The following is a 125,224-nucleotide window of genomic DNA, read 5'->3' on the forward strand; positions in this document are numbered from 1 at the left end:
ATCAATTAGGGAACATGCTCATTTAAAGTTGTGCAATGCTCCACTCTTACGTTGTTTGGCTGCTTGCTTTCTCCACAGCTGGCAGCCTCCCTACACCCCCCACTCCTCACAGAGCCTCCCGCCTGCCGGCAAACCCCATGGATCAGCACCTTCCCCACCTTCTGCCCACAGAAATCAGCTGGTTTGCGGCATTTTGGGGGCAGGAGGGAGGAGCAAGGACTCAGCGTGCAGACTCCCCCTCCCTCCCCTGTCTCCTGAACGCCGCAAGCCAGCTGATTGCCCTGGGTAGGAGGCGGGGGGGGGGAGGAGGATCCTGTGCGCCGAGTCCTAACTCCTTCCCCCTCCCTCCTGCCCCATAAACACCGCAAGCCAGCTGATTGCCCGAGGAAGGGGGAAGGAGCAAGGACTTGGCACGCGTCCCCTCTCCCTCCCCTGCCTCATGCCAGCAGCAATCAGCTGGCTTGCGGTGTTTAGAAGGGGTGGGAAAGTGCGAGGATGCAGCATGGGAAGGGAGAGGAGGTGACAGGGAGAAGAGGCAGGCCAAGGATGGAGGATTGGGGGAAAAGGGGGAGTGGGTGGGCTGAGGGTTGAGCACTCCCCCACCACCCCTGGTGCTTGCAGAGTAGGGGAAGGTGCTGCCGCTGCGCAATGTGCTTCTCCTGCCTACAGCACCTTCAGCCTCCTTGCCTGCTTTGTTGGCTCCAGTGCCAGTGGGCTGTGCCTGTGTAGGGTAAGGCAGGGGCACCTCCCAACTATAGTGTAGTACTGTATGTTTGGAAACACACAGCACATGCACACTACTCCCCCTCCAGCATAGTATTAAATTGCTTGTTTAAAAATTGTTTTAAAAACTTATACCTGTATTAAATTGCTTGTTTAAAATTGTTTAAAATGTATATAATGCCTTTTGTCTGGCAAAAAAAAAAAAATCCCACCCCTATTTACATTAATTCTTATGGGGAAATTGGATTTGCTTAACCTCATTTCACTTAAAGTCGCATTTTTCCAGGAACATAACTACAACGCTAAGTGAGGAGTTACTGTACTCACCTGTCTGCCTGTATCCATTCATCTGTTGTCTCTTGTCTTATACTTGGATAGTAAGCAAGCTGGGGCAGGGACCATCTTTTTGTTCTGTGTTTGTACAGGGCCTAATACAGTGGGATCAGATCTATGACTAGGGCCCTTAGGCTTTGTGGTAATACAAATAAAAAATTATGATGTTCATTGATAACCATACTTATGCCTCCAGAAAAGCAGTATGGTTTGACACTGAATCAACCAGAACTTCTCTTATTGAAGAAAGAAAAAGGTTGAGGGAGACAGCCACCTAAAATCTAACAGTTTTCTAACTGGAGTTGGAAAAATGTCAGTAGTTTGCTTAGGGATCTGTTCCTTTCCTTTTTGCAACTACCATTGAATAAGTGTTCCTGTCTTGTCCCACCCAGTATTTTCTGTTGGATACGATTTGGCATTAATTTTTTAAGACTCAAGTTTGCTTCCTATGTTGTGTGCACAGTTGATGGTACCAACATGTTTTTTGTATGCATAGCCTGGCTTTGCATATGCATGCCAGGCTTCTGGGCACTACTCCTGAATTGTGGGCACTACTCCTGCTCCTAAATTAAATTAAAAATTCTGCAACAAAATATTAAGAATTCTGCACTGTGACAAAGTTCCTCCTTTACCTTGGTGGGTCCTGCGCTTATTGGCAGATTTGCTCACCTCAGTGATCTTTCCCTCTGGTGGAACCCACAGTCTGGGTCAACTCCTCCTGTGTCTGATAATGCTTGATTGTCTGATAATTCCTCATTCCTCCAGTAGCATACCCTCTCAGTCTCAGTCTCAGCTCCTTGCGCCTCTTGCTCCCAGCTCCTCACACATGCTTCCTCTCCTCTGGCTCCTCCCCACCTGACTGGAGTGAGCTCCTTTTTAAACCCAGGTGCCCTGATTAGCCTGCCTTGATTGGCTGCAGGTGTTCTTAGCAATGTAGCTATCTCCACTGCATTCTAGAAAGATCTTAATTGGCCCCAGGTTTCTTGATTAACCTGGAGCAACTGCCATTTGGTTATCTTGGTCCTATTGGCATCCAGCGGGGGTGGGCAGGCGAAGCCCGCCCACTTCTAAAGGGCCTCCCCCCAGCCTAAGGGGAGGACCCACAGGTCTGGGACACCAAATAATTACGGGGGACAACTAATGGAAAAAACAGGATCGGGAGTGAGGTCACAGGGCTAAACAAAGGGAACCCGATGGGGACACCGAGCAGAGAACCCCGGACAACGCCCACTGCTCCTCGAAGGTGTCAAGGGAGCCAGTGGACGCCGCCCAGAGGAACTCTGCCTGGATGCGTGAGCAGACGGAGGAACGGAAATAGGCCCCACAGTCGCAGGAAATCCCGTCGGCCAACCTCCTCTCCCTGGTGTTGGTTATCTTGGTACTAGGGATTTGTTTAGCCTGGGGCTAACATACCTGTTCCTCAGTACTTTACTGTAGCCATCTGGCCTTGCCCCATCACAGCACACAATATTTTAAAATTCTGCAAAATTCTGCATATTTTGTCAAAATAACACAATACAATCACACCCATTTCAATTATTTTTGGTTGTTTATTTCAAAATACCTGTCAGCTAGTATGTCTATAACAATACAGACAATAAAAAAGATTCAGAAAATGTTTTTTTGACAAATAGATTCCTTACTAGGCATATTGATATAGAACTCTGAGTAATAATTCATTTAAGCTACAATACAGAACCGTATTTCCTGCAAAGCAGTTCAAAGGCTGTGGTGAGTCAGGTAAAGCTGAAGGAGAGGAAAATAATTGCTAGGAAGGAGCCTGGGTGTGAACTTGGAGGGTTATTGGGTATAGGTGGGAAAAGATGGGACAGTTTTTTGAGGGGAGCGTGGAGGGACTTCTAGGGAGCTTCACCCATGCAGACCTTGGCTGACCTCTAGCCTCTCCCATTCAGTCAGGCACGTGTCCCTCCACCCCCACTCAGACATCCACTCCTCCATCCCATGTGGCCCTGCACCACCTCCCCATCTCCATGTGTCTCTGTGCCCCCACTCAGACACCCTCTGTCCCTTTGTAGCTCTGCACCCTCTCCCGCATCACCATCTGGCCCTGTACCTCCACTCCCATTCAGATCCTGCCCTAGTCTGTCTTCCCCAGCACTCTACACTGTCTGTCTCCCCACAGCCCCTGTCTCCTGACCTGGTCCGCTGCGAAGAAGGCTCTATGGGCTCTTTCTCTTCCCAAGCTGGCTGGGAGCCGCTGCTGTGTTCTATTGCCACATTGCCATCTTGTGGGAAAAAGTTGGAACTGCAGCAATTTTTCAGCAGAAGCTTTTTTTCTGCCCCCCAAATTAAAGATGTGTGGCTCATTAATTATGCATGCACACGGTGGCACAGAATTCCCCCAAGAGTAGTGGGAATTCAGCTGCTTGATCTGAGCAATGAAATTGATGTCTGCATATAGGATGGCTGCATGCAGTTGGTTGCCACAAGTACTCCTCGTTCTTTTTGCTGAGTAAAGTAGGTGTACATAATCCAAGGTCAGGGCTGATAACTTGACCTTGAGTGTCAAAAATATCATATATTTTTGTATTGTCTTGCAGTAGCATCCGAAGGCCTCAGTGAGGCCCCTGTTTTACTAGACACTACGGACACATACAGTAAAAAAAGACAGCATTTGCCCCAAAGAGCTTGCCATCTACACATGTGACAGAGACAATAGATTGAGAGAAACAGACAAGAAGGACAATAACTTTAATAGAACAAGTTTTTGAAAATAACTATTAAGGACCTCTCTCTATCCCTTGATCTAGGTTCTTAAATGGCTTAATTAGCTTTTAAATACCAAAATAATCATAACTTTCTCTCTTTCTTTCCCCATAGTAGGAATAAATATATTCTTTGGATTATTCAGAGAAGGGTTTGGCTTTCTGTTTTGCTTTAAATTAAGCACATTTTGAGGGAAATACATGTGAAGAAATGAATCTTATGTTTTAGTTCTGAAAGTGAGACATTCTGGGGTCATTTTTCTCTCCTGTGATATTTAATTCCACAGCTTCCATCCAGCTCCTGAGAAAGCTCTATCTCATGTGCTCATAGGTCAACAGATTCATTTTTCATTTATTGGTTAGGAGTTTCATTTTCCCAATGGGATTTAAATGTTGTGGGAAGTCAGAGCCAGGAAGCTTTAAGGCAAAATTTTCAAAAGTGTGCAAGGGACCTTTGAGGCCCATTGAAAACTAATAGGACTAGACATCAAAGTCACTTAGACACTATTGAAAAATTTGCCCTTGGTTTTAAAACAATTATGTCTACTATTCTAAAAGAACTATGTACAGGCAATATTGTTCTGTAGTAATAGTGCCACCTGCAAGCGTATGTCTAAAAATATTAAGCTGGAATTATGGGCTAGCAGAAGTGATCTGTAACATTGGTGCATGAGCAAGACTCACATCTTTGGGTAGAATAATGATTCAAAAATTTTTGTTACAGCACAAAAGCAATGGCTGTACATGTACAAGGTGAACTTCTACAATCTTATTTTTTTTTAAATGAGACCATGGGCCATGACAGTGTTTTTTTCCCCCCACTCTATATTCTAGTCTGAATTATTTTCCCTTAAATTTCATCAGCTATTGTTCATTTGTTTGTTTTCCCCTATACAGATGTAAAAGGTGGTGCAGAATACTGATATTAGACTAACTTTAATATCTACCCTTAAGCTACACTATTGTGAAATCCAGTGGGTGCTGTTTAAGTACATTTTTTACAAGTAGGTGTGTATTTATGGAATGAGAGAGTGTTTTTAATAAAAATATTACCTAATAGTTGGGATACTTCAGGTTAATACATCTGGAGTTACCCCTTCAGAATCAGCAATCAGCTTTTTGAATCCTATTTTAATTCAAGGTTTTCATTAGCAGGTATAAAATGCTGTCAGGTTTATTGGCCTCTTAGCAGAGGGATTTTTTTGTATAATAGCGGGTTATAATCTTTTCTCATATTCTAATTTTGGTTCTTTTTTCTAAATAATAGCAAAATAATAACACACTACACGTTTATAGCACCTCGTCAACTTGGGGCCTGATCCAAACCCTTTTGAAATCCGTGGAAAAACTCCATTTTGCTTCAGCGACCTTTGGATAATGCCATTCTTTGGGGCATAAAAAAATGCAGACTTCTTTTGACCTCTCACTACTGCATCCTTAAATCTGGAAAAATAGAAAATTGGTTTATAAATCTTAGCAATGGATCTAAGATTAAAAGAAAACAAAACAAAAACCCAGAAGACCCAAAATACTAGAGGACATAGTCTGGCAGGATGTACTACAGGTAATAGTAAAATGTGAAAAATATGTCAAACCAGATCAACTGCTACTAAAGCTACATCTAGATTAGCAATTGTACATGTGTCCATATCTGTGACTGTGCCATAACCCTCCTATTGTCCACATCTGAACCCCACGAGCATGTGCCTGAAGGTGAGTAGAGGACAAGAAAACTGGCATGCCTGCATGGTGTGGATAAGTACCAGTGTGTGGTGTGGCCAGGGATAAGAGGTGTGTACTAGGTCTTGAGTTTCAATAGTGCTCCACCCCTATTCCCACAGTGCATTGACCCTTTTCTTCCTGAGCCTCACCCAATCTATAAAGGTCTCTGTCCACCTGTTTTCATTGGTAGTAGTGTAGAGTTGCCAGGCATCCAGTTTTCTACCAGAATGCCCCATCAAAAAGGGACCCTGGGAGCTCCAGTCAGCACCACCGACCTGGCTATTAAAATTCTGGTCAGTGGCGCAGTGGGGACCCAGGGCTAAGGCAGGCTCCCTACCTGCCCTGGCTCCTCACAGCTCCCAGAAGCAGCCGCCAGGTCTCAGCAGCCCCTAGGTGCTGGGGTGGCCAGAGAATGGGAGGTTCCATGCACTACCCCCACCCTGAGTTCTGACTCTGCAGCTCCTATTGGCTGGGAACCACTACCAATGGGAGTTGTGTGGAGCCATGGCTGCAGGCGCAAAGGTAGTGCGCACTGCCTGGCCGCACCTCTGCCTAGACCTGCAGGGACCTGACAGCTGCTTTCTCGGAGCCACGGTAAGCACTGCCAGGACCCCTCCACACAGACCCCATACCCCAGCCTCTGGTCCAGCCTGGTGTCCCCTCTCACACCCCAAACCCCTCATCCCTGCCCTCACCCCCCCTGCACTCCAACCCCCTGGCCCAGCCCAGAGTTCCCTCCTGCACCCCAACCCCCCCCTCCCGGCACCAGCCAGAGCCCTCACTCCCCACAAACACCCCTGCCCCAGCCTGGTGTCCCCTCCCACACCCCAAACCCCTCATCCCCAGCCTCATCCCCCCACACCTCAACCCCCTGTTCAATCCTGGAGTCCTCTCCTGCACCCAAACCCCTCATCCCTGGCCCCAGAGCACATACCCCCTCCTGTACCCCAACCCACTACCCTAGCCCTGTGAAAGTGAGTGAGGGTGGGGAAGAGTGAGCGATGGGGGGCAGGATGGAGTGAGAGGGGCAGGGACTCGGAGAAGGGCAGCTCGGGTGTTCAGTTTTGTGCGATTCAAAAGTTGGCAACTCTACAGTAGTGAGCTATGCTGACCACATCAGAACAGCTTACTCTTGCAGTCTTTTGATCAATACAGGCAAACATAGCTCCTGTTCCAAGAGCTGTCGCCAGGTACCACCGCCACCTGCAGCTGCTGATCAGCGTGCGGTCAGAGTACTCTGTCCTTCATGACTTTGCCTGGAACAGCAGGAATATTCACCTGTGCTGGAAAGTTTCAGAGAGGCTAGTGTAGCTGTCTTTTGACATATCAGAAAGTTCTACCCATATTCCACCTAGCAACACTGCATAACCATCTGCCCCATGATCAGGAGCAGAACCACATCATCATCCCATTTCTCCACCTAGTTTGGCAGGGGGCGAATATGATCTGGAACTGCCATCCCTAGATGTTTGAAGGCGGGAGACTGTACCAACCCCCCCCCCCCCCCCCCCCCCCCCCGCAAAGCGATTCCTAGAAGGCTTCCTTGTGATGCACAGAATCCAAGGATACCATCCCTGAAATGATACAGCTAATATTATGTAACAAGAGCAGCAGTGTGGGTACACGTGTATGGTGGATACACCCATGTCCAGCACAGCATATGTGGACACTTGGCACAGGTATTTGGAACATGCACGAGCATGTAATGGCCCAGCAACCACATATGCATGCCAGTGTAGGAACTAAGGATATCATTTATAATATGGTCAAAAATGCATGACAGAATCCTAAATTCATAGGAGGGATCTGAAATGTATTACAAATCTACTGGGTGAATATACTGTAAATGAAAGATACAAAACTATTAACATTTGGATGAAATTTCTTAGCCAAGTGTATTCACACCTTTTACAACACAAGTTATTTATAAAAGAATAAAAATTTCTTTCAGTGTTTGACTGAAATATTGCACCCTGAATGCTGATTCCGCAGCTGCTCTAAAATTCATCTACATTGACTTTTTCATCAGAATTTTTTCTGCATATAAAAACCAAAGACATTTTATCTTTAATTTGAGACCGTATGGAGTAACTGAACAGCTATAAATAGGAATCTTCACATGGTGATCATGCCCGTGACTTAAGGGTCAAAATATCATAGCAGGAAGGCTTGAAACATTCAAATCTTGGCAGCGTAACATCTTGTAACATTTATAAAGATAGTCCTGAGAACGGCAACTTGGGGGTGAGGAAGGAGGCCAATGATAAAAGCAATTCATCCTCTGTCTGGGTCTCCATCTTCAAACAACTCCATGCTTTAATAACCTGTGAAAATTGGGAGTACTACTTATGCTCAAACCTTTTCATCTGGCAATGATTATTTTTAATGTACTCTATAGAAATTCTGAGTTTTATTAAAAAGACAGAAGACAGTTATTTCTAAAGATGAAATAGCAATAAAAAAATGTACATCTCCTGTTTTGTGTAACATAGGCCTATTTTACTACCTTGTGTGTTTTCTTTCTTTTTTGTCCCCATTATAATTACAATTAGTAGTAACTGGAGTTTAACCAAAGCTGAACCTTCTTGCAGTTGCAGACAAACAAGAATTTTCAGTCATGTTGCAGAATGGTTTTTCTTAGGCTGGGCAAAATAATATACAAGATCAGCATCAAGACTCTTCATTATAATAAGAAAAAAGAACCATCACCTTATTCCACAGGTGTCCTGTCACTATAAATTTACTGCAAAGGTCTCTGTTTCCAGACAGTTTTGCCTTTGTATTTACTATCATAAGATTATACAGAACAGCTACTATCACTGCTGTGCTGGTATAAGCTTAGAAAAAGGTTAACGCTGCATTCAGCTTGGTTGAATAAGGCATTATGTTCTTATGTTCTTGTCCAAGGTTTATGAGGTTCCAGAAGTTCCCCTGTAGACTGCTCCTTTGTTGTAAACTTTATGCACAGCCCTTTGGTTTGTTACAAAGAGGTGGAATAATAATAATAATCAGTAATAAACCCGGCCCACACAATGTTACTGGTTGAGCTATCAAAATCAAAATCATGTAGCCATGGAAACTGCTGAGACACCATGAGCTCACTAGGAACAGGGTCCCTTTCTTGATCTTTCTGATTAGATTGGTGCTGCCCTTGTTCAAGTTAGTGAAAGGAAATGAGAAAATATATTTTCTTGAGTGTGTCTGGAATTCATTGAACAGCAGAATACTGCAAGCAGCATTTGTGTGGTTGGTCTTTTCTTCCAAAAGTGTCTGGAGTATGGAGCGATCCTCAGGCTGAATCACAGGAAGAGACGGGGGGAGAGGAAAAGTGTTTACAATCAAATATCTACAGTATGACTTGTTCAAGTTTCCACAATGCAAAAATATTTTGCTGCTTACATTTTCTTCCCTAACTACTGACTTTTATTACATATTCATGACGTTCCCAGACCTAACTAGTTTGGAGAACATTTTATTTACATGGAAAATAATAAGTTCTCTCAGCTCAACTGAAAATGCCAGTGCTCACAATTATTGTGTTTCTCCAGATTTTGGTGCAAAATTGTTTTTATAGGGAGAAATCTTCCTCCGTGTCCTTATTTCAGGCAGCACTGTTAAAACAGCTCCGGAAGTTAAGCTTTCTATGGCTGTGACACTATACAAACTCCACACTGGGCAGGAAAGAGCTTCTGAGCTGCTATGAACTCAGTCAACGTTGGCCTCTACACCTGCAATAGGTGTCAGGCTTGGAGGGAGGGGTTATCAGGGAAGAGCACAGCTCAGTTAGGGCTGTTTGGGAAGGAAAGCAGATCTCTTGCTGTCACTCTGTGAGATGTATGACTGAGGCCAGGAACTGCTTGAGGCACTGCTGCCTGTCAGAGGCTCTCTGAGGTAAGGTAGGTCTGACACTTGACTATCTTTTGATTTGAAACCAGTGACTTGGCTGTGGAGACATGTGGCTAACGGTGGTGCCCTGAGTGAAGGGGGTGATGCCAATTCCCCCCCCCCTTTTTTTATTTCTTTACACCTGAGCAAAGACTCAGTAGTGGTTTGTCTCAAGCCTAAAAGTGACCCAGCTCATGTTGGCCTTTACTTAAAAAAAAAATCATCTCATGATGATCATAATCCTGCCAATTATCAACCTGCTGGCATGGAGCCGAAAGAGGGGGCGCACCCTGCGCCAGACTAACTCCTGGGAGCTGGAGAATGCTGGCCAATCAGCACCCCTCTTCCCAAGCTGGCCAATAGGTGCCAGAGACTCCCAGGGGGACACACCATTTATATCCCTTGGCAAGTGTCTCCCTCCCTTGCTGCTGGGACTATCACCCTTTTACCACCTGCCCCATCAATTTCCCCCAGCTGCTGATGTGGTGGTGGTGGTGGCATATGTAGTTATCTCAATATTTGTATTCACATTATTACTGTTTTTACCTTTTTCAGCATGTCATTAAGAAAAACACTAATAAGTACCATAAAAATCATCAAAGGCTTTAAAATATATGGTCCTGATCATGAAAATACTTATACACAGTCTTAACTTTAAATATGTGAGGAGTCTGTCTGACTTCAATTACAATTTTTGGTGATTTTTTTTTCTGATTGACTTCAGAAAAAGTCAAGCATGTACATTAGTATTTGCTGCACTGGGGTCTCTGTTACTTATTTGCTTTCGATCCCCTTTTGTACTCTTAAATCTGGAAAGTTAAATTACCTTTTTTCCCCGCCTACAGATTCAGATAGTTAATAAGATATAAAGGCCCCAGCCATGCCAGGCCCCATCCTTGCAAACACAAATGCACATGAGTAACTCCACACATGTGAATAGTCCCACTGGGACAATATTGAAGGAAGTGACTGTGGAATTTGGGCCTGTATGTGGATGTCATAAGTTCTTCTGTTTCACCTCTTCACTCTGCGATGTAGTTTCCTCTTGAAGTCTCATATTCCCCAGCTATGCTAGTTCTTTCAAGGCTGTAAGTACTAAACCAACGACAGCCTCCAAAGGTTTTAGAAGGGAAATGCATGATCAGCTTCCTTATACTACTGCAGTATTTATTTGTATCATATAATGTTTTGATAGCAAACTTCTCCATAGTTTGTTTTTTTAAATAAAGGTTTTGGGTTTTTTTTTTCCTTTCTCTCTCTCTCTCTTTTGTATCATAGTTTTCCTTAGCCTCTTTGGGATTTCCTTGGGCATTTTTTATTATATGATATTTAGGGCTGTCAAGTGATTAAAAAAATTAATTGTGATTAATCTCACTGTTAAACAATAATAGAATACCTTTTATTTAAATATTTTGGATGTTTTCTACATTTTCAAATATATTGATTTCAACACAGAATACAAAGTGTACAGTGCTCATTTTATATTATTTTTATTTCAAATATTTGCACTGTAAAAAACAAAAGAAATCATATTTTTCAGTTAACCTAATACAAGTACCATAGTGCAATTGCTTTATCATGAAAGTTGAACTTACAATTGTAGAATTATGTACAAAAAAATAACTGCATTCAAAAATAAAACAATGTAAAACTTTAGAATTTACAAGTCCAGTCAGTTCTACTTCAGCCAGTCATTCAGACAAAACAAGTTTAGTTACAAGAAGCAGCAGATAATGCTGCCCACTTCTTGTTTATAATGTCACCTAAACATGAGAACAGGCATTCACATGGCACTTTTGTAGCCGGTGTTGCAAGATATTTACATGCCAGATGCACTAAAAATTCATATGTCCCTTCATGCTTCAATCAGCATTCCAGAGGACATGTCCATGCTGATGATGAGTTCTGCTCGATAATGATCCAAAGCAGAGCGAACCAACGCATGTTCATATTCATCATCTGAGTCAGATCCCACCAGTAGAAGGTTGATTTTCTTTTTTTGGTGGTTCAGGTTCTGTAGTTTCCGTGTTGGAGTGTTGCTCTTTTAAAACTTCTGAAAGCATGCGCCACACCTTATCCCTCTCAGATTTTGAACAGCACTTCAGAGTCTTAAACCTTGGGTCGAGTGCTGTAACTGTTTTTAGAAATTTCACATTGGTACCTTCTTCGTGCTTTGTCAAATCTGCTGTGAAAGTGTTCTTAAAACTAACATGCTGAGTCATCATCCAAGTCTGCTATAACATGAAATATATGGCAGAATACAGGTGAAATAGAGCAGGGGACATACAATTCTCCCCCAAGAAGTTCAGTCACACATTTAATTAATTAGTTATTTTTTGATGAGCATCATCTGCATGGAAGCATGTCCTCTGGAATGGTGGCCAAAGCATAAAACGGCATATTGATGTTTAGCATATCTTGCAATGGCAGCTACAAACATGCCATGCAAATGCCTGTTCTCACTTTCCTGTGACATTAAAAAAAAAAAAAAGCAGCAGTATCTCATGTAAATGTAAACAAAATTGTCTTAGCAATTGGCTGAACAAGAAGTAGGACCGAGTGGACTTGAAGTCTCTAAAGTTTTACAGTTTTATTTTTGAATGCAGTTCTGTAACAAAAAAAATCGACATTTGTAAGTTACAGTGTCACAATAAAGAGATTGCACTACAGTACTTGTAAGAGATAAATTGATAAATACTTCTTTTTTTATCATTTTTACAGTGCAAATATTGGAAATAAAAATAATATAAAGTGACCGCCGTACACTTTGTATTCTGTGTTGTAATAGAAATCAATATATTTGAAAATGTAGAAAAACATCCACAAATATTTAATACATTTCAATTGGAATTCTATTGTTTAACAGTGCAATTAATTTTTTTAATAATTAATTTTTTGAGTTAATCGCGAGTTAACTGTGATTAATCGACAGCCCTAAATATATTTAATTAAATTTCTAAGAGATTTTGTTAAAACTATAATTCCATGGGAGTTAACAATAGAATCATACTAATTATTTATAAATAGATCCACAAGGGAAAATATTTTTGGAGGGAAAAAACAGGATCTAGGTGTGTAGAAGACTTTGACTCACTCAGTTTATTTTAATATTGCATCAGTCAAGCAGTACCAGCTAAGATTTTCAATTTCATTTAATCCTTTCATTATTTATTTTAAATAACTATGGGACTATCCTCTCAAATCATGTGCCAATTGTTTTGCATATCAAGTCATATTTTGCTTTTCATATCCAAACTGTTTAGTGTTTGAATCTTTGTTGCTGTACCTTTCCCCTCTTCAGCACTGATTTAAGTGTTGCATAATGAATATATTCAACTGCTAGAGAGCATTTTATTGCATTTCTACAGCCTAAAAACATCTAAGAATAGGGTTTTTGGGTTTTTTTTGGAAATGTGTGAAAAACATTCTCTCAAAAAATTAAATACTTAGATTTTGTTGTACATGTTTTTACAAAGGATATTTTTACAGTTTGAATATATCACTGAAAAATGGAGGAATGGGGGGGGAGGGAGGGTAATAAAAAAGATAAGTGCTTTATTTTAGTGGCATAATTGGGAGTGACACACCCACTTTCAAAAAATATTAAGGGAAACTGCCCGCAGCTAAAGTGCATAGAAAACTGCCCTTACATCTAGGATGGCTGTTTCCATTCCCCCCGCTGCCCCTGAAGTCACAAAAATATTAGAGACACCGAGTCAGTCTGTCAAGCAAGAAATGGTCTATTTTGATACTACTGTATTAGCTGATTCCTGTTCATTCAACCCAGAGAAGCACTATCACTTGTATTCTGTTGTGTTTGCACATATTCCTCATTAGGTATTCAAATAAAATCTAAACACATGAAATTTGCATTGCTGTGAATATATTTTTGCATGAAACCACCCAATGATACAGAAAGTAATTGATCCTGAAATTAGATTTCAAATACAACTTATGAAATTAAGTCTCTTGAAAAATCTTTTAAAAAAATAAATAAAATCCTATCAGCAGGACACCGAAATAACCACACTCAAGTCTGGTCAGCTTAAGAATGCTGCCTCCAGCAACTCTATTATATGTCACATTTCATCTCTTTTGAATTTTACTTCAATTAAATGCTTCATTTCCTAACCACAGATACACTATGTCTATAATCATATAATCTATAACATTAAGCAATTTTTAATTTAAATACATTCTGATACATTTTCTATACTACAAGGGTTTCAATTTTTCCTTCCTTTTTAAAAATCAGATTTGTGGCTCTTTTGGAGAAAATGGAGCTAATATAATGGAAGTTTTCCAGACTCTTTCTGATTTATTATTTAATTAGTCATTTAGGGCCAGATTGCAAACTTCTTACAACCACTAGCATGATGAGTCCCATTGACTTCAGTTGGTCTGCTCATGTAATTACTTGCTTATCAATGGAAGTAAGGGGTTCACAATATGGCCGATAGGATTATATGGAAATCCACTATGTCTGTTGCTAAATTTTTTTTAAAGGTATGAAACACTTGTAGGCAAGAGCAGTCTGAATAGTTAGACATGGAGTTGACATTCTGTATACTTTGCATGCCATGGAGGCTGGCTTCAAATTGACTCTGTATAAAGTAGTTCAGAGACGAACATAGAGGAGGACTCCCCCAGATATACTCTTAAATAGAACCATTGGCTGCACACAAAAGAAACGAAAACAAACCCCACACCCATACATAGGTGATGGGGAGAGGCAGCAGCTACAGAAGAGTTGTACGGCTGCTCCACGGTGCGCTTATGCATTGGGATAGGATTCTGTTCTTCCAGTTTATTTTCACACACCTACACTTACATGCTGATTTGATGTACTATTGGTGTATGATAGGTTTAAAAATCAGCTTGCCGGATCATTGTATAATCGCTATTGACACAATGGGGAAGCCCAAGAGGCAAAATATGACCCTTTACTGGGAGCTGCCATCAGTTTCTCCAGTATCTGCAGCTCTCCCAGATCAGAATCCACTAGCCTGTGCACATCTTTCACTTTTGTATGATATAGCATGCCCACTCTATTTAACACATGCTTTACAGTTTACATTTTGCAACATTTTCCCCCAACAAAAATAGTAACAGACCCATTTTTTGACCAGCTTCCCTACTCTGCATGTTGTAATTTTCTTGAAACATGAAGCTAGAGATATTTTCCTAACATGATTTGTCATCATTTCAAAAATCATCCTGGAGAGACAGCAAAGTGGCTTTGTGAGAGTGTTTCTGTAGCCCTAGACTGTGGTGTGAGAACAAATTGAACAGTTAATTTTAAAAAGGACTTATTTAGGTTGAACACATTGTTCCTGTAGATCTTCAGTGCTTGAATTCTGGGGCATTCTGTAGAGACCATTTAATAGAAAAAACATATGACCCAATGAGCAGACAGTCAGAGCAAGCTTTTAGATGGGGTTATCGGTCACCACCCAGGCGCATACTTGCATCTACACTTCAAAGCCAGCAGAACTTTTTTTTTTAAAGTTTCTGTAAGATACATGGCTCCTGTTCTCCTGCAAAAATCGTGTAGAACATTAATCACTTGCTACAAAGGAGATGGCTTTTGCATCAGTGGATGACATTAAGCATCAAGTAGCATTCTGGAAAGCAACAAGTCTATCTTTCCAAGAAACATCTGCTGCATGCGGAAGGCGTGCAATGAGTAAGTGTGGTTATACTGAAATAACCTTATGGCTCTAGTTTGGTTTTACTTTTCAGTCCCTTTAAAAGTGAGATAATATTCCAAATAATACAATTTGTACAGGTTTTTGAGCTCCTTGGATGAAGTACAAAATGTAATTGTAGCAAAAGAAGTTTAAGATCCAGCAGAAATATATTATTTCCAAAAAGGGTACTATTTTAGATTAACAAAAGAATAATTTTAATATACATTGAGTTTAAAAAAAAATACCCAGAACCCAATTTGTCATGAATGTTAATGTAAAATTAACTTTTGCCATTGCATTCATTCCATCCTCCCACTTAGTCTCTGGAGTTAGTTTTGACAGATATGTAGATTTATTTAAATGCTGTATCAGGAATCAAGTAATCCTTCTGACATAGCTTTTTAAATTAAAAACGTACATGTCCATGACCCACAACTGGGTCAGCCAGTGCTCATCAGGTGATGGAGGACACATTTGCTTTGTTCCCTGTCCACTATTTACAGACAAATGGCCTGATTCTTGTCCCTCTGGAAGCTAACTGGAAGATTTGCCTTTGACTTCAGTGGGAGCAGAATCTGACTCTATAAAAGGCCCATAGTGATATGTATTATTTAAGTTAAATCTCAGACAGCAAAAGAATCTTGCTTTATTCTTACTATCTAACAGAACCCTTACGGCAGAGTTTCTTCCGTTAACCAAGGCCATCCAAGTCAGTGTTGTTGCACATGAGCAACTGAAGGCAGAATTTGGCTCATGCTGCATGAAGAAAGGTAAGAGACAGATAAGTAGCATTAACCAGAGCTGTTAGGCTCCAAACACATACTGGAAGAGTTGAAAATTCCCCTTTTCCACTCCCCACCCCCTTTTTACTATGACACATGTTTTGACTCATGTTCTTTTCATCTCTCCAGCTTCCAGGATTTGCCCATCATCTTCCTTCCTTACCTCACCTCTTCAAATTGAGACTGTATAAACAGGAGGGGTATAAATGGGGGTGACTGGTGGTAGGGAAGGTGAGAGGGTTGGGGAGCTCAGATGAGAGGGGGTGATGAGCACACATGGGGTGATTGACAGGTGGACTGTGGGAGAATGAGATAGGGTTGCCTGTCTGTCAGCCTCCTGTTTTCCCCTTCTTTGTGTGCAGGATCTGGGGGGTCCAAGACCTTCTTCCATCACCCCCTTTAAGCTAGGATGTTGGAGTCCCTGCCTCCCTGGAGTGTCTGAGCCCCTCTCCCTGCTCTTCCATGTGAGCCTGGATCTGGGCCTGAGTGAAGGGTGTACTGAAAGTAATGCAAATTTAATCTGAAATCCAGAAAATAAATAGTGAAGATACACAACACCCCTGTATCAGGTGGGGGACTGGCCAGAGTGAGGGGCTAGTTTGGAGGAGGGGAGGAGTGAGTGGGCCTGGAGAATGGCTGGGGAAACCTGGCTGAAGCAGGGGCAGGAGTCCCAGCTGAGGGTGGGTAGTAGGAGCAAGGGGTCCAGCTCAGCATGCAGCTTAGGCTACATAACGAAGGTAGTTTGTGGCCCTCCCTAAGATGCTGCCTGTGATATTTATTCACAGAAGCACTGGGCAGGAGACAAGAAGGGACAACTCTTACATCTTAATAGCTTCCACTGTGCCAACTAATGGCTTCGTGAGCTGGAAATGGTGCTGAGGAAGCTACAGGTTGTGGGGGAGGGGTGGAGAAAGAGAGATACTGCAGTCTTCTCTCACACATTTAAAGTTACTGTAACAACTATGTAATAAAACTGTCAAGGTTTTGGGACCTAGGCCATGGATGAGATTTCACTCATCAGCCCTGTTATCAACTACATATTGCAAATATTTCAAAGCATGACCATCATCCCCATTGCACTATAACAAAATGTATGGAGTGGGGATGATTGCTGAGTACATAGCAACCCTGTGGCCAACTGGAAAGACCACTAGACTAGGACTATTCCTAGCTCTGCCATTAGGCTGCTGGGTGACCTTGGACAAGTCACTTCAGAACTCGATGTTTTCACTGGTCAACCTTAACTCTGTGTTAACAAAGGTTTGTTGCCATTTAATGAGTGAGTGATAAAGTTAAACACCACCTCCCCAAGCTTTCAGACAGTCTGTGTGGGAGGAGTGGGCTGGTGAATCTCCTACATTACTGGCAGAGTTGAGAGAAGACAGAGGACAATATTGTGCTGACTTTGTGTCATCTTTTGAAAAATTCACTCTGTTTACTTTCTGTCTGTGCATGTTTCTTGCATGCTCCAAAATTTTTGTTATGTTTCCTTTTTATACAGCCTTCTTCCATTTGCCGCCTTAGTTTTGTTGCTTTATGATCTTTCCAGTATCTTCCACTTACTCACTGTATGGATTTGAGTCTATTAGTGCCCCTTTGCTTCAGTTTCCCCATCTGTAAAATAGGGATAATGCTTACATATATCTAGCTGCTCTACAGTTGAGAATTAATCAATGTTTGTAAAGTGCTTAGAACATATAAAGTACGAGATATTATTTTACTTTATTTACTATTGACCCCTAAGGACTTTATTGTAAGCACTTCTTTCTATGCCTAATTCTATCTATATTGAAGTCTGTGGAGTTTGAATGGATCTGAATGTCACAATAACAAAAACCTATCTTGGCATATATCAATATGGGGAAATAACACCTGAAGAAATGGCATGTGTCAGTATTTCATTATAAAAATCAGAAGTAAAAGAAACAGGGAACAACAGCCACTTCAGTTCATAAGGTGATAATTTAAAATATTGTTCATGTTATTCCAAGATTCCTCTCCCACAGGATCTAGAAAAATGTGCTCATATCCTGATCGCATGCAGGCAACTTTGTTTCTTGGAAAAGAAACAAAACATGTAACAACATCCAAATAAATTTCACAACTTTGTTACTAAATCTGAAGATGTCGTTTTCTTCCATAAATAAACACTGCAACAAATTCATCTGGAAAATTTGCTCTAATTACTATATATAAATGACTGTAATCACATTTATGTTTATCTTTCTTTAGCAACTTTTAATACCATAATTTTGGTGTCATACTTCTAACAAGGGATTTAATTTCTCATCTTAAGTAACTTTAAAATTAGTACAACTCTGTGAATCTAAGAATACATCTACAAAGGAAAAAAATGGCAGAAAGTCTCAGAGCCCAGGTCTTCAGAGCTAAAAATAGCACTGTAAACATTCAGGCAAAGGATGGAGTCCAGTTTCTGAGACCCCCCTTCTCCATCCTGAGGCGAAATGTCTATACTGCTATTTTAAGCCCTGCGGTGTTAATCCCACAAGCCAAAGTCAGTTGACCCAACTCTGAAACGTACTGCCGCCAGTCATTTTTTGCTGTGTAGGCATATCCTAAACATGTATCGCCCACTATGGAGGGGGAAAATGTGCAAAGGATATCAAAATTATTGTACATATACATGCAAATCAGCTGCATGTGAAAATTCACCTAATTACTCTTTTGTGTGCAATTGGTATCCAATTTTTTGCACATCATGATAATTTAATATACAAATTTGAATGCATATGGCTACCCAACTTCCAAAAACAAATCTCTCCCATATTCTTCCTTGGTCTAAAATACAAAAATAAATTTCCAATTTTTTTCAAAAGGGGAGAATAAATACGTGTAAGATATTGTAAGCAATGTGGGTAACTTAGTAGACATTCAAGATACAAGGATTTTACAGAACCATTTTTTCTGCTGCTTTATAAAAACCCTAACATTTATCTGGGCATTGCACATATGCATACAGAGCACCTCTTTAGAGAAACTTGCACATGTTTTCATAGGCATTACAAGTTTTGAAAAAAAAATCTTATGGCAGTAAAACTGCTACTATTTTTCCATATATTTAAGGGCCAGCTGTTATACTTTTCAACTTGTGCTTTCATTGAAATTAACATGGTCTTTTTTGAGACAAAGGCACAGATAAAGAATTCTGTTTTCTAGTTTGTCCCTTTTCTTGCTGCTGCTGGAGGAGAGAGGAAATGCAATGCAATGCTGGCTTCTGAAATGTAATTAAATTAGGAAATAAATTACAGGTGTTTACCGTGTTGTTGTTGGGTTTTGCTCTGTTTTTTGTTTCTGGGGGTAAAATATAGTGCTTCCCCAGTCTGAAGTTGATACCCATACTTAATTTGCTTAATTGCTTAATTGCTTAATCGGCATTTGCTTAAATTCAGTACACTTCTGACATTGGCCATATGAAATAATTAGTCAAGTAGTGGACTACTGTTGGTTGATTGTACAATGATGTTTTGTGTTGTCCAATAACACCTATTCCTTACTTTATCTGAATGACTTAGTCTGTTCTTGGAAAAAATTAAAAATAGCATGTTACAAAAACTAAGGTATTGTGATAACCTTTAAAGCCCCAATCCTGCAAACATTGAGGTACATAAGTTTGCATGTGAGCAGTTCTATGGAACTCTGAATGTGGGAAAGTTACATACAGGACCGGCACTAGGGGTTTGAGCGCCCTAGGCACACGGCCATTTCGCCGCCCCACGTGCTGGTCCCCCGGCTCTGCAGTCCTGCCTGCGGATGGTCGGCTGCTCCCGCGGCTCCGGTGGAGCTGCCGCAGTTGTGTCAGTGGGAGGTCCACCACAGCCACGCGAGCAGCCGACTGTCCGCAGGCACGACTGCGGCAGCTCCACCGGAGCCGCCTGCTGCCCCCTCCGGCAAAGTGGTGCCCCCTAATAATGCTGGCACCCTAGGCGATTGCCTAAGCCGCCTAAATGCAAGCGCTGGCCCTGGTTACATACATACATGTAAGTTTTTTGTGAGTAAATCGTAAGTGGCCTTCCCCTAGCCCCAACAAATAAATAAATAAACAAAAAGAGAACATGCAGAAAGATTTTATACAGAAACATCAAATGTACTTTTTTTTTGGCAAAGGAATCCCAAATAAGGACTTAATCTAGATTTAACTAAGCAACTGTTTCAGATTTTTGATGTAACCAGTGATTATTGAAAATGTTTTGAATTTTGCATGTTAGTGTGTTCTTTAATATTGGTAAATATTTTATGTTATTGATAAAGTAATTTTTCTCAAACAGTAGAATGGACTACAGAATACCCATGACTTCCTGGACACCATCAAATGAAGGTGCTCATTGATTTTGTTTTCATATTTACTGTATTGCTCCGTGGTTCTTTCCTTGAGATAAATATTATTGAATCTTCTGCTTTACTTTAGACTGATCTCCGTTCTACATGATTTGAATCAAAATCTTCATTTGATCTTCTAGCAATGAGAAAGTTAACCCATTCACCTCATTATGAGGTCTCAGCAGCACATACCTTCTATATAAATTGTTGACAGATGGGTTCCAGTTGTGGTCACCCGTGCAAACAGGGTTAACTAAGTGACAGATACATGAATTCATTTTGAATTTTTTAGCCATAGCTTAACACTTGTCAGCTTCAAAGTATACACTGTTGGGAAATTAGTGTCCAATAATGCGATATAGCAATTGTAAGTCTGCAAAGAAAACAGATTGTCTAATTTTTCCATAGGTAGGGTTAACTGTCTGGACAGCTGAGAGTCAAGCCTTCAGGACACGCTGCTTTATTTGATTGGTCTCAGTCTTGATCTGGCACATGAAAGGAAATGTGAGGAAGTTTCAAGCACAGATCATTCTGCAAGTCCAAAGATTAGGGTGAGGTCAAGTTCACTTGCATTTTCACAGTGTCTCATTACAAGTATAAAACAAAGTAGCATGTAAGCAACATGAGGTTTATTATAGCAATACTTTAACTTTCAGGAGATTCACATTGCTGGAATATTCTAATTTTCTGTTTATTAGCATCAAAGAAACCTACAATAGTAAAGAAATAGGGGGAAATAATAATTTTGTATGTTTTCAATGTGATTTTCCCCCTCTACCTCTGAGATGCAACTTATGCATACTTTACCAGTATTGTATGTGACTATAAAATAGGCTTAACATTTAGTAAGGAGTATGTAATTTATTCATGTTACATTAATTCAGTCCATAACATGATTGTAAATAACCTCTTCTTGTAGTATCTTCTAAACCTAAAATACCAAGGCTATAGCAGGAGTCTGTGGGGTAGGGAATGTTGAATTTTCAGTGGTGTCCACCGTAGGTATGAAACTTGATGGGTACAGTGTGCAATGCTTAATGAGCCTTTTCTTTTTTGCTTTGCTTTGGGCTCAGGATTCATATAAAGTAGAAACTCAAAGGGCAAGTGTGGGGGTGGAGTAAGATACGGGCTTAGGCATAGTCCCCACAGTGAGCTCAATGAATCTGAAGTCCCAGTGGGTATGTCTGCAGTGCCATTAAAAACCTGCAGCTAGCCCATGCCAGCTGACTCAGGCTTGTGGGGCTCAGGCTAAGGGGCTGTTTAACTGTAGTGTAGATGTTCGGGCTTGGGTTGCAGGCCAAGCCCTGTGATCCTCCCACCCTTACAGCATCCTAGAACCTGGGCTGCAGCCTGAGCCTAAATTTCTACACTGCAATTAAACAGTCCCTTAGCCCAAGTCAGTTGGCATGGGTCAGCTGTGGGTGTCTAATTGCAGTGTAGACATACCCATAGACACCTATTCCCTTATTCTGAAGGGTGCATAGCAAAAAGGATGTGATAAATTAAATGTGTGGGAGATATGGCCTTATGTGCTACCCTCAGTACACCGAGTAGATGGGATACACTCTCCTCTTTGGCCTTAACAGCTGTAATTAGGCAAGAGTAATTATGTGGGTACACAATAGCCTGTTTATCTGCATGGAACTGAGTTTCCCCTAAGCGCTCTGTAACTTCTTATCTTGTACTTCAAGGCTTTGATCCAGTGCCAACAGAAGCCAATGGGAGCCTTGCCACTGACATGGAAGGACATATGCATGACATTCCATACCTGTACTCTGCAGTACCAAGCCCCAGGTATTGCATGATTTCCTCTTTAAGCCATACATCGGGCCAAGGTTTACTTTAAACTCAATCCACGCTCACCCAAAGGTTCACAAACTGCAACAAACCTGTTGGTTAGGGATGGGCTCTTACTTAACAGCCAGTCCCCCTCCTCCCTACTCTCTGCACTGTGGGAAAATCCAGATTCCATTGTGAGGGCCAGATCCTCACTTTGTGTAAACTGCCTTCCTCCCATTGAATTCTTGACCTGAGTTTTGCATTAACCATGTTTTAAAAAAATTAGTTGACATTTTAAATGTGTGCATTGGCATTCAGCAATGCTCTATGAATACTTGTTTTTCCTAAGGGTGAGTTGCTGTTTAACTGAGCTCATCATTAGGCCTCTCTTTAAAATTAGTTGGCTAATTTAACCACAGGCCTGTGTGTAAACATGGTTCTCTTTTTTTCCCAGTACAATATTATGAATGAGCAATATCTGCGTGTTTGTGTATAATAAATGTGTATAATAAATGTGTATAATAAATATAATTATGCTTCTTTTCCTTATCATATAAAAACACATCACAGATAAGTTGCTCAATTAAAAAGGGCTTGATTTTTGCAAAATAGAAATGCAGAGCACATGTGGCCAGTTCCCTGCCCTATGTTATACCTATGGAACCCCGCTAAGGACAATGGATTAACTTTTTGAATTCTTCATGTACAAATGTGCATGTGAGTAATTACCATGACCATGCGTGCAATTATAGGAAATGTCATGCAAATACACCTACGTGGTAAAGGTGTACATACACTTACTGCAGTTGTGCATATAACTGCAGTACAAATGATGAAGATGCAAAATTTTACAAATCTTAACCTATTTTGTTTAGTAGTGATGTATAGCCAAGAAAAATGTTTTAAGCTTCCTCAGACATTTTAACCATGGCCAACTTTTTATTTACTATTCCCTGAGACCTTGGAATATAAGTAATGCAATTAGACTGGATGAAACATCATTTTTGGGGGTCTTGGAAGGTCATGATTCTAACATTGGAAGTTGTCCCTAAGCTTTTACATTTCTGACTTTAGCCTGAAATTAACATGATGTCTAGCCCGAGATTTGGGAAATGGAATAATAGTTGGCCCTTTATCATTGAGATATTGATCATAAATGCCTCTGAAAATTTAAGAATATAGTTTTGGACTATCCTAATAGCTACCATTCAAATTAATCCACCATTCTAATCACAAAAATAGGATTCAGCATGTTATGTATAAAACCATAATAACGGACATTTTTCTAAATTCTCTTTGGATCTCTGTACACAGCAGGCAGTTATGATGATGAAAATGCAATGCTTAAAGTGAAATAAGTGTGAATATTATGTTGCGGTGGAATACGGAAACATTAAAGAACAGAACATTGATCTCCTGTTAATAATCATCTGCTCTTATTTTTATTTTAGTAAATTGTTTTATTCCTGACTTTTTTTACATAAACGTTCAGAAGGGAATGTTTAAAAAACAGAAGGGCCCAACCATGTGAGATACTGATCACCCTTTCTGACTGCGGGGGGAGTTGAGGACCTCAAGGGACTAAACCCTAAGTGCAAATCTCTCATGTGGTTTTGGAGGATGATTTTATGGGGAGAAATGTAGGCGAACATAGCTCTTTCATTTAACAGCAACAGCTTTTCTATCTATTCATTCTTCTAGGATGGTATTGATCTATGATAGCGATAGTAGGTATTCTATGCCTTTCTTTTTTATGTTGCTCTCATCATATTAGTCCTATCTTCATACTTGACTTGTCCACACAAAGCTGACCTCTCTACCCAATTTATCTGGGCTGTCTATCGTCTATATCCAATCAACACTGAACAAGTCCATTCGAATGGGATAAGATCAGTTAGTTTGGGATACTTCTTCAGTCTCCTTCCTGATGGTATATATAATACAAGAAAACATCAGAATTCTAATTTAAACATCAATCTGCAAAATGGCACATGCTATGTAAACCAACTTCCCCAGAGAACAGGGCGACCCCTTATACTGTATGTTAGTTTTCTACAGTGGTTCAGCTTGAAATTGTTCTTCTCCATTGTTGGTCTCTGGTCAATTCGTATGTTCTCCTTCCTTTCCATTTCACTCATAGAATAGTGAATATTTTCCTAACCTGTGCCACTCAGATTTCAACTTTGCCTCCTTATGCCATTGCTGTTAGAACATTGGTGCACAAAATGTATTTTTAAGGAGAGGCAATTTTCCTCTTCATGACAGTGTCTAATCTTCCAAAGGCTCTCCATCAAAACTTTAGTCATGTCTTCAACTCAGCTTTGTGTTTGGGAATAACAAATCAGTCGGACTACACTCTAACTCTTTCTCCATTTTCTGCGGTTGTTTCTTACTCTACATTTGCATTAACCATGATTTTGATCTTTGCTGTCTATCTTCTTGAAGCTTCACTGAGAAATTCCTGACTCATACCTATGCGAACTGCTTGACCACCAAGTTTTCTTGTTAAAAGCTTTTTATTTCAAAGATGGTAAATAATGCAGTTTAGCTACTGTTGTTATACATAAATGTAAATAGTTAGGACCTAATTCATTTCTCAGTTACATCAATGTAAAATCTGGAATAACTCAATTTATACTCCAAATTTACACCAGTGTAACTGAACAGAATTTCAGCTTTTTAGAACACAACATCAGGCTATTATCTGTTTGTGTAGTCTAGGATATCTCCTCTTCTAGTTCTCAGTTATAATACAGCAAAAGATGTTTTATCTGGCACGTTGGGGGAATTGGTGGTGCTGGTAAGTGAAAAATGCTGGTTAACTAAGGGGGAGGGAGTTTTGGTGTGGGAGGGGGTGTGGAGCTGGGGCGCGAGAGGGAGTGTGGGGCGCAGGCTCTGGAAGGGAGCTTGGGTGTGGGAAGGGGCTCAGGGCAGGGGGTTGGGACACAGGAGGGATTTTGGGGTGCTGGATCCAGGGGGCACTCACCTCAGTCGGATCCCTCCTAGGTGGAGGCGCGGCAGGCAGCTCTGTGCACTGCCCTAGCCCTGAGCACTAGCTCCACAGCTCCCATTGGCAGGGAACTGCAGCCAATGGGAAGTGCAGAGGTGGCACCCTATGGGTGGAGGCAGCACTCGGGGCAGAGTGGGGGCAGCGCACAGAGCTGCCTGCTACTCCTCCACCTAGGAGCAGCCTGGAGAGGCCGACACTTGGGAGAAGCCACCCCAGGTGAGCGCCTCCCAGATCTGGCACCCTGAGCCTCCTCCCATGCCCCAACTCCTTGCCAGAAGCCTGCTCCTGCACCCAAACTCCCTCACTCTTAGTTAACAAGCATTTTTCACTTACTGGCACCCCCCCATTCTCCCAACATGCTGGATTAAACAGCTTTTGCTGTAGAATTGGAAAAGGTACAGAGAAGGGCAATAAAAATTATTAGGGGTATGGAACAGCTTCCATAAGAGAAGAAATTTTAAAAAATGGGACAGTTCAGCTTGGAGAAGAGACGACTAATGGGGGATATGATAGAGGTCTTTACTGTCATGAATGGTGTGGAGAAAGTAAATAAGTGTTATTTACTCCTTCCTAAAACACAAGAACCACAGGTCACCAAATGGAATTAATGGGCAGCAGGTTTAAAACAAACATGAGAGAATATTTCTTCACACAATGCACAGTCAACCTGTGGAACTCATTGCCAGGGGATGTTGTAAAGGCCAAAGGGATAACCGGGTTCGAAAAAGAATTTAGATAAGTTCATGAAGGATATTGGAGAATAAGTTCAATAGCTATCAGCCAAGATCTGGGATTCAACCCAAGGCTCTGGGTGTCCCTAATCCTCTGATTGCCAGAAGCTGGGACTGGATGACGAGGAATGGATCACTCAATTAAATTGTCTGGTTCAGTTCGTTCCTTCTGGTACCGGTCTCTGTAGGAAGAGAGGATACTAGGCTAGATGGACTATTGGTCTTGCCTATCCTGACCATTCTTATGTACATCTCTATGACTTCTACAGATGAGTCTTTTAAAGGAGGTCATGGGTTTCCCACTTGGCCTGTTGAATATACATGATCCTGGACCATTGGTTTGGCCCAGTACAGCTGTTCTTATGTTCAATATTTAAAATTTAAAGAATGATAGAAGTTACTTAAAATTCTTTCCCATTTTAATGCCATTTAAATATTTTTTTCTCAGCTGGCTTGCAAGGTATTTTGCTCAAGGCATAAGCCAAAACTATATTTTCTGTAGCGTACAGAAATATATACATTAGTTAAGATCACAGACGCTGACTTTCTGATTTCCCCAGGGGTGCTCAACCACTGCTCCACCGCAACCCTGCCCTCACTCCACCTCTTCCCCCAAGGCTCCACCCCCATCTCACCTCTTCCCACCCCCATTCTGCCCCCTTCCCCCACCTCTTCCCATCCCATTCCACCCCAGCCCCTCCCTTGAGCACATCTTGCCCTTGCTCCACCTCTTCCTGTCCCGCCAATCCCCCCACCAGCGCCTCCTGCCTGCTGCTGAGCACCTCCAGAGTCGGTGCCTATGGTTAAGATGCACTTTATGTATAACAGTGAGACCTATTAAATATACATGTTGAAAACTAATATTCAGAATCTTTATTACTAGCTACGTCAGCCAAACTCCTGTAGTTTGTGGATAGATTTCATATACAAACAGATTCTTGAGCCATTTTTAATGTGCAGAGCTAATCAAATGATAACTTTTGCAATTGAGAGAAATATTAAGAGACTCTTCCTTAACAACAGCACCAACCTTTACGTTTCACTAGGTCTGATTCTCGTTTACTGACATTATATAGAGAGCTCTGCGGGGATACAAATTTATATACACGGATGCAGATATCCATGGATATAAATCGGTATCTACGGAATTGCAGGGCTATCCCGGGAACCACAGTGGTGAAAGGAGCAGAACATGAGGCTGCTGCTCCCAGGATCAAACGCCTGCACCAGCAACTCCTCCGGCATGGCATGGCTGTACTACCCCCAGCCCCACCCCCAGCCCTGTCCCCTGGTGCATCTGTACACACCCTAGACAGGAGATGCAGACAGGTGCATGGAAGGGATGGAGTGGGACTAGGGGTAGTACAGCTGCACGGGAGGAGATGCCAGTGCGGGGCGCTGGCTTCTGGGAGTGGCACCCCACGTTCTGCTCCTTTCACTGCTCTGGTTCCCAGGAGAGCCCTGCAGTTCCACAGATACTGATTTATATCCGCGGATATACATTTGTATCCGCACAGGACTCTGAGTATATCTCTGTTTTAGCATAGAATATAATTAATGTTGTGCTGTGGGGTAGTGGTTTAGCTATGTAAGATATGTAAACTCCATACTGCTTGAAGTCTTTTGTGTATTCCCTCTGGTTTTACAAATACAGTTTTCCAGAATTCTAGCTATTTCTATTTGAAACACTATTCTTTAAAGGTTTATATTGCTGTTTGCATTTAGGTGATCCCATGAGGGCTGCCTCACCTTTGGTTCCTCCTAGGATTCTCCTAGACCACTTAAAAGAGTTTACTGGGGCACTTTGCTCTGGATGAAGACTAGTTAGGCTGAAATGTGGGATTTTAGGAGGTGTGCTCATTTCACTTTGCCATTGTTGCTGGATCATAGGAATGGAACCAACAACATGAGACGAGAGGAGATATAGTTTGAATGCATGGCCCTGCACTTCTGATCTAATCCTAGTGTTGGTAGCTGATATATTTTTCTATAATAGCGTTAGACAGGGAAGTCTTGTATGAGGCAAAATATGGATTTGTGTTTCAGTGCCATTTTCTGTGACTCTAAAGGAATCTAAATGGGGGTGTGTCACCTTATACAGGCCCTTCAGCATGAGAGTTGGACCATCTTAGACTGTTTTACATTCAGACTTATACATCCACTTACTGTGGTTACTTTCACCTGCCTGAGAGAGTGACACTCACACAAGCTTGTCTCTTCCACCAACAGAAGTTGGTCCAGTAAAAGGTATTATGTCACCTATCTTGTCTCTTTCCTATCCTAGGACCAACATGGCTACAACAATGCTACAAACATCCACTTACCGACACATTCTTAACACTATTTATCTATCACTTCTGAGTGTGGTTTGGATAGTTCTTTTAACACATGGCAGCCAAAACAAGTGAGCAAGCCTCATTAATAAACATATATAAAAGTTGTATTATGTATCAAAACACTATACCGGATGTGAGAACTGGTTTTAGTGCATTCTTGTACTTCATAACTACAAGGAGTATAAATATAGCATACTTAGGATTGCAGGGGTTACACTATTAGGTGAGTTTCACCGCATCTTTCAAGCCCTCTGCCTGAGTCTCTCAAGCCCTCTGGTCATCTCTTGACCCTTCTAACTGCATTTTTAAGCTCAATGGACTGTGCATCTAAGCCCAGGTCTACACCGGGGGGGATGGGGGGGTTGACTTAAGATACGCAACTTCAGCTACGTGAATAGCATAGCTGAAATCGGAGTCTCTTAGGTTGACTTACCTGGCCATGAGGACAGTGGCAAGTCGACTGCTGCAGCTCCCTCATTGACTCAGCTTCCACCTCTCACGAGCTGGAGTTCCGGAGTCAACGGGGAGCACAATCGGGGATCAATTTTATCACGTCTACACTAGACACGATAAATTGACCCCCAAGAGATCGATCACTACCCGCCGATAGTGAAGATCTGCCCTCAGTCTCTGCTAATACCCATTATTCGGGTGTCGTCCCTCACCCCCTCTGGCACAATGACACTCAGAACTAGCCTAACAGACAAATGATGAGCAAGGAATTGTACATAATGGGCAGGACTGAGGGAGAAATCTGGGGGTGGAGGGAAGGGGGTGTTGGATAGTAGTTCTAAGGCAACAGAGTAAATGTCTAGCCAGACAGTCCAGAACCACTTTGTTACATTACTCTGCTTCATACCCTGCATGTCAGGTTAGAATTGTGTCAGGGATGGGTCCTGAAAGACTAAGAAGGAGACCAGGTATCTCTTATGATAAAAGGACACATCAGAGTGTGCTGCCCACCCTAAGCTCCAGGTCCTGGCAGCTAAGTTCTAACACTTTATACCCATGTATAAGTGAAATAATGGAGAATATCTCTAACATTTTTGCTGCTTTTTTTTATTTACTTTGGCTTAAATTATTCTGAATATACTATAGATCCTAGTGCCCTCTCTGATCTTAAAACACGTACCATCTCAGCATGCCTGTCACTTCAGCCCAAACTCTACACACTCTGATAGCAGATTATTTGAAGATATGCAAAAGCATTTGAGGACAGAGACTTTTTTCTTCTAATCAGCATTAAAGCTTTTAAGTCTTCAGCACCTGCTCTGATCAGAAGACAGTATCTTATATGGAAAGACTGTCTCTTTTTTCATTTTAAAAAAACGCAGCTTTTCCTCCACTGCTGGAACTGAGAGTCTGAACCAACGGGAAAGACTCTCACCGACTTCAAGAGCAGATGCGATGGAACATTTTTTATAGTTGGGGTGCTGAGAGCCATTGAACCAAACTATAAACCCTGGATAGAATGGAAACCACTTCAAGCCATGGGGTTTAGCAGCACCCCCCACGCCCTTAGTTCTAGCACCAATGTTCAAGAGGCTTTGGATTAACCTTTAAGTTAGCATGTTCTTTGTCCAGCAGAATTTAGACAGCTTACATTGAAGCAGAGAGAATTCTGCAAGATGCTACCTGGTCTTAAGAGCTATAAGATCTAGATATACCAATTTAAAATGAACTGTTGAGAAAAAGCTACTGACAGGACATATTAAGTATTAAATTATATTTATATAAGGCCTTTCATTTGATAGGATCTCAAAATCACCTCAAAAATTTAGTAAATCAAATTTAGTTTGTGCATCTAGTTTATAGAGATCTACAGTGGGTGGGTGTGTAATACATCCTGGATGTTTATTAAAGAGCTGCAGAGAATGTGGATAAGTTCACTCATGTAAATGCCGCCCTCCGTGGGATGGAAAGCAACTACTATTAAACAGCACGTACCAGTGCTACACAACAGTTTAAGGCATTGTTGAAGACCTCTGTATCTAAACTGAACTAAAAGGAAGTTGTACATAAGCAGAAATATTTCCCTTTTTAAAAATGTACAGTAATTAAGTTTTCTAAAGTCATCTGAAATAAAAGTAGTATAGTTTAATTAATAAAAATGATTTTAGTAATAAAATCTTGCACATCTTTGTCCTTGTCTACTGATGTATCCCAAAGCATCCAGAATGATCCTTATTTTTATCACAACAAAAATGTACAACAAAATGGGGATAAAAATTAGTTTTCACTCCAGTACTAACTTTTCTAGTAACTGGCCCAGATTAGTGCCTGCTTAATAAAGTCTTCATGCTTATGTTTTAAACATTGAATACTGTATATCCCGCAGACCAAGAGATGTGCAACTACAAATAAAAATTCTATACTGACAGAATTATTTGTTGTTAATTTTAGATGTGTCTCTGCAGTGATGGGATTATCAACATACTGACAAAGGATATTTATAGTGCTTTTGAGGACCACTCTCTTTTCCAGCTCTCTAGTGCCATCTTCAGTTTGTTCTATATTCCAGTAGCAAATTTTCACTAGTTGCGGCATAATGCATACACAAGCAATGGAAAGATAGTCCTCTCTGGCTGGCAAGGTGAAGAGAAACACAATTACTTAGCCTAATCAAGACTATACAAACTACAAAGAACTTTAGAAGGTGTTGATTGTACAACGGGATGTTAGATTAAATATGTTGTAGACAAGTACAGTGTAGCATGTGTGAGCAGGAGCAACTTGAACTCCTGGCACACAATAATGAGTTCTAAATAAAATGTAACAATCGGCAACTCTGTGGACTGATCAGTGAAAACATCTGCTACATTGGCAGTAATGGTCACAAAAGCAGACAAGATTTTAGGATACATGAAAAAAGGCTAATGCATTGAAAATACCATAATTCCATTATACAAATAAATTGATGCCACATGACTGCATAAATGTCCTTCATGGAGCTTTTACCCCTTTCTCTGAAGCAACTGGTACCTACCACTGTTGGAGAAAAGCGTAGCTCATTGGACTGATTAGGCATTGCAATTCCTATGCTCCTAATTATTTATTAAATAAAATCCATGCATTTCAAAGACACTTGTGGAATATGACTGCAGAAGCCATGGTGCCTGATGTATTACAACCATGCATTCAATATTTAAGCTGAAGCTTATATGAGTATTTTTAAAATAACCACCTCCTCCTCTCCCCAATTTTCCAAATTTCTGTTGATAGAATTTTAGCTTAGAATTGTTCTCTCTTCCTTTTCCTTTCTATTGTTTTATTTCATGCTCTCTTACAGAAATGTTCCGTCACTATTCAGTGCTCAATAGATTTTGTGAGTAATCCATTCCCTGGGCAGCAGTAATATGATTATAAGGCCATCATTACCACTAAAATGATCAATGATATCTTCCCCTATCCTTAACTGTCAGAGATATATTACAAAGATCTTACTGATGCTATGCCTCTAATAAAAATTCTCGGACTGAAACCCACTTGATATTATGGCAATCTCCACTAAAGAAGCAAAGTACAATATGGAATGCATATGGAATGCTGTCTTCCCATATTTATGTATAATAAAATGGCAACTTCTAGTGGTTCTCTTTTCCCCTCCCCACATCTTTTGGAGTGGTTTGTAGCACTAGCCTTGTGCTGTAAAGGTTCATCACAGGGCTTATGTTGTCCCCCCACCTCTGCACATCCCAGATGGGCTGTTCACTTCCTAGCCTGAGATGAGTTTCTCCAGACGAAGATGTTAATTTTGTAATACACTGGAATCTGTTAGCTCATCTGATTGTTGGTGAGCAATGATCTAGCATAGAAATGCATTGTACGTGCCCATTAAATCCGCATTCAGCATTGGTGCAGGTGACCTTTTCAAATGACATTCTCAGAAGTGGTCATCTCTGGAAGGGGATATATCGGGGTTTGAGATCACAGCACTGCCTTCTGTGTGTAATTCCAGACAGTATCACATCTGGGTGCAGGGGAATTCTTTTGGAAATGACATGGTGCTGCCCTCCAAGTTCACAATAGTAACCTTTCCACATACATACCAATCTCTGAGTATAACACAGTTTGTCAAACAAGTTCATTTAATCTCATCCTCTGTTCTTGGTGCCAATTTGTGTGCCTGAAGGAATGGTTTTTTGTTTCTTTCCAAAAAACATTCAGTGATTTTTGAAGATTACTTTGGTGTTACAGTTGGGGCCAGTTTGTTTTTACTTGGTTTACATTCCCCAATAACTATTAGCAGAAATTCATATGGATACTATAAATCATTTCCAGATAGTCTGTAGGTTGCTTGTTATTGCAAACTTATGTGTATCAAGGAACCATTACACTATTTAAACTGTGCAGTGTAGCTAAGCAAATAAGGGAAGAGATGGGTGGTGTCAAACAGGCATCATTGTATTGTCTGGGGCCTTGCCTACAAAGGCACTTTACAGCGCTGCAACTTTCTTGCTCAGGGGTGTGAAAAAACACCCCCTTGAGCGCAGCAAGTTACAGCACTGTAAAGCGCCAGTGTAAACAGTGCCCCAGCGCTGGGAGCGTGGCTCCTAGCGCTGTAAGCTAATCCCCTCGGGGAGGTGGAATACCTGCAGCACTGGGAGAGCTCTCTCCCAGCGCTGGTTCCGCGACCACACTCACACTTCAAAGCATTGCTGCGGGAGCACTCCCGCGGCAGTGCTTTGGAGTTTCACGTGTAGCCAAGCCCTGGGAACCTAGAAAGAAGGAGCAAAAGGAGAGAGCCACTTTCTGTGCACCATTTCCTGGCCATTTTCCAGTTGGAGTTAATGCTAACTGTGTCATTGCCAGCAGGTGGACAGGGCAAAGGTGAGGCAACAGTTAATAGAAGTCAAATTGCCAGGGTTAGAGATGTATAGGGAGTAGGTATAAGGAGATCTGTAGGATTTCCCTGGAATTTCAGGACATTGTGTGGTTGGAAATCCACAACCCCCATCTCTTCCGTAGGCCTGCAAACTTTTTTATTTTTGAAAGGATGATGCCTCTGTGTAGTTCACCACAAGTTTACCAAATCACTTTCCCCTCTCGTGATTTTTTTTTCCATGTGAGGGATCATGGAATCATAAAATATAGAGTGGGGAGGGACCTCCAGAGGTTATCTAGACCAACACCTGCACTGAAGCAGGACCAAGTAAGCCTGCACCATCGCTGATTTGTGTTTGTCTAACCTGTTCTTAAAAACCTCCAATTGTGGAAATACTCCAGCTGAGGCCTCACCAATGCCGAGTAGAATGGACCAATTACTTCCCGTGTCTTACATATGATACTTCTGGTTAACGCCCCAGAAAAATATTTGGCTTTTTTGCAACTGCATCATACTGTTGGCTCATATTCAATTTGTAATCTACTCAGATCCTTTAGCTCGTAGAAATTAGGAATGAGGAAAGACCCATTACATGTTGTAGGCCACTCTTTGCCAGTTCAGGGTTATTCCCTTAAGTATATTCCCTAGGTCAGGTGGGACATACACTACTTCCTTGAAAAGAAGCATCTTTAGAATTCATATAGATGTACATAAGAACAGCTATACTGGGTCAGACCAATGGCCCATCTAGCACAGTATCCTGTCTTCAAACAGTGACCAGTGCCAGATGCTTCAGAGGGAATGAACAGAACAGGCAATTATCAAGTGATCCATCCCTGGTCGTCCACTCCCAGCTTCTGGAAGTTAGAGGCTTAGGACACCCAGAGCATGGGGTTGCATCTTTGACCATCTTGGTTAATAGCCATTGGTGGACCTATCCTCTAATTCTTTTTTGAACTGTTATTCTTTTGGCCTTCACAAAATCCTGTGGCATGAGTTATACAGGTTGAGTGCATGGTGTGAAGTAGGAGCTATTTACCTCTCTCCATTCTGAAAACTGATCCTTTGTTCCTACCTTTTGTTTCCTATCTTTTAACCAGCTAACTGATCCTTCTCTCTTAACCCATGACTGCTTACTTTGCTTAAGAGCCTTTGATGAAGGACTGTGTCAAAGATTTTCTGAAAGTCCAAGTACACTGTATCCTCTTGATCACCCTCGTCCACATGTTTGTTGACCCCCGTCAAAGAATTCTAATAAATTGGTGAGGCATGATTTTCCTTTACAAAAGCCATGTTGACTCTTCCCCCAACAAATCATGTTCATCTATGTGTGTGATAATTCTGTTCTTCACTATAGTTTCAACCAATTTGCCTGATAGTGAAGTTAGGCTTACTGGTCTATGATTGCCAGGATCTCCTCTGGAGCCTTTTTAAAACATTGGCACCATATTAGTTATCCTCTAGTCGTCTGGTAGAGAATCTGATTTGAATGATAGGTTACATACCACAATCAGTAGTGCTACAATTTCATATTTAAATGCCTTCACAACTCTTGGATGAATACCATCTGGTCCTCATGACTTATTACTGTTTAATTTATCAATTTGTTCCAAATTTATCAATTTGTTCAGGTTCTAGTGACACCTGAATCTGGGACAGGGCCTTAGATTTGTCACCTAAAAAGAATGGCTCAAGTGTGGGAATTGCATCCCCTGCGGTGCAAAGAACTCATTTAGTTTCTCCTCAATGGCCTTGTCCTCCTCGAGTGCTCCCTTTAGCATCTCAATCGTCCAGTGACCCTACTGATTTTTTGGCAGGCTTCCTTCTTCTGATCTACTTTAAAAAAAATTGCTGTTAGGTTTTGTGTCTTTTGCTTTTCAAATTTTTTTTTGGCCTGCCTAATTATACTTTTACATTTCACTTGCCAGAGTTCATGCTCCTTTTTATTTTCCTCACTAGGATTTGACTTCCAATTTTTAAAGGATGCCTTTTTGCCTCTAACCACCTCTTTTATTCTGTTGTTTAGCTATGTTTTCTGGTCCTCTAACTGCACTTTTTTTTTTTTTAATTTGGAGTATACATTTAATTGGAGCCTCTACTATGTTCTTTTTTAAAAGTTTCCCTGTGGCTTGTAGGCATTTCACTCTTGTGGCTACCTTTTAATTTCCATTTAAATGGCTTCTTCATTTTTGTGTAGTTCCCCTTTCTGAAGTTAAATGCTACTGTGGGAAGCTTCTTTGGCATTTTCCCTCCAACAAGGATGTTAAATTTAGTTACGTTATAGTCACTATTACCAAGCAGTTCAGCTATATTCACCTCTTGCACCAGATCCTGTGCTTCACTTAGGACTAAATCAAAAATTGCCTTTCCTCTTGTGGGTTCCAGGACTAGTCTCTCCAAGAAGCAGTCATTAATGGTGTCTAGAAAATTTATCTCTGCATCTCATCCTGAGGTGACATGTACCCCGTCAATATGGGAATAGTTGAAATCTCCCATTTTTAGTGAGTTTTCTATTTTTATAGACTCTCTAATCTCCCAGAGCATTTCACAATCATGATCATGATCTTAGTCAGGTGGTTGGCAGAGGTGCTGGAACTGGAGGTGCAGGGGGTGCTGCCACACTCCCTGGCTTGAAGTGGTTTCCATTATGTATAGGGTTTACAGTTTGGTTCAATGGCTCTCAGCACCCCCACAGCACCCCTTGTGAATGGCAGTATATTCCTACTGCCATGGTTCTCCAATGTTTGTACAGGTGACCCCTTTCACACACCAAGCCTCTGAGTGCGACCCCCCACTTCTAAATGAAAAACTTTTTTTTTACATTTAACACTATTATAAATGCTGGAGGCGAAGTGGAGTTTAGAGGTGGAGGCTGACAGCTTGCGACCCCTCCTCCCACCAACTAATAACCTCCTGACCCTCTGAGGTTTTTTACCCACAAAAGCTTGTGTCCAAATAAATCTGTTAGTCTTTAAGGTGTCACCGGACTCGTTTTTGACCCCCTGTTTGAGAACCTACTCTTATTATCCATGTCCTACTCTTATTATCCACACATGGGAAAAATATGGTATAAATTTATTTTTTGACATGGCCAGAGCCCAATTTTAATTGTCTCTCACAATCAATTTTAAAAAATTGCTCCTAGTGTAAGACCTTGTTAGCCAAGTTTTATCCAAGGCAAGTTTTTAAGCAGCCATATTATACTACCCAGAGAATAGGAGTTTACAATGGAAACATTGACCACTCCCCCGGAACTGATGTGAATGGCATTGCTATAATTTAATTACTCTTTTTTTCCTTTCTGCCACAAGGTGTGAAATGTTAGGTTTATACCTTATGAGAGCACAAGCTATCATAGCACAGTACTGTTTTAATCGGTGGTAAATGAATTCATTCATGATCCAATTACATTCTGAGAGTGTTCGCTTTAACAGGCTGACTACTTTGCTAATTTATCAGCTAATCACTACAAACACATTTGGCCTCAGTTCAGAGCCTGTTGGGCCTGAGTCTCATGCTGGGACTAATAGTACTGAAAAACCTGACATAATTCTGCCTAATGAAATTAATGCAATCCTGACACACACAGCTGGGGACAAGTTGGAACAAATGTTTGTCCAAGGTCATGTGTGTCTCACCGCAACACGCAAGAAAAGTTCAATATTCTTATTAATATTTCATAGTGTCTTTGCCTCATAATTGTAACTAAAAACACAAGACAGGATGGAAAAGTCAATTTTCATACAAACAGAGCAGCGTTGCACTGACTCAGAGGGGTTTTTTTTGTGGGTTTTTTTTGATTGAGTGAGTAAAGCATATTTTCATTGTGATGAATGCAGGCTAGTAGGCATTGTGCTAGGACTGGTATATTTTCCACAGACTGAAGAATGGCTTTGTGGTAAGGCACTGAGCTGTGACTTGAGAAATCTGAGCTCAGTTCCTGGCTGTGGCACAAATTCCCTCTGAGATCTTGGGCAAATCACTTCAGTTTCCAACCTGTAAAGTGGAGATAGATAAAGGATGAGGAAAAGCAGCATATCTGTCTCACTTATTTAAACTGTAAGCTCTTCAGGGCAGGGAATTTTTTACTAGGTGTTTGTTCAGTGCCTAACACAATGGGGTCTTTGTCTCATTTGGGGACGTTGGTTGCTACTGCATTATAAATAATGAATAACCGTGCCAGGCTACGAGAGTGCTATTAACTGAATTAATAAGGATAGCCACTGTAACCGTGTTTGATACAGTCCTATTTATGGGGTACATTTTAAAGGGGTAGGGCTATAGCAAGTGTTTTACATGGGAACATGATACGGTCAATATGAAAACTGGTGTTAAATGTTGGGCTACCCACTCGTCTGCATTCTTTCTGGAGGAACAATAGTGCAAAGCCATATATTTCGAGTTTGATAAGTAGAGCAAAGATGCACACAAAAAAGGAAAGCATGCGTTGGCAAGCCTCAACAATTAAGCCACTAAATTAAACAACTCAACTAACAATATTAGGAATAACAAATTGTTAAAAAGGGAAGTGACGGGATGGATGAGATGTAGCAAACCTGCAGTGTGGTGTTTGAGCAGAGGGCCAAAGGAAGAGTCTTTTAGCCTTTTGTATTGGTGGGAAAAACAGAGCCTGCTCTACAATAGCTGTAGCATATTCATCCTTCTGACCAGTGTGAGTTCTGACTGCCTGCTGCTCCAGGTTGCTGAATCTACCAGTGGCTTAAGAGCTGATCACATTCTTTCTGACCATTTAATTGTTTAAAAGTTTGTCAGGTTCCAAATACTCCTTAGATCTCTAGAAGATGATGAGATGATCAATCAGGAAACTGTGGCCAGCACTAAAATGTGAGAGATTAGACAAGTGCCATGGTAGCAACAGAAAGAGGTAAGCAGATCTGGAAGGTTCCCATTGACTTCAGTGAGCATTGGGTCTGGCCCAAAGGAGAAGGGAAAGCACACTGACATATTTTCTCTCAATGCAGTAGTTATTAAAGGTCCTCTAATATTTGTTTCTTTTCACTGGGGAGTATAAAAGATTGTCAAATTACAAAGATTTATTTTAACAAAAAATGCCTGGAAGCTGTTTTACAAATTTCATGAAAACCAAAGAAATGACCTAGCAGAAATGTATTGATATCACTCTCCATTAATGGAATCTTGCAAGCTACTAATGTGATTACTGTTTTTGTAGCATATTCACTGAAACGGTCACAAATGGGTACACAATAAGATTACAAATGTACATAGCACAATACTGCTAATGCCATCAAGCCTGCTGAGCCACTTAGGAATGTGATTTTGCTTTTCTACACTGTTTAAAACCAGGTAATAACTCAGAATATTAAAAACTAGAGTGACATAGGGAAATTTCTCTGTTACCACATGGGCCATTTGCTATTCATCTCTTGTAAGGTAACTTTTATTCTTAAAGAGAATCCATTTACTTGTACATTGTATAGGCCTCCATCTTTTCACAATTATTATTTACAGTAGTCCGTGCTGAGTGCTTTCTGAACTTTTGGGGTGCATTTGAGGAAACATGGTCCCTGATCCTGCAAGCTCACAATCTAGGGGGGAGGGATAGCTCAGTGGTTTGAGCATTAGCCTGCAAAATCCAGGGTTGTGAGTTCAATCTTTGAGGGGGGCCACTTAGGGATCTGGGGCAAAATCAGTACTTGGTCCTGCTAGTGAAGGCAGGGGGCTAGACTCAATGTCTTTTCAACATCCCTTCCAGTTCTAGGATATCTCCATTAATTTAGTTTAAGGAATTCATGAAATAAGTCACTGAACTTTATTTCATTGTACCAATTTATTAGATGACACCTTATTGTATTAATTAATGTGATTATTGGAACTGGTTGGAACATTTTCAAAGGAATCATTTTTTCATCAGAAAATGCAGGGGTTTTTTCAGAATGGAAATGTTCTACAGGACTGTGTAGATTTTGAGAAAAATTTCAAAAGTTTTGAAATCATTTCAACTTTTTGAATTTGTTTTGATGATATGTTTTGTTTTTATAAGGTAAACATTCCATTTTTACCTTATCATTTTGTTTCATTGTGTCATTTATATTACAATATTTATTTTTTTTTTGTTTTTAATAGTTATAATGTTTGGACATTAAAATGAAACATTTTTGTCTTGTTGTAATGAAATATTTTGATGTCATTGAAACACAACATTTCAATGTTTTCCTAATCAAAAATTTTCAGAATTTTCATTCCATGATAAATTTACAGATTTTGAAATGTTGGCATTTCCTAAAGGTTGGAAATTATTTTCTCTTCAATTCTAGTAATTTTTCTTTCCACCATGTCTATCTTTTCAAGTTATCATACAAGAAATTATATTTATTGTTTTTAAGAATGGGATTTAATACTATACTGATGCCTTCTGTATTATGTTTGTTTAAACAAAATATAGCGAGAGGCTTGAATCATAAGATCAGGTCCAGATTTGTAGCTTTAAAAAGTTTGGGGGTTTTCAAATTAAGGTTTTAGGTTTTGTAGACTCTTCTCTAAAATATAGGATGGAATTGCTAGTAACTTTTTGGATATAATGTTAAATAAATCTTATTTCAAAACCAGGCTATTTTCAAAAAAAGAACATCATCACAGCTGACAATGAGCATTTTTTTCTTCCCCAATAGCTAATTCCTACCCATTCAGATAAACAGAACTAGCAAGACTATCTTCAGTAATGTCAATGATATTAAACAATGTATACAATATTTGTCGACAAGAAAAAAAATAAGGAAATAATTAGCATTAATTGCTTAAGCAATATGATTCTTTATGATGGCTACAATATTTAGGAAATTATATATAGACTAAACAGAGTTTTTATAAACCTCTGGGACACCAGAGGAAAATGATCTCATAAAATGTCATTGGAACTCGTGTCAGCTAAGATCAAATGTAGTATTAGTCCAATATGACTCCTATTGGGTGCATCACATCTTGCCCTTGCAAAGATGTACTTGGTACTCTTAGCTCTTTTCCATTTGTCACTGAGAGACAGCAAGCTTTGTGTCTCTCTTACCTACCCTTTAATCAGGAGGATAGAGGTAGAAGTGGGAGGGATGATTCGGAGAGGGAATAAATGAGAAGAATGTAAAAAATTGGCAGTAGAAGAAATGAATATTCAGAGTAAATAGTTGAATTATATAATGGAGACACAAGAATAATGTATCTATATCTTGTAAATTACTAAAAAAAAAAATCCATCCCATATTGATAAATTGCAGTATCCTAAAGTGAACGGAGTCAGCTGAATTTTCTTATAGCCAAACAGTCCTTGGTCCCTTCTGCATTATCTCACATAGGTTTGCAGTCACAATTTTCTAATTAGACATCTGAACTCTAAATAACCCTACACAACCTTCCTTATTCTAAGGGGCCATCTGCATCATGGCCCCAGAAATCAGTGGCATTTAAACACTGAATCAGGGCCTATAAAACCACTATGTTAGGGAACCAAATTACAGTTCATGTTTACCTGAGAGCTCAATCTTGTGTTATAGATAGTCTCCTTCCTCCCATCCTATTTTAATTTTGACTCATTAATATAGTGTTGGTGTGACCAAAACTGCAGCAGTTCTGGAGATATGGTGAGGTCCCATGTATACAATGTGATAGAAATGTGGTTTAATTATTTTGGGGGACAGCTATGTTTGTAACCGTGGGCCAAGGGGGGTTAACCTACACAGTCTTGTCAGGCAGACTGCAGAGCGCCATCTTCTAATAACTGGTACTATAAAATCTTCCTGTCTTCAGTGATGTTCATCACAGCCCACTTCCAAATGTGTGAAATTGTTGTAATAAAATGCAGACACATGGAAAACGTTTAAAGAGAATGAAGATTAGATGTTTCTCTGATCAGCAGATTCATTCACAATCTTGGTTGTCTTTCATTAGCGCAATTATGTGTGTCAGGGAAGACAATATATCTTCTATAGAAGGGAGCAAAAAGGATGTTGCCAAAATAACCTCCTCATACTGTCTGGTATTTATGGAAATCTGCCAGAAAATAGCTTCTAATGCACATTCTGTAACTATATATGCGCCTAAATTCTTGAGAAGATAATCAGATGTCCCACTATGCCTGGGATAGTCTATGAGATTGCTGACCTTATCACTTTTTTTCAGTAGGGGAGCGAGAGTGGGTAGTGGGAATATGAGGACTCCCACTGATTTCTCCTACAATATAAATTCTCTGCTTTTAATGGAAATCTGCCAGAAAACAGCTCATTCTGTGTAGCCCAAGTTCCTTAAAAGAAGAGCTGAAAATACCAGATGCTCCAATTTATCTTGGTTTTTCTCATAGCTGCTAACATTGGTGTTCCACTTGGTGGAGGTTAAGCCAAATAAGGGCTGGACTGTTCCTCCCTAAATCCACATGCAGATACCATCCCCCCTTACCCCTGATCAAAATGAATAGGCCAGCAGGCAGCACTCTCTGCACTAGATTCCACAGAGAGCCATGCAAGGAAAGAGCGGGGTGTGGTGTCATTAAATGAAGCGCCATCATGGTCCCAGCACATCCCTTCTCACTCCTGACACACCCGCTATTCTGGGAGCTTGGGAGAGGGTGGAGGCAGCCAGTGCAGGGTAGAGCTGACTAGAAAAAGGAATCTGTTTCCATGAAAAAATGTGCAGTTCACAAATGTCCTCCTGAACCAGGATGAAATGTTCCAATGTGAAATATTCCGCAGAGAGGTTTTTAAAGAAAAAAATCTATTTTGGAAGAACTGAAATGCGATTTTTCTGCTTTTGAGATGCCCACCGGGACAGCTGCTGTCATTTAGGAAAAGGGCAAGAACCTGAGTGCCAGAGAGGCAGAGAGCCTGGACACTCAGCCTCCCCTGCAGCTCTGGGAGCTAGAGAACCCAGGTGCCTGGCCTCCCTTCCTCCCCTCACTGTTCTGGGGCTGGAGCACTCAGCCTTCAAAGCCCTCCACAGAAGCTTTTGTCAGTGTCACTGGCAGAAAAGTTAAATTGATGAGCCTCCCTGGGGGCAGCCAGCGAGCCATTATTTTTCTTTTACCCAAGAGAAAATCAAAATTTTTCAGAAAACCTGAAATTTCTTATTGGAAAATCATTCAGACAAAAATAATTTTTTTTGACCGGTTCTAATACAGGGGCTCGAACCTGGAATACTTGCACCAGATGACAGAATTGGACCATCAGGTAAAACAGACTCCCATGAGAAGTGGCTGGAATCAACACTGATATAGAATCATAGATTATTAGGGTTGGAAGGGACCCGAGGAGATCATCTAGTCCAACTCCCTTCTCAAAGCAAGACCAATCCCCAAATGGCCCCCTCAAGGATTGAACTCACAGCCTTGGGTTTAGCAGGCCAATGCTCATCAGCACTAGAGACTGCAATGACATTTAAAATATACCTGTCTTTGGCATTAGTTGCTTGCTCACATAAAAAGAACGTCTTAAGCACCTAATCTGTCCTTGATAGCAGATTTCTGAGTCTGGAAAAATGCTGGTAGACGGTTGTTGAGCTGTACCAAAGACATCAAAATTCTTTAGGTTACTTTCAAGGTGTACTGTCAGTATTTTTTGATCTAATATTGTCCTGTGTCTTGTTTTTAAAAAATGCTTCCTGCAGGCAGAGTGATTAAAATGGTGTTCTGTTGAGCTAGGGATTTGACAAACTAGCTTAGGACAATCTGCTGTTTTTTAGCAGCACTTTCTTCAAAATTTGAAAGCTAGCCAAATGTAAATGTGTACAGAAATGTTAAGATGTTGATCATAATTATTATTTATTCATTATTTGTATTACAGTATTGCCGAGCCAACATTAGTGGCCTTTTGTGGCCTTTGTACAAACATATATGCCCCGATCCAAAACCCATTGAAATCGATGGAAGAATTTCCATCGATTTCAAATAGCTTTGAATCAACCCATAGTAAAGAGACCAGTCTCTAACCCTTATAATGTAAAGTCTAATTAGACAAGAGAGGTACATTTTTGCAAATATCTATATATGATGTAATAGTATATTACTTCTATATTTTTCTAAATATGATATAATGAAATATGTCATATATAGTGCCTGTATCAGTTGTCTTTTTCATCAGTTTGATACACATATACGTTTATGTATTTATGTATGTAAAATAAATAGCTATCAATACGATTTATATGTTCTCAGTAAATTCTGTAATAATAATTTAACACATAAAAGGGTTCTTCCCACACTGAAAGTGGTAACATTGACTTTAATCAGTCTCTACAACATAAAAAGCTTCCAGTTTTAAGAGAGTGTTTGTTGTGGACAATGTTTGTCGCTTATTTCTTGACATATAGTAAAATATATTCCTCCTCCCAATAGACCTCCTAATGTTCCCAGTGGCTAAAGCAGGACAGGTCCTACCCATCAGGGAGCTGGTACTGGGTGCTGTCCCAGGGGAGTGGGAGGTCCAGGTTGCAGCAGTGAGTTGCAGAGCAAGCCTGCCCTGCACTCATCTTCCAGTGGCAGCTCCTGTCCTATGGGGCTGGCTAATGTCTGCTCCAATGTTCTGAGCTCTTGCTGCTGGGCACGGGGGGGAGGGGCAGTTTGGGAGGGGGGAAGAATGGGGGAGTCCAAAATGAAATGAAATTTTAAGTTGAAACTAAATGAATTTTGTTTTCCAATCCACAAATTGATTTAATTTCAAAATGCAAATCAAAAACAATGTGTTTAGATTCTCCCAACTGGAAAATGTTGTCAGCATAGATATTTTCTCATGAAAATGGAAAATTTCAAGTTCAATTTACATTTTTTGACATGAAAATTTAGAATTTTTCAATCTAAATGTTTGACCAGCTGTATCCCTAATGTGAATCACAGTGCTGTTGTACAACCACCCACTATGCCTGAGACCTGGACTTGGCGTACACTGAATGTTCTGTGGCTATTTTTGCACCACTAATACAGATTGATATAATTTATACACTTTTAGAAACTCCACTGCAGAATTTGCTGCAGTGTCCCTAATGGGTGACAATGAAGCAGGTGGAGGCAGGTGTATTGAATTTCAGTGTCTCAGTTCAGTGAATTCATATCTGAGCATGTCTTTAAAAGACAAATGAGACATGCCTACATTCAGATTCTCATAATAGCTTCAGAGATGATTTCAAAATTAGGTCTTTTTAATGTACTCACATGGTTCCAGGCAATGTTGCCAACTCTCACAATTTTTACACAAGTGATGTGATTTGGGCTGGGGCTAGAGCCAGTCTTATGATAGCATAGAAGTTTCAGCCCGCTAGCGCATGTGAGCCCTCTGATTGGCTGATCCAATTCCCATCTCCTGGAAGAGCTCTCTTCTCCCCACAGCCCCAGTAGCATCTAATATTTTGATTTTACAAACTGCCTCTTTGGTTGTAATTTTATAGTCTCTGCAGCCACCTAGTGGGCAGTCCAGGCATATTCACTGAGGATAGTACTAAGGAGGAGGAGGGACCTTTTTGTAATAAGTGTGACACACAGCGACAGAAGTATTGGCAGAACCAAACCAAAACACCCAACTTTATTTCCTTGCCACGGTCACCTGACTTTAATCAGATTCGCAAAGGTGAATACTCTCGTCATATGGGTCAGTATTTACTGACTGTTGTAACTACTGTTACCATAAACTTCTAATACCAATTTCTTCCATAGCCACAGATTGATTCTTGAAACTCAGCCATTACTCTTGAGCTGAATCTTTGACAGGCCTTGTAAAGCTTAGCTATTTATTTTAAATTGATCCAAACTAACCTGAGTTACAAATTTTCATCTCTCTCTTCTCCATCCCCTTCTCTGGCACATCCTTCCTTCCTTCCAGTTCAGCCAGATTGCTTTGATTCATATATCCCACTTTCTCTTTCTTCTAACTGCTGCTCCCGTTCCCAACTGCCAGCAAACCATGCTCATACTCTCTCTCCTAACTCTCTGTTACAGGATAGGTTTAAGATAAGGCCTGGATCCAACTTATCCCTTCTCCAAGTGCTGCCTTATAAAAACAGGCATTCTGGAATTTGTAGTCTCCCAGAGGATCATACAGCTACAGCCTACAAAAAGGTCAGCAGGGAAAAGGGACCAGCCTGTAAAACAGCTGCTTGTTGCTAAGTGCAGGTAAAGGCTTAGGGAGACTCTGAGACTTTCCACTGGAGACCTGAAGGGAAAGAGCTCTGGCTGTTATGTCTTTCCTAAAAAGGAGGCTTGGAGATGGGCTGTGACCGGAAGTTGAGAGAAGGCTGGGGAAAAGAGATAAAATGCTTGCAAGCCAGGCACTCTAGAAAGAGGTCCTGGGAAGCAGAGAAGTAGGGCAGCATGGAGTATGAGTGTTGACAGCTGCCCAAGTGTAGTGGGTGTGACATTCTGTACCTTGGGGGAGCACTCTGTAACCCCCATATTCCTCATTTATATGTGATTGTGATCTTTCATATAAGGCATGCCATGTGAGGTATCAGGGGACAGATTATGATCTGCTGAAAGTCATTTCTCTATCCATATGTGTATATAATTAATGCATATGAAGGTATGAGAATTGTGTTGTATGGTGGTCACTAAAACATGCTGTAAACTGGGGAATCGGCCAGATATTAGCTTCCCAGAGGCAACAGCAAGGAAAGTAGCCAACACCCAGGCAGGGTGTTAAACAACACATCAACAACCATTGTCCAGCAAGGGAGCTACAATTCAATGACTCATCTACATGAAGCCACACCAGGGGAATTGCTCAACCTTGCCTGGAGACTCAGCAGTGCACCCAGACATGCCTGGACTTGTGTTTTCCAAGCACATGGAGTGAGGGTATAAAACAGATACAGAGGCCACATTCTGGGCCTTTCTCCTTCACCCACCCATGCTGCAAGTATCAAGGACACCCTGAAGACTCCAACTGAGGGGACTGGCCCAGATTTCAAGGGTGAAATCTGTGTACTATGAGCTGCAATATCCAGTGGGGTGAGAAAAACTGCTTAATCTAGATGTTACCCAGTCTAAGAGGGCTGAGAGTATAGACTGTGTGCTCATATTTTATTTTACTTTGGTAACTAACTATGACTTTTTGCCTAGCACTTAATATCACTTAAAATCCATCTTTTGTAGTCAATAAATTTGTTTTAGTGCTTATCTTTACCAGTGAGTTTCTATGAAGTGTGTGGCAAATCTGCTCAGGTTTTGCAAAGTCTGGTGTATGTCCATTTTCCATTGATCAAGTGGTGAACCAATTAATAAATTTGCACTGCTCATCTTGAGCAGTGCAAAACGGTATATTCCTGAGGTACAGTGCTGGGAGCTGGGGGGGATTTGGCTCTGGTGCCTTTCTCTGTGTAATTCATGAGTGGCTCTGGGAGCATTCATGCAATCTAGCTAGGTGTGGAGTTTCCACATGCAGTTGTGCTGCGTGATAACAGCACCTGGAGGGGTTTGCTGCTGGTCACTAGCAAGATATTGTGAGAAACATCCCAGGCTAGAGAGAGTGCAGGGGGCACAGTGGTCCCACAGTCCCAGGCTGCATGTCGAGGATCCCTTCACTGTGGGTTTCCGGGCTGGACCATGGTAGGAGAAAAACGCTTATTGGCTAACCCGGTGGTGCATAATCTAGGTATGCAATGAATGCATTGCTTGCCCTATGTGGCTGTACATTGTCCTGCTGGAGAGTTCTGTCCAGCCCCCATGGAGAATGCCATCCTCTGCAGCACATGACCTCACATGCACTGTACGTGTCTGCATTTTGTAAAAATGTGACCCATTACCAAGACCGGATGGCTCCTTTCAGAATCTCTTCTGCTTCTCAGTTTTTCACCTCCAGTACAAATCAGCAAGGCACTCAAATTATCACTATTTAGATAGTTTTTATTCATTTTATAGCCCTATTCATCTTATAGCCCAGTCATACTAGATAGGATCTGTAAAACACTGATGGGGTTTGCATTTTAGGTGCCCCACTGCTTTTTCAGCCATTTTCAAAAAAGTTCTCTATTTCCCTCTGGGGAACTGGCTCCCCTAGAAGCATTGTGTTGGACACCTCTGGTAATAATTTGGTTGCTCAAGAAAAGATTTCACAAATCTTGCTCATTAGGAAACTCTTTAGGGATCTTCTCCCCCTAGGCCACTGCTCAGATGGTGGCTTGTGTGGAAACTGTTCCATGGTGATGTAGGGCCCCTGCACTCTATAAACTTTCCTGGTTTATCAAAGGAATGTTCACAATCGAGAACCCGATTATAGTCTGCACCATCCTGGGAGCTCAAGGCAAACGGCTGTCTCAAGAATCTCATCACAACAACTTCTTGTAGTGGCAAGCAGTTAAATAAAGGATTTTTCTCTCTTCTCCTAAGATTCCCTTTGGATCTGGTCACCAATGAAAGTGACAACAGAATCTCTATGGCATAGTGGTAAAGCCAGAGATGAACAAAACAGTGCCCCAAAAATCCTAATTGAAGCAAGGATCTCCCAGATCAAGAAATTGTGTTACTTACTTTATTTATTGTGTGTCACTCTCTAAACACTCAACAAGTATGATCCCTGTTCAAAGCATCTGGCAACAAAAAGAATCTAATGACCAAAACCAACTACATTTAGGCAAAAGAGTGAGACTGGTTGACTGACTAAGCAGCTGCTGGTTGGGTGCAGGAGAATGAGATCTAAATCAGTGAGTTATTGAGTAGTTATCAGAAATGTAAAGACCCTGTCACTCATGGTTTGCCAGACTCTTACAGATGTCAGTTCAGCTCTTTCCTTGGGACCTTCTACACCACGGCCCTCTCAAGCACTCATGCATTGAGCACCTGAAGCTCTGAGCCTGGGACCTGGGGGATGTACCCTCCTTACGTGTAGCTACTACAGAAAGCTCATGGACTGTCTTCTCACACCTAGGAAACCATCCTCTAATCTAGGCATTTCAAGAGATTCTGAGATCTTGGTCCCTGAAAGGACTAAAACCCTCTGTTTGTTTCAGGACCAGGGATATCCTGGAGTTCCTTTTAGATGGGTTTTGACTGGATATGAGCTCTTGCTTCCTGAACATCCAAGTTTCAGTGTTAGGAGCAATGTGGCCTATTTCTTCTCATTCTGGTTGGTTGGTTGATTGTTGCATCCTCACATTCCTTTGTTCTTTAAAGTTGTGTCCTGCAGACCAGGAGACCACTAAAACAATTTGATGCCACAGTCCACCACCAAAATCTACCTTTTGATTATTGTGGGATAGGCTTCTACATCCTTCGTCTCCCCCTCCCTTTCCCACCACCACCACTTTTTCTTTGGCTAATAAATGTAGGATAAAGTTTCCTGCCTGCAGATTTGTGAAATATTAACCATAACTATTAATCAGAATTTATAGTGGTTTTTTTTCTGGGCCATGGTCATTGACTGAGAGCTGGAGATTTAACCAGTATTCTGAACAGAATCCTTGCTGGCATTTCACTGAGAAGCTGGAAAAAGAGGAAGAACCTAGTCGAAATGGATCAGACAGCACCAGGTACCCACTTCAGAGCAGGTACTATTATGGGTCGGAAAGGAAATTTACCTTTCAAAGTCATTTGATTCATAACTGAGCTATAATTAATCACGTTAATTTTAAATACTTTAGAAAAATATTGCAATTATGGGATGCCATCTCAAATAAGAGAGGCTAAATGCCTTCTAGATTCTAACTGCTTTGTCACTGTGTATGTCTGGATTAAGCTAATGCATTTCCTTCTCTGAGAAATGGATGTTGCTAATCTCACTGATATAGTAACTTCATATTAGATCATGTTATAGATTCTAAATCAGATTACACCAAAATCAGATTAGTCTCTGGTTTTTAAACAAAGGAGCTTAATGTCTCTATTTCTGAATTTGTTGTGTTACAGCTCTTGTCTGATTTCTCTATCAAAGAGAAAACAGAACAGGAGTACTTGTGGCACCTTAGAGACTAACAAATTTATTTGAGCATAAGATTTCGTGGGCTACAGCTCACTTAATCAGATGCATAGAATGGAGCATATAGTAAGGAGATATATATGCACATACAGAGAACATGAAAAGGTCGGAGTTATCTTACCAACTCTAAGAGGCTAATTAATTAAGAGAAAAAATTTTTGTAGTGATAATCAAGATAGGCCATTACAGACAGTTTGACAAGAAGTATGAGAATACTTAACATGGGGAAATAAATTCAATGTGTGTAATGACTCATACATTTCCCAGTCTCTATTCAAGCCTAAATTGATGGTGTCTAATTTGCATATTAATTCAAGTTCATCGGTTTCTCGTTGGAGTCTGTTTTTGAAGCTTTTATTTTGCAAAATTGCCACCTTTAAGTCTATTACTGAGTGGCCAGAGAGGTTGAAGTGTTCTCCTACTGTTTTTTGAATGTTATGATTCCTGATGTCAGATTTGTGTCCATTTATTCTTTTGCATAGAGACTATCTGGTTTGACCAATGTGCATGGCAGAGGGGCATTGCTGGCACATGATGGCATATATCACATTGGTAGATGTGCATGTGAACGAGCCCCTGATGGCATGGCTGAAGTGATTAGGGCCTTGTAAGCTGGCGCAGACTCACCGGCGGCGCCTCCTGCTAGTCGTCCTCAGGAATTAGCTCTTGGACCCAGGATCACCCTCTGCAGGCCAGTGATCCACTTGCTGTTGGCTCCCCTGTCCCTCCCAGTATCGCGATGCCTTTCTCTCAGGGTTCTGCTTCCTGCAGTACCCCACAGTCTTACTGGGTTTCCCCACCCCAGGAGAACTCCCGCCCCCTATCCCCACATTGCCTCAGTCATGGCTACTGCCAATCTCTGTTTAGCCCCTGCGCCTTGGGGCGGACTTCAGTGTATCAGCCGATCATCACAGGCAACAAGGGGTTTGGACTGGCTGTCTTTACCCACCCTCCAGCTGCCCCCCTGCAAGCCCACTACCTAGGAGACCTCGAACTAGGCCCGGGGAGTTGCTGGCCTAGGGCTTCCCAGCTCCTAAGGCCTTTCCCCAGCCCTGCCTCACTCTAGGTCCCTGGGTGAGTTCCCCCATCAGCCAGGCCTGTCTTCCTCTCAAGTCAGAGAAAGACTGCTCCCTCTGTCTTCTCTGGCCTTCTTATAAGGCCCAGTTGCTTAGTTTGGGACTTGGCCCCAGCCCTCTGCAGGGCTTTTCCAACCCTTTCTGGGCTGGACTGGATGTTCACCCTGCTACAGTCCTATGGTGAGGTCACTTGAATAGATATGTGGACAGAGTTGGCATCGGGCTTTGTTGTGATGATAGGTTCCTGGGTTAGTGTTTTTGTTGTGTGGTTGCTGGTGAGTATTCGCTTCAGGTTGGGAGGCTGTTCGTAAGCGAGGACAGGTCTGTCTCCCAAGATCTGTGAGAGTGAAGGATCATCTTTCAAGATAGGTTGCAGATCTTTGATGATGTGCTGGAGAGGTTTTAGTCGGGGGCTGAAGGTGACAGCTAGTGGCATTCTGTTATTTTCTTTGTTGGGCCAGTCTTGTCGTAGGTGACTTTCTGGGTACTCTTCTGGCTCTGTCAATCTGTTTTTTCACTTCAGCAGGTGGGTATTGAAGTTTTAAGAATACTTGATAGAAATCTTATAGGTGCTTGTCTCTGTCTGAGGGTTGGAGCAAATGCAGTTGTATCTTAGAGCTTGGTTGGAGACAATGGATCATGTGGTGTGTCCTGGATGGAAGCTGTAGGCATGTAGATAAGTATAGTGGTTAGTAGGTTTCCGGTATAGGGTGGTATTTATGTGATCATCGCTTATTAGCAGGTGTTGCCCAGGAAATGGATCACTTGTGTGGATTGGTCTACATTGAGGTTGATGGTGGGATGGAAATCATTGAAATCATGGTGGAATTCCTCAAGGGCTTCTTTTCTTTTCCCTGGGTCCAGATGATGAAATGTCATCAATATAGCGCAAGTAGAGTAGGGGTGTTAGGGGACGAGAGCTAAGAAAGTGTTGTTCTAAATCAGACATAAAAATATTGGCATACTGTGGAGTCATGCAGGTACCCATAGCAGTGCCACTGACTTGAAGGTATATATTGTCCCCAAATGTGAAATAGTTGTGGGTGAGGACAAAGTCATAAAGTTCAGCATTGCATGTATCCCCGTACAAAATTTTAGTAAAGTAGACTTTCCATATTAAGTGGATAGTAGATTAAAGTCACAGTCTGGGAGACAGGTATTCAAAATACTCTGCCACTATAACATCTAAAGTAGCTAAAAGTTTTGTTCACTTTCTGAGCACACTGTCATAAATATTTTGTATAACGTACTCTTTGCACTCCAGGTCTGCTTTATATTCATCACCACTGGTGACAATCTGCCATCCTAGGCAAAACTTCAGAATGCCCCTCCCCACTCTCACTCACCCCTAGAACAGAGGTTTTCAGCCAAGAAGAAATGTTCCCCCAGAAAGTCTGGAGGTGGTGGTACATTAAGCCTTCTGACGATTCAGTGGTTATGATAGAAAAGCAGGGAGGAATCAGGCCCCAGGTTGCAGTGCCATTCACTCAGGTTTGGCCCTGCCTCCTCTACATCACACACTATTTCTGCACTGAGTATATATTATTATTTTATAGATCTGGACGGTCACGTTAATTTTTTTGTGCAATTAATATTTTTATCCTCTTGTCAGCGTTGCAGTGCATTTTGTACTGTAGAATTATGTTGGATCTGTAAAATCATAGTTGGAGTCAGGCTGCTTGCTGCCAGTAACTTACAGAAAATGAGTAACAAGGAGAAATAGCTATATTTTAAAAAACTAAACTCAGTCAGGTTTATTGGTGTTTGAATCAACCATACATCATAGCAGGTATTTTACGTACAAAGAAATAATTTTACCACACGGTGGAGCTTTCTGCTTACTCTACAGGATCAGAAACTGTCAGATAGCAAATCAAGTTGCTCATTTCTCAGAATTGTTTATGTAGCTGACAGACTTGTACTCCAAGGACCTTCCCAAAATCCTCTAGTAAAAAGAGAAAAGTCAGGACCTGATAAAAATGTAGAATTCACTATGGAGACATACGCATCTGTGCCTTAATGAGAAATCTGGATGGCTTTTAGACCAGCAAATATTTACATGGATAAAATGCTCTTTAGAAAATCTATCCATGTATTTATTTATGAATTCCTGCTGCCCATCACAGTAATATCTAAGTGTCAATCTTTCACAATGAATGGAGTAGAATCATAGCCAGAGCTGAATCTCATAGTGAAATGACTAATCAGTCCACACTTGGCTGGGGCAACATTTTTAGCCAAATCTTTTTTTTAATTCCAAAAAATTCAAATTCACCAAACAGTTTAATTGTAAACAAAAAAGCCACAAAAAATTCAGAAACTGTCTTAAATGTTTGTTTTGAATTTTTGATTCAAAATGACTTTTCATTTTGAAATTTCCTTGAAAACATTATTTTTTTAATTTAAAAGCTCAAAACATAATGAAATATTTTGTAAACTGATTTTTTTAATTAAATTTTTGAAATTTAACTTTTTAAAAAATTACAATTTTTTCTTTTGAGTCAAGCCAAAATGATTTTTTGAGTTTTCAAAACTGCAGTATTCACACTGCTCTACCTACTGTACATAGCCCTGACATCAGACCCAAGCACTGACAGCTATGTAGAAAAATTAATAAAAATCTAAAAAAACCAAAAATCCCAAGTGGAGGTGGTTGATTTCTACCCCTGCAGATCATTGGTGTCTTTACTATGGTAGATTTAACAGAAGATTCTGCAAAAACAGATTGTTTTTTGTTTTTTTAATGTGACCCAATTGTGGCACGTATCATGTCTTAAATAACTAACTCACTTTGTCTGAGTAGAGTGCCTTAACTCTGATCAGGAGAGACCACCTCCAATACTTCCTTAGCTTTTCTGTTGATACTGGTAACAAGGCCGCATTTATGCTATGGACATTTGCATCCTGTGACAAATAATCTGACTGCCAATTTATTTCATAGAAACTAGCATATTTCAATGCCTTTCAAGCAGCTGGATCAAATCTAATACTGTGGCATAGAGAGGGAAGGCTTTGCAGAATTTTACCTGTCCTCTGAGCCATCCAACCCATTCATACATACACATTAATTTTTAAAAATAAAACTTACATAGATCTTTCACCACGGTAGCTCCTTAAAACATAGCACACAAAATCACACCTTAAGAAAAGCCTCCTCTTCTTCACGACTCAGTTTGTACACCATCTCACTCATATCACATTGAGGGGAAAGGCTCAGGTCACTGCAACAGATGCAGATACATTGAAAAATAAATTGCTAATATATCTTCATTAACAAAGAAGTCCTTCCAAAGTGGATATGGAGGCAGAGTATGTGGCATTTGCACAGATTTAGGGAATATCTGTGTTTGTAATGACTGAAGATTAATTGCATGATAATGGAGCTAAAAGTCCAAAGGAAAATCATTTAATTGGCAAAAATAAGACTAGAGGGCCAACTTTCACTTTTTTTTTTGTAGATTTGCTCATTGACATACGGTAATCTCATCGCCTCAGTGCAGGGATTCTCAAACTGAGGGTCGTGGCCACTTAGGGGGTTGTGAGGTTATTACATGGGGGTCACAAGCTGTCCGCCTCCATCCCCAAACCTCACTTTGCCTCCAGCATTTATAAGAGCGTTAAATATAAAAAAAGTATTTTTAATTTATATGGGGGGTCGCCTTCAGGGGCTTGCTGTGTGAAAGGGGTCACCAGTACAAAGGTTTGAGAACCACTGTCTTAGTGCTGTGGGTGGCATTCCTTCAGGGCAATGACTGCTAGTCACAAGAGAACAAATTACATACACACCACTACACGCTTTACAATTGTAGTCCATCTTTTAGCTTCTTTGTTTAAGGGAACAATGTGTTCTAGTTTAGAATGCAAATTTCAGGGCTTGTCTACAAACACAAACTGGACTGATTGAATTAAATCAGTTGCTAAATTGATTCATAGTTAAATTATGTGGGCACCTTAAACTGCTTACCAAATTAACCTACATCAATATTAGCTACTCTTAAATCAATTGAAGGTTATCCACACAAGAGAGTTGCACCGATTTAACTAAATGAAGTTAGAATTTGATTTAATTAAATCAGTACAATTTGTAGATTAGACCTAGGTTTTATTTAAAAAGGAGGCTCCAGAGGGGAAGATGTCTTAGCAGTCTTAACAAGAATAGTGAAGCTGTTTTAAACAATGTACATGGAAGCTAGCATAATGATGGAAGCCAAGAACAACAGAATTGCATGAGGGTAGCAGAAGCAGGAAATGATAACCATAAACCAAAAATGAAACTGACCAGTCTAGTTTTATAACTCAGTATTAGAGCTGGTCAGAGAAATTTCGAAGGAGCCATATTGCATAAAAATATACAGTTCTGTCAAAATCAAAAAGCTTCAGAAAATCAGGTCAATTTTGCTGGAATTTTGGTTTAATTTTTTTTAACTGTTCTGAGAACATCTACATGTTTACTTTCAATATTTTGGGACTTAAATATTTTGATTTCTTGTTTTGAATTTTTATTTTGCTTTATACTATAATACAAAATAAAATAAAGTCTAAATTGATATAATCAAAATAAAACATTTTGAATCACCCAAAATTATTATTATTTTAAATTTTCCTTTGTGGAGAATTGTAAAGTTTTAGAGTTTTTTTTTGTTTTTTTGTTTGTTTAGTTTTTGCTCCAATTTGGAATGAAGCCAAATTTTGACATTTCAAAATCCTTTGCAAAATAGAACTTTTGTCCTCTGCACAGCTCTACTCAACATACATGAAAAGCAAAATGTTAACTAAAGCAGCTAGAGTGGGGACCATAACAAATGTTTCACTTACTAATATATCATTCTAAAATAGGGAATTATCACAAATACAGTAAATATAATCAACAGTAAAAGAGAAGTTAATAAGTGTGCCCATTATACTTTAGGAGGAAAAGAAGCATGTATTTAATGTGGATAATACATAGGGCTGGATGTATGGAGATCCTGAGTCCCATGGTGTTTCTGGCTTAGCCTCTGAGTTGCGTGTGTGACCTTGGGTATATCACTTAACTGCTCTGTGTTTCAATTTGCATGTCTGTGTAATCTGGATAATAACAGTTAAGTTAGGAGTGTATTAAGGCTTTCCTTAGTATTCATAAAATACTTGAGATCCCCAGGTGAAAGGAGCTATTTGAAGCACAAAGTATTATTATTTTAAAAATTTTAGGTTTCTTAAGTCCTAATTCTTTTTAAGTCCTAACACATTCTTTTTATTCGTTCTTTTTTTATAATGGTTGTACCAATGGCATAATTGCATAATAAACACACTTTACAAGAGCTGAATAAGGAGGAAATTCTCATTGACAAAGTGAAACATAAAAAGATTGATCATAAATTATTACACTTTGACAGCCTTCTTCACTGCTGTCTAAATTACAGTACATACAAGTTCAAAGCAAAGTGTAGATCTGATCCTAATCCATTGAAATCAGTGGCAAACCTTGCATTGACTTCAATGAGATCAGAGACAGGCTCTAGAGTTCACATTCTAGTGGAGAAAACGATTGTGAGTGGCTAAAATGTATTGAGAACTCCATGAATTTAAATTTACTGCATTCCCAGTTATCTATTCTACCAAGAGGTTGGGTCTTTCATCCTGCAGAGGGGATATGAGATAACCACATGGATGTCTCAGAATCCAAAGTGAAATCGCATGAATGTCTGAACATTCTTGCAAAGGGCTGGACTCTGCTATTCACCTCCTCCAGTGCTTCCCTCAATTGACTCAATATTTAACTTATTGTAGATATCTGCATATAGTGTGTATAGCACCTCCTCTTTATGCTGAAAAATCAACCAGAAGAACCCTTCAAAGTTAGTGCTGTAAAACTGTAGCTTAAGTTTTTCAGCCAGGTGGCCTTCCACCAGAAAACCCATCGTGCTAAGTATAGGGTGCTGTTTGTGGTCATCCACTTGCATGCCAATCTGTCACTCTCCATGCTGCTTTCTTTACTGTGAGTGGACACGGTTTAAGAAGGCAGAAGGATTTTCCATCTGTGTCCAGGGCTTATTGGTGGTGGCCTCATAATCATTCATATTTTATGAATTCAAGTGTTTCAGAAATGACCATTGCTAAGCAGGGAAGAGTCTAGAATGGTATGGTATGAAGTACAAATATTGTGGCAGCTTAGATACGAGTAGAGACAGCGATGCTGAATTACATGACTAGGCCAGTCTACTGCTACCAGAGGGGAGAAGGAGGCAAAGAGGCAATTCCCTTTTGATCGCTGTTGCTGTTGGAGAAAGGATAAAACTAGAGTCTCTATTTACACTGATTAATTGAGTCTACATTAGGGATTTGTACTGGCGAGCTATATCAGTGTAGTATACCGCTGGCTAAAAACCAGCTGTGAAGATAAGGCCTTACATAAGTTTCAGCTCTCCTTAATAGGGGGCTACATGACTTATTCAGGCTTTTACTGATGAAAGAAGTTCTGTGTTAAAATAACAGAGATGCACAGGATTTTATTTATGAGACTCGCATTGATTTTAATACACTGCTTTGAAAATTTAGACATAAGAAGGCAATAGTCCACACAAAATTACAAGTTTATTTTCTCCTGCCCAAATCTGACCTGTACTCTCATTTACCTCATTGCAGGGATTTATAGCAAATGGAATTCATCCCCATTTCAACCATCTTGGTTTTCTGGCTAAGATCATGTATATTATCAGTTTATTATCTGCTGTATCCTTCATTGGGAGACTTTTGCAAGGAGAATGGAGTGAAGTTAGTGAGCTCTTACATACATGGAAGCTAGGAAAAGAAAACACCTATCTTCAACACAAGACTAGAAAAAAACATTTGCATTACATATGTATCCCTTTTAAAATGTGTCTTCTGCATTTTAAAGGTCTTGCTCGGTGAATTCCATGATTATTTAATCATAAATGCAGACTTTTATATTGAAGTTGTATCACCACTAATTTTCCCCATGCAAAATCTATTTTGGATAGATGAAACTTACTGCTAACCCTTGTTAATGCTGTTATTTATAGCACAGATCTCCCATAATAACTTCTTTTAAATAAATACGATGTTAAGCTAGGGTTAAATATTGTGCTGTACCTTGAAAGGTAAAATGGGAATGAATTAATTTGGAGTTCTTCCAAGGACAAAAATGTTGTTATACATCACTATAATGTGCCTTCTGTTCAGATCAATCAAATCACATCTATTTGGACTACTCCAAAGTGAGATATAATTGTGTCTTTTCCTTTTGAGAATTATAAAAAAAAATATGAGAAAATCTGTTATGTTGAAAAGTTAAGGGTGTGATAATGGATTATCAAATGTCTCATTCAACCTTAGTGGAAACGTTTTCATTGGGATAACTCAATTTAATGCAACGTAATATTATTTGATGATACATTTTGAAGTCCATATAATGAGGTTTAAAAGCAAAGAATGGAAGTCCCTTTGGAGCAGTCTGCCAACAGTGATAGTTGGAAATAGCCATAACTTTATAACTTTTTGGCTGCATGATGCGATAATAATATAATTCTGGATGTGGGTAGTATAGTGATATATGCTTCATTTTTATCCATTCTACCAAGTGACATTTATTGAAAACTGACTGTTGAACTGCTTTCCATGTCAGTTGCTATCTGTCTGCCTTGGTGCTGTTGGAGATTGTAATTACATTTTGCTTCATTTCCTGTATAATTTATGTGAAAAATCCTTCAATGGCAGGGAAGTACAAAGCCCAGACAATGAGAACATGACACTGTGTAAGATTTAAGGTGGTTGTTTGGAACTGAAGATAGAAATTGGCCATGACTCAGGCAATTTCAAGGTCATGCAGTGCAGATGGAGCCCAAGCAATGCAGCAGTTTTGTGACTGAGGAAGCTAAAAATGTTTTGTTACTTCTATAAACATTGATCTTCTGTCATTTGTCTCAGAAATTTCGGTGTGTGTTATGGGGAGAGTAATTAGAGATTATTAATTTTCTTATGTCTAGTTACCAGGACATTTAGAGACTAGGATACATAATGTGTAGAGTGATTAAAATGTTTTTCGTTCCAGAGTTTAACATTTTGTTATCGTTTTGTTTAACCTCTCATATTTTTTTTCTTTTGGCTGTTTCTTGATGGTGCTAGCCATTTTTAAAAAATTAACAAGTATTTTAGTACCCAATGATTATTGGCTAGCTTTCTTTTTAGGAATTGTTTCTTCCTAAATGTTCATCCTTCCAGCTTCTCTCAGCACTACTGAGGGGTAAGTCATTACAGTCTAGTGATAATAAGCTGGGTTCATTTCTCTAGGAAAAAAACCAAACCTCTCTTCTGCGGACGCTTTAAAAATTGTTCCGGGTTTTTCTTCAGAAAATATAAATTCTGTCTACTAATGACATTGCTGTTAATTTCCATAATGGCTTGTGAATAGTAGAGGGAGGCAATCTGCAATATGTATCCATAATCTGTGTTTGGAGACCACCTGGCACCATGGAGTCCTAATCCATAACTGGACTCCTAGGCTTTACCCACAATGCACATAATGAATAATAATAATAGCATTGTATACAATAAATAATGCTTGGCTAGATTTCCTCTCCTGAATTGCTGGTGGTGGATAACACCTCATTTGTAGAGAAATCATTTAATTGTCTTAATTCATTGCTGAAGGCCTTCTTAAATGGTGGTGCCCTCTGCCTAGACTGAATTTTAATGCTGTGAAAATGAACTGACTTGCTGCTAAAAACAGGGAACACTGAATGTGCATACTGTGCAAAGGCCGTTCTGCATGTCTGCTCAAGCCCATGGCTCCTAACCTGAAAGACTCTTCCTGAGCATGTGCAGATCAAAATTTCTCAGTCAAGCCAAAGTATTGTATGAGTTTGACTCAATTCCTTGTTAAAACGTTGTGCTACATTAGGTGTGAATAACTTCCAACGTGATATAATAGAAGACTGCCCATCATGTTAGAAATTAGAGATATGATCGAATCAGCCCTCTTCTCCCAGGTCTGAATACCCCTCAGATTTGTAGGGTTTGAAATCTGGAACTAGAATTTGCAAAAACCCACTATATATATAGTAGTTTAATCCAAAGGCATAGGTCTGAACACCTCAGAACCTTGAGATGTATGAAGCTTGAACCTAAATTTTGTGGGTTGGGCCCATTTCTATTTAAAAGTTACTAAAGGAGAAAGCTAGTAAAATCTGCAAGAATTATTTTCTTATTCTTTCAATGTATCTATTTTTCTTAGTTTCCTTTTTAAGACACCCAGTGTCTCCTTAAGTAATACTTAGCAAGGAAATAGTTTTTCACTTGATTAGCCAGGCATATAGAATATTCGTTTCTAAAACCTTTTCCAAAATATTCACTACAGACTCTTTAAAATTAAGCCCTTATGCCTAGGACACTAGGATTCCAATGAGTCATCTTGGAACTGGAATAATTGGAATGCAAATGATATCATTTCATTTCAGAGCTGAAGTTGATTCTGCACATATTTTTGTTGAACATTATAAAGACACACTCCCTCAACACAGTGTTTCAGATTTATTGCAGAGCAGAGAGCATCCTCTATTGAATTAACCTAGATCATCATCATCATTCATGGGCCTGCCGGACTTTCTGTTGCAATTTACTACTTTCATTTTGTTGCATTTGATTGTGCTGTCATTATGTCATTTATTACATTGCAGACATGTAACTGTACTTGGTCTCAGTACTGGATGATTTCCATCATCCCCGTTACACATGTGGTGGCTTTGCAAAAATATAATATCAGAAAACATTTTGATATCCAAAGCATTGCAGAGTAAAATGAAATAGCTCTGACTCCAATACACTGAATATAGGGCCTCTCAGACAAGGATCTCAAAGTGGCTTATAAATATTAATTAATTAAACCCTAAACCTCATAACAGCCCTGTGTGGGATAAAGTATTATGCCCATTTTACAGATGAAGTGAAATGATTTGCCCATAGTTCAACAGTGAAGCAGTGGTACAACATGGGTTAGAAACCAAGTCCCTAATTTAGCATGATGTACCACATGAATAAACCCCCTGGGTCTGTGCAGAGGCCCATTGACGTCAATGGGGCTCCACATCGTGCAGGAGTCCACTCCACTGTATTCTTGAGGAAGCAGACAGCAAATGTTTACATTATGAGCAGTATAGTAGCGCAGCTATGGAGCAGTAAGTGTGCTGCTGTAGCACCGTAGTGTAGATGCATCTAACACCAGCAGAGGGGTTTTCCCATCCCTGGTAAGTAACCTACCTCCCTGAGCTGCAGTGGCCAGGTCAACGGAAACATTTTTCCGCTGAGCTAGTCGTGTCTACATCCGAGGTTAGGTTGGCACAACTACAGCACAGATAGAATAAAAACTGACTTGAACTGAACCAGAACCCAACTTTCTGATGATCAAACAAGTCTGGGTTACCTTCACCCCTCCCACATTGTTCTTCATTTCTGCAGGTCTTTACACTTCCTGGAGCTGGTCAGAAATGGGAAAAGGCAACACTGTTAATTTCACGAGAGTCTGTTCTCACAAGATTTCTAGGGCAAATCTGCAAAGTCAAGATAGTCAAAGAGTCAGAAAAGCATCTAAATGTTTGGCTTCTTTTCCCAACTACTGAATTTCTTAAGGTTTTTCCCCCTCACTAATATGCTGATTTTTTTTTCACTGCATCCTATGTCTGCCTTGTAATGATTCATGTTAGCTAGAAAATAATTTGGTTAACATGCTTTCAATGAAGTCCCTGGTGAAATTAATATGTTTGTAATATACTTAACACATTGATGTGCTCTGAAGGACAGCCAGACTGGAATCAGGCAAGGTGGAATCTTATACTAAGTACCGCTTCTCTAATGGCAACAGTAAACTGCCCGAGGCGATGATGAATCAAGCTTTCTTAGTTCATAGTTGCTTCTCTTCCCACCACAGCAGGTGGTGCTGTAAGTCACAGAGCCCAGATTCTAACCTGTGGGGCCAAAGCTAGGGCGGATTCAGAGAAAGGTACTCACTTCCGCTGAAACCCAGGCCAAGTCAAAGTCTTTTCATTGTTAGCACAAGATGCAAGACTCCACTCTTTCTGCATGTCTTCTCCTCACAGCTAGGTTGTGGAATGGGCACAGCTGCACGCCCCAGAGAAATAAATCACCCGCATTACTTCTTTTTAAGTAAGTGGCTTTGTGATTGAGAGGGAGTGCTTGAAAACTGCAACCTTCTTAAATGAGGGACTGGATGTCTTTATGGCATAAACTCACATAGGGCTAGACCGTAGCCTAACATCAAAGACCTGCTCCAGTAGTCAGGCAGGCTGTGCCCTCATGACAGATCAGCAGTACACCCGCATGTGTGAGGAGTGGGCAGGGCACCCCTACTTAAACAGAAGAAATAATCTCACCACACTGGTTATTTATGGTACACAGCTGTGCTGATTGCAAAGGGTTGTTTGGTCAGCTAACACACCTCACTCGAGGCACTGCATTACATCATTGGAATTTGGTCCAGCTGTCCCAGGCAGCACAGTTTGTTAGGGATGGTGGCACTGACTACTGCTTGCTGGTGTCACACAGTCTGTAGAGAGGGATTATTTGCAATAGCAGCCCATTTGGTGCAGGCCTGTGTCTCCGTTTGTAGTTCTGTCAGTGGGATGGTGCTTACCGTCAGCAGGACTAGATGTACTGCTGCCCAGTTTCTCCAGTATGTGTGATGTGTGCGTATGCTCCCTTACTACTTGTGCACATAGAGCTTAGTCTTCGATTATAGGCTCTAAAATGCTCACATAAGTGGGGACATGACTTAACCTGTGGTGTTTTTCTCAATCTGATACACTTCTAAATTCTCATTATGGTGTGTGACTCCACAGAATTGTGTACAGTGATAGTCATGCAATTCATAAAAATAATCCCCTTCTGATAATGTGTTGGTGATCTTGGAAATGCATTTAACTAATCAGGAGCCTTTTAAACTGAAGTTCAGCTTTTATGCATGATCTGAATGCAATGTGATAAATTAATGGGACTATTTCCAAGACCATATCTGTCATTCATGTCAGCAGGAAGTATACGCATATGGCAATGGGAGAATGAAACTGTTATTATTAAAGCTCTATTCAAATAATTTGTATGTGGATAATTCAGTAAGATTTTGGTCCAATAGATCAGTTTACCATCTCGGTGCAAAGTTAGCAGATTTAGAAACCTCATTGTTGTTCTCATTTCCATCCATGAAACTCCACTTTTTTGGGGTTGCACAGATGTAAATGAGAAAATAATTTGTCCCATAGATGATGCTGCAATCATCATTTTTCATAAGAATCAGAGCATCAGAATATTCCTAGTTTATTTCATTGTAGAACTAATTTGATGAAATACATCAAAAACAACTGAAAGAACTTAAAGAAATTCCACCAAAAGTTGTCATATTATCAGTTCAAAAGGTTAATTTTATTTCTATAAATCTTGCACCATATTTTGCTGTCTTGGTGAAACTAACCTTGCCTAAAATAAGAAAACATTGACCACTAAAGTTGATGGATATTAACTAGAGCAATCAAAAACTAGCAGGTAAAATTCATAAGAATTTTTGCAAAAACATTTTCCCATCTTTTTGTTGAAATTAAAAATGTCAATACAAAATTTTGTTGACATTTCTCATTCTTTGAAATTTCTACCAGGTGTAAACTGGCCCCATCGTATCAACCTAGACCCATCTCAGATAAGTGGACCAAGTTATAAAGAAGATGGACCAATGACAATTTACACCAGCTGAGAATCTGCTCCCAATTTCATACCAGAATTCCTGTCATATTTATAACACATGAGATCACCCTATAATGTTTGTACCTGAGAGCAAACTTTCTTTCTTTCTTTCATTCTTTCTTTCACGATCAACTGTATTGTCTCCTAATCTTAGCCTCAATCTGCCCTGAAAGTGAGGGACCTCCAAATTGTGTCTGAGTTTTTCAGTGAGTTCTTATATTGGCCACAGTAAATAAATACATAAATAACATTTTCTTTAAGTATAACCTGGGTGCTGCAGAGCATAAAGTGCTTAGCATGTCTCAGGATGCTGCTCAATAAAAATGCACAAGGTGCTCATTTTCCAAGCTTTTTAAATAAAAAAGTGTGGACATACCACAGGGACAGAGCCACATAAGAACTTAGAAGGCTAGATAGATGCAAACCCTGATTTTATGGAGCTCTTGGGGGACATCTGTAACCTTTGTGAAATTGCAGGTTGAAATAACCAGAAGCTTCAACCCTGTGAACCTCCTAAGTATAGAAACTTCACAGGGAGTTAAGGGCTTAATTTCAGTCCTATGGATCTCCCTAAAACTGAAGCTCCACAGGTCTATGCAAACTCAAGGAACATAACCTTTTGTTAACCTGGAATTTCAGCTAATCAGAGTTCAGAAAATCAAGGTTGTGTTGTATGTATTTTTAAATATATGAAAGTTGCTGCATGACAAATAAGTCTTCCTGTCATGCACAGATAGCAGCAATTATGCGGATGTGTTAAAGGGTTAAAGTGCTCTTTGAACTCTGAGGATTATAAAATAGTAAAACACCAATTAGAATCAAGTATATAATCACTGTAATATTCACAAGAATGAGAATGAGTCTAAATGCATTTTTGGCTGAAATACAGCATGTGGGAATTGGTAGTTGGATTTTCTAGCTGTTAACCTGCTGGGTAAAAAAGTTAGCGAAGGATTCTGCACCAAGCTTTGAATTAATAGTTCTGTTTTTAAAAACAGAATCACAAGAATGGTGGACAAAGGTTGAGTGCCACCAATTTGTCCCTTGAGTGCTCTGTGCCTGCTTTCCGGTCTCTCAGAGAGCGCACTTTTCATCCCAGGGTATAAGACAATTTCACAATTCATGACTCTGATTGTTCATTTTTGTTTGTGCTTTTAGCATTGAGTAGTAACTTCAAATGGATGTCGGTAATCTAACTCCAGCACTAGCAGCATTAGAGTTATGCTATGCTAAATTGTCTCTGTGTTTTAAGATTAGACTTCAAGGGTCTTTTTTTTCGGTAATGAAAGGGAAACTAATATCCTTCCTTGACAAGTTAGGAAACATTAGCCAATTAAATCTGTTTATAAAACTCCCCTACATCATTAGTGCTACCATTCTCTCAAGCTCTGTTTTTCATTAGCTCAGCAGCATATTGTTGCTGGCATAAAAAGGGACACAGTTTTCTTCATGGAATGAAAAATACCCTAATGAACTAATATTAAACCTTAATCTTTCTTGTGTAATTCCCTAAAGTGTAATCTAGGGCTTCTGGGAGCCCAGCTTAAGGTGAACGTTGGAAGTCTTGCCAGGAACAGCAGCAGAGAATGAGAGTTCGGGCTGTTTCTCTGCTACCTGTTAGTCATCACTCATCTGGGGTAGAAGGATGTGAGGCAGCTAGGTACCATGAATAAAACAGCTGCCCTTTCAGTCAAACATCTCCAGCAACATCTGAAGATGTGGAGATATAAAGGGCCCCAGGCCTTCAACCAAAATTGCGGTAAGTGAAGTGTAGTAGCAGAATCCTTTTGTGGGGAAGGGTAGTTTCTGGACAGAGGAGAGATCCAGCAAAATTTCACCTCTATTGACTGAACATGCCCTGGTGGGATTGTTAATGTTTTAGCTTAGCCTTGAGTTTGCAGCCATTAGTCTTGCTTTTCAGCTGCTAGTACAGTCACAGCATGTAGCTTCCTGAGATTGCTGAAAACTACATCACTCAGCATCACTACTCTGTCTACTACTGAGAAACAAAGTCAATGTATCATAGTACTCCTCATCCTTCCTTCCCCATCCCCTCCCTACTCCCTGTCAGCCTGATTTAATGTGTCACTTTGACTAGCTAGACTGATAGCTCATTGAGGTGGAGAACATGTCCTTCTCTGAGGTGCCTACGTTAGGTTCTATTGTAGTATCTTACCAGTGAGTAGGTTGGTTTCAAGATATAAACTCTTTCTTGAGAATGAAAACTACGTACAGCAATAAGGTCACAAAACTTTCTACTACTCCAGAGGTGGGCAAGCTATGGCCTGCGGACCACATCTGGCACCTGATCTCCCGACCGGGGAAGCTAGCCCCCGGCCCCTCTCCTGCAGTCTCGCCGTGCTGCCAGCTCTGTGGCCTGCTGCTCCTGCCGGGCAGCACGGGCAGCGGAGCTGGCTGCAGTGGGGCTGTGAGCTTCTGCTGCTCTGAGTAGCATGGTAAGGGGGTGGGGGTTGGATAAGGGGCAGGAGGTCCCCAGGGGCAGTCAGGGGACAGGGAGCGGGAGGGTTGAATAGGGAATGAGGTCCTTGGGGGAAGTTGGGGTGGGGGTCCTAGGAGGGGTCAGTCAGGGGACAAAGAGCAGGGGAGGTTGGATGGGTCAGGAGTTCTGAGGGGGGCAGTCAGGGCAGGAAGTGGGAGGGGGCGGATAGGGGGCAGGGGCCAGACAGTTTGGGGAGACACAGCCTTCCCTACCCGGCCCTCCATACAGTTTTGCAACGCTGATGTGGCCCTTGGGCCAAAAATTTGTCCACCCCTGTACTACTCTCTAGCTATAGCCTGCAACTTTGCCGTCCAGGATTTTTGTGTTGGCTCCCCAGCAGCAAGTGTGTCTCAGGAAACTCAAAGACCATGTGACATTGTACAAGAAGCGTTGCACCTGCTACTCTATAGCACACTTCCCTGTTTTAGATCCCTTTCTAAATGTCCTGCTTTCTCAGCACATTTGAGTTTAATAGTTGAGTTTATTGCAGTTCATGCATATTAGCTCCTGTGCTGGGCATTTCCTATCCTCATGCAAGTTGCCACATCACTGGCATTATTTCCTGCTTTCTGTGTTTCTGTCCTTGTCCATTTTATATTCTGTGAACTTCTCCCTGGCTGCTTTAACTGTTGGACAAAATGTCATATGCTCTGTGCCTTTCTCTAGGCCAGGGATCGGCAACCTTTGGTAAGTGGCCCGTCAGGGTAACCCCTTGGCGAGCTAGGATGGTTTGTTTACCTGCAGCATCCGCAAACTTGGTCAATCGTGGCTCCCACTGGCCGCGGTTCACCTCTCCCGGCCAATGGGGGCTGCAGGAAGAGGTGGCCCAGCCCACACCCCGCTTCTCACAGCCCCCATTGGCCTGGAACAGCGAAGTGCAGCCAGTGGGAGCCGCGATTGGCTGAACCTGCAGACACTGCAGGTAAACAAACCATCCTGGCCCACCGTGGGCTTACCCTTATGGGCCACGTGCCAAAGGCTGCCAATCCCTGCTCTGGGCTTTCTGTTTGTACACATATTCACCTTTCTAAAGTCAGATTCACCTTCCTTAGTCGTTCATGGACATTCTTATTGTTACACCTCAGATCAGTCTGGTCTTTAACAAGCGAGTCTGATTTAATATTCTGTATTCAAGGATTGATTTTTTAGTTATAAGCCTGTGAAAAACACCTCTCTAGAGGACACAATGATCCACAAACCTTTCAATTGTTTCTGCAAAGCTTTCCTCTCTTTCCTTACCACCATCTGTATGAGATGCATTGCATACATCTTGCACTTTCGTCCTTGCCACTAGCAGCAGAGCAATATTTTGCTCATCCTCCCGTTTGGTGGCACCTGTGGCTTTCATAAAGCATTTGAAGCATTTGAAGCATTTCCAGACACATTCCGCATTTCTGTTGATTCTCAGGCCTGGTAGGGGAGTTACTTGCAGTTACACAGGCTCTGTAGCAGCCACTTCAATATTACCCCTCCCACTGGGGCTTCTAATATTCTGTTGTAACTCCTGCCTGCTTGGTGTGGCGCTCTGTCCCGCTCTAATGGCACTAGCCCAGCTAGAGACTGATGAATCTGCCACAAGCTTAAGTAAGGTCCATGTGGCTTTTAGTTCATGCAGTAGAGACTCAGACACTAAGCTTCAGAGGTCCCACTTTCAACCCTACCTACCGAGGTCTGTCAGCATTACACTGTGCCTTCCACCGCTGGTGCCATCTTACGAAAAGCAAGCCAATTTCAAGATATGTCCTTTTTTGAGAACAGAAACCAATATGGCATATGCAGTAACAAAACTTCCTACTATTCTCTGTCTGTAGCCTGTGATTGCCCTGTCCTGGACTCCTTTGTTTTTGCTCCCCAGCAGGAAGTAGCATCTCTGTTTTTTGGAGAACTTACCCTGCAGCACATTGTTAACCAGCAGTTCTCTACCAAATGCTGTTTGCTGCAATGGTCTAATGGGCTGAGCATAGGGATGTGAATAGAGAGCCTGGCATCTATTCACCATTTCTCTGCCACTGTCTTCTTTGCTTCCTCCTACAAATCTCAGGGTATGTCTACATTACCCGCCAGATCAGCGGGCAGCGATCGACCCCTGAGCACTCTCCTGTCAACTCCTGCACTCCATCTCCACAAGAGGCGCAGGCAGAGTAGATGGGAGCAGTTAGCTCACCGTGGTGAAGGCACCATGGTAAGTCAATCTAAGTATGTTGACTTCAGCTATGTTGTTCATGGAGCTGAAGTTGCGTAACTTAGATCGGTTTTCCATCCCCCTAGTATAGACCAGGCCTCAGTGTTTGAGAGATGTTTTAAAAGTAGAGTTAACTTTATGAGTCTGAGCCACACCCAGGGCCAGTTTTAGGAGCAGTTGAGTAGGGTAGTTATCCTGGGTACCAGTTTCCACTGGATGCTGCCATATCGCTGTGCTGCTGAGCTTTTTTCCCCTCCTTTGCTCCACTGATTCACTGGCTGTTTTGTTTTGTTTTGTGTTTTGCTGAGCCACTTGGGAGACTGGCACTTTTTGCACTGACTGGCAAAACAGTCCTAGCTATACTACACATCCTGCTGAAGTAAACTCCTCGGCTGTACTAAACTCCCAGATTTGAGTCAGCTCCTCAAAGGTAGAGTAAGACCCTGGCTAGTCTGAGCTGCTAAACAGTCTTGACACTCTCAAGGTGGGAGCAGGTTCCTGGTTAAACCAATGTTACCAACTCTCACAATTTTTCACAAGTGATAGGATTTCAAACTGGGCTGGCACCTGTCTCGTGATGATGTGAGAAGCTCCAGCCCTATTGTGAAGTTCAGCCCTGCCAGAAGCCAACAGAGTATCTCTTCATCACTTGGCATTCTCACGATGGAGGGGGCAGGGGGCTGGCTTAGGGCAGCTCCTCCCATCCTGTGAACAATGGAGATGGGATGGCATCTCTGCTCCTCCCCCTTGCAGCACCTGGCCTGGGAAGGGGTGGGTGAAGAGCCCCTGGAGCTCTCCCCCTATCCTGGGAAGGAAGAGAGGGGAGCCTGCTGCAGTCCCCCCAGGTCTGGGAAGTTGGGGGAGGAGTTGAAGAATCCCAGGAGGACCAGAAGTGAAACTGGGACAGGTGCTGTGTGGGGACAAAACTGATGGGAGGACTCAGGGACATGATTAATTGTTGAGCAGGGGACAAGCAGATGTGAGGGTGAGAGTTCCTGCAGCAAGGACCAAAATCAATTACCCAGTAGATTAAGTTAGAGAGCGGATTACACTAATTTTCTCTCTCTTTCTCACACACACACACACCTGGGCAGGAGAAGTTCAAAAATCAAAAGACAGATCAAAAACGCTATATATATATGTCTCTTTGATCTCTTGAGGTTGGCAATACCGTTAAACCATGGTTCCAAACAGCAATGAGTTTCTCTAGGCTGAAACAATCTTTTCTAATCTTAGTCCTACCCACTAATGGATTCTGGCCCATCAGCTCCTTCCACCTAACCCAAAAAGGAGTCTCCCAAGCTGCTAGCAGCAAAAGTCAACAGTTTTACCCAACTCCAAGAAAATGCCACTAGCACACTACTCCACTGTAAAGGTGTTTAAATTGCTATTATTTCTGAATAAGGGCAATCGGAAAGAGGAAAGGAGATACTCACCCTGCAGCACAAATCCTATAGTTGGTTTCTATTTTCCTGTTCCTGTTTGGGCCATACTGAAGATTTAAAATGTAAAAACCATCAATTTACCTTTACACAAACCAGCAGTCTGGGCTTCCACTCACCTTGTGAGGACTGTTCTATCACACTGACTTCAAAGTTAAAAAACCATCTTAACTGTATCAATCAGAAAAATCATCTGAGGATATGTTTTTCCATGGGTTCTGGATCAAGTGCCAAGTAAATGGAAGGACTCCCATTAAGTGGATGGCCTTTAGATTGCACCTGAAAGGAGCTGATTGGCTAAAGCAGTGTACAAATGGCAACATATGCAAATATAAAATAAACCTAATGTCAGTATTTCTTGATAGTTGTATGAAGTAAAGTTCCTACAAATGTTTTAACAGCATTTGTTCATTTGAAATCTTTGCTTGTGTGGTTTGACATTAACCCTGATAGGTGTTTTTGGACATTTTAGTCATTAATGTAACTGTATGTAGTCATATATTTGAAATTTCTCTCATTTCAGAAGGTAGATTTTATTGTATTATTCAAATTGCACTCTGTCTTTTGCATACCTTTTTGAAAGCACCTCTACTTTAAGTTAATGTGAAACAAACAGAGCATTTAGGTCATGAATTTCAAAACCCTAATCATCACTAGTAGTGCGACAGCAGTTGGCTATAACAGCATACTTCACAGAGAACTGAATCACGTGTGTCATGAAATCAAGCATTTTAATTTCTTTTGGATATAGTTATCTAAGGTGATCAGCTTGAAATCTATAATATCCTGCATGGAGTTTTGTGGAGGTTTAATTAAATTATGTTGGTAATGTGCTTTGAGAGAAATATAAATTTAAATATTTTAATTTTCAAAATGAGAGCAATAGATAAATATCAGAATATAGCTGGAATAAATAACACTAATGGTTTTCAAAGGCTCAGCTTATGGAGGAAGGGGGGTTATTCAGCATGAATGAAAATGGCAGAATCTGGCTCCTAATAACTAGTCACTGACCAAGATGTGCAGGCAAATGGCTAAACATAACATAGGAAATATACTTGAACTGACTTCTTATTGCCCTTAAATCAGAAAATTAGAGGCTTATCTAGCAGCACTACAAACATATAGTGGCTCAGGCTCATTTGCAATAATGTTTATGAGCATAAAGGAATTCATGGGCTTTTCTGGCATTCAAAACAGTCCTCTTGTTTGTTCATTCCAGCTGGGAGGAGGTGATAACCCTTCTAATGGCAGAAAAAGGAAGCGTGTGTTTCTGTCCTGATAAACCGGTGACTCTTGGCTGCTTGCTTTAACCTGATTTATGTTCTGATACATAGCTATGTAGTCAGGAGATTTTGTTGTGTTGTGAATTAGTAGCCAAACAAGCATGCTGTCCCCATGCTGGTGGATTTATGTGCAGTACACATGGCTTGATGTGTCAGAATTCTAGCCGTCTCTGTTTTATAGATTTCATTATCGAGAATATTAAAATGTAGCATAAAGAAAGTCAATATAGACCTCTTTTTGGGAGTGAAGAAGATTATGGGAGGGAAGATTATGGGAAACTAGCAAGCAAAATCCTAGTCATCCAGAGGACTTAGAGGAGGTGTGTATCAAACACACTCAGGGCAGAGCTGGCCCCAATAAATTCACCTATACAAAAAGTAGAAAATTGCTACTCTCCTTTATAGCTTACTCAAAATGGCTTCTGCACTACTGGTTTTTACTGCACTTTGGTGCACCCAGGTGTTGTGGACACCTAACATGCATCATAAAAGGCAGATTAAAGGGGATGGAGTAGCATGTTGTGGAGTGATTTTACAAGACTTGGCCCTGAATGTGGACATTTAGTTACCCCATGGTGGGGATCCAGGGGTGTGTGTGTGTATGTGTGTGTGTCACTGATTTTCATGGGAGATCTGCACAAGAAGCAACTGTGGAATTAGGCCTCATTTTGGAAGTTTTTAGAGCACAGGCACTTCTTTATCAAACCTGGTCCTTCCCTGTCTGCTAAAGAGTGTACAGTGAATTAAACCAAATTCATTTAAATTAAACCACAAAACCTGCTGAGTAACCCAGTTACGGACAATACATTATGAAGCCTGTGACAGTTTAGCATTTTGCTTACTTAGCTGTGTGTTGTGTTACGTTTATAAGAATGACCGTCAAAAAGTGACATTTCTCAGCAAGCCTCAACTCTGTAGATTAGTCGAGGGCAGGAACGAAAGCAGGCTCCATGCTGTACTCTGCAGCAAATCTAGTGGAGAGAACTTAATGTTCTATCTTGTCAGAGGATGCAAATAAAACTTAAGTACCTTGGAGCTTTTATGGAGAGAAAATATCGAGTTAGGAGCCAGACATATCTTTTCCTGTGGTTTTTTTTTTTTTGCTTGTTTGTTTTTTTAAGTGGAAGGGCCAAATTGTGTCAGTAAAATCTATTGATGTCAGGGCCTGTAGGTTATAGTTTTGTTCTCTTTTTATAATTTGACCCAGATCCTTTGCCAAGCCTCAGCTGAGTGCAATTTAAGGGAAAGACCATCAAGGAGCTATTGACAGCTCTCAGATCCTGTGGCTTGTTTTTCCCCCAGTCCTGGTCCCAGCAGATTTTGGCCCTTTGGGCCTGTTCTACATTCTACCACTGGTAGCAATTTCTAAAGATGCTAAAGGGAAGGCCACAAAGGCGTCAGCTATGAAAGCTCTACTCAAGCTGGTGACTCTTCTGTGTCAGGGGAGTTCCCATCAGTGGAAATGCAACCAGCTTCTGCTCCTATTGCACTGCTGAAACTGCATAATGGGATTGGCGCAAAGTGCCAGCATTTGGTCCTCAGATCCCACCAATATTAGGCTAAATTGTATCAGGCTACAAATAATGGGCCCCGTCCTGTTCGTGTTAAAGTCACTTTTAAATCATTTTAAATAATTTTGTAAAAATTGTAACTGTTAGTATAATGAATAGTACTGCTCTTCCAAGTGTATGATTGTCTGTGACAATTAATGAACTGATCATCACTGTTATGAAAACTATGCCAATACAAAAAAATTGTAAATCAGGTAACGCACATCTTTGTACATGAAAAGTGCACTGTAAGAGCTGAGTGCTATATAGATGAGCTGCTTTTTAAATACAATGTAAAATGGGTAAAGGCTGTGGCCATGGATGTTTGGTTTTCAGATCTACCTTTGCTAAAGCCTGGGGTTTATAAGGTCTTGATGTTCTTAAGGCAACAGCAACATCCCCATTTACCCACCCCCGTCCCCAATTACTTATGCTCTGGGAATATGAATGTATTTTAAAACATGGGTAGGTTTTCAAGGCTATTTTAGATTCAGTTTATCATGCAAGAATATACTACATAAAACATTGTAGCACATAGGGAAGTCCAAAACAAAATCATACATGTGAATGCCCCTGAACATTGGGGAAAATGCAGCCCTAGAGTTAAACTTTGTAACTCAAGCCTGTCTGTGGTATCCTGCCACCATTGGAAAAACATTCAAAAATGACACAGTGGGGAGAAGGGGAAATTATTTAATTCTTGAAAAAATTGTACTGATTTCTGTCTAAATGTAAATTCTGTGTGGTTCTTATATAGTGGTAGTTCTTACATTCTGGTAGTATTCAAGCACTTCACACTCTTTAATGGATTTATCCTTGCAACATCCTTGTGAGGCCAGGCAGTGCTGTTTTCCTCATTTTACAGATATGTATGAAGCACAGACAGACTTGCCCAAAGTCATACATGAAGTCTGTGGAGGAGCAAGGACTTGAACCCAGGTCTCACAAATCCTAGGCTAGTCCTTGAACCATAAGATTGTTTTTTTTAAAGCAGACATACATTCTTTACATATCACATAGACAAAATCAGTATCATGCCTATTAAATGTATTTAAAAACTGGCTCACTGATAGATCTCAACAAGTAATTGTGAATGGAGAATCTTCATCAAATGGCAGTGTTTTCTGGTTTGGGACTTTCTCAGCCCTGTGATAATCAATATCTTTAGTAATGATTTGGAAGATGTTGCTTATAAAGTCTGAAGATGACACAAAGATTGATATATCTTGACTTTAGTGAGGTTTTTGATACTGTCTCACATGACCTCATAAACGAACTAGGGAAATGCAACCTAGATAGAGCTACTATAATGTGGGTGCAAAACAGGTTGGAAAACCATTCCCAGAGAGTAGTTATTAGTGGTTCACAGTCACACTGGAAGGGCATAACAAGTGGGGTCCCACAGCTATCATTTCTGGATCTGGTTCTGTTCAATATCTTCATCAAAGATTTAGATAATGGTATAGAGCAGGGGTCAGTAACCTTTCAGAAGTGGTGTGCTGAGTCTTCATTTATTAACTCTAATTTAAGGTTTCACATGCCAGTAATACATTTTAACGTTTTTAGGTCTCTTTCTGTAAGTCTATAATATATAACTAAACTATTGTTGTATGTAAAGTAAATAAGGCTTTTAAAATGTTTAAGAAACTTCATCTAAAATTAAATTAAAATGCAGAGCCCCCCCGCCTCCGGACCGGTGGTCAAGACCAGGGCAGTGAGAGTGCCACTGAAAATCAGCTTGCGTGCTGCCTTCGGCACCCGTGCCATAGGTTGCCTACCCCTGGTATAGAGAGTGCACTTATAAAGTTTGCAGATGATACCAAGCTGGGAGGGGTTGCAAGTGCTTTGGAGGAGAGGATTAAAGTTCAAAATAATCTGGACAAACTGGAGAAATGGTCTGAAATAGGATGAAATTCAATAAGGACAAATGCAAAGTACTCCACTTAGGAAGGAAAAATCTATTGCACACATACAAAATGGGAAATGACTGCCTAGGAAGGAATATTGCAGAAAGGGATCAGGGGGTCATAGTGGACCATAAGCTAAATATGAATCAACAGTGTGACACTGTTGCAAAAAAACGAACATCATTCTGGGATGTATTAGCAGGAGTGTTTTAAGTAAGGCACAAGAAGTAATTCTTCCTCTCTACTCTGCACTGATTAGGCCTCAGCTGGAGTATTGTGTCCAGTTCTGGGTGCCACATTTCAGGAAAGATGTGGACAAATTGGAGAAAGTCCAGAGAAGAGCAACAAAAATTATTAAAGGTCTGGAAAACATGACCTATGAGGAAAGATTGAACAAATTGAGTTTATTTAGTCTAGAAAAGAGAAAGCTGACAGGGGACATAACAGTTTTCAGGTACATAAAAGGTTGTTACAAGAAGGAGAGAGAAAAATATTATTCATAACCTCTGAGGATAGGACAAGAAGCAATGGGCTTAAATTGCAGCAAGGGAGCTTTAAGTTGGACATTAGGAAAACCTTCCTAACTGTCAGGGTGGTTAAGCACTGGAATAAATTGCTTAGAGAAGTTGTGGAATCTCCATCCTTGGAGATTTGTAGGAGCAGATTAGACAAACACCTGTCAGGAATGGTGTAGATAATATAGTCCTGCCATGAGTACAGGGGACTGGACTAGATGACCTCTCGAGGTCCCTTCCAGTCCTATGATTCTATAAGATTGGTGGAGCTGTAAATAGTGACAGCTCAGTTACACAGAACAAGCGGAATTACTTGGTAGATTGTGCTCATTCAAATAACATGTGCTTTAATGCATCCAGATGCAAAGTCATACATCTAGGAGCAAAGAATGTAGGTCACCTTTACAGGAATGGGGGGGGGGGGCACTGTATCTTGTTCAACAGTGACTCTGAAAAAGACAGAGGTCATAGGGACATCTAGGTCAGCTGAAGATCTGGAGGAATGCTATGCTGTGGCACTGCAAAGCAGTTGGATCTGAGGTTGAAAATCTAACCCCCATATTCTCAGAGTATCACAGTTATAAGAAATCAGTCTAAATATGCTACATTTGTTGCAATGCATCACTTACAATGCCTTCCATCTCTTTAAGTGCTCCTCTTCACACTCTTGATTTGTGCTGAGAGAAAAAATGATTTCTAAGTCTGCAAAGCAAAGACACTGTAGACAGTCCCTCTATATTTGTTCTCCATGGTGCCTTGACGCAATGGAATTAAGGTAAGGAGGGGCTGAGATTTATCTTCAGTACAATCTTCAAGCACTGAATTCTTCCCAGATACATGTAGACAGCTTTCACGGATGGTACTTGAGGACTATACCCCTATAATCTCAGGCACTTTTCTAGAGACTTGTGTCCTGTGGCTATTAATGCTGTAACCCTGGGAGCTCTTGTGGCCACATGGCAGAGGGCACTAGAGTGCATCAGGGATTCCCCTGTGTCTGATATCCACATAGTAGTTCACCAAAGAGTATCATGAAAGGTGTCTAATGAAAGCCTGTGTCACACTGGTCTTCCTACTCAGGGTAAAATATAGGTATGGATAATATATAAGAAGTTATGTGTGTATACTGAAAATTATGTTCTTAAGGTCTGCGACTTGAGGCTAGTCATCAAAAGGTGAGAAACGAGTTTCTTTCAGGCAAGAAACGTTTATGTATCTGTCTATCAACATATAAATTGAGTATTGTATAGTTCACAACGGGCACCCATTTACAGTCTGAGCAAAATGCTAATCAGGTAATTGCACAGTCTCCAGGGTTGATTCTAGACAGAAAAACACAAGTGAGGGTGGGGATCCTGGTTGCAGATGCAGACAGAGGATTTTTGGACTATAACAAGACTGACAGAGCAGAACTCTGGATCTTTCCACCGGGGAGGCAAGAGGACAGTATGCTTGTTTCGTGAACGGAAGAACACAGCGAAACCTGGTTGTAATAAACTGGCAGAATTTAGGGTGAACTTTTGTTCTCTATGACATGACAACATCTTATTATTTAAATTTAGAGTCTAGAATGCATGCTATGATTTTGTTTTATTTGTCACCCTTTGTTGCTAATATTTCTGCTTGCTACTATTTGAATTTCTGTTCTTTGTTTAAAAAAAAACATATATTTGCTTCCTTTACCAACAAATCTAAATACTGTGTCTTAAGTGGAGTTGTGTTCTGTGGTGAGCTGGTCCTCTTTGGGAACAGAAGATCTAGGAATTCCATGTGTGTCCAGTGGGTCAGGACTGGGCACTCTAGAGGGATGGCTGGAGGACCTGGGGTTGGTGTGTTCCTATTGTTAACCTGTAAAGCAAAAGCAGGGCCAGTGGTGGAGGCCTGGGAGGCAGGGGTTGTGTTGCCACAGACTGGTGGTATTCTGACATGCAGCAAGCACAGATAGTAGCGAGGCGCCCTGAAACTGTGGCTACCACCAGGAAGCATCACAAATGCCGTGTCATGTTTGTATGCTATATTTACATATATGTATTGCACAAGGTACTTGTATTAATGTATGGATTTTGTTAGGCTTGCTGCTGTATCCTAGGCCTGCGCTGATATGAAATTGAATCAATTGGGTCCATGACTGATGTGATATGTGATTCCAGAGGTTAAATATCAGAGCTTACTTTGAACAAATGGGCTAAATAAAAGGTGTGATCCTAGATTCCTGAGTAAAGCCCTAGTCATGACTCTGTAAGGGGAGGGTGAGACAGAATCCTCCCTCCTTCCCTAGTTGGGAATTTCAGGGTATCCTTCTGCAGCCATTGCTACAGCACACAGGCCATTGCAACCACCATGCCCACTGCACATCCACCGACCCATGTGGACCATGTTTTGGCCAATGGATCCACGTACCTGTCTAGGTCTATCCCACAACCGCCACTACTGTGATGACATTAACCGTGGGCCATGTTTGGTAGTTTTCTCCCAAACTTTTTCTGAAATCGTAAGGGGGCGGGAAGAGTACCTGCTGTTTACAGGGGCCTTGATCGGCTGGGATCCCTGCTTTAGAAATCAGTTTAGTCTTTGCCTAAGGCTTGTCAGGCTGGTGAACCAGGTAATGCTCTCTCAGCTGTTTCTAACAAATGCCCTACAGACTTTTGTGCTTTGGCAGCTCTGCTCCACAACTCCCACACCCAATGGCTGTGTTAGCATGATGGATTTTTGCAGCATGGAGCCCAGAAGAGAGGGAGGATTTGTCAGTAGACCAGAGTCTATTTCCGTTTTGCCCAAGTCTGCCCCAATGGGGAAAATTCAAGATCCATAAGTTGTGTGGGAAAACGAGATCGTATTTTCAGCTGTTAGTAAAAACAAAGAAAAAATGTTGACAGCTCTACTTTGCCCCAGGTCTTCTTGCAAGATGGTGAGGCAGAGACTCTGGCAGCCTGGCCAGTGCATTTTATTGTATTACTCAGATGTTAATACGAACTTGTGCTTTCATCTCAATGCAGTGATGTGGGTTCTGGCCCTTTAAGGGTACGCTTACACTGCAATGTAAGCCCAGGGTTAGTAGAAGCCATTTGGTTAATGAAAACCAGGGCTTCAGGTGAGACGTGAATTCACAACTTCAGCATGTCTCTACTCAGCACTGCTCTGTAAGTACTAGGGGTAGCCAGTTGAGCCACTGGAGCACCCTCAAGTTAGCAGATCCTGGATTTCTTAACCTAGGACTTGTGCGTCTACACTCATTTGTAACCCCAAGTTAGGAATTGTTGAATACTGGGTCCCAAACTGAGGCTTCAGCATCTGCACTGCATTATGCAGGCCCAAGTGCAACTACCTGTATCCCAGACTTCCTGGTAGCCTCCCAAAATGTGGCTTCTTTAGCCCTTTGTTCATGATGCAAAGTGGAAAAACTTGACTGTCCTCCAAACTTGACTGTCCAGAGGACACAGAAAGTCAGTCCATGGGATTGTAGAATACTTTTAGTGGACCCCCAGAGCATGAATCCAGTGGAGCTGCATCTACACTGCAAAGCAACAGGGCTTGAACCCTGGGTCCCAGCTTGACTCAAGCTTGGACCCTCCACCACTGGGGGGGCTCCTGGGACCCTGGGGTCTGAGCTGAAGGTTAGCACAATTTTCTGTGTCAACAAATGGGGTGGAAGTGGTTAGACTTGAGCCTGAGTTTGAATCCTGGGCTTATTGCAGTGCAGACATACCCTAGAGATTAGTCACTATCATACTTGGCAATGGCATCTGTGCTCTGGATTTTGGACTGCAGGATGCCCAGACACACTCTGGGAAGCTAGGTAGACTGCCCCAAGGATACCAGACTGAGCCTCTTGTGTACTGCCACTTTAAGACTATCGATGTGTTGCCAGGTTTCAGGTTTTTCCCACTCTTAGGAGCACCAGCTGCAGGCGAGTAGCGTTCTGCTTCAGCAGGGCTCGGGAGTCATTCTGTGCTCTCTAGTTCCAGATAATAACGTTTGCTGTTTAAGGTACTTCACCTGAGAGCCTAAGTCTTCCTTCTAGCCTTCCAGAATGCCATCTGCTGCAGCTGGGTCTAACACAGCTTCAGGTATTGCCAGAATGACAACAGTAAGTGGGTCTGCTGCCGTGAAAACTACAAAGTCCTGCAAAAGGCACAAAAGTGTGAGGCAGCATGCCAACATGTATGCGTACAAGGAGCCACCCCGCAGGTGAGAGATTTTCTTCTGTTCCACTTGTAATGCAAATTAGATAAAACTGTTATTGATCTGGGTGAAAAGAGGCATCACCCCTCTACATTTTCTGTTACAATCTATCCAAATGATGAATAAGAACATGAAGAGATAGAGGAAAGTTTCCGTTATATTTTTCCTTAAATCCTTTTTTTTTTTTTTTAATGTTCCTTACAGGACCAAAATCATCTCCAGAGGGGATTTATTTGAGTAATTCCAAAGGTGTCCCATTTTTCAGCAAAGCTGCAGGGAAGTTATAGTGGGTAGTATTCCCTGCAAATGTGGGAAGCTGATATTAAATTGTTGGTTTTGTTTCATGTAGCATTGCAATTCTGTTTATATTGTTTCTAAAGGAAAATCTTAATGGCTGGAGCTTTTAGACACGCTCCCCTGTAAGCGTGAGCACTGCTTGTTCTTCACTTACGGTACACAGTATGCGTTACAGACGGGGGCTGAGATCCTTAGCTCTACTGCTTAATTTGTAATGAAATAGATGTCGGGGTTCAAGTAATTTTTTTACATTCTCAACGAATGCAGCAAGCCCAGAGGTTCCAGGGCTATGAACTGTCAAGCCTAGAGGTGCCGGGGCTCAGTCCTGGCAAGCCCTAGCACAAATTAAGCACCTCTTAGCTCAACACATACACTAACAACATCAGAAAAAGATAATTGCAGAAACCAGTATCTGGGTACATGTCTCATTTTCAGGGATGCGCTATTCTTAATGCCCCTGTAATGAGGTCCCACAGTTAATCCCCAGTACTCACAGTGTGGAGGATTGAAGGGCTAGAGCATTCTAGGCATTTATTGTCCCCGTTTTAACAAAGAGACACTGTATCCTAATCACAATCAAAGTAAAAGATAGTGCTGCATATGGCAAATACATTTGTATTAAGTGCACTTGCAGGAAATGTTTACATAGCACTTAGTTCCTGAAAAATATACTGAGTGTATGAACGGGACAGCATGGTGATTGAGCTGTATGATTTGAAATGTGGGAAGCTGGAGGGTTTGAATTCCTGCTGAGGGATACAGGGGTACCCCAAAGTACCTGACACAGAGTGCAAGCTGGTGCATTCCAAAGGCAAAAAAAAATTGCTCTTCAGAAGTATTTTTCTGAGCTACAGAGATAAATGTCATCTCTGGCAGTGATAATCTAGGAGTAGCCAAGGAAAGCAGTGACTCCACCTACAGCAGAGAAATCAGCCCAATCCTCCCTCCAGTTTGCTGGTCTCCTATTGTTATGCTGTCGTTATAGACCAGATTGCATGTGTGTCTATTCTTTGCTATAGTTCTGAATGGGAATAACTTGTTTTATGTTTGTCCCCCATGGATGTGGGTCTCTTCAGTAACTCAGGTGATGATAATGGTGATTTAAATGTGGACAGCAACGACCCAGAGCAGATCTTCCAGAATATACAATTTCAAAAAGAGATCATGGCAAACATCCGTTGCAGACCATGGGCCATGAGACAGAAGCTGAGGGCACTCAGGTAATAAGAGTTTTCATGGACACTTTCAATCCCCCCATTTATTACTGCTTTTCCAAGTCTCACAGATTTGTTAACCTAAATTAGGTGTGAGCATAGGAATGGTTTACAATCGCTAGAAAACCATGCAGCAGCTATCTTCCTACTACTCCATCATAGAGTAGTACAAGGTTGGGAATCATAAGATTTTGAAAATTAAAAAGCTTCTAAAAGTTGATTACAGCGCGTTTTTGTACGTGTTCATTGAACTTGGGATCAGGCCAGAATAGCTTTCTCTTTGCCCAGCATCTACGGGGTGCTCTAGGTATCATACAGTTCTTCATTCTTTACACTTCAGCCTTGTTTTGGGCTCCAAATTCAGAAGCTTTGTATTGTTGGTTAGTGGTGATCAGAGCTTTTCCTGAGCCATTTGGAATATTAAAAATATTAAATGATTCTGCATTAGAATGCTCAGGAAAGACCACTGTGATATCACCATATGTATTGTACATTCTGTCAAAGATACTCAGCAATATGTGATCAGCTAAATTCTGTCCTTGTGCTCTGTGAAACACTGTCAAAAACAGCACAACTTCGCACAATTCAGGTTGGGTATGTTTGAAAGTAATGAGGCTTTATTGGATAAGGAGACAGAATTTGGCACTTCAGCTTTTAAATTATGTTTCAAATACCAAAGACTAGTACCCATGTTTGCACATTAATGAGGTACATGTAGACTGTTAACAGCATGCAATGTAGTATCATCGTGACCATAGAGTCTAAAGCGATAAGCATTAATGGTTCCAAATTTGAAACATAGTCGAAAAGTTCATAACTTTCTCCAATATCTTATCTAAGCTGCATCAGTCTTTTCACTGTGCATTCGATTTTACTTTTTTTTTTTCCTTTATATGAAATCTCTCCCTTGTCACCTCACTGTGTGCTGGAATGGCACTTTACTAACAAGGAAGGTTCATCGCTCAGGCCACCTTTGCCTTGTCTTGAGAAGCAAAGGGAGACTTTTCTCATATCCCTGGAGTGGGAACCCACAATTTGCAGCTAAACCCAAGCTGCCTTCGTGGATGTGCAAATGCCCTGTTCCTGTCCTGTCTGACTGTCTATGGCCCCTATTCAGCTCCCACAAAAGTAAAAAAATCCCATAACTTTAGTGTAAGTATAGAATCATAGAATATTAGGATTGGAAGAGACCTCAGGAGGTCATCTAGTCCAGTCCCCTGCTCAAAGCAGGACCAACACCAATTAAATCATCCCAGACAGGGCTTTGTCAAGCTGGGCCTTAAAAACCTCTAAGGATGGAGATTCCACCACCTCCCTAGGTAACCCGTTCCAGTGCTTCTCCGCCTTCCTAGTGAAATAGTGTTTCCTAATATCCTAAACCTCCCCCACTGCAACTTGAGACCATTACTCCTTGTTCTGTCATCTGCTGCCACTGAGAACAGCCTAGCTCCAGCCTCTTTGGAACCCCACTTCAGGTAGTTGAAGGCGGCTATCAAATCCCCCTTAATTCTTCTCTTCTGCAGACTAAATAAGCCAAGTTCCCTCAGCCTCTCCTCATAAGTCATGTGCCCCAGCCCCCTAATCAGGCCTGGCTCCAAGCACCAGCGCAGCAAGTAGGTGCTTGGGGCAGCCAACAGAAAGGGGCATCACGTCTGTCTCTTTGGCGGCAATTTGGTGGCAAGTCCCTCAGTCCCTGCCACTAAATTGCCACTGAAGAATGAAGCGGCGGCAGTAGAGTTGCTGCCGATCACGGCTTTTTTTTTTTTGCTTTATTTATTTATTTATTTATTTATTTATTTTTTTGCTGCTTGGGGCAGCAAAAACACTGGAGCTGGCCCTATCCCAATCATTTTCACTGCCTGCTGCTGGACTCTCTCCAATTTGTCCACATCCCTTCTGTAGTGTGGGGACCAAAACTGGGCACAATACTCCAGGTGTGGTCTGGAGCAGGATTAGGCCTGTATGCATATCTTGTCCAATACCTCTGATTAAAATGGAACCAGTAATTTAATATTAATCAATTGCTATATTGATCAACCCTGTGCTTTAGACTATACTTTCAATAGAAGTGTCGGTATCCACATAAACTGAACTAAATGAGGTATTATGTTGTTCTTACTTTGAGAAAATTTAGGTTACATTTTTACAAAAAAAATTCTAGAAACCAGGGAGCAGGCCACAGGAAAAAATGTTACTGAAGCTCTCCCTAAAGTGAAAATCTTACGTTTGTTTTGCAAACTGTTGGGATCTGATCCTGTGGTTCTTTCTCAGACAAAACTTCCATTAATTTAAATTGTTAGCAATACTCTTATTTTAAATAAATGAAGTTTTGCCTGAGTAAGGACTTCAGGATTGGGCAGGTAGTCTGTTGTGACAATATTTCCCATTACTTGGCAACTTTCATCTATGTGTGGTATGGCCCAAGTTCAGAGAGTAGTAAGATTTTTGGTTACATGAAATAAAGATTTTGTCTTCTTCTGCAGACAAGCTAAGGAGATTGTGTTGAAATATGAAGGCAGGCTCACTAGAACAAGAGGTTACCAAGCAGCTGGTGCAGAGGTACGTCTGCTTTTCATTAAAACTACAGCTCTCTCCTCTAACAATTATCTGGAATTCTCATTTTCAGAAGTACCTTTTTTCTGTGAAACACTGCTCCCCAGTTCAAGAATTGTGTGGAAGAAAAATCCAGTTATAAGCTTCTTTTTTCTATTAAGAATTTAGTAATTACATTTTTGCAAACTAATTTGATGTATGAGGGATGGGCATTGTTCCGGTAACATGAGTATTTTTTCTTTGCAAATACACCAGCAAATAATGAGTGTCTGCCAGAAGGTTGGTGATGGGAACAGGAGCCAAACAATGTGTATTCTATAAAGAGTGATTTTGCTGAAGTAGGGGCCCAAGTACAGTCATTTAGTATGAGAAGTATTTCTGACTTTTTGTTTTCAAGGTAATGTTATGAACACTTATGGTAGAGAGCCTATGGGAAAATAGTATGTGATCAAAGGTTGCCATTTTTCTAATGGCTGGTAACCAGATCCCTGGGGCCCAGCCTTTGCCCTGCCTCTTTCCCCAGGCCCCACCCCTGCTCCGCCTCTTCCCCCAAGGTCCCACCCCTATCACTCACAGGGTCTTCACCAGCACGGCCGAGGCCACCTTGCCTGTCACCTGTGAGCTGCAGGCTGGCTTTGGAGCTGGCGGCAGCTGCTGCTGCTGCTGCATTGCCTCCTTTCTTCCACTTAGGGTTGCCACCTTTTCCACAGATTAAAAAAAACAGACATCAGGGCTTGTCAGATGACATCCAGGGACACAAGCAGAAACCCAGACTGTCCAACTGAAAACCAGACAGGTGCCAGGCAACCCTAATGTGATCATGTAATTAAAGACTGTATCATAATGCATACACAGAAGGGGACTGAATTAAGGTTGCACGGGCAACCTCAATTCTGATATTTCCTAACTTTTGAGGGCTTGCATTTACATACTTAATGATGTGCTTGTACTGTACTGTGGGATGTGTGTGTGTGCGTGTGTGTGTGTAATAGAATATAAAATTCAGGATAACCAAACTAAAAAATGTAAGGCTAAATATTTATCTGTTGTTCTGTTGACACATAAACAACAGTACTTTTGCTTTGTTCTTATGTCATCAGAAAGAGTTGATAAAAAATACAACCTTCCTGGATAGTGGTAAGTTGTGTTTTATTGGCCTGTCTGTGGGGGCGAGCCCATGCACACACATACATTAGGCATTATGAGTGAAGTTTTGCCATTGACTTCAATGGGGCCAAGATTTCACCCGGTTTGAAAGATTTGAGTGCCTAAGGACTTTGAGCACACAAACACCTGCTAAATTGCACAGTTTGGACTTGTTTTTAGTTAATACTTGCTAGATTGTAACAAAATTTTGGCTTTCACTTTATACTTCACAATGTCCTCAAAGTCTCTGGGTATCTCATTTAATTATCCATCTTGTGTGTTTTTACTTGTCTCTGTTCTGAATACATCTATATATTTCAGAAGTTCGTTACCAGTAATTATTGTGTTTGGCATAATAGCATTAGCTTGCTGACTATGAATTAGGGAAACTAGGAAGTCCTATTTTTTGGTAAAGGGTTAAATTCAACAGCAGAAGTGTGAGAGATGAATTGTTCTTTAAACTAGGGAGACAGGTTTAGACAGTTTTTTCCAGAACAATTTTGACTGATAACCCATTTGGCAAATCATGAAATACACAATAGGAGCATTACACCACCAGAATAAGCATTCACTGGTTGAATATCCTGAGAGCAGGATACTTAATTAGCAACTTGTAAGGGTTTACTAACCCTTCCATAGGTTTTGCACCCATCACCGTAGCCATGTTTAAAAAAAAAAAAAAGCTGGCAAATGGTATGTAATATTATTTTAGCAATAATTAACAATTAGATTAGATCACTTCTGAAGTTTTGTTCATTATGATTAAAACTAATAAATCAATGTTTGTTCATATAAAAATTATTCAGAGTCTTGACTATGAAGATGAAAATTATTATTCCTTTTTATTCAGGTGATCAGTATGCAGGACTAGAAGTTATTTTTTTATCAATGCTACTCGAAGCTTTTTTAGATTGACATCCAGATATATATAATGTATATACCTGCAGTGCAACCTGTACAAGTTGCTTGATCCCTTTTCCAGCCTTATGAACGCTGCCTTCCAATTAAAGTAGCGACTTAGGTGCAGTTCATAGCATCTGTTAATTCTTGCAATAACACCTTAATGGCATCATAAAAATTAATTAACTTTGACCATGTAGATTGATGCATTTATTAATTAAAATGTAAGTCTGCTTCTGCTTTGGCTTTAGCAGATTAGACTATTTGTAATATGTTGATATTGCCATTTGCTTATATATATATATATATATATTCAAAATAACTAGATCTACTGTAAATTTGTGTTTAAAAATGACTAATGTACATAAATGTTGTTGTCATCCTGAAATTCAGCAATGAACAGAATATACAATATTTCTCTACTTTTGATGAAACAGAAGCAGATAGCATAAGACAATGTCTATGATATTATCTTGAATTACCTGATAAAATACTGTACTTGCATATAGCCAATTTACAATAGCTAGTAAAGTTACTATTCATGAATTAAATAAGAAAAGTTACTATAATGTTTTGTGAGTAGAGGTTACTGGCATGAAATAATCTGAGTGCATATTTAAGGTAATATTTTTATTTCAAGGACTTTCAAAATTTGTCCTCAGTTGTGCACACAGTCACTTGTGCATTCTCGTTTGCACATGCAAATGCCATTCTGTGTGAAAAATCTGTCTGTCTATGAAAATAATTAGGCACACACAAATTAGAGGCTAAGTTGAGGTCCCTTTGAAAATGTGTCCAAAGCGCTTAAAGTAAATCCTCAAGCATAGAGTTGAGACCACATGATTATGCTGCAGTTAAATATTAATGATCACTGTCTCTAAGAAGAATTAGGACTTGGCTCAGAGTTACTTATTCTTATACATTTGAAATTAGGTGTTATGTATTAATTCAATAAGAAATCTGGTTTCTTATCCAGTAAGATTCCTTAATAAAATATATTAACACTGTGATAAATGCTGGCTTAGTCTTGTAACAATTTCTGAATCTGTTTAAAATTCTTTGTGCTCATAAATTCATCTTCTCATACATTCTCTCTCTGATGCATTCTTTACTTTGCTTAAATATTCATTTTCCTTGTCACAGGTTTAGTTTATTCTTATCTTTTTTTCTTGTCTAAGGATCATAGGGTGCCCTCAATCACTTTTGTGCAACTGTCCTTGAGTTTATCCCTGAGGTTGTTCTGTAGATGGAACTTGAGCTCGAGAGAGAGAGCAATGTTTGCATCTCCCCAAAAGGAGGGTCTCCACAGAGTAGGCAGAGGGGGAAAATAAGGCATGATCCCCTACATCAAAGCAAAATAAATCTTTCTTGTCAAGGCCAGCTCCAGCGTTTTTGCTGCCCCAAGTGGTGAAGCCAAAAATAAAAAAAAAAAGATAAAGGCGTGATCGGCGGCACTTCGGCGGCAGCTGTACTGTGCTGCTTCATTCTTCGGCGGCAATTCAGTGGCAGGTCCTTTCCTCTGAGAGGGAATGAGAGGCCCGCCAGTGAATTGCCACCAAAGACCTGGACATGCCACCTCTTTCCATTGGCCACCCCAAGCACCTGCTTCCTTTGCTGGTGCCTGGAGCCAGCCTTGTTTCTTGTTCTGTTGACATACATGTGCCACAGCAAAGCTCTTACGGTGTAGGAGATGTAAGTGTAACAATTCTTACCAGCAGCGAACTTGGAATCTTGAGCACTGAAGCCCAAACCTCTACCATTTGCACTAAAGGATTAACTGCATTAGCTGAAAACAGAGGTAGGGGGTTATCCTCAGTGTGGGCAAAGACTTTAGAGGTATGTTACATGAGGAATTCCTTTCAACTAAGAATGTAACTCTTATGCAAAGCATTAAAGGTTCTGTGCTGCTGTTAATATATACAGCTTCAGACAAATAATGTGCTGATATATTAAAATATATCTCAGATATATTTCAAATGGGTCTAAATTTAAAATATATTGTGTTTTTGTGTGGGTACCCTCAGTGGTTGTTCCAGATATAAAAAGAGAGGAGGAAAATGCTCTTTGTATGTATTCTCTTAAGATCTTTAAAACTTCTCTCTTATATATGCATGTGTGGTTTAGTGGTTAGAGTGTTCACGTGGGCGTTGGGATTCCTGGGTTCTATACCTGGCTCTCTGACTTCTGGAAAGTTTCACGACTGTCTGTGCCCCTACCTTGACTCTGTTTACGCATCTTACGTACCTCACAGGAGTGCTGTGAAACTTCTTAGTTGTTTTTTATAACATGCTTTCTGATACTAGATGAAAGATGCTTTACATGGACAAAATACTTTGACAATTATTGCTTTATGTGTAAAAGTTACAAATCTCTTATTTCTCTGCCCTTGTCTTAGCTCTGGAAGAAGTTTGTTCGGCTTGCATATAACTTTATGGTAATCTTCATTCCTTGGGAAATGAGAATAAAGAAAATAGAAAGTAAGTATGAAGATATAGTGGGATTGTGCAATGCAAACCATGCTAAAATACTAGGCTTAAGGGTTATATTTGAACTCACTGAATTAGTGAAATATATAATAATATTATAAAAACATTCAAAGTTTCATCCAAGTAGTGTGGTTGTCATTAAAAAGTCAACACATTTATTACTTTTGGTGTGTTAAATATCACATTTGTTTGTCAATGATAGTCTTTAGTGATACTAGTATAATGTTACTACAGTGTGGCAACTGTAGTTTGAAAGGCCCTGTAGCGCTATAAACTGCTGAAGTATTTTTGCAATACAGACATAGGCCCAGCTGTTTGTATTGGGTCTGGCCCAAGATGTGCTCAGCACAGGACATGGAGTGGGAAAGCTGGATCAAGCCCATCTATCCAGCCATTTGGCCTCTGATATAATACTCTGAAACCTTATATAATTTAGACAGTGGCAGTTCAGGCCATATTTCCTTTTGACTCTTGTCCATCCCTGACCTGCCTCTTACATCAGCAAGCTGGGAGCAGATGTCACAGAGCCAGCTATGTAAGGGAAATTCTCCTAAAGCAGAGAATCTCCACTTACTCTGTTAGAAGCAAAGGGAATGGAGCCGAGAGCCAAGACCTCACATATAGTCTGTATTTAAAAACTAAACTTTCCCTCCAGTATAAAGTGCTTTGAGATCTGTGGATGAAAAGCACCATTAAGAGCTAAGTATTGTGATTGACCACCTTTAATAGCTATATTAAAAGTGGTCAAAATTGGAAAAATATATTTTCCTGACAATGTTCACATCTAGCTCTAATCTTGTTCTAAGTGGAAGGGATTTTTCTGTATTGCAGATATTTTCACATGGATAAAACTGCTTCATAATTTTGGCAATTTATTGGCAACTACTGTATTTATTTAGCTGTAAAATGAATGTTCGGATCAGACCATTCAGACTTTTTACACTGCTCCTTGTTTGTATCAACTAAGGAAGCCAGCAGTGTTTGTACCAGTGAGCTCTTCCTGCTCCTCCCAGATGACAGGCAAACATTCTCCCTGTCTACATGGTGTAGTATTCCTTCCCGACATGTAATGAGGGCCTAATACAATCTGCCTCCACACCACACACCTAGTTGTTAAAACCCTTCTGACCTTCTTGAAATTACAAGCACCCAGACTGCCCATTTATCCACTTCTGCATCACCTTAATGACCAACATTTCTGACCCAACCAGTCGTGTGCCGGTGTCCATACTCCCACTTATGTAATAGAGATTGTGGATGTCAGTCTGAGGCCCCATGTGACTTGCTTTGCACAAACTCTGCAATACTTAGGACCAACTGTGATCATGTGGACAGTGATGGAAATCAGAATTTTTGTGTAATAAAATTGTAAACAAAGAGGGCCTGATTCTCTGCTCCTTAATGGTGTTATGAATTATGAGTAGTTCTGCTGTAGCCAATGAAGATGCACTGTGAAAATCAGAATTGGAACTATTTTCAGTCCAGACAAAATCAGGAGATACTGGAAATATCACATTTAAAAAAGGACTGATCTTATTAAATTTCCAGCCAGGTTCTTAGATGCCGAACTAAACAGGTGAGATTAACTACTACTAATAGCTACACATGCATTTTGATGTAAGTTTCTGCATAAACAGCAAATAAGAAGCTATGTATAACCTGAACCAAGAAGATTCCTGTAATCATAACTACTTCACTTGTAAATATTGTTGTGATTTTTAAATCTATGAATAGCAGTTTATATTACAGTTCTGTATTATTGATGTTATAGCATTTTCTCTGTCTTGATCTGTGCATTGCAGAGAAGGAAAAGTGTTGTGTTTTTTTAATGATCAAATAATACTTCATTAATAAGTGATACAGTTTCTGACAGGCTTCACAGCTGATATAAGTATTTCCTGTGGTTTCAGGTCATTTTGGATCCGGAGTTGCCTCTTATTTCATCTTTTTGAGATGGCTATTTGGAATCAATATTGTGCTTACCATAATGACAGGAGCATTTGTGGTCTTACCGGAGGTTAGGACGTATCTCCAATATCTATGGAAAAACATTGACTGTAGCATTTCCCTTCCTGAATTAAATAAATGTTCTGCTCAAAGGCATACATGATTTTTTTCGAGTGTACAATTTAAATGATTTAAAATACTTTCCTCCATTGAGCACTATTTCTGCCAGAGGAGGAGAGAAACTTGCCATTAATGTCTCAGGTGACATTTTACCAACATACCAATGTAATGTAGATGTTTCTGATTGCTGATATTAGGGACCCAATCCTGCAAGGTGCAGAGCATGTGTTGAGCACCCGAAGCTTCTCTTCACTTTATCTGGAGAAATCGGTGCTCAGCATCTCTCAGTTTTTGGCCCTTATGTCTTGTCTTATGTATAAAAAGAAAAAGTCTAGCACACCAATCTAATATAGTAGGAAGCAGGTTTTAATGTACATCGGTGTGATACATGATCTAAAAATTTATCTTCCCCATACATTATACTGTGCTTTAATACCTCTTATGTCTATACAGTAATAACTTATCTAAAAATTAGACTTCAGGGGCTAAATTCTGCTATCAGATATACATGGCCAACGCCCATTGACCTCAGCAGGAGTTGAATGCAGAATTTATCACTATGCTTCTACTTTAGAATGAATGAAAATAATAGTACTTCTGATACTTCCCCTCAGGTAGGCAGTTTGTTGCGGCTTGTTTCAGGCTGTGCTCAACAGACCATGTGGTAGCACTGTCTGCCTTACACAATTTTTAAGACCTTTTCTCTCTTATCAGCTCCTGGCAGGAGCGCCATTTGGAAGCACCATCAGCAAGACCATCCCAAAGGAGCAGTTTGCATCAGCACAGGACCTGGACACCATCTGGTCACTGGGGGCAAGGCTTAAAAACACACTTCATTGCTTTGTTGCATGAATTCTTCAGGTGTTAATGTAGTCAGGTGTGGGTGCTGATGTTGACTGTATGTTGTCTTTGCAGGGTTATCTCCAGTACTCTGTTTTGTTCTACGGCTACTATGGCCGAGATCGGAAGATTGGTAAAGCTGGGTATCGGCTGCCTCTGGCTTACTTCCTTGTTGGAATGGCAGTGTTTGCTTATAGCTTCATCATCCTCTTAAAAAAGTAATGCTTCCCTTCTATTGGTGTTTGCCCAGAGATATAGAGTCAAGCCGTCTGTGTTATATTCTTTCCCCTTCCCTCAAAGAGCTCCTCCTGGATTTAATTCTGTAACTTCTGCATCATATTCAAGCCTGTTAATATCAAAGAGGCACCTTTACTGGTAGATTAAGGACAGGACCGGGATCCAGGAACTGCTGAGCTCTAATCATAGCTTGTTCTTTTGCTGTCACTTACCCTCTCTCCTTCAGCTTCCCAGTTTATAAAATGAGGGTAATGTTTAGCAGCCTCTAGGGGTGTTGTGAGCGTCTGTATAGTGCACTGAAGATGTAGGGCCTGATTTTCACTGAGGACTTTATCAGGCCTCCATTCTTCCAGAACAAGTATTATGACAAGAAACTTAAATTGCTACCTGTACATTTGCCGTACTAAGATTCCTATCCAGTTAAATACTAATATAAGAATGCTGTCATAAAACTATTTGTATTGCTTGAACTGGTACAGTGCACAGTACTCCTATGAAAGCCTATTTATTTCCTTTGCTATTTAGGTAGAAGGACTGGAAGTAACATAGGCAAGAGGGCCTGCCAGTGCTGACCATAAATCTAGAAACATGCAGTACTTAGTGGGGCAAGGTCACTTTATCCTCTCTCCATACAGTTTCCCTTCCTCTCAGGGTAACTAATTGTCTGATAAGTTGCAGTCCAGGAGGATTTTTAATATGAGCTGTAATAGCTGTGTCAGCCACAAAAACTATCACTCCTTTTTCATTAGATCTGTTATTTTAGGTCAGGGTGGTCATTGTTTTGGACACTGGTTCACACACTGATTACACATTCAGGTTCTGGATGAGGTTTGCTTTTCTCTATCTACAAAGGATGCCGCCTTAGGTCATTGACTCTCTGTTTGCCCATCTATTGTGACCCTTCTACCATTTCCTATCTGAGGTGAAACAGTTCTTATTAGCCTCTGGTAAGCCACACCAGTTGCACATTGTATTGTGTTATGTGAAACATGTGTGGAATATGGCAATGGCATACGCTGGTAGGCCCATATGGCTACTACATACACAGATGGGCCAAATGTCCAGAGAAAAGGAGGAGGTGGCTGAATTTGTGACTTCAACGCTGATCCAATGAAGATAATTGAACCAACTATTTGCTGTACAGTAAAATTCTACCTATTTAATTATTTTCTAAGATACTTAGAGAGAAACATGGTCTCATTTAATGTATTGTAGAGCACAAACTCATATTTAATATTCTGAAAAAAACAGAGCACCAATATCTTTGATTAAAACAAGATAATTTATTTTCATATTGTCAAGGTAGTTTTTTGGTAATGATCACCTAGCTCCTTTAAAGACCTATTATTTATTACATCCTTACGAAGGTCTACTCACCAGAGACGGGAGGGCTATTTTTTAAAACAATAGCTGAGTAAAGTATCATTAGATTTTTCATGTGATTATCAGTTGTCTTTTTACTGTGCCATGGTTATTGTTATCTGCATTCATAATAAAGGATAGCCATCAAGTCTGTGTAAGATCATCACATTTTTGCCAAGTTATCTCTTGACCATAGTGACAATGTTCTTACCTTGCCATGACACCTTTTCTCCAATCAGATCCTACACAGAGGTTTTAAAAGTGAATTTAGTCTGGTGAAAGGTATACAATGGACAGCCCTTGAGACTGAAGTCTTCTATCAGAAACAGGCAGCAGTGGACATTTTCCCATACTATCCAACCAATGTGCTTCAACTCAGAATTGGAGTATGCGTTCCTAGGGGCAAGGAGTAGTTCAGTCTCTGTATCTTTCTCTGTTCTTGGGTTCTCTATGGAGATTGCCAACAAAGATGCCAGTTAATTCCAATGTTGATTATTTTTTGTGGTATAGACACCTGTGAGCCAATTCACATCACATAAACCGTCACACATTTACAACAATTAACATTTATTATTATTATTCTTTTCCAGAATGGCAAAGAACTCAAGAATGAGTCTAGCAAGTGCCTCTGATGAAAATTATACTTTCTGCTGGAGAGTGTTCTGTGCTTGGGACTATTTAATAGGAAATCCAGAGGCTGCAGAAAGCAAAGCTGCTGCAATAGTTAATAGTATCAGGGTAAGCAACGAGACTCTGAGCAAAAGTGTAGTTTAGGTCAGAGGAGGGCAAACTACAACCCACGGGCCACATCTGGCCCACAGGACTGTCCTGCCCGGTCCTTGAGCTCCCAGCCGGGGAGGCTAGTCCCCAGCCCCTCCCCTGCTGTTCCTCCTCCCTCACAGCCTCAGCTTGCTGTACCACCAGCCCTCTGGGCAGCAGGGCAGCGTGGCAGCCAGTCCTGGTGCTCTAAGCAGCATGGTAAGGGGGTGGGGAGCAGGGGGGTTGGATTAGGGGCAGGAGATCCTGGGGGGCAGTCAGGGAACAGGGAACAGGGGGCATTTGAATAGGTGTGGGAGTCTCTGGGGGCCTGTTGGGGCAGGGTTTGGGGCAGTCAGGGGACAGGTAGCAGGGGTGGTTGGATAAGGGGTGAGGTCCCGGGGGGTCTCGGGATGGGGGAGCCAGGGGACAAGGAGCAGGGGGGGTTGGATGGGTCGGAGGTGGATAGGGGGCAGGGGCGAGTCTGTTTGGGGAGACACAGCCTTCCCTACCCAGCCCTCCGTACAGTTTTGCAACCTCGATGTGACCCTCGGACCAAAACGTTTGCCCACCCCTGGTTTAGGTTGGTTGCTTTGTAAATAGAGTGATTTTTTCATCCATTCTATTCCATACTGTTTCTTTCCTGTTGTGCATTGTGTTTGTTTCTGACTCTGATTACCTAGCAGAGGGCTAGTATCAAATATCTTACTGCTGCTTCATGCACTTGATCCTTGCACCCACCTTTCACTGATGACAGGAGTTATGGTTAACAGGCATGATATATAAATCAGAGGGTTCTCATCACTTTGTCACATGACACTTTTTTCAACAATGTCATTCCATTTCATCTATTGTGCGATGTTCCAACAGCAGCATCTTAACCCCCTAATTACATGTGTTGTTTGGAGTTTAAAATCTTGAGACAAATGCATCCTTGGTGCAACTCTATCGAATCTTTGAATCAGGAGCCTTTTAATAACCTGATAATATGCATTTATATTGTACTTTCACCAAAATAGTTCAGGGGCATTTTATAACTAGATCAACATTAAAAGCTGCATTAAACATGAATCTTTTCCATTTAGATTTTTAAAAATACACACAGCTTTCCTAATATCCAGAAGTAATTGATTCCATAACCTTGGCACTTCATCACTAAAAGCCCTTTGTCCAAATGACTCCAAATTGTCTAGGACAAACCAATAAACAGTTTGATTTGTATCTCAAATGCTGGGATGACCTATGCTGATAGTATTTTGTAACATCTACATGTGGGTGTTACATGCCTCAGGGGAAACAGGCAAGAGATATATGCAATGTTGTTGTAGCTGTGTTGATCCCAGAATATTAGAGACCAGGATGGGTAAGGTAGTGTCTTTTAATGGGCCAATTTCTGTTGGTGTGAGAGACAAGTTTTTGCATTACACTGAGCTGTTCTGAAATGCAACCTCAAAAGCTTGTCACTCTCACCAACAAAAGTTGGTCCAATAAAAGATATTATCTCAGCCACCTTGTCTCACACAGGTGATGTGTCCTTTCTCTGAACAACTCATAATCTAAAGGTCCTATCCTGCATTAATATCTGCTAGTGGCGACCTCAGGTGCAGTCCTATTCAAGCAAATGAGACAACACAACCCACAGGTCCACATTAATGAATCCTAGAACAGGACTGGGATCTAAACAATGAACGTGTTAGAAAGGAGTGAATATAGCATACACCGGGAAAGAGAGGGTGATAAAGTTCTTAATGTCTTTGCTCCCCCCAAATCCCCTTCACTGCTTAAACCCACAGCATGCAGTTTGCTTATTAAGTAAAGAAGCACAAAGCCGTATCTCAGCTGTTCCCCAGTGCAGTGCAGGATCTGATCATTTTAACTTTTGTGGTTTGTAACAGGTAGAGGAAATGTTTATTGGTTTTACTGAATGCTACTAAAATGGTAATTCTGTGTTTCTTTCAAGGAAGCTATTTTGGAAGAGCAGGAAAAGAAGAAAAGCAAAAACCTGTAGGTATACATGGCTGAGGCTATTTTCAAAACTACTGTTTAAATGCAGATAACACAATGTTGACTTGTTTGTTTTATGACCTAAAAAAATATACAGGAAACATCTACTTGTCCAAGATGGCCCATCTATAGCATTTGCTGTGTGACTCTTTTCCAGGGCTGTGACAATATGCTTAAGGATTATTGCAAACATCCTTGTGCTTCTCTCACTTGCCGGAAGTATTTACATCATTTACTTTGTTGTGGATCGATCCCAAAAATTAGAGCATACCAAAAAGGAACTGACGCTTTGGGAGAAAAATGAGGTACAGTATGTTAGCTGTATTTGGCCTCTTTGTTAGTTTGTAATTGTGCATTCTGGTTAGAGTTCTGTGTTCTGCAAAGTCTTCACAAGCCTCTTGGCTGGTTATAAATTACTGTTGATTTTGCTGATATCTGTCCATAGTATGGGGCCAAACTCTGCCCAGCAGCCCCCCGATGGGTTTAGAGAAGCCATGGGATTACTCCTGGTAGTAAAGTTAAAACACATGCATAATTGTTTTCAAAGTCAGGGCCTTAGAGGAGACCCACGAAGGAAGAGTGTGCTTCCTATGCGTCACTGAGCACAATTCTGCAAGCATCAATTGCACTGGAGTTTTAGGGCTGCGGGAGTAAATTAGGGGAAACATGGGGATGGAGCTTCAGCTACATGGATGCCATACACAATTACCACTTCCCCTGCATAGCGAGGGGTTCTTAGTGGCCACTTAGTGGGAGTCTAGTAGTTGCTCAGGGCACAGGGCCTGCAATTCTCCTTGGGCCTTACATAGGCTGTAGAAGGAGGCAGCTTTCTATGCACCCATATAAGAGCCAAGCAAACAATGGTCCATGGGCAGTAACAACTATTTGAAAAGCATTAGCTTGAGGATAGCAACTGACAAGTGAGATCAGAGAATAACACTATCTTCAGATTTCTTGTTGTTAATATAAAAGTAATACTTCTATAATAACATAAACTATAACGTAGTTACTAAGGTGGGAGGATTCTTAGCAATATTCCAGATCGAGAATTCTGGGTCACAAATGTCCTTACTCTTGTCAATGATGCATTTAAAAGTAGAATTTGCTGAGTTATCACAATCACCACTAAGTATTTCTAGTGCATCATCAAGAGTTCAATCAGCAAGCAAAGAATTCTTCAAGTCCCAAAAAAGGATACGAAAAAGCATCATAAAGACTGTCTTTCTATTCTGTAGGTGAGTGTTGTTGTTTCACTAATTACTATGATTGCACCCTCTGCATTTGAACTTGTGGCAGCACTAGAGATGTATCACCCTAGAACCACTCTTCGCTTTCAGCTTGCCAGGTACAGGGCATATTCAGTATCAAAGCAGTTTTTGGTTTGTTTGTTTGGTGGGAGGAAAGAAATGTATTAATGACACATTTTACTTCAGCCAATGTAGAACATGAATAGAAGTCTTCAGAATAACCCTGCTGGATGACTGTGTCCCATAGACTATGCTTGTTGTTTTCAGGGTTCTGGTTTTATATCTGGGAAACCTCTACAGTTTAATTATTGCTCTGTTGGATAAAGTGGACAGCATGAGTATCGCTGTAAGTATTGCTGGTATTATTATGAGTCTTAAAATAGCTACTTTTACACATAGAACTCTTATTGTAGCATATTTAAAGTCCAAAATAAATTTGTTTTGAAACCAAAATATACCTATTAAAATATAGTGGAACTCTGATTAGAAGATAAGTTGTGGTATTCATTTATAAATCTTTTCAGTCAGCTAGAAATTCAGATCTATAGGGATGCTGACAAATAACACAAACAGCCATTCTGTGCATCGTTTAAGTACTTCGGTAAAATAGGTCACCATTTTAGGCCAAATATTTCAACCTGGTCTAAAACCAACTTCCTGTTTTTTGCCTACAAAACTAGTAGATCGTTTGCACATACAGATCAGAAAATTGGGTGCCTAGCCACCTAACTCATCCATGAAGTTATATGGCTGAGCACATAAATCGGTGCCTTTGCAATTTTGGATGCATGGACATCTGCACGGTTTTGCAGGCAGTTGGAGACCACAGCTGAAAATGTAACACTTAGAAATTTAGATTAAACTTCTGTTCCATTCTTCCAGGAAGCTGAAGCTAACAGCAGTACAAGTAACTGGATAGATTCCACCACCTTTTTAGCCACCAGAACCCTTCCCGAAGAAGACAACTTATCTACAACTGTCCCTGATATAAGAATTAAGGGAAACAGCACGTTGACTCTGGAAAAGAGTCATACTCAGAACTATACAATACCTGTTGTGCTCGTTAACAAGACAACTTCCTATCCCTACAACATGCAAAGTCAGAAGGATCAGTGCTGGGAAACGTACGTTGGTCAGGTAAGTCCCTTTTTTCCTATTAAGAAAAATAGACCAAATACGCTGCTTTGCTTTACTAACAAATTAAAAATCACATGGTAGTGTTATATTCCTTTCCACAGACCTTATCAAGGCCAGAACTAAGAATATACAGAGTGACATGGATCTAAAATAAGTAGTACCTCTTGTCGCTCTCTGACCAACTCTCCCATTCAGTTCACCTGGTAGAACTTCTGCCCTTATACAGTGACAGCCCACCTGATTTACTATTTATATGCCAGATTCAAAGACAGCAAATCCAGCTGTTTTATCAGACTTGTCTTAGCCAGTTAGTGTGCACAAGTGAGGAGGCACAGAATGGGGGTTCTCTCATCCAAGCAGGGCATCTCTGAGAATGCAGAGGAGCATGAATCCCCCTGCACTCAGAGTCACCACCACAGCAGTGCCAGGGTGGCTGGTGGAGTCCCTGCAGGGAATTCCCCTCTGGTACTTGCAGCCCTGCTAGGTGCCTGACAGAGAGACATTAGTGGGAGCTGGAATGAGTAAGAAAATCTCATAGAAAACCCCGGGTAACCATTGCCACTTACTTTTTTTAATTTAAAATCTTGGAAGTAAGACGAATGTCAGACTCCCTCGGTCCTTGTTCAGTCCTCATAGTTCGTAAGTGCCTACCCTACTTGGGCAACTGACATTCCCCTGGGGCAAAAGGAATCCTTGGGTGGCATAGAGGGCATTTTTGGACAGTTCAGGACTGGGAAGAGGCAGAGGACAGCACAGCATACTTATCTGGTGATGGCCATCCAGAGGAACAGTCCCTAGGGAACCTCTGCAGCTGTTTCAGACATTAGGAGACTCTAAATTTGACAGGGGTTGGTCTCTAGTCAGATTGAGGGTCAAATCAATGGAAAGATGGCTTGGAGCCCTTCTTCCTGCTCCAGTCCCAGATCCTGCATTGAACCTAGCTCAGCTAGACCTGGTGCATCAAGCTCATAGGGGTATACTACTGTTCACATCTTGACTCTTAGGGATTGTCTACACTTACCAGGGGATCAACGAGAGGTGATCGATGCATTGGCAGTCGATCTAGAAGGTCTAGTGAAGACCTGCTAAATCTACCGCAGATTGCTCTCCCGTCTACTCCTGTACTTCACCAGATTGAGAAGAGTAGGGGGGGAGGTGAGGGGAGAGCATCTCCTGTTGACATTGCGTAGTGCGGACCCTGTGGTAAGTAGATCTTAGCTACATCAATTTGAGTTATGCTATTAACGTAACTCAAATTGGTAGCTTAGATTGAATTTTCCTTGTAGTGTAGACAAGGCCTTAGACTGAGCAACCATCCAGCACACGCTCAGGATACTGAGAGCACATTGCAACTAGAACTGTGTGAAAATTTTGCAATAAATTGCCCTATGGGCAAAATTTGCATATTTTCAAATTTGGGAGGGGGTGGGGGGTGGGAGTTCCACATATCAGTGGCAGTGCTGTGAAAGTCTGTCCCTGGTTGGTTAGAGGATCTCTCCTGGGCTAATGGTTGTTGGTAGATTGCCCCTATGAGAGGTTGGGATTTGAGCATTGTTTGTAGCCCTTATTTTGGATTGTTGATGATGGAACAAAAATACTAAGGGGAAATTTGAACTACGCTCCACCCACCCATCGACCCCAAGAAAGGTAATATAACTCTATTATGTCTCAATGTGTTTTGGTCTTAAAGGACTTCATTTACCAGTGCCACACTTCCAGTCTAGTGGCCTGAACCTCATTGGGTTAATGGGCCTCTGCGTTGTTTAGCCCCTTGTTCAAAAACAACATAAGAAAGGCCATACTGGGTCAGAGCAATGGTTCATCTAGCCCAGTATCCTGTCTTCTGCCAGTGACCAGTGCCAGATGCTTCAAAGGGAATGAACAGAACAGGGCAATTATCAAGTGATCCATCCCCTGTTCTCCAGTCCCAGCTTCTGGCAGTTAGAGGCTTAGGGACACCCAGAGCACCAGGTTGCATCCCTGACCATCTTGGCTAATAGCCATTGATGGACCTATCCTCTATGAACTTATCAAATTATTTTTTGAACCCAGGTACAGTTTTGTCCTTCACAACATCCCCTGGCAACGAGTTCCACAGGTTGACTGTGTGTTGTGTGAAGAAGTACTGCCTTCTGTTTGTTTTAAACCTGCTGCTATTAATTTCATTGAGTGACCCCTGGTTCTTGTGTTATCTGAGGGGGTAAATAACACTTCCCTATTCACTTTCTCCACACCAGTCATGATTTTATAGACCTCTATCATATCTCCCTTAGCCATCTCTTTTCTAAACTGACCAATCCCAGTCTTTTTAATTTCTCTGCATATGAAAGCTGTTCCATACCCTTAATCATTTTTGTTGTCCTTCTCTGTACTTTTTCCTATTCTAATGTATCTTTTTTTGAGATGGGGTGACCAGAACTGCATAGAGTATTCCGGATGTGAGCATACTATGAATTTATATAGTGACATTATGATATTTTCTGTCTTATTATCTCTCGCTTTCCTAATGGTTCTTAACATTCTGTTAGTTTTTTGACTGCTGCTGCACATTGAGCAGACGTTTTCAGAGAATTATCCACAATAACTCCAAGATCTCTTTCTTGAGTGGTAACAGCTAATTAGACCCCATCATTTTGTATTTATAGTTGGGATTATGTTTTCCAGTGTGCATTAATTTGCATTTAACAATACTGAATTTCATCTGCCATTTTCTTGTCCAGTCACCCAGTTTTGTGAGATCCCTTTGTTACTCTTCACAGTCTGCTTGAACTTAATTAACTTGAGTAAATTTGCAATCTTTGCCACCTCACTGTTCAACCCTTTTTTCCAGATCATTTATGAATATGTTGAATAGCAGTGGTCCCAGTACAGTTCCCCTGGGGTATGCGGCTATGTCCCTCTCTCCATTCTGAAAACTGACCATTTATTCCTACCCTTTGTTTCCTAGTCTTTAACCAGTTACTGATCCATGTGAGGACCTTCCCTCTTATGCAAACAAAGCAGTCATGGGATAAGGGCCTTTTGGTGAGGAATCTTGTCAAAGGCTTTCTGGAAGTCCAAGTACACTATATTCACTGGATCACCCTTGTCCACATGCTTGTTGACCCCCTCAAAGGATTCTAATATATCAGTGAGGCATGATTTCCCTTTACAAAAGCCATGTTGATTCTTCCCCAACAAATCGTGTTCATCAAGCAAGAACACTTTATTTAAAAAACAACAACAAAAATTATGGTTCTTTAGCCTGGTTTAATCCTCTGGGACAAAATTCTCCCTCTGGATTTGTCTGGCAGATCTCTATTCTGATATTCTCCTTGCCATTGAAATCATTAGGACCTGCACTCTTGTAGGGTAAGGAGAATATTCATGTCATAGTGCATCACCCAGCCAGTTTAGTGTAACTATGTCCTACAGGTTCTATTTATTATCTTGTTTTTGGGGGCAGTTGAAAGATTTGGATGATTGGAGTTCTTAAAGGAATGAGGTAGTTATTTATAATTGGTTGACTTTTTAAAAAATATATATATGTATGGGCTAGAATTGTTTGGGGCTGGAGTTTTCTTGTTTAATTATGGGTTTGAATTGTGTATTTTTTAAGACTCTGTTAAAGTCCCATGAACCTTGGATAGCCACTCGCAAATACAAGTTATCATAATAAATAGATCCAGTGTGTCTCTTTCAGAGCACTGTGATCTTATCCTTAAGTGGTTATGCTCTTGGTGTTAAGAGGCAGTATTTCTCAGCACTAATCAAAAATGCATTAAAAACAACCATGTACAGTAAATCCAGAAGCATGACTGCCATAGCAGAAGTGAAAAACTTTGTTAGTTAATAAAGATAACTTTTCAAAACAAACAGACTGAGTCATTAAAAAGAACACTAATTCACTATGACCGGTACTTTATCTGATGCAAGCAATAAGCAGCGTAATGAACACTGGCACCAGACGATTGCCCTTCCTGGAACAGAAACATGCAAAGAAACATTAAAGTAGGAAAAACTAATTGAAGGGTACATTATACATTCAGGGTATGGTACATCAGGATTGTAAGCATGAGTCAAGTGCAAATACGTCTAGAACTTTATGCAAGTTCTTTGCTTTGAACATGACTCAATAGCTTGGTACAAACTGTGTTTCAGGAAATGTTGAAGCTGTCAATTATCGACATGATTTTCACAGTGGCAAGCATTCTGCTAATAGACTTTTTCCGTGGACTATTTGTCCGATACTTAAGTGATTGCTGGTGCTGGGATCTGGAAAGCAAGTTTGTAAGTATAGACTTTTATTTTAGTAAAATCATTCTAATGAAAATTGGACAGACTTAAGCCCTTGTGTTGATCAGTAGCTTCTTTGGCAACAATTAGGTTATCCACATGGGCACAGCAAGCCTACAGATATATTTACACTTCAAGCTGGGGTGTGATACTTGCACTAGCACTGCTCAAGCTAGTGCACTAAAAATAGAACATTGCTGTGGCAGCACGAGCAGTGGGAGGAGCTAGCCACCCTGAGTTTGTTCCTATCAGAGGTGCTAGGTTAGGTACTCAGGGAGGCTAGCCACTTACGCTGCCATGGCTACACCCTGAGCTAGCTCGAGTATGTCTCTTGAGCTGGGAATCACACCCTGAGCTTAAAGTGTAGACCTACCCTAAGGGCGTAAGGGAGGCTGAATTTAAATTGGAGGGCACAGAGCAAACAGTGAGGCACAGACTCCCAGATCTTTCTCATAATGAGATCATGGATCAGTCCCATAGTCAAAGATGACTAATCAATGGACTTTTTGAAAACGGAGAGAGTAGGTGGCTTCTAACTTCCTCTCCAGCTCTGACAATGCCCCATGAGATATCAAGTGATGCAAGACACAATAATTATAAGCACACAATCCTGAAAAATAAAGATCACAGTAAGTAATGCTTGACTAGGGAGCAGCTGTTGCTATGAAATCCTGATATACAGTCTCATCTTTAGCAGCTAATTTAAAGAGTGGAGTGCAATTAGCTTGAGTGTCTCCACCCGCAGGTGCAGGTTTGACTATGTTCTTACTGCATGTTGAAGAGTGATACTTGCCCTGGAGATTTCAGAGTGCCATTTATTCCATGAATTTATACAGGCTCATATTTTAGATAGTAGATATTAAAAATATTGAAACAAGTTGTTCACCATTCATTGTATTTCTTGTAGCCGGAATATGGAGAATTCAAAATTGCAGAGAATGTGCTACATTTGGTCTACAACCAAGGAATGATTTGGTATGTAATATATATATAAGCATTTTCCTTGTCCTTGGTTGGTTACCAAGATAATTTATTACTTAAACCTCAAACTCACCGTATATCCAAATAGGAGTTTAGTAAAGAAGCATTGCATGATTATTAACATTATCACACTGATACAACATGACAGGTTATTTAGAATACTCATATACCTTATTGTAACATAACTAAAATTAATCGGAGGCGTGTTCACGACTTTGAAGTTACATATTTCTTTCTAGGATGGGAGCCTTCTTTTCACCCTGCCTCCCAGCCTTCAATGTTCTGAAGTTGATTGGGCTTATGTACCTGAGGAGCTGGGCTGTGTTAACATGTAACGTACCACATCAGCAGGTTTTCAGAGCTTCAAGGTTAGTTAAAATAAAGACAATATTCAATGTAAGGAGAAGAAATGTATTATCCGACTGTAAATGAAATGAGTAGTCTTGAATGCTGGAAATAAAAAATAAAACTAGATTTATTATATTAACTTTGAGGCCTTCAGCAAAAATCTGTAAAGGAAAATATAGTTAGTGAAGAGAGGGAGGTAGAAAGCAGCATTGTACTGGAGAGAATTAGCATATGAAAGTGCATCACAAGGGCATAGAGGGAGCTGTGTGGCTTGGGATTTGGGATTCCACACAGAACCTTTCACTTCTGCGTCACAGGGTCAAAGTCAGTAGTGACCATAAGTTATTACTGGACGCCTGTTGGGGTTTGAATCAGGCCCTGTAAGAGTAAATCATATGAAGTATCCAGTTTATAGAATAGAGTAGATTCAGCTTATACTATCAGCAATAATGCTTTTGCTGAATAGCCTATACTGGTTTCCAGAGTAAAATAAGCTATACAAACAAAAGCATTTTTACACCAATATAACTCCGTCTACACACTAGAGTTTTTATGAGTTGTGATACAGCCTGGCCAGAGGGCAGCAGGAGAGGGTTAGAAGGGAGCCTCGTTCCCTGTAGAGGGAAGAAAGTTTGCTATAGATTAATTAAAGCACCTGAAGCCAGTCTCCTGCTTCAATCAGACAGGGGAAGGAGTTGAAGCAGAGTAGACTGGTGTTGGAGCAGATTGGAGGAGGTAAAGCAGAGAGGATTGGTGTTGGAGCAGAGAGCAGTTTGGAGGGAAGCAGAGGAAAGTTTGGAGAAGTGTTGTGGTGGGCTAAGAAGACCAAGACCCTAGGTAAAGGGACACCTGGCTTGTGCAGAGGGAGGGCAGGAAACCCCAGAAGCTGAAGGGCAGGAGAGGGAAGTAGCCCAGGGGAAGGAACTGCTAGTTCAAGTAGTTTACCGCTATCCCTAGGGCCCCTGGGCTGGGACCCGGAGTAGAGGGCAGGCCCGGGTCTCTCCCTCTCCACTCCCCTCCTCTAGGACACTAGTGGGGCAGTTAATATCCCAGTTCAGGGGCAAGAAACAGCACCCTGAACACCCCCCCCACCCAAAAAAAGAGAGAAAGCAAAAGACCCATCATATTAGTGCCAGCAATTTGCCACAGGGAATAGAAACATGGCAAAAAAAAAAAAATCACACTCCAAACTGTCATTGAATTCAATCATCCAAGTAAGTGTTTGCAAGATTGGTGCGTTGGTGTTTCTTTATGTACAGGGCCCTACCAAATTCAGGGGTTCATTTTGGTCAATTTCATGGTCATAGGATTTTTAAAATAGTAAATTTCATGATTTCAGCTATTTAAATCTGAAATTTCACAGTGTTGTAATTGTAAGGGTCTTGACCCAAAAGGGAGTTTGGGGGGGAGGGGGAAGATCATAAGGTTATTGTCGGGGGAGTTGTGGTACTACTACCCTTCTTCTGTGCTGCTGCTGGCAGCAGCCCTGCCTTCAGAGCTGGGCAGCTGGAGAGCAACTGAAAGCAGAGATGCCACTAGCAGCAGTGCAGAAGTAAGGATGGCATGGTATGGTACTGCCACCCTTACTTCTGTGCTGCTGCTGGCAAGGCACTGCCTTTAGAGCTGGGCATCTGGCCAACAGCTGCCGCTCTCCGGCCACTGAGCTCTGAAGGCAGTGCAGAAGTAAGGGTGGAAATACAGCGACACCATTCCAACTCCCTTTTGGGTCAGGACCACAATGTGAGAAATGCTGGTCTCCCCAGTGAAATCTGGTCTTTTGTGTGCTTTTACCCTATACTATACAGATTTCATGGTCCGTGGCACAATTTTTCATGGCTATGAATTTGTTAGGGCCCTATTTATATACTATGAAGTATCAACTACTGTAATTTGTTATACAACAGTGTTACACTGTTACATTTTTTTCTCAAGAATACCTCAATTTCTTGCCGAAAGGTAAATAATGATTTTTTTCAAATCTTTAAAACATGTCAAAAATAACATGTTCTTAAGATTGAAAAATAAATGAATACCCAAACCTTCATAATTCTTTTTTAAACAGAACTTTGAAGCAACCTGTTTTTGCAGTGTGGATGCTATAAATAATTATCTGGAGAGCAGAGCAAATAGAATTTTGATCATGAACAATCTGCACAAGGCCAGTGTGTACAGACTGCCCAGATTTATTTCCTGATCATAACAGAAAACAATATTGATGATTCAGAGGTGTAGCTCTTGCACTTGTCAGGATGATGTGGATTTGTATCTTGCACATTGGCTCTGGTTGTTTGTATTAATACAACATGAAAAACGTTGCTTTCTTGCAGATCTAATAACTTCTACTTGGCTATGTTGCTGTTTATGTTGTTCTTGTGCATGTTACCAACAATTTTTGCTATTGCCCGATATAAACCATCTTTAAGCTGTGGTCCATTTAGGTAAGTTGTACTGAAATAATAACTGTGGAGAGTTGTTAGTTCCCTTGTCTCAATAAATTAAACAGTTTTCAATGGAAATATTGCTGGATTACTGATAAATAAAAGTTAATTTGGGACTATGGTATATATGGTCTCCTACTTATGCCAAAATGTCTAGTTCAGATTAAAATGGTATTAAACTACCTGAATATATACAGTAGTATCTGATCCAAGTCTTTTAATCTGTTTTATCAACTGCAGACATTTTGTCATTATCTGCATTGTTCAGTTGTCATGTTTGCGTGATATAATGCAATATACTACAAGTCACAGCATTTCTGAACATCAAGAACAAAGTATCTCAAGTCAGACACGCTCAAATTGAGGCATTCAAAATTGGTGAACACATGAAAATTCTGGCCATATTTTAAAAATAGATTGATCCCGTTCAATTTTTCCATTGATTTCAATGGGAGCTGGATTAGTCATAATGGTCTTGCTTTATGCTTTATTCAATCAAATATTAAGAAAATTGTCAGCATTTATCATTTGAAAGTAGAGTTCAATTTAACTTTTTCCCCCTTAGTGGACAAGAGAAAATATATGATATTGTGTCTGAAACAATTAAAGCAGATTTTCCTGTATGGTTCAACACGGTGATTAATTATATCAGCAGCCCTGTAGTTGTCCTCCCTGCATTATTACTTCTATTGTAAGTATTTTACATTTCATAGTGATATTACTCTGCATCAGTACTGTATTTTTCTGTAAATAATTAAATCTTAATAGTGGGAGAAAAATATTGAGTGACGGTAATTTTATAAAACCAATTGGAGAAGCCTTGTTGAATTTATGGATTAGGGATCAGTCGGGAGTGGCAACACACTTAAAGAATAACATCCAGTGTTTAAGATAAACACTTCCTCCTTCATTAGTTTCACTGGAGTGAGTCCTGTTAAATATCTGATGGCATGATATGGCCATTTGATTTTCAGATTTGTATGAGCCACTGTATGGTAGTCTTTAATTTAAGCAACAAGACCTGGCACAACAGCCCTTTATGGGTCCAGCAAAGGCCACTAGGTCAATTAAGTGTTGAGATGCAGCTGACAACCCTTGCCAGCCATCTGGAATATTGGGTTTGCTCTCCCAGTGTTCAGTAAGGTTATTGCTTGCTGTCAAGTCTTGGCCTAATAGTAGTTCTACGAGCTTTCCAGACCTTTTTCTCTTTCAGGAGTGTCTCAGAAACCAATCTTCTGTTTATTATTGGTCAGTAGTTCAGTATATGACTGCACACAGGGCTCAATCTGTCATCTATAGAAGCTACTCAATCATCCTGATTACTGACAGGATAAATTAATTATCAAGGCCTGTTCTCAAATGTTAATTTAATATAGCTTTCTGCAGTCTCTCCAGTCCTTTCCACCCCACTCCTTAAATAATCACATCTGGGAGTTGATATTTATTTTGAGCTGTTTGAAAGATATATCACTTTCACAAAATATCATTCAGTCCATATTTTCTCCTTAATATTCATTGGATATGTTCATTTCCTATGATCAGGCCTGGAAAAAATTAACCTGTTCACTTCATTTGAGCCAGGCAGATGGGCATTTCCTAATTAACTCCTCCACTGTTCCCTTAATGATCCTTTGTATCTTATCTCTGTTATCATTTTGTTTTTTATTAGTTTCCACCTAACATCCTTGTTTGATTTAACTCTATGCAGTCAGGCAGGATAACAACAAGTAGGTAAACTGAGGTGTATATGATATTCATAAAAAAAAACCCCTCTAACACACATTCTCCACAGAGGGTGAGATATGTTGAGAAGAGAAATGGCCATTGCATAGCAAATACTTCACAATGTGCAGAATTATTATATTATACTTAGTTGCATTGTGGATCGAATATGTAAACCTCCTATGTTTTGTATGTTGTCTTCAAAGCTGCTGCTATAGTCTGCCCATCTCCACAAAAAGAACTTAGTTTTGAAAGCTAAAAGAGAAGGGGGGAGGGAGTGAATGCCACAATGTGTGTATTATTTTGTTTCTGTGTGCAGTACTCAGAATGAAGGTCCAGATTCTCAGCTGGTGTGAATAAGAGCAGATCCATCTGGCCCTAAAAATGTTAAACAAGAGAGTGGGATTTTTGCACGTGCAAATAACGCATGCACAATTGGGAATGTCTGTTGAAAATTTAGTTTTTAATGTCACCTATCTCCCAAAGAATTAACCGTTCGGCCTTCAAAAAGCTTGTTTGTCTTTTGCATCCCTGTCCCAATGCAAAGGAAAAAGCTGGAGAGGAACTGAAATCATATTCCATTTCTGTGACATGTGAGCCTTTCTGAAAGAAAATTGCTAGGAACTTTTCAGATGTGATTCACAGATAGCCCTGTGTTCCTCTCTTCTAGCATGCTAATTTATTATCTGCAGAGTATTGCAAGGTCATTAAAATTCACCAACAGGCAACTGAGAATGCAGATCCAAACAGTAAGTACTGATTGAAAGCATTTATTGCACACTTCTTGGTGGCTTTTCACAAAGCATTAACCTTAATTAAAATTCTAAAGTTGATTTAAGTGTTTTGCAAAATAAAACTAATCCTGTATTCATACCTCTTATTTGCTTTCTAATCATCCCTATATCTATATATATTTTAGGAAAGAACCGAAGACAAGAAAAAGGTGGTTCACATAGCAGTAGGTAAGTTGGGAGCTTTTGTAAATACATCTATAAATAAAGCATTTGGCCATTTTGATTTCTCATATACATAGTAGGTACAAATAAAAAAAGATATTGTGTGCTGTATAAACCTACTACTTCTAGTGTCAGTTTTAGCATTAGCCTAGCATTCACTGTAATTGTTTTTATCGTATAAAGTGATTATGCTATGAGGAAATTATTATACATTTTACAACTGATAATAATTGAAATGTGGATCTCTCTAAAGACCTTCTAAAGGCTTTAGGTTGCCTAATCAAATTAAAATCATGGGGCCAGATTCTGCTCTCATTTACAATAGTGTCAATCTGTAGTAACTCATTGATTTAAATGGGATTTCTGTGAATTGATATTGATGTAATGAGAGCAGAATCTGGATCTAGACGGAATGTTCAGTTTCCCCTTTATCTACTAATTACTGTGTAACAGTGCTGATAGTGTTCAAACCTATACATTCATGAAATTCCTCATTAAAAATAATAATTTTTACTGGGCCAAATCCAACAGCAACATAAATGGTGGTATATGCTATTTGTTGGGTCAGAAGTAGGAATGTAATATGCAGCAATAGTATACTATTTGTAATAGAGAATGTATACTCTACAGTAATCGTTTACAATTGGTAGTATACAGTAAATTACATCAATATGGTGAGGGGACAAATTCAGCTCCTGGCATTGGTGGGTGCAACTGCCACTGAAGTCCATGGAAGCTTTGGCCACTTACATTAGAGCTGAATTTGGCCCAGCTGCTGTTAGTAATGGTGCAATATAAGCGCAACTGATGCTCTTGGGAAGAGACTGCCTTATCTTACATCCTCCAGTTGGTTTCTTTTCCTGTAATCCTCATTTCATGGATTTGGTGTGTACATTACACTAATTTTACATATCTACTAAATGACAAATCAGTGCAATTTACAATACATTTGCGACGATCGACAAGCATCTGACATGCATTAGGTACCATCTATCCACGCAGGTTCTTATACTGACTCTGATCACCATACCATCTCAGTGCTCAGCGTTTGTCTCTACTGAATTGGCCCAGAGGATTCCATGGGAGTGCCATCCATTTACTGCAGGCTGAAGCTGAGTCAATGTCTTTTCCTTCTTAAAGGTCTGGCAGCTCAAGTTACAATCACTCTCTGCTTTTTCTAGCCAGTATCCAGAATCTAGAGGGAAATGACAAAAGACCAGAGCAGGAGAATGACCTCACCAATCAGGAATCCTCAGCTCGGTCATCGACACCCCGAAAGAATGGCAGCGTCTTGAATTTTGAATCTCCAGTGACTAAAGGCAGCAGAATACAAACAATCTCACAATTTGTACCCCAAGCTGATGTTGCTAGGCCAGCAAATATAACGCCAATGACTCCAACCCCTTTAACACCAACTCCGTCTGTTCCTAGCATACAGAAGCGTAGAACTGAGCAGGTTGCACACAGGTGAGGCTGTCTCACATTTCATTTCAGAACTAGATTTCAATATTTCCATGAAATACTTGTTTTTATTTACAAAATTTGTGTATCCACATTAACTCTGTCATGAACAGAACATTGGCAGAATAGTTTTTAAAAGCAGCTTTGCTCACAGGCACTTGGCTACTGTGGAATGGTAGCAATCACCTTTGATTGCTAGAGTGGATTATAGTATTTTTGTGCAGATATAGTTTATAGAGTTCCTACACTTGTTTAAAGTAAAGATAAAACCCTCCAAATTACACTACATTAAAAAGCAATTCAAATAGGATCGTCTTTTCACAAAATTGACAAATATAGTAAAGGTGAAGCAACATGTCAGAGGATTTTCGAAGCCTTAACGAACATTCATTGAGTTATATATTTTGGATGGCTTTGTGGTTAAGGCACTCACTTGTTGCTTAGGATATCTGAGCTGGATTTCTTGCTCTGCCACAAACAACTTCTGTGATCTTGGACAAGTCAGTTAGGGCCAGATTATGAATGAAACTCACGTTGTAGATCACTTGCTGACATGAGTAGCCTCTTTGATTCCAGAAGGACTTCTTTGTGTAAGTAAGGGATTCACAATCTGTCCCTAAACCTCTATGGCTCAGTTTGCCCCGCTGTTTTAAAAAATGGGTTGACTATTTACCTTCATTGCAGGATTATTTTGGGGATATATATGTTACTTCCTTTTTTTTTTTTTTTAAGGTACTCAAGTGTTGTACATGGAAGTACAAGTGAGCTCTGTAAAACAAAGCCCTACACTCCTCTGACTTTCAAAAAGCATGTTGAAGATGTTCATTCTGAACCTCTCTTTAGGAAAGGTATCCAACAAGTAAATCCAGACACTTTTGGGGCAGGAGCTCCAGCTTTTGTGGGACGCAAAGTGCCCACCACAAGGTATTTTATTGTTAACGAACATGAATCCCGCAAAAAGCTTCTCCGTTCCACTTCCCGGCTCCCAAGGCATTTCAGAATGGAGGAGTCAGGAGACATAGTTGAATTATATCCAAGGAACGTCAGAAGATATGTGGTTCGAACACCACACAGGACATACTCCCCTCACTTCAGTGAAGAGGAAGAGGAGGAGGAGGAATTAAGGAGAGACTTGATAAACAGATCCTACCGACCACGCTCACTCTCAGATCTTCGCCCAGGTCCCCGATTTTACATTGGTGAACGTGTGGACAGTCAAATCCTTAGGGGCAAGGATCTAGTCAAAATGCACTACAAATCCTGGGATGATGGCTTTGAGCTAGAACGAGATAGACCTCCACATTCCCACAAAAAGTCACACATGAAACATGTGGCTCTTGATCAGCCCTATCCAGAGCATCATGTGAAACCTAAATCCAAGCATAACCTCGAACAATCTCTAACAGAGTCCGATTCCATTTCCATTGGATCTAGCAGCGATCAGCAAACCAGCAGCAATGATCAATACATCCAAGTCATTCATAGTAAGGAAAAATATCTGAAATCTGGGGCAAAGTTTACCAGAAAGAAACCAAAGACTACTGTTGACCGAAACATGTCTGAATCTAATGAACTGATATGTTCAAATGTCTAGGAAAATGCTCCATCTGTTTTGTGTTATGAACATATATATTTGTAGAGACCTTTCAGCAGCCATTTGAACCAAAGAGGACCATTGAAATATAGTCTTCTGAACTACAGTACATGCAACTGTTTTTGAAGTGGATAAAGCATTCTTTAGCTTTGTGTTTAATTTTACTTGTACCCAAGTTTAGTATCACATCACAGATGCATTACAAAAATCTGGAGAGAAGTATTTTTGCATTATTGCTCATTACTATACAGTAAAAATATATTGTAAAAATAAAATGTGTACGGAGCACCAGGAATAATTAAACCCAGGCAAAAGTACAGCAAGGAGGTTTATTTTACCTTCCTCTAGCTTTTAAATATGTGCATAATCTTCCCGTCCCAACTGAAGATGCCATAGTTTGAAGAGGTCTATGTTATCCTAGAAAAAGGCTATCCAGCCCATCTCCCTGAAAATAAAAGGTTCTTGCTACTGTACATTTTATAGTTGTGTGCAGTCTAGCAGAAGAAAGCTATACTGTACTGGAACAGAAGTTAGGAGCTTGATTCAGAACCTGGGTGAGGTTCCATGGCCTGTTTTATGCTCACTCTCACACACCCACACTCCTCCCTCTCTCACACACACAACGCACCCACACACACTCCTCCCTCTCTCTCTCTCTCACACACACACACACACAACTCTCCCCACACTCCTCCCTCTCTCTCACACACACAACCCCCCCACACACTCCTCCCTCTCTCACACACACAACCCCCCGCACACACTCCTCCCTCTCTCTCACACACACAACCCCCCGCACACACTCCTCCCTCTCTCTCACACACACAACCCCCCGCACACACTCCTCCCTCTCTCTCTCACACACACAACCCCCCGCACACACTCCTCCTTCTCTCTCTCACACACACAACCCCCCGCACACACTCCTCCCTCTCTCTCTCACACACACACAACCCCCCGCACACACTCCTCCCTCTCTCTCTCACACACACACAACCCCCCGCACACACTCCTCCCTCTCTCTCTCTCACACACACACACAACCCCCCGCACACACTCCTCCCTCTCTCTCTCTCACACACACACACACAACCCCCCCACACACTCCTCCCTCTCTCTCTCTCACACACACACACACAACCCCCCCACACACTCCTCCCTCTCTCTCTCTCACACACACACACACAACCCCCCCACACACTCCTCCCTCTCTCTCTCTCACACACACACACACAACCCCCCCACACACTCCTCCCTCTCTCTCTCTCACACACACACACAACCCCCCGCACACACTCCTCCCTCTCTCTCTCACACACACACAACCCCCCCCACACTCCTCCCTCTCTCTCACACACACACAACCCCCCCACACACTCCTCCCTCTCTCACACACACACACATTCAGCCTCCCCCCCACACACTTACCCCTCCCTCTCTCTCTCTCTCACACACACACACACAACCCCCCCACACACTCCTCCCTCTCTCTCTCTCACACACACACAACCCCCCCCACACACTCCTCCCTCTCTCTCTCTCACACACACACACACAACCCCCCCACACACTCCTCCCTCCTTTCCTCTCACACCCCCCTCCCTGTCTCTCTCACACACCCTCTCTTCCTCCCCCCCCGGCCAGCTCGGGAAGAGGGGGCAGGACGCTGTGCTGGGGGCGAAGGGGGGGCAGAGCAGCCGGGGCCGCGCGGTAGGCGGATGGAGCAGGCCGCAGGCACCGCGCCGCCCAGCTGGGGCGCTGCTAACCCCCCGCCGCCGGAGCGGAGGCTGGCGCTGGCGGCCTGGGAAGCGCAGCGCAGCGCCGCGGGCTCAGCAGGCAGCACAGCCAGTGCGCTGGCGAGGCCCGGCCCGCGCAGGAGCCCCGCGTCCCTCCCAAGGCCCGGGCAGCTCCATCAGGTGAGTGGGAGGCGCCGGGCTCGGCCCAGGCTGGGAGCTCCTATCGGCGCCAGCCCGGCCCCCCTGTGGGCGGTGGCTCCTCCTCCAGCCGGTCCGGGGCCCGTTGCCCGTTGCCCGCCATGGCTTACGAGGAGCGGGTCCGCTCGCTGGCGGACACCGTGCAGCTCTACCGGAAGGACCCGAGCGGCTGGCGGAGCTGCAAGCGCACGGTGAGCAGGCTGGGCCCGGGCTCCGCAGCGAGGCCGGGGGGACATGGCAGCTGCTGCCCCGGTTCCTGTTCCTCCCTCGGGGGAGGGCAAAACCGGTCACTGGTGCATCTGGGCGCTGCAGCAGGAGGGTGTTGGCTGGATCCCCTGCCAGCCCCGGGTGCCCGTTCAAACCATGGCCGGTCCTGCGGGGTGCTCGGTCTGCGGTCTTCCTGGAGCGCCCATCACCCTCGTGTCTAGGCGCCAGTGATAAACTGGGGTCGATGGGGAATTACTAGGAGGCGCTCAGCCCCCTGCAGAGTAAGGCCCGGAGTTACGTTTCCAGATTTCTGACTCTACTGGCAAAATATTAGCAGCTAACAACGATCACAGCTTTGTCATGACAGTTCAGGCCTTTATACAGTTCTGCTGTTAACTGTTAGCTCTCTGGTTAGAGACACTGAGGTAGGATTTGTAATTAAAATCTTTGGAAGTTATTGTATTTGCCAGTCCTTTGGCTGACTCAGTAACCGCTGACAAAGAAAACTAGCTAGCACAGTTGCCAACTTTCACGTGATAAATAAGCACCCAATTTTCACAATAAGCCAAAAATCAAGCTAGTCCCATTTCAAAGCAAGGCCAAAACAAGTTCTCAGTGGTACCTGATGACAGGACAAGAAGAAATGGTCTCAAGTTGCAGTGGGGGAGGTTTAGGTTGGATATTAGGAAAAAGTTTTTCACTCAGAAGGTATGTCTACAGTACGGGATTATTCCGATTTTACATAAGCCCATTTTGTAAAACAGATTGTATAAAGTCGAGTGCACACGGCCACACTAAGCACATTAATTCGGCGGTGTGCGTCCATGTACCGCGGCTAGCGTCAATCTCCGGAGCGTTGCACTGTGGGTAGCTATCCCATAGTTCCCGCAGTCTCCCCCGCCCATTGGAATTCTGGCTTGAGATCCCAATGCATGATGGTGCAAAAACAGTGTCGCCGGTGATTCTGGGTAAATGTCGTCACTCAATCATTCCTCTGTGAAAGCAGCGGCAGACAATCATTTCACGCCCTTTTTCCCTGGATTGCCCTGGCAGACGCCATAGCATGGCAACCATGGAGCCCGTTTTGCCTTTTGTCACTGTCACTGTATGTGTACTGGATGCTGCTAACAGACGCGGTACTGCAGTGCTACACAGCAGCATTCATTTGCCTTTGCAAGGTAGCAGACGGTTACCATCCCTACTGCACCGTCTGCCATGCCGTTGTAAATTGACGATGAGATGATGGTTATCAGTCATTCTGTACCGTTTGCTGCTGTCATGAGTGCTCCTGGCTGGCCTCACTGAGGTCGGCCGGGGGCGCATGGACAAAAATGGGAATGACTCCCCGGGTCATTCTCTTCTTTATGTTTTGTCTAAAAATGGAGTCAGTCCTGCCTAGAATATGGGGCAAGTGTACTAGAGAGCCAGAGAGCACAGCAGCTCTGTGTCAGAGCCCCAGAGATCCTGCAGAAATGATGAGCTGCATGCCATTCTAGGGGGTACTCCTGCAACAAACCCACCCGTTGCTTCCTTCCTCCCCCAACCCTCTTGGGCTACCGTGGCAGTGTCCCCTAATTTGTGTGATGAAGTAATAAAGAATGCAAGAATAAGAAACACTGATGTTTTAGTGAGATAAAATGAGGAGGAGGCAGCCTCCAGCAGCTGTGATAGTCTAGACAGTACAGAATCTTTTCTTTAGACATGAAAGGGGGGCGGGCTGATAGAGCTCAGCCTCCAGTTGCTATGATGAGGATGGTTACCAGCCGTTCTGTACCATCTGCCAGGAATGACTGGGAGTCATTCCAATTTTCACCCAGGCGCCCCTGGCCGACCTCACCGAGGCCAGCCAGGAGCACTCACGGGCTGATGATTTCAATGGCAGATGGTACAATATGACTGCTATCTACCAGGAAGGGGATGCTGGTGTTCAGCTGCAGCACCCGGTCTACCAGCAGCATGCAGTAGACATAGAGTGATATTGAAAAAAAGCGAGAAATGTTTTTTTCCCCTTTTCTTTTGGGGGTGTGGGGGGGAAGGGTGTAAATTGACGACATATACCCTGAACCACCTGGGACAATATTTTTGACCCTTCAGGCATTGGGAGCTCAGCCAAGAATGCAAATGCTTTTCGGGGACTGTGGCATAGCTGGGGTCCTCAGTACCCCCTCCCTCCGTCCATGAGCGTCCATTTGATTCTTTGGCTTTTCATTACGCTTGTCACACAGCACTGTGCTGTGGCCTCTGTCTATCATAGCCTGGAGATTTTTTCAAATGCTTTGCCATTTAGTCTTCTGTAACGGAGCTCTGATAGAACAGATTTGTCTCCCCATACAGCGATCAGATCCAGTATCTCCCGTATGGTCCATGCTGGAGCTCTTTTTGGATTTGGGACTGCATCGCCACCGGTGCTGATCAGTGCTCCATGCTGGGCAAACAGGAAATGAAATTCAAAAGTTCGCGGTGCTTTTCCTATCTACCTGGCCAGTGCATCCGAGTTCAGATTGCTTTCCAGAGCGGTCACAATGGTGCACTGTGGGATACCGCCCGGAGGCCAATCCTGTCGATTTGCTGCCACACTAACCCTAATCCGACATGGCAATACCGATTTCAGCACTGTCGGAGAGGAGTACAGAAACCGGTTTAAAGAACCCTTTATATCGATATTAAGGGCCTCGTTGTGTGCACGGGTGCAGGGTTAAATTGGTTTAACGCTGCTAAATTCAGTTTAAACGCGTAGTGTAGACCAGACAAGAGAGTGGTGAAGCACTGGTATGCATTACCTAGGGATGTGGTGGAATCTCCTTCCTTAGAGGTTTTTAAGGTCAGGCTTGACAAAGCCCTGGCTGGGATGATTTAGTTGGGAATTGCCCCTGCTTTGAGCAGGGGGTTGGACTAGATGACTTCCTGAGGTCCCTTCCAACCCTGATATTCTATGATTCTAAGCCGATCCCTAAGAACCCCAGCACTCTAGGTGACTAGATTCCCCCGGCGTGCAGTCTGGGATAGTGGTGGGGGCCCACTGTGCACCACTACTTCCCATCCCACCCTTGCCCCTGCTTGCCAGGAACCGATCAAAAAAGAGAAGGAATAAGCTACAAGCCAAACAAGCTATAAGCCAAAAACTAGCCAACAAACAACTCACAAACCAATTAAGCCAAAAACTAGCCCAATTTCTGCAGTTTTTTCGTAGGTTTGGAATGTCTGCTAGCTAGCTGTGGCAAAGAGATTAGCCTATTAATTGCTACATCAGGTCTAAAGGCTGTCTTCACTTATTTCACTTTTGATAGAATGAAGTTTCAATTTACTGGAGACCATCAACTGAGTTTTCTGGCAACATGTAAGTAAGGTATTCCAAAATTACGAGGGAGAGAGGGGATGTCTGTGTGTGAGTGAATAACTCTTGTCTGTTGTTCAGGAGAAAAATTCAAAGGTAATTTTAGTTTCATGTTTGTTTTCCTACAGGTACAGAGGAGATGGAATAGTCTCTGCGAGTCCTGAGGCTGTCTGGGAGTGCTTAAAACCAGAAGCTGGTGGACTAAGAACAAAGTGGGACCAGAATGTGAAGGACTTTGAGCTGATTGAAACTATTAGTGATGTAAGTTCCATGAAAATGATAAGGAGCATTGTGGTAAAATTCTCATCACATTACAGATCTGTTACAAAAATCTGAAGAGAAAATTATTTCTGCATTATTGCTCATTACTATAAAATATATTGTAAAAATAAAATATGTACTTGAGGCACCAGGAATAATTAAACCCATGCAAAAATATATCAGATGAGATTTCAGTGAGAGCGGAAACGGACCCTTTTATTTTCAGTCATTTTTTTAGTGCCTTATACTGTATCTTACAGTGTATACATAAACAGATATTTACAAGATCCTAAAGAAGGTATTGCAGCCTGATATGTGTATCTCAAGCACAGTCTTAAATTATTGTTAGAAATTGGTCACCAGGAATTCTTTTGTTCTGAACAAGCTGTACAAAACTGTTTTATTTTGACGATGTAAATCTCATGTTCTAAAATGTTTGCATGTATTTACACAATACACTGTAACCCCTTTGAATGAGTAGCTATAGCCTGTTGGCTAAACAATACACATTTTATAACCATTCTAATTTCAGAACTGACTCCAAAGTTATATTGTTTTATCATGCTAACTCTGATAAGCGTTCATAATATTTTAAACAATTCTTATTGGTAAAAGAAGGTAATCTTAAAAAAAAAATAGTACACAAATCTGTGTTTAACTAATGAAGAGGTTTATCATGACCCAACAAATGTAAAGCCATTTATATATTTAACTCTCAGCCTTTAGTTCAGGAATTTTGCCATCACAGCACATACTGCATTGAACTCATCCCGACTTTCTTCAGTACCTGAAGCACACCAGCATGAGTGCAGGGAGCATTCAATTGGATTTCAGAGCCCTTTATTTTTATCAGCTTGTGAGAATCTGCAAGTTATTTAGAATTAAATACAAAAAGATACATTTGTAAATCACGTACGATAGAGTCTTCCATTCTGCATTTACATATTTGTCCGGCTTATATAACATTCACCAATGTGGTGGAGCAGATGTTTAGATACAAGAGAACTGTGTTAAATTTCCTGTGGGATAACAAGTTATGCGCCAAGTTTCATGTAACAAAGTTATTACCTGAAACTGGAGCTTGTAAATAATGACATCTGTGGGTGACTTTCTTCTTAAAGAGCATTGTGTTGCTTATTCTTATGGCATTGGATCCACCTCTCATCACTGTATTTTCCCCATCAAAAATGGTGTTGAGTCAAGACTCCAGCTGGTACATTTATTCACCCTGAATAACAAGTTATTCCACAAATTTGTGTAACTGAAATAAATGGCACTGCTTGCCAAGTAAGCATGATAAAAGATATCACAATCTCTCACTTACTATGTTAGAAGCACATCACTGCATTTATATGTACATATACAGTGATTTAATGCTGTTTTGTGTTTTGTAGACTATCTCTATATGCAGAACCATTACCCCATCAGCCTTCATGAAGATTATTTCTCCAAGAGATTTTGTAGATGTGGTGCTAATTAAGCAGTATGAAGATGGGACTATAGCATCTGCTGGTAAAATATTTAAATTTCCAATCCATTTATATTATATTGTATTGTATTATATTTTGTATTAACAGTAAGTTAGTGAATATAACTGAAAATCTTTCAGGATATATTCTTTTTGTTTTTCAAAATATATATACGTTGGATATACAGTAAAAATCTTGGTCAGAAGATGCTTAATCAATAGTTATTAGCAAGTATTAGTGCTTCATTACATCATTATCATCATATAGGATATCATCAATATTTACACTCTTCAGTGAATGATTATACTGTTTGCCTATCATTCCTTTTCATAATGTTCTTCTGAGAAGGAACAGATATTTCAGTTAATATTCAGCTGGGTACATTTTTTTTTAGAACTTGTAGAAGTGTCTTAAGAAAGTCCCTTCGGAAGCATTGCCTCTGGACACTTCATAGGATGTACTGAAAGCTGTTAAATTTTGCTTAACTAAAGACAGTGAAGAGATGTGCCCATAGAGCACCCCAACAGTGATTCGTTTTCCTGCAGAGAGCAACTATTTCATTATGCATATATTCATCTTTATTTCTTCACGTTCATTTACATCTTTCATTAAGTCTTAAGTCAAGAGTTTCAATGCCCCACAATGCCCTCTTTGGATCACCAGGCAGGAATCACTCTCTTTCTATTTAGATATGTGCAGTGAGCCTATGCCTTCTCAAAAGACCAAGAGAGGAACATCTTTGTGAAATGCATTTATCTTACTTTTAGATTAGAGTGCAAGCAACTTAAATTACTATTAAAACACTGTGGTGCCATAATACTGTACAAGCCCAATACATGTCTTTTGAAGTGCCTTGGTGTACAGTCCATACCAGCAGAAATCATTCCTATAATGCATGCAGTACTTTGATTCATAGATTTGATGGCCAGAAGGGAATATTATGATCACCATGCATAACACAGGCCAAAGAACATCAACCTCAAGAATCTTTGACTAGCTTTCATTCTTCTCAGCTAGTGGTGTTTACTGTGGTAGAAAACGTTTACTTTTAAAGTGATTTTTTTCTTGTAGCAACCAATGTGGAACATGCACTCTGTCCTCCCCAACCCACATACGTAAGAGGGTTTAATTATCCCTGTGGCTGTTTCTGTATACCTATTCCAGGGTAAGAAGTCTATTTGAATATTACATATGCTGTACTTGAAAGTCCTATCCATAGCTATCGTGTGTACGTATTAATGTGCACCATTCAACAGAGAACCCTCTGGCAGTTACTGGTTTATATCTGGTTGTGGCTGGTAGACATTGTCGTTAAAACTGAGTGATGTTCAGTGCCCTAGGTGAAATGAGTTAGTCTCTTTTTTTCCATTTCCTAGCGGACATGTGTTAACATTACAGAAACTATCATCACAGTGAGTCTCCTCGTTGGCATTCTTAGCTGAAAAGCCGAGGATTAAGAATCTGATTCAGTAGAGCACATAAACATGTGCTTAACTTTAAGTATATGAGTAGTCCCACTGACTTCAGAGGCAATTCACATACTTAAAGTTCAGCAAATGCTTAAGTGTTCTGCTGAATCAGGGCCTAAATTAATTGAGAAATTTACTATCCTTTCCTTGTAGGGATAGGTAAAGGCACATTGATGGGAGAGTAATCGGGAAATTTGCTTTGTGCCCATTCTATGGAAAAGGCATAGAAATATTTATCCATAGATAACACATCCCAAATATAAGAAATCTTATAAAGTCCTTAATATTTTACACTTCTGGCTGTAAGATAACTTGCACTGATGTGTTGTTGTTTTCTCAGGGAACCAGGCAAGACCCAAGTCCTCACTTTCTTTCAGACTGATCTTGGTGGCTATCTTCCCCAGACTGTAGTGGACTCATTCTTTCCAAGCAGCATGGCTGGCTTTTACAGCAATCTGACCAAAGCGGTAAAGACAATGAAAACTTGAGAGGCATTTTCTCAAAGGAAATCCGAGTCTCATTGCTGAGACTTAAAAGGGAGGGTAAGAAAAGCTATTATTGGTGCCATAACAGATTAGATGAAGATAAAAATGGAATAAATGATGGGATCAGCGACTGACCTCCAATGCCTTTCTAACAATCTAGATATGTAGGAAAGTTGAAGTGGGAACAAAGTCTCAAAGTCCATTTTTAATATAAGATTTATTATTTTTGTACCTGCCTTTTTGTTTAAAAATGCACTACCTGGTGATACTGTGTTTTTGTAACTATTAAAATAAGTGACATTATTTCAGCAACTAGTAGGATTCTAGAGGAAGTTCTACTGCCCCCTCCCGGAGGAGAAGCCACACTTCAGGCCTGTTTATGATCATGCTTTATCAGTGTAAACCAGGTTACTCCTGAGGGAATTCTGCGCCCAAAAATTAAAAATTCTAAAAATTTCTGCACACAATATTTTAAAATTCTGCAAAATTCTTCAAGTTTTATTTGTTAAACAAATGTGGAGGCTCCAGCATGGCAGTGGGGAGCGCAGACCATTGGCTGCACAGCCTCCCTTGCCCCTCTCAGGACACTGACTCGGTGATGAGGTTGCACCCAACCCTGACACAGCACCAGGGCTGGGCCTGCCTTAGAAATACCTCAGGGCTCTGATCCTCTGTGTCAGATGCATCAGGTGTGGGGCAGGCAAGCTCAACCAGGCAGGATCCAAGTGTGGAGGGGCTTGGTGTGGGGTGAGAGGGTTCTTTCTTGAGCAATCTGGGTGCAGACTGATCAGTGGGAAGTCTGAGGGATGGAATCTGGATGCACAGAGGCTGTTGGGTGGGCGGGGTGGAGGGGTTCCAGGTGCAGGGGCAATGCGACTCTGCAGGGGGTTCCAGATGAAGGTGGTTGGGACTCAGTGGGGGGGCTCAGTGGGGGAGTCTGAGTGCTGGGGTATTGGGGATCCAGGTACAGCTCACCCACTGGTACGGTTCAGTGGGGTTGGGGGCTTGTCAGGGTGATTCAGTTGCAGGTCTGGATACAGGGGAGCTCTAGATTAGGGGTTTAGGTTCATCAGGGTGAGGTTCAGGTATGGAGGGCTGGGGGGGGGTCTGGGTGTAAGGGGTGAGGGTTGGCAGGGGGGGGTCTGAGTATGCGGGGTCCGATGCAGGGGGTTGTGCGAACGGGGGAGCAGTTCCCCATACAGCAACCCCTCCCCCACGGCTGAGGAGCAATGGGGGCAGGAAGCCGGGGAGGATGCTGAGCTTTCTACAGCCAGAGGAAGTGTCTGGGGTGGGTCTAGCAGCTGATTTCGGTGCAGGGTAGGAGCCACCATGGTTCTTTACCTCTCCACCGGCTGCTCGGGATACCTGAAACAATGTGCCTGCGCTGCTAGGGAAGAGTGCGTGACTGCTCTTGCAGCTTCCCTTTGCTTCCCTATCAGAAAATCATTTTCTGCTGGGAAGCCAAGAAATTTGCGGGAAACATGAATTATGCATGTGCAATGGCACAGAATTCCCCGAGGAGTAAAACTCCCCAGGAGCAGCTCTGCTGAAGTCAATGTAGTTCCACCAGTATAAGTCAGATTCAAGGGAGCCCTGTTATATCTCAGATTCTGCCTAATGACCCATATGAAACAATGTTTCTTTCTTGAAGGGGGAGCTCTTTTGCTGCTGACATCAGTATAATTTGAGATATTACATTGGGACCAACCCCAAAAATGGGGTAGACCGCAATGAACTGGGTCTGTGAGAACATATGGCCCCACTCATTCTAGACTATAAAGGCCTGATTCAGCATGTGCTGACGTCGGACTGACTTCAGTGCTAATGTTAAGCATATACTTAAGTGTTTTGCTGAATCAGAGCCTAATATCCTCAACCAATTCACAGATCCTTGGGCCTTGTCCTCTCCCATCATCCCCTGTCTACCAAAAAATTCTGATTTACAAATTGTCATAAACGGAACTGCCCTGACATAATGGCAATAAATAAAAACATGTATTGAAGCACTTTACTTGTCATTTTTCTAACTGCATTTGAAATGATCATGCATTTGAACAATTTTCTAATATGTTGTTGAAAGTGTTGTGAACTTGTGAATAGTCCTTTCTGTAAAATGTTGTGGACTAATCTTGACTTGCTTGTTCATAAAAGTAGGATGTTCTTGTTTATGTCTCCAAGACTGACACACCTCATGGCATATTTTAGGAAATCAGTTATTGATGTAATATGCAGTGATGTATGCAGCCAGTGAAAATATTTATGTAGCTGGTTACTTAGGTAATGTGAGAAGTTATTATAAACAGCATACTATTCATTTATCCTTTTACAAAAGAAAAAAATGATAATTTATGATTGTTGAGTTGCAAACATGTAAATCAGGTTGTAATTTTCATGCTTTTACTTTATTAAGTATTTATTTGTGTTAATACATTGAAATTTCTGTTCTTGTATTTGTTGCATATGTGGTGTGATTTGTGGGACATTTATGTACGAATATTTCCACTGTAGTTTTTAATGTATATGATAGAATTTATGGGAAGACGGGTTAAATTTATTCTCTTTTGTGACTGGGGTTTTTAATACTTGCCAGTGTGTGTTGCAAATTAAATAAAATATTTTCTGTTTCGCATTTTTGTTCTTCTGAATTATCCTTTAACTCTTTCATAGTGTCCCCTCAACTCCCATTGCCAATGAGACTTAAAGGAGCTCTGCACCTTTCAAGATTGCTCCGCGCTCTCTTGGGGCTTAAGGCCAATCCTGGGAGGTTGGGAGTGCCCTTAGCTGCTCAGACACTATGGAGATGGCTGCAGGATGAGTACTTAGGTAGATATTTTAGTGAGGGGGCGGGGTAATCAGCATCTTGCAGGATTGAACCCTTCAGCTTTTGTCTAGTCCTAGTTTTTTGGATTTTTTTGTTTTTAACTTAGACTGCTGCATACTGCAACTGTGAAGAATGGCAAGTGATTTTGTAAGAGAGTGGTTTGGGCGCCTGTCCTGCAAAGGCTTTGGTTCATGCTTAACTTTATGCACAGTGAGTGGTCAGTAGCACAACTCAAGGTATATAAAGTTAAGCACCTTTGTAAAATCTTTGCCTGATGAGGGCCTTGTGTTGTTTAAGCACTCAAAAGATCAAGGGTTTATCTAAACCTTAGGCCTGATCCAACCACCTTTACTCATGCCTGTAGTCCTTTTGAGGTCAACGGCATTACTCATAAGTAAATATTACTCAGGGGGGTCAGAGGTGCAGAACCAGAATCTGAATAAAGGATCAGTCCTGTGAGGTGCTCAGTTCAACAGGATCAGAGGGTGTTCGGCCCATCACAGAACTGCTCCATGAGCCCTCTACTCTGCCAAAGTAGGCTGGAAATTTGTAAGTACAAGCTATCTTGTAAGATTTCTGGGACTTCCTGCTTTGGGGGAGACTGGAATACTAGGGGAGACTTCTGTTTTACATGGTACATTGACATTTCTGCTTTTGGTCTCAGCCAGAACCAGGAAATGCAGAGGTTCAGAAATCTAAAAGACTGGTAGCCAGGAGAGGGAAGAGCAGATCGGTGATCTGAAATTATTACTTTTGAAAAGCTTGGTTCAAATTTTTGGATGATTTTTTTTGTTAATGACTAAAGCTGATGCTAGTGCAGCCCTGTACAAGGACTGTTATCTAATACAATCTCTCAGTCTTTCTCAGCAAGGCTGTGAAAACCCACAAAAAGAGTTTGACCTGGCTTTTGCAGACCTGAGCCACAACAGAACTAAAGAGCTCAGGGCCTGCTTCACTGTGCAGCTGCTAAAGTGACCATTGATTGAGATTTTTCATGTTAGCTGTATCAGTGGCTCTCAACCTTTCCAGACTCTTGTATAGTAGTCTGGTTTGTCTTGCATACCCCATTTCACCTCACTTAAAAACTACTTGTTTACAAAACAAACATAAAAATACAAAAATGTCACAGCTCACTATTACTGAAAAACTGCTTACTTTTTCATTTTTACCACAGAATTGTAAAATAATTAGAATATAAATATTGTACCTACATTTCAGTGTATAGTATATAGAGCAGTATAAACAAGTCATTGTATGAAATTTTAGTCTGTACTGACTTTGCTAGTGCTTTTTATGTAACCTGGTGTAAAATTAGGCAAATATCTAGATAAGTTGATGTACCCCACAGAAGACCTGCATATCCCTAGGAATACACATACTCGTTGAGAACCACTGATCTGTATGGACAGCTGCTTTAAAAATTTTGATCTTCCTGTATACACACTGCGGAAATGATATTTACTTAGAAGTGGCTAACCAGATGAGATTTCACATGGAGAGAGAGAGAGAGAGGGTGCTAAACAGGAAATAGTAAAATATATACTGTGCAAAAAAAGGTAGTCATGGCTTGACTAGACTCTTGTATTGCTTGTCTTCACATTGCCTATTGCTACAATATTTCTTTTGATTGTTAATTAAAGAATAACAATTGCTTTTGTGCTTTGCAGGAACCTGCCCTTTAGGATTAACACTGTGGTATGTAATAATCAGTTATCTTAATATGTCATGCCCCTATATTAACAAAGCAGGTCTGAGGAGACCAAAAGGACCACAGGGCAAAGAGGTATTGTCTTAACCAAACTAAGCAGCAACTTTCATCTGTCATAAGATAGCTCTTTGGAGCAGGGACTGTCTTTTTGTTCTGTTTGTATAGAATCTTGTATGATAAGACTCTGGTCCATGACTGAGGCTCCTGGGTGAATCTGATAATACAAATCATAATGATAATGCAATGCTAGGTGCATATACACAATAAGAGACTTATTTTGAAAATGTGGGGCTAATAAAAATGTGCAAAAACTTGTCTCAGTGTTTAAGACCATTGTATATTTTAAAAATAACAAAACCTTTAAATTCTAATAGTGATAACAATGGAACAATCCATGATTGGTGCTGCCTTCAGCAACATCTCTTTAAACAAAGTGAGGGGGAGGGAAATAATTAGACTTTTGAACTATGGATTCCGGTGCTCTTAGGGCTCTTTTTTTTGTCATTCATATTGATGATACATTCATTTACTGTATCTGAACTAGCATGAATCATAGAATTTGTTCCCCCCCTTGTCTTTTAGTTTTTAGCACAATAATAAATTAAGCAAATAAGTTACAGTTGCATTAACTTTCTGTTAATTTAAATTCTATTTTAAGTGATAGAAATACATGGAGATCAAGGTGGTAATATCATCCAGGGTACTGTACTAGTAGGTCCTGAAGACTGGTCAAATCTTGGGGGTACTTACAAACCTTGACAAAGATGCTGTAATACACTATCAGTGTTTACAAAGAACTCTCCATTTGAAGCAATGGCATGCCTTGTGTAACCATCAATGCCAGATCTGTCCACAAGGTATTTAGTATTTCCAGTCACCAACTGGCTCACCGAGCCTTAAATCCCATAATCAATCACTGATATTTTCATTTTAAATACTACTGCAGTGATGTTAAAAATTACACAAACTATATATTCAGATAACCAGGTTCAGTTCTAAATGTCCTTGTTACTCTGGCCCAGATTTTTTAAAGTATTTAGGTATTGCTTTGCTCAGTGTTGCAAGGCCTATGTCTCATTTTCAGAAGTGACTTTGACACTTAGGAACCCATTGACTTTCAATGAAATGTAGGCTGCTAAGTGGCTTTTGATGACTTAGGCTCCTGAATCATTTAGGCAGCGCTGAGCAGAGCAATCCCTGAATGCCTTTCAAAATTCTCAACCCTGTACTTTGGATATTTTTAATTCACAATGCAATGCCTGGGTATTGCAAGGCTTTTCAAATTCTTGTTTCACAGTAAATAATGTGCTGTGGTACAATGTTCTTCAGATGCATGT

At 41.1% G+C, this 125,224-nt stretch overlaps 2 protein-coding genes across 2 annotated transcripts; both read left to right on the top strand.

Annotated features, from left to right (window-relative positions):
- The first annotated feature begins 21,912 nt into the window (after positions 1–21,912).
- TMC3 (transmembrane channel like 3) lies at positions 21,913–110,493 on the top strand. Its single transcript, XM_050967844.1, has 23 exons — positions 21,913–21,993; positions 78,018–78,184; positions 79,552–79,695; positions 82,173–82,248; positions 86,684–86,765; positions 88,685–88,791; positions 89,556–89,654; positions 89,757–89,899; positions 91,871–92,018; positions 93,997–94,040; positions 94,198–94,345; positions 95,276–95,385; positions 95,555–95,633; positions 96,170–96,424; positions 100,565–100,693; positions 101,607–101,674; positions 101,920–102,048; positions 104,356–104,466; positions 105,032–105,157; positions 106,859–106,937; positions 107,108–107,150; positions 108,326–108,611; positions 109,338–110,493. The coding sequence occupies exons 2-23, from the start codon at positions 78,027–78,029 to the stop codon at positions 110,197–110,199; spliced, it is 3,426 nt and encodes a 1,141-aa protein (XP_050823801.1). The 5' UTR covers positions 21,913–21,993; positions 78,018–78,026; the 3' UTR covers positions 110,200–110,493.
- A 1,697-nt stretch (positions 110,494–112,190) lies between these two features.
- Positions 112,191–119,666, top strand: STARD5 (StAR related lipid transfer domain containing 5). Its single transcript, XM_050967838.1, has 6 exons — positions 112,191–112,324; positions 115,628–115,677; positions 115,803–115,935; positions 117,330–117,447; positions 118,476–118,569; positions 119,214–119,666. Exons 1-6 carry the CDS (start codon positions 112,235–112,237, stop codon positions 119,359–119,361), a joined length of 633 nt encoding a protein of 210 aa, XP_050823795.1. The 5' UTR covers positions 112,191–112,234; the 3' UTR covers positions 119,362–119,666.
- Positions 119,667–125,224: the final 5,558 nt, after the last annotated feature.

Source organism: Gopherus flavomarginatus, chromosome 9 (assembly GCF_025201925.1).
Source record: "Gopherus flavomarginatus isolate rGopFla2 chromosome 9, rGopFla2.mat.asm, whole genome shotgun sequence".
NCBI classification, from domain to species: domain Eukaryota; kingdom Metazoa; phylum Chordata; order Testudines; family Testudinidae; genus Gopherus; species Gopherus flavomarginatus.

Excerpts from the sequence above, each read along its gene's own strand:
- TMC3 (XM_050967844.1), top strand. The coding sequence starts at position 78,027 with ATGCCATCTGCTGCAGCTGGGTCTAACACAGCTTCAGGTATTGCCAGA. Across the intron at positions 89,655-89,756 it reads ACACCATCTGGTCACTGGGG|GGTTATCTCCAGTACTCTGT; the intron begins GCAAGGCTTAAA and ends TTGTCTTTGCAG. Across the intron at positions 104,467-105,031 it reads TTAAGCTGTGGTCCATTTAG|TGGACAAGAGAAAATATATG; the intron begins GTAAGTTGTACT and ends TTTCCCCCTTAG.
- STARD5 (XM_050967838.1), top strand. The coding sequence starts at position 112,235 with ATGGCTTACGAGGAGCGGGTCCGCTCGCTGGCGGACACCGTGCAGCTC. Across the intron at positions 115,936-117,329 it reads TGATTGAAACTATTAGTGAT|ACTATCTCTATATGCAGAAC; the intron begins GTAAGTTCCATG and ends TGTGTTTTGTAG. Across the intron at positions 117,448-118,475 it reads TGGGACTATAGCATCTGCTG|CAACCAATGTGGAACATGCA; the intron begins GTAAAATATTTA and ends TTTTTCTTGTAG.